Source organism: Grampus griseus, assembly GCF_964374135.1.
Source record: "Grampus griseus genome assembly, chromosome: 14".
Classification (NCBI taxonomy): Eukaryota; Metazoa; Chordata; class Mammalia; order Artiodactyla; family Delphinidae; genus Grampus; species Grampus griseus.
The window spans coordinates 14,677,452-14,821,630 of NC_139008.1; the positions used below are offsets into that span (position 1 = coordinate 14,677,452).

General features: G+C 42.5%; 2 protein-coding genes and 2 pseudogenes across 5 annotated transcripts; 2 read left to right on the top strand and 2 right to left on the bottom strand.

Moving 5' to 3' along the window:
- Window positions 1-9,755: 9,755 nt before the first annotated feature.
- Window positions 9,756-10,310, top strand: LOC309832041 (large ribosomal subunit protein uL6-like; annotated as a pseudogene). The gene has a single exon. The product of its transcript is annotated as a large ribosomal subunit protein uL6-like (transcript).
- A 6,579-nt stretch (window positions 10,311-16,889) lies between these two features.
- GUSB (glucuronidase beta) lies at window positions 16,890-40,218 on the top strand. Of its 2 annotated transcripts, none has more exons than XM_082671681.1 (12): window positions 16,890-17,127; window positions 18,583-18,768; window positions 19,063-19,244; window positions 19,404-19,546; window positions 19,967-20,154; window positions 20,851-21,003; window positions 21,250-21,428; window positions 21,511-21,657; window positions 23,850-23,934; window positions 25,944-26,120; window positions 29,197-29,332; window positions 39,921-40,218. In XM_082671681.1, coding segments are annotated over exons 1-12 (1,791 nt in total). In that variant the 5' UTR covers window positions 16,890-16,914; the 3' UTR covers window positions 39,923-40,218. The 2 variants fall into 2 exon arrangements, with proteins under 2 accessions (XP_082527807.1, XP_082527806.1); XM_082671680.1 differs by lacking the exon at window positions 39,921-40,218 and adding an exon at window positions 31,161-36,358.
- On the bottom strand, window positions 36,495-94,367 carry VKORC1L1 (vitamin K epoxide reductase complex subunit 1 like 1). Its single transcript, XM_082671682.1, has 3 exons — window positions 94,116-94,367; window positions 41,025-41,134; window positions 36,495-37,256 (listed from the first exon to the last, which is right to left on the bottom strand). Exons 1-3 carry the CDS (start codon window positions 94,307-94,309, stop codon window positions 37,030-37,032), a joined length of 531 nt encoding a protein of 176 aa, XP_082527808.1. The 5' UTR covers window positions 94,310-94,367; the 3' UTR covers window positions 36,495-37,029.
- A 5,282-nt stretch (window positions 94,368-99,649) lies between these two features.
- LOC309832250 (large ribosomal subunit protein uL22-like) lies at window positions 99,650-100,204 on the bottom strand (annotated as a pseudogene). The gene has a single exon. The product of its transcript is annotated as a large ribosomal subunit protein uL22-like (transcript).
- Window positions 100,205-144,179: the final 43,975 nt, after the last annotated feature.

Here is a 144,179-nt window from a genome sequence, read left to right on the forward strand (position 1 = left end):
TGGTTTTGATCCCTGGTTGGGGAACTAAGGTCCCACAAGTTGTGTGGCGTGGCCAAAAAATATAAATAAATAGAAGGAAGAAAATGGATAACACAATATTGTAAATCAACTATACTTCAATTAAAAAAAAAAAAAGGAAGAAAATGGAAAGAGAAAAGGAGTCACTGGTTCCAAGCAATTTTGAAATCCAGCCTAGCAAACTCCATTAGGTTTCAAGGCCTGGAAATAATCCTCCAGGGCTCTCAGCTCTACCCTCTGGACCTGCACCTCCGTCCTCACAGTCACCACTCCTTTTTCTTGAAGGGTAGCACATGTTTGTAGCTGAGTAACATAGAAGCATATTAGCATATTTCCTAATATTTTGAGAGAACTTTTAGAGCTTTCTTTAATTTCCCCCTCTCTTGTTCCTTTTAGTCCTTGCCGGCAGAGTTTTTGCTGATATAACATCCTCAAGAACTTTGTGGGTCTCCTGTGTATGTCACAGGACACTTCACTGGACAAGAGAGTCCTCTTTCCTAGATAATCCCATCTCTGTTCCTGGCTTCTGCTGAAATATCTGGAGAGATCCATGAGTCATGTGCCAAATCTCTTAAAGAGCACTCTTAACAGGATACTCTGGCCTTCTGATCCTTTCCAGGCAGTAGCAAGTTTGTCCAACCACACCCTAGGCTTTCTCTCTAAAGCATGTTTTCCTAACAGTGAGTCTCCTAATTTTAGCATCTTTTGCAATCTAGATAGGCTGAGAATTTCCCAAATCATTAAGTCCTGGTTTCTTCTTGCTTACCAGTTCTTACCTCAATTTATGTCTTTATTCTTGCATTTTATACTCAAAGCTGCAAGGGATGCTGAGGAAGCAAGTACCTGGCAAAAGGGAATGAGGTTGTCTCATTGGTTCTTATACTAAACTTTAAACATCCCTTGGGGGTTGGGGCAGGGCCCACTTCACTGCTCCTGTTGTCTTCTGAACAATATTAGGGTCCATAACTAAGGAAGAAGGGAGAGGAGAAATGACTGTTCATTGAGCAGCCAATGGAGTCCAGAGTGGGTGATTACTGTCCTGTTGAAGCACCAAGATTGCACTGACATGTTTGGCAATCACAAAGTTAGTAGACTTCACAGGACCGGGGGCCGGTGTGGAGAGCCCTTCATACAGGGACAAAGGGCACGGCTGGAAAGGCAGCCACCCCCTTGCCCATCATGTACCACACGTTTGTGGGGAACCTGTGCTAGATCATTCGTAGACGACCTGCTTCTGAGCCGGGGTTTTGTACGTAGCAGAGCAGCTCCCTTGCCGCCAAACTTTTTTTTTAAACTCGTGATTTAAAAAATAATAAATTTATTTATTTATTTTATTTGAAAATTTTTGGCTGCATTGGGTCTTCGTTGCTGCACACAGGCTTTCTCTAGTTGTGGTGAGCGGTGGCTACTCTTCATTGCGGTGCACGGGGCTTCTCACTGCAGTGGCTTCTCTTGTTGCCAAGCACGGGCTCTAGGCGCACGGGCTCTAGGCGCACGGGCTTCAGTAGTTGCGGCTCATGGGCTGTAGAGCACAGGCTCAGTAGTTGTGGCACACGGGCTTATTTGCTCCGCGGCCTGTGGGATCTTCCCGGACCAGGGATCGAACCCGTGTCCCCTGCATCGGCAGGCGGATTCTTAACCACTGCGAAATATCTTTTTGAACTATAGTGTTGTCTGGGTATATGCCCAGGCGTGGGATTGCTGGATCATATGGTAATTCTATTTTTAGTTTTCTGAGGAAACTCCACACTGTTTTCGGTAGTGGGTGCACCAACTTACATTCCCACCAACAGTGTAGGAGGGTTCCCTTTTCTCATACCCTTTCCAGCATTTGTTATTTTATAACAGCTCTATTGAGCCATAATTCACATGCCATAAAACACAACATTTTAAAGTGTTCAGTTTAATGGTTTTTAGTATGTTCACAGAGTTGTGTAATCATCACCACAATCAATTTGAGAACATTTCATCATGCTAAAAAGAAGCCCGGGCTTCCCTGGTGGCACAGTGGTTGAGGGTCTGCCTGCCGATGCAGGGGACGCGGGTTCGTGCCCCGGTCCGGGAGGATCCCACATGTCGCGGAGCAGCTAGGCCTGTAAGCCATGGCCGCTGAGCCTGCACGTCTGGAGCCTGTGCTCCGCAGCAGGAGAGGCCACAGCAGTGAGAGGCCCGCGTACCGCAAAAAAAAAAAAAAGCAGCCCACAAGAAACTTGCCCTTCAAAGGAAGCGCAAAGAAACACAGAACAGGTATGTGTAAATCATATACCTGATATGGGTCTCGTATGCAGAATATAAAAAGAACCTTTAAAACTCAATAATAGAAAAGACAAATAACCCAATTAAAAATGGACAAAATATCTCAATAGGCATTTCTCCAAAGGAGATATATAAATGGCCAATAAGCACATGAAAATATGTTCAATATCATTAATCACTAGAGAACAGCAAAGCAAAGCCCAAATGAGAAATTACTTTATACCCACTAGGATGTGAGTTAATTTTTGTATATAGTGTGAGGAAAGGTCCCAACTTCATTTCTTCTCCATGTGGAAATGCATTTGTCTCATCACCATTTGTTGAGATGACTCTTTGTATCCAATTGAATTGTATTAGCACCCCTGTCAAAAATCAACTGACCAGGAATTCCCTGGCGGTCCAGTGATTAGGACTGGGCACTTTCACTGCCAGGGCCGGGTTTGATCCCTGGTCGGGGTTCTAAGATCCCAAAACCTATGTGGCACGGACAAAAAAAAAAAAAAAAAAATCAACTGACCAATATAAGTGAATTGTATGGTACGTGAATTATATACCTCAGTAAAGTTGATACCCTCCCCCAAAATTGATTATTCTTTTATTTTTAACAAATAAGTGTTTTCTACATGCGCCAGATGCTGTGCTGAAGGCACACTAGTCTATTAAAATATTTGTGGGATTCACCTTCTTCCCATTCTTAAAAACGTAACGGTCCTTCCAGCCTACCATGGCTCACCAGCAGCTACCACATTGCCCACGGTAATTCTGCAAAGTCATCAGCTTGTTCTCAGTTACCCTGATCTCTTACCAACTCCTGCGGCCATCTGAATGTACAAGGTTGGGTTTATAAGCTCAGCCAAACATTTAGTTTTTCACTTATTCTTGCTCAACTCTTCCTGCCCTCTTCTGAGGGAAGCTAATCCAAAGATTTCACACCTTCTTCAAGCTCCCAACCTGATCCAAACATCTTCCCCAAACCCCCGGAAACTACTAATCTACTTCCTGTCTCTGTGGACTTGTCTATTTGACTTTCATATAAATGGAATCACATAGTATATGGCCTTTCATGCCTGGCTTCTTTCACTTCATTCATCCATGTTGTAGCATGTATCAGAACTTCATTCCTCTTTATGGCTGAATAATACTCCATTGCATGGATATACCACATTCATGAGTTGATGGAAATTTGAATTGTTTATACGTTTTGGCTATTATGAATAGTGCTGCTAAGAACATTCAAGTACAAGTTTAACAAAAAACCTCTTAATAACAAAATCCCCTTCAGTCCTTCCCCTACTTGACCTCTCTGAGGTTCCTGACACTGCTGACCATTCCTTCAAGAAATCATTTCTTTAAAAAAAAAAAAAAGTGCAATATGCCACAGTTTTAAAAATAACATTAAAAGGATTATATATCATGACCGAGTGGTACTTTCCCCTAGAATGCAAGAATGGTTGAACATACAAAAATCAATCAGTGTACTATACCACATTAACAGAATGAAGGGGAAAGAAAACCACATGAATATCTCAATTGATGCAGGAAAAGCATTTGTCAAAATTCAACACCCTTTCATGATAAAAATACTCAACAGACTAGGCATAGAAGGAAACTAACTCAATATAATAAAAGCCGTATATGAAAACATATACACAGCAAACATCATACTCAATGGTGAAAGAAAGTTTTTCCTCTAAGATAAAGAACAAGATAAGGACGGCTCACTCTTGCCACTTTTATTCAACATAGTACTGGAAGTCCTAACCAGAGCAATCAGGCAAGAAAAAGAAAGAAAAGTCATTCAAATTGGAAAAGAAGAAATAAAATTATCTCTGTTCACAGATGTTATGATCTTATATGGGAAAACACTAAAGATTCCACAAAAAATCTGTTAAACCTTATAAACAAATTCAGCAAAGTAGCAACCTACAAAGCAACACACAAAAATTCCGTTGCATTTCTGTACACTAACAATAAACAATCCAAAAAAGAAATTAAAAAAATAATTCCATTTATAATAGCACCAAAGAGAATAAAATATTTAAGAATTAACCAGAGGCAAAAGATTTATACCATTAAAACTACTGAACATTGCTGAAAGAAATTAAGATATAAATAAATAAAAAGACATCCCATGTTTGTGAACTCTAAGTGATCTATAGGTTTGATGCAATCTTTCTCAAAATCCCAATCACGTAGTTAACAGAAATAGAAAATCCCATCGTAAAATTCATAATGGAATCCCACGGGACCCTGAATAGCCAAGCAATCCTGAAAAAGATGAACAACGTTGGCGGTCTCAAGCCTTTTGATTTCAAAACTTACTACAAATCTACAGTAATCAAAAGAGTGTGTTGAAAGGTCACTGGCATAAAGACAGACATATGGACAATCAATAGAGTCCAGAAATAAACACTTGCAGATATAGTCCAGTGACTTTCAACAAGGGTGTCAAGACCATTCAATGGGCGAAAGACAGTCTTCAATAAACAGTGCTGGGAAAACTGGATATCCATATGCAAAAGAATGAAGTTGGACCCTTACCTAACACTTTATACAAAAATGAACTAAAATTGATCCATGACCTAAATGTAAAATCTAAAACTATAAAACTCTTAGAAGAAAACGTAGGGGAAAAACTGCATTATGTTGGATTTAGCAATGATTTCTTGGATATGACACCAAAGGCACAGGCAACAAAGGAAAAAATAGATTGCACTTGATGAAATTTTAAGAATTTTGTGCATCAACAGGCATAGCAACAGAGTAAAAAGGCAACCCACAGAGAAAATATGGGAGAAAATATTTGCAAATCATATATCTGATGAGTTAATATCCAGAATATATAAAGAACTCCTACAACTCAACCACAGTTAAAACAAACAAACAACCTGATTCAAAAATGGGCAAAGGGGACTTCCCTGATGGTCCAGTGGTTAAGAATCTGCCTTCCAATGCAGGGGATGCGGGTTTGATCCCTGGTTGGGGAACTAAGATCCCACGTGCCACAGGGCAACTAAGCCCTCACGCCACAACTAGAGAGAAGCCTGCATGCGATGTAGAGCCCACGCACCACAACAAAGACCTGACACAGCCAAAAAAAAAAAAAAAAAAAGCTAAAATACATTAAACAAAAAATGGGCAAAGGAGTTGAATAGATATTTTTACAAAGACATACAGATTGCCAATAAGCACATGAAAAGATGCTCACCATCACTAATCAATAGAGAAATGTAAATCAAAACTACAGTGAGATACCACATCACACCCATTAGGATGGCTACTATCAAAAAACAGAAAACAGCAAGTGTTGGCAAGGATGTGGAGAAATTGGAGCCCTTGTACACTGCTGGTGGGAAGATATAAGGACACTAGTCAGGCTTCCCTGGTAGTGCAGTGGTTAAGAATCTACCTGCCAATGCAGGGGGACACAGGTTCGAGCACTGGTCGGGGAAGATCCCACATGTCGCAGAGCAACTAAGCCTGTGCACCACAACTACTGAGTCTGCGCTCTAGAGCCTGCAAGCCACAACTACCGAGCCCGTGAGCCACAACTACTGAAGCCCGTGCACCTAGAGCCCGTCCTCCGCAACAAGAGAAGCCACCACAATGAGAAGCCCGCACACTGCAACAAAGAGTAGCCCCCACTCGCCGCAACTAGAGAAAGCCCGCGTGCAGCAACCAAGACCCAACGCAGCCAAAAAAAAAAAAAAAAGTTGGTTCTTTGAAAAGCTCAACAATGTTAACAAAGTTTTAGCTAGACTTTCTTAGTCTGGTCAGGCTGCTATAACAAAATACCACAAACTGGGTAGCTTATAAACAACGGAAACTTATTTCTCACAGTTTTAGAGACTGGAAGTCCAAGATCAAAGTGCCACGGTGATTAGGTGAGGGGCCTCCTCTAGGTCGCAGACTCTCATTATCTCATGTGTAAGGAGCCAGGGATTTCTCTGGAGCCTCTTTTATAAGGGCACATATCCCATTAGTGAGGGCTTTGCCCTTATGACTTAATCACCTCCCAAAGGCCCCCAACCCCTAATACCATCACATTCAGCATTAGGATTTAATAGACGAGTTTTGAGTGGACATAACATTCAGAATATAGCACATACTTAGAAAGGAAAAAGAGAAAGCTGCAAATAACTGAAATCAGAAGTGAAAATGGGGGGCTTCCCTGGTGGCACAGTGGTTGAGTATCCGCCTGCCACTGCAGGGGACACGGGTTCGAGCCGTGGTCCAGGAAGATCCCACATGTCGCAGAGCAACTAAGCCCGTGCACCACAACTACTGAGTCTGCGCTCTAGAGCCCACGAGCCACAACTACTGAAGCCCACGTGCCACAACTACTGAAGCCCAGGCACCTAGAGCCCATGCTCCACAACAAGAGAAGCCACCGCAATAAGAAGCCTGCGCACCACAATGAAGAGTAGCACCCAGTCACCACAACTAGAGAAAAGTCTGTGCACAGCAATGAAGACCCAACGCAGACAAAACTAAATAAATAAATAAATAAATAAATAAATAAATAAAATACAGCTAAGAACATAGTCATAAAAAAAAGTGAAAATGGGGACATTATTACTGAGCTTTTTGAGATAAAAAGGGTTTATAAGAGAATATTCTGAACAATAGCACACCAACAAATTAGATAACCTAGAAGAAATGGACGAATTCCTTGAAACACACAAATTACCTAAACCAACTCAAGAAGAAACAGAAAATCCCAACAGGCCTATAACAAGAGATTGAATCAGTAATCAAAAACCTCCCAACAAAGAAAAGTCCTGGACCAGATGGCTTCACAGGTGAATTCTACCAAACATTTAAAGAAGAGTTAACATTAATTGTTCTTAAACTCTTCCAAAAAACTGAAGAAGGAGCAGTCCCCAGCTCATCCTATGAGGCCAGCATTACCCTAATGCCAAAGCCAGATAATGACATCACAAGAAAATAAGATTACAGACCAATTTCCCACATGAATACAGATGCAAAAATCCTCCATAAGATATTAGCAAATTGAATCCAATGACATATTTAAAGAATTATTCACCTTGACCAAGTAGGATTTGTCCCAGGGATTCCAGCGTGGTTAAATATAAGAAAATATGGAAATTCCCTGGCAGTCCATTGGTTAGGACTCTGCTCTCACTGCCAAAGGCCCGGGTTCAATCTCTGGTCAGGGAACTAAAATCCCACAATCTGCGCAGCGCAGGCAAGAAAAAAAAAGAAAGAAAAAGGAAATTCAATCAATGTGACATATCACATTAGCAGAATGAAGGAAACAAAACTGCATGACTCTCTCAAACGGTGTAGAAGAGGCATTTCACAAATCCAACATCTTTCTATGATAAAAACTCTCAGAAAAGTAGGAATAAAGGGCATAATTCTCAACATGATTAAGGCTATTTATGAAAAACCCACAGCTAACATCATATTGAAAGACTGAAAGCTCTCCCCTTAAGATCAGGAACATGACAAGGATGCCTGCTTTCACTGCTGCTGTTCGACACTGTACTGAAGGTTCTAGCCAGAGCAAATACAGTTGACCCTTGAGCAATGTGGAGGTTAGGGACACCAACCGTCTGACCCATCAGAAACCCACACGTATAACTTTATAGTTGGCCCTCCGTATCAGCGGTTCTGAATCTGCTTGTTAACGTTTTATCTCTTGTTGTGTGTGTGTTGTGCCCCGTCTCACGCTCTCACTATAAGCCAGGTCTCCATTTGGCACTGGACCTTTGTTTCTGTCATCCCTCTACTCCAGCTCAGCCAGAACAATTCCTTCCCCCCACCCCGGCTCACTTGAGATTGTCCAAGTAGAATCTGGATTTTGAGGTCTCCCGAGCCATCCTCCTTCTTAGAGTATCTATTTCACACCGCGAGTTGGCACTGCAACAGGTGCTCACTTTCTTTTCTTCAGGATCTTAGTTCCCCAACCAGGGATCGAACCCACGCCCCCTGCAGTGGAAGCTCATAGTCCTGACCACTGGACCGCCAGGGAAGTCCACAGGTGCTCACTTTCAGGTCTTGTCCTAGAGCCATACGATTCCTGCCCAATATTTGAGACAAAGGATTGTCATTTTCACTGGGTAAAGGGACTATGGTGGAAGCAGGGACTTGGTTGACCTTCCCTAAAGGTGAAGTCAGAAGGAGAGGGTCAGTTTGACGAGTTCCCTCCTGAGGGTCGGCACCCAAGCAGAGCTTCCACGTACCACCTTAAGAGATGTCCGTCCTGTGGCTGACCTTGAAGGGTACCCCACCCTCTGCAGTACGCTGGGGCCCCCTAGGCAGTCTTGAGAGCTGGCTGGGCCTGTTGGCAACTGCCTCGTCTTCAGCTCTTGCTCTGATAATGCTCCCTCCTCCGGGCAATGGGACTTTTACCTCTTCTCCACTCTTGCCTCTCTGCATGTCCGCCTCTAAGGTGTCCTTGGGCACTCTTCCTCTGGCAGGCAGCTCTGCAGTCTGCACATGGGGGAGGAGAGGCAGCCCTGACCCACCTTCCAGCCTTTGCACCACGAAGGCGGGCTCAGACCCCACAGCAGGCAGGGCCTGGAGATCAGGGGTCTGGATGGTGAGAACCTCAATAAAAATTCAAAATGTCCCAAATTCCCTGGGTTGTCATTTGTCCTTCTTTTCATTTTGTTTCCCCTAGAATGATCTCTTAAAGAAAGAGTCTCTGGGCTTTCCTTCAGAGAAGGGAGGAGAAAATATAACTTATGGGTTTGCTGTAATGTTCTGCTAATCTTGAGAAACGTGTACAATCACAGAGCTAAAAGCACTGTTTCTGATGAATTCTGGTATAAAGCAGAATTACAGTGTAAACACATTTAATTTAAAAACATTAAGAGGCAAAAGATCACATATTACATAATTTACATAAAACATCCAGACTAGCCAACTCTGTGGAGACAAAAAATAGATTAGTGGTGGCTTAGGGCTGGGTGGGAGGGATAGAAGGATAGATAACTAAAAGGCACAGGGTTTCTTTTTAAGGTGATGAAAATATTCTGAAATTGATCATAATGATGGTCATACATATACATGAATATACTAAAAATCATTCAATTGTACAATTTAAATGGATAAATTATATGATATGTGAATTATATCTCAATAAAACCATTTAAACACAACATTGTAAATCAACTATACTCCAAGAAAAAGTTTTTTTAATCTGTTTAAAAAATAAACCTTAAGGGGACTTCCCTGGTGGCCCAGTGGGTAAGACTCTGCACTCCCAATGCAGGGGGCCGGGAGGTTCGATCCCTGGTCGGGGAACTAGATCCTGCGTGCACGCTGCAACTAAGAGTCTGCATGCCACAACTAAAGAGTCCACATGCCACAACTAAAGATCCCGAGTGCAGCAACTAAAGAGTCTGCATGCCGCAACTAAGACCTGGTGCAGCCAAGATAAATAAATTCATTCATTCATTCATTCATTCATTTAAAAAAACAAAAACAAAAAAATACCTTAAGATGCTCTCTTTGCTGAATCCACCATGAGAATGAAGCCTATTTTCAGCAACCAGACTGTCGACATTCCAGAAAATGTCAACATCACTGTAGAAGGACACACAATTATTGTGAAGGGCCCCAGAGGAATCCTGCAGAGGGACTACATCAGTATAGAACTCAGCCTCCTTGGAAAGAATAGGAAGGGACTCCAGGTTGACAAACAGTGGAGAAGAGAAAGGAACCGGCTCCAGTTCATGCAGTCCCAAGTCCAATACAACACATGATCAAGGGTGTTCCACTGGGCTTCCATTACAAGAGTATGTCTGTGTATGCTCACTTCCCCACCCACGTCTTTATTCAGGAGAGCAGGTCTCCTGTTGATACTGGAAATTTCTTAGATGAAAAATCTGCAGGGCTCATATGAGGCCAGGCATTGCTTATTCAGTATCTCAAGCCCAGGAAGTGATTTGCACTGACTTTGCATCAAATTCAGCAAGCCACACAGTTAAAAATAAGGGTATCAGAACATTTTGGATGTTATCTATGTCTCTGAAAAAGGAACAAATCATCAGGCTGATGAATAAGATCTAAGAGTTGTCTTGCTATGGAAACAAGAAGCTACCAAATGATTCCCAGGACCTCTTTGTGATATCTTTAAAATGCAGTGAAACTTATCTATTGGAAAAAAAAAAAGAGAAGTCTCACACTTGTGCTCTGATCAGCTGAGTGTCCTGTGACTTGCTTGTTATACTCAAGGCTGGAACCCTCACATCTTTTCATGGACATTTTGTGTTGATGCACCTCACCACCAGGGGGAGCTTATTCTATCAATATTATCTTCTGTCCTAGACATTAGAAAGTCTTCTGGACGCAGGGTAATTTGGGGGAAGGAGAGGAGTGAATGTGCCAGCAACAATGGTAAATGTAGGGAATTCCCTGGCGGCCCAGTGGTTAGGACTTGGCGCTTTCACTGCCAGGGCCCGGGTTCAATCCCTGGTCTGGGAACTAAGATCCTGCAAGCTGTGCCCAAAAAAAAAAAAAAAAAAGTCAATATATTTTGGGTGTGTTTCCTTGAGCAAGTCATTTCATCTCTCCTCTCAATTCAGCCTCAATTTCCTCATCTGCAGCAGAGAAAGAATAACTCCATTTGACAGTCTTTCAGAGCTGTAAGAATCTCTTAGCAGAGTGTCTGCTGGCGGGGGATGGGCGGGGGGCTGCTGATACTACTGTTATCAAGCGGTTGGAGTCCAGTGGACACCCTACAGGCCCCAGGTCACCTTTACCCAAATGATACTCTGTATGCTCCCGCCTATGGCACGAGGCCCACATCACTGTGGTTACGAAAGGAGGGTCAGTTGCCAGAGAGTCACAGTTTGGCTCAGGACAGGCAGCCAGGACTCCAGTTCAGGACCCTGACTACAAATGCAGTGATAGCTGCTTATCCTAGGAGCAAGTCCTGTCCCCATCAGGAAACAAAAGAGCTGGCATGTGAGCCAAGCTTAGAAAAATGACCCAGAGAAGACGAGAAAGAACTATGCCGCCTTCAAGACAAGCCTGGGAAGGTATCTCTGGGGCCAAGGAGCAAGTGTACCAGTAGAAGGGCACCCAGGGATGGGGGAGATGCATAGAAAAGTCACTTAGGACAGACTTACGGTCAAATAGCATCATGACTCCATGCTTCAGACATATAATAAAGACGAATAAAATCTAGTCAAGATAAAATCTAGTCAAGATAAAAATAAGGAAGACCTCTTTGTGAACCAGACACAAGCAGAAGTGGTGAAAGGGGAGACACAAGGGCCTGCGCTGGGTCCAGTGAGGGGCTGGTGGCTGGGTGTTTTTCTTCAGCTTCCATGGGGTAGCTGGGAGGAAAAGCACTGGTGTGCACAGCCCCCGCGGAGAGTGCTCAGCCGTAGTAAAGGGGAAGATGAACAGAGCCTCCAGCCTAGCAGCAACACCCCTAGGAAACACCTGGGGAAAGTCTCACGTGTGAGCACAAGGTCAGGAGGTACCTGAGGAATGTGTTGATGGAAAGTGAAAAAGGGCAACAACCTAAATCCTCAACAGGAAAACGGGTGAAATCAGTGGTGGTGTATTCACACAATGTAATACTCTCCAGCCATTAAAATGGATGGGCCTGAGCTACATTTGTCAGCACGGCTAGAGCTGGCCAAAGCACGTGTCCGGCATTCTGGAAAGGAAATGGGCACAGTCGTTTCAGATCGTGAGAAGTGTCAGGGGTAGATCAGGGAGAGGTGAGAAGGTGATGGGAGAGGTGCCAACTTCTATCAGGTGTATCTTTTTCTTTTTTTTTTTGGCTGTGCTGCCGGCTTGTGGGATCTTAGTTCCCCCGACCAGGGATTGAACCTGCCCCCTCAGCAGTGAAAGTGGGGAGTCCTAATCACTGGACCGCCAGGGAATTCCCTACCAGGTGTATCAGAGAAGAACGTTACATACCCCTTATTCCTCTGGCTTAGAATTCTCTTTTGCCTTTTTCCTTTCCATTGGGCGGGTATGGAGCTCCCCTGAACTTTCTCTTCTCTAGGTGCTAATGGAAAGCTGGTATTGAGTTTTGAAAATGTTGCAAGAGAAAAGGAATTTCAGGAATTTCCTGTTTCCAAGCAGCAGAGGGTAGACACCATTCCAAGTCATAAAATTGGTTCAAAGACTCTTATCTGAATAACGTATGGAATTGGGAATAGTTATGAAAGTTCTGCCCAGAACCGAAACTTGTTCTATTTTCTGTTACTAAAAACTGTCCTTGGGAATGACATATTGACATGTGCAATAACATGGAGAATCTCAAAAACACTATACTGAATGAAAGAAACCAGACACAGAAAAGCACCCTGTATCATTCTGTTTATGTGGAGCTCTAGAAAAGCCCAGTCTACTCTATGGTGACACAATGTCGGTCAGTAGTTGCCTGGGGTCAGGGGTGGAGGCAGCACAGACTGGACAGGGTCAGGAGGGAGCTGCCTGGAGTAATGGAACTGTTCTGTATTTTGATAGTGCTGGTAGGCACTCAGGTGTAGACATCTGTCAAGCCTTATCAAACTGTACAGTTAGAATGCGCGTGCACTTCATTATTTGTAAACTATACGTTAAGAGAGTTTGTTTTAAATAATTAAAAAAAAAGTCCTTGGAAGTATTTCTACAAGGTGGGGGGGGGGTCTTTTATTTAAGACACTCAGACTTATTTTCAGATCTTGTGAAAATAACCTTTAACTTCTAAAATATTTGTTATTCTAGGGAATTCCCTGGCAGTCCAGTGGTTAGGACGCCGTGCTTTCACTGCTGTGGGCCTGAGTTCCATCCCTGGTCGGGGAATTAAGATCCTGCAAGCCACGTGGCACGGCCAAAAATTTTAAAAAAAGAAAACAAATTTGTTATTCTAATTGGTTGTTACACTTGATAATTGTTGTCCTGGTATTGATATTAAAATAGCAATCAATATATCAAGTGACGTCCTTGTATTCCTAAAAGATACACACACACACACACACACACACACACACACACTCTCACATTCTCTCTAAGGATGAAAACTGGCAGTTCCCTTTTCTCTATATATGTATGAATATGTAATAAAACCCATGACTCTGTCAATCCCTTGTTCAAACATGAGTTTGAACGTCTTTTAGAGGCCGTATAGCAGAATGACCAAGAGCATAAATCTCTAACCAGGTTCAAACTCTACCTCTGCCCTTTACTTAACTTTTCTCAGTCACTGTATTAGTAACATGGGAATAATAATAGTACCTACTTAATGTTGTGAGACGTGAATGAGTTAATACATGTAAAACACCCAGATAAGTACCTGGCTCTATAGGGTATAAGTCTGGATAGGCTAGCTATGCTGTAATAGCAAACAACCCCACAATCTTAGTTGTTTGAAACAATAAAGGTGTTTTTAATTTTTTTTACCATTTTATAATTTATTTGATTAGAAACTGCCAGATTCATGATGCACACTTCTCAAATAAAATTAGATTATAATCATTAGCATGATTCTAAACATGCTAATTTATAAAGTAATGCTTAAAGTTAAGACAAATTTGAGACATATCATTGAGAAGAAATAGGAAAGGATTTTGAATTTATAAAAGCACAAGTTCTATCCCGAATTTTGCTACAGGTTTTTCTCTGATCTTGGCAAGTCACTAGCTCCATTTGTCTTCGTGTTCCCATCTGTAAAACTGTGGTCATGATCCTTGACACTGCCTTTCTTAAAAGAGAATGTTATGAGGATGAATAAGGTAATGCCTTGTGGTAGAAATAATAAAGGTTTATTTCTCACTCATGCCACACATCCATCACAGGTTGGAAGGGAAGCACTGATCACCCTCAGTCCCTCAGGAATTCAGGCTGATGGAAGCTCAATTTGGACACATGCTTCCATGATCGCCAAGGCAGGGAAAAGGGATGTGGCAGCTCAGCGCTGGCTTTTAAATTTTTGCTGTCAAAATCTCATATGGCAAAAACAGCCACATGGTCATACCTAACTTCAAAGGGGCAAAGACCATGTGTCTAGAAAGGCGGAGGACCAGAAAATGTTTGGTGAAAAGCACTAACGACTACCATGGTTAACTTTTTTTTTTTGGCTGCACCTTGTGACATGTGGGATCTTAGTTCCGCCAACCAGTGGAAGTGTGTAGTCCTAAACACTGGACCACCAGCGAAGTCCCAACCACTGGACCACCAGTGAAGTCCCATGGTTAACTATTACAATTGAATTTTAAAGTAGGCAGAAGAGGAGAACGCAATGAGGAGGTGACATTTAAGCCAATGCCTGAATCACAAAAAAGGGGAAACTAGGAGAGCATTGTGTGCAAAGTCCCTAAAGCAGGCATGGGCCTGAAGCATTTGAGGAACAGGAAAATGGCTCAAGTGTTTGCAAAATGGTGAATGAGAGTGAGAGCTGGTAGGGCTGGGTCACACAGGCCCTTGAAGGCCACAGTAAGGAGTCTGAATTTTACTCCAAAGTGTACTGGGAAGCCACTGTTTAACCAGATAACATGGTATAATTTTTATAAAGACCACTCACTCTGCTTGCTCTGGTGGGATGGGCACGTGTGGAGGAAGGGAAATCAGTGAAGAGGCTACAATCCAGGTGAGAGATGCCTGTGGTGTGGACCATACTGGTCTGGGCCAGTATGATGTTGTGTGGAACCCACGGTCCCTGTAGACTATACTGACAGAGGATAAAGAGAGCATAGGCCTCAGGCTAGACAGTGAATGTCTACCACTGCCCCATGTAATTACGACCTGCTTTTGATCCTGTCTCGTTGCTGAGGATTGAAAAGAACACGTTTACCACATCATTAGCCACATATCAAGTGCCAGAGGCTGTGTTGATATATTCTAGCAAAGAAACAGCTTCTGAGGGGCTTCCCTGGTGGCACAGTGGTTAAGAATCCGCCTGCCAACGCAGAGGTCACTGGTTTGAGCCCTTTGCTCCATGCTTCATCCCCTGTACTCATAATGTGGGGTGTCTTGGGGCTAATGTGTGAATCTGTTCTCCACCCGCACTCATTTCTTTGGTGACCTTATCCATTCTCACTGCTGAACAATTCCCAAATTTTCATCTCCAGATCCATATGTTTGTACCAGGCTGCAAAATTAGTGGGGAAGGAAACTGGCCAATGGGATTTACCCATCAGGATCTGGTCGTCAGGTTCAAACGTTCAGAAACCAAGTTATGTTGCAGAGCAACTAAGCCCGTGTGCCACAACTACTGAGCCTGCGCTCTAGAGCCCGCGTGCCACAACTATTGAAGCTGCTTGCCCTAGAGCCTGCGCACTGCGATCGCAACTACTGAGCCCATGCGCCGCAACTACTGAAGCCCGCGCGCCTAGAGCCTGTGCTCCGCAACAAGAGAAGCCACCGCAATAAGAAGCCCGCGCACCGCAACGAAGAGTAGCCCCTGCTCTTGGCAACTAGAGAAAGCCTGCGTGCAGCAAGGAAAACCCAACGCAGCCAAAAATAAAAAATTAAAATTCAAAAAAAAGAGGAAAATCAACTTGTACTAACTAAATATATATAGGTTGACTCGCAAATGGAAAATCAATTTATTAATTTATAGAAGCAGATCGACCTTTACTTATTTTTGCCCATTTGCTAGTTTTAAAAGGCTCATTGGTTTGATTCTGATTATAAAAATAATGCATGTTCATGATAGTAATTTTCAAAAAATCAGAAAATACAAAGAACAAAATGAAAATCATCTATAACACCCATAATAACACTTTACAACTATCTAGATCTGTGTGGATATAATTTTAGCACTATTGGGATCATACTATATATACTTTTGCATCTTACTTTCTCTTATGTTTATATGGTAAGCATTTGGGGAAAAGAAAAACCTGTAGGCCTTGTCATTTCTTACAATATATTTATTTTTACCACCCTGGGAACTACTTTTTTTACGGCGTCAAGGTCCATTACCAGAAGGTTGCTTTGGTGAACATGAAATCAGAGCAAAAATTAATAAATTAAAAATAAAGTAATTGTACGAACAATTGCATCCAGGCCAGGTTACCTGTACCATAGACCCCCGCTCCTTGCATCTTTATGTGTGTATCCGTAACGCCAAGAGGGAGCGCCGGGCCCCTGGGTAGGGGTTCGGGGCCCAGGGGACCGCAGGTGGAAGCCCAGGGTCAAGGCTATAAGCCAGGTGGGCCTGCGCGAAAGGCACTAGGATGTTGAGGCTTCGTCTGAGCTCACCGGTGTCCCGCAAGCATAAGCGAGTGGAGGTGTCCCAGGTCGGCCTCCTCGAAGCATCAGTGGTACCCCAGCCGTCTCCCGGTTTTCGCTGCGGCCCGCGGCCCTGGACCAGCCGCCCTGGGCGCGAGCAGCCGAGTGTGGGAGGGCGAGGGAGGGCGGGGGAGGGCGGAGGACGGCAGTGACCTCGCGGGCGCAGAGCCTGCGACCTCCGCCCTTCGGGGCCCAGGGTGGATCTCGGGCTCCCCGCGGGCCCTCCGCCGCCGCCGCCCTCCGTCACGAAGGCGGGCCTGGAACGGCCTTGTGGGCGCGGGCCTCACGGGGTGCCTCCGAGCCGCGCAATCGCTTTCAACGAAGATGGCGCGGGGGCGGGACACGTGACTTCAGGCTCCACCCCGGCCCCGCCTCCCGCGCTCACGGCACCGGGCGGGGGATGCTGGCAGCTAGCGGCCCGCGGGAACCATGCTCCGGGGGTTGGCGGGCACCTGGGCCGTGCTCGGCGCGCTGCTCTGGGGCTGTGGGCTGGCGCTGCTGCAGGGCGGGATGCTCTACCCCCAGGAGAGCCGGTCGCGGGAGCGCAAGGAGCTGGACGGCCTCTGGAGGTTCCGCGCCGACTTCTCCCAGAACCGGCGCCAGGGCTTCGAACAGCAGTGGTACCGGACGCCGCTGCGGGAGGTGCGGGCTCTGGGGACGGGGACCGGGGCAGGGAAGCTCCTGGAAGCCGGGTCGGGGGTGTGGGGAGCCTTCCCCTGAGCCCTCGGAACTGCCGGCCAGGAGGAGGTTAAAGATGGACGGGCCTGTGGGGGCGTGGGGTCGACCCACCCGGAGAGTGACCGGGAACGAGCAAATGGGCGGGCCCGATGTCGGTGTGGGAGGCGGAGCCGGAACAGTGTCCCGGCACCGACCTGGGGGCGGGTGGCCGCGCAGGGGCAGGAGGGGAGGCTTTGGACGTCTTGGGGCCAGCTCTGCCCTGGCAGGAAGGACCTTGGGTTCCAAGGTTCAGGTAGAGGACGGGGCTTGGCATCCAGCCGAGGATCCCCCTCTAGGCCTCCCCTCTGACTTGGATCGTGTGGGCTGAGAACAGGAGCAGGGGCAGGCCTGTGTGCCCATCCGACACTCACCTCACTTAGATCCTCTTTTTAAAGTCTTTGCCGCCCAGCCCTCATCAGCGGAGGAAGAAAGGGGCGGGCGGGGACTGGTGCCAGGCACTTCTTGCGCAACTCAGAGTTTCCTCAGCAAAGCGGCCCGTGCGCCCCGGCCAGCCTTCCTCCCTCCCTGGGGCAGTCAGTTGGTCATCTTCCTCTTAGTCAGGGTCTAGATTGACTTTGCAGATCCTTCTTGCCCTAGCCTGGTTGTGGCCATAGGCTCACCCCATTCCATGGAGACCCTGGTGCCTGCTGCCCGCTACCCTGAGAAAGAACTTACGGCCTCACCAGACCTTGGACACAAAGCATCCTAGCAGTTGGTCTCTCATCAGCAAGTTATCCATCCATTCATCCAATATTTGTTGAGTCCTGACTATGTGGCAGGGCTTGTGCCAGAAGCTGGGCAGACAGCTGTGAGGGACAGGAAATCCCTGCTTCCTTGGAGGTCACGTGTGTCTTCAGGAAGCTCTTCCCCAGGCTGCTTCCAGACTCACTGAGTTCTCTGCCCCACTCCTGCCTTGCCTTCTCCCTGAGGTGTTCAAGGGTGCGGAGGTTCAGGGGATTCCCTGCGGGCTCAGATTCACCTGGTTCTGCCGGGACGTCCAGAGGTCGTATCTCAGGGGCCCTGGCCCCTAAGATAGTCCCCTGCCATGCTGCACGCTCTCTTCGTAGAGCTGCTCACCTGGCAGCAGAGGCCTTGTTCACTCTTTCATTGCCAGCGCCTAAAACAGCATGTAGGTGTTCACTGTGCACCACTGAGTGAGTGCGTGCGTGCGTGCGTGCGTGACTGGGTCTGCTTCATGGAGTCGCGAAAATTAACTGAGTCCGTAAAAGACATTGGTCGGTTGCTGGTGGGGTGGCCTGGAATCCGGGAGGGTCTGGGAGAAGTCATCTCGTCCAGCTTCTTCCTGTAAGTGGGGCTGCTGGGGAGGGCCCCTTAGCTTCCCAGGTGATCTGGACCTGATTCTGGTCCTTGTCCCCTCAGTCGGGCCCCAGCCTGGACATGCCGGTTCCCTCCAGCTTCAACGACGTGGGCCAGGATGGGCGGCTGAGGAGCTTCGTCGGCTGGGTGTGGTATGAACGGGAGGCCGCCCTGCCCCAGCGATGGACCGAGGACCTGGGCACACGAGTGGTGCTGAGGGTCGGCAGCGCCCACTACTACGCCATCGTGGTCAGTGCAGCGAGCGGCAGGCGGAGCGAGTAGGGTGCCTGGCTCCCAGCCGTCACCCGGCAGCCTGCCTCCTGCGGTGCCCGCGGGGTGGGGGGCACACTCATGCCCCGCACTGGGGTTTGTGCCCTGGGTGGGGAGGGTGGCCTCATCTATTCCCCCAGAGCTCCCTCCCTCCACCTCTGAGGCGGGTGGCAGCTGGCAGCCCGTCCCACCCGCTCCCCCCATACTGCACTTCTACGTGAGGGAGCGCCTGAGGTGGCAGGGCCCCCTCCTCATATATCCCTGTGTCTGCAGTGGGTGAATGGGGTCCATGTGGCAGAGCACGAGGGGGGCCATCTCCCCTTCGAGGCTGACATCAGCAGGCTGGTCCAGAGTGGGCCCCTGTCCTCCTGCCGCATCACCATCGCCATCAACAACACGCTCTCCCCCAACACCCTGCCGCCAGGGACCATCCTCTACAAGACGGACACCTCCAAGTGAGCAGCACCTCGCCCCCCTCCCCGCTCTGCCCAGTGGTCTTCCCGTCAGGGGCAGGGTGGCCTTAACAGAGGTGAGGCCCTGGCTCCGGGAGGCCAGGGAGACGTGTGAGCTGAGGTCGAAGGACCCAGGGCAAGGCCACTGTCCTCCCATCCTAGGTACCCCAAGGGTTACTTTGTCCAGAACACAAACTTTGACTTCTTCAATTACGCGGGACTGCATCGGACTGTGCTCCTCTACACCACGCCTACCGCCTACATCGATGACATCACCGTCGCCACCGACGTGGACCAAGACACTGGTGAGGCTCCTGGCAGGGTCTGCCGTCAGCCAGGCCCCCAGCGGCTTTATTCCCTGTTTGGAAAGATCCCCTAGGAGAAAGACTGTCCCACCCACCTCAGCAGCTGGAATCCAGCCTGTCCGAGCTGGCAGGGGCAGCGGAAATCACCCATCTGCTCTGACTTCACTTTGGGAGGAAGCGGGGCTTGCCTCAAATCATAGCTCGTGGTGAATAACAGCCCAGGATGCAGGAGAACCCCATGTCCCTTTCCCACTGTACCGCCCTCACTTTATCTCCCCTCGCTGCAGATTAAGCTCAAAAAATTAACGGCTGTCAGCTAGGGGCTCCTCAGAAAGGTGACCTCAGGGCACTCTCATCTGTGTGACCCCAGGTCACATCCCTTCCTTTTCTCTCTTGTCTGATCTGTCTTGTCTCCTGCAGGGCTGGTGAATTACCAGATCGTTGTCCAGGGCAGTGAGCACTTCCAGCTGGAAGTGTGTCTTCTGGATGAGGAAGGCACGGTCGTGGCCAAGGGGACCGGGGGCCGGGGCCAGCTGCAGGTGCCCAGTGCCCACCTCTGGTGGCCGTACCTGATGCACGAGCACCCTGCCTACCTGTACTCGTTGGAGGTAATGGTGGTGAGGACTGGGCTGTGGGAGGCCTTTTCCCCCCATCCAGCAGCTCTGGCTTCAGCAGGCATGGTCCTCTGATCTTCCCAGTAAGTTGGATTGAAGAGTCCCCAGCCTGCTTTTTTCCAGCCCTTGGTGGGGAGGCCCAGTTTGAAGAGCAGGCCCCAGGGGCAGGGTGGGCAAAAGTTCCTTCTTTTTTAAATTTTTTATTTTTTTACATATTTATTGGAGTATAATTGCTTTACAATGGTGTGTCAGTTTCAGCTTTATAACAAAGTGAATCAGTTGTACACATACATACGTCCCCATATCCCCTCCCTCTTGCCTCTCCCTCCCTACCTTCCCTATCCCACCCCTCTAGGTGGTCACAAAGCACCGAGCTGATCTCCCAGTGCTATGCGGCTGCTTCCCACTAGCTATCTGTTTTACATTTGGTAGTGTGTATATGTCCATGCCACTCTCTCACTTTGTCACAGCTCACCCTTCCGCCTCCCCGTATTCTCAAGTCCATGCTCTAGTAGGTCTGCATAAAAGTTCCTTCTTGTTCATGGCGGATGCCTGTACTTCCTGCATCTCTCTACCTGCTGTTCCAGAGGTGGGCTGCCGTGGTTTGCAAGGGGCCATCCTGCCGAAGTGCGGGCTGCGTTGTGTTCAGGCCGTCCAGGATGCCTCATGCCCAGTGCTTGGCTTTTGCAGGTGAAGCTGACCGCACAGACGGCTGCTGGGTTTGTGTCTGACTTCTACACCCTGCCCGTGGGGATCCGCACCGTGGCTGTCACACAGAGCCAGTTCCTCATCAACGGGAAGCCTTTCTATTTCCACGGGGTCAACAAGCATGAGGATGCAGACGTGAGTTGGGGCTCCTGAGTCCCTGTGGGGGGCCATTTCTCGCCATCCCTTCCTCCGCGTCCCTTGAAGTGGTTGAGGGCAGCTCAGAGCAGTTAAGCAAACCGCTCAAAACCACTGCCCGATGGGACCTGTGCTTGGCCTGGATAGCGGGCTAACAGGGTGACTCTGAGGGGCCCAGCTCTAGTAGGAAGGGCATCTTCAACGGGGACAGGGGGCAGGGGCTCACTCTGCTGTGCTGTCCCCTAGATCCGAGGGAAGGGCTTTGACTGGCCGCTGCTGGTGAAGGACTTCAACCTGCTTCGCTGGCTGGGCGCCAATGCCTTCCGCACCAGCCACTACCCCTACGCAGAGGAGGTGATGCAGCTCTGCGACCGCTATGGGATCGTGGTCATCGACGAGAGTCCCGGAGTGGGCATCGTGCTGGCGTGAGTGCCCGCCAGCCGCACAGCCCAGCCCGCGCAGCTTGGCACCCTGTGACCCGCTCCCTTTCCTCCCCCGGCCCCGCAGCCAGAGCTACAGCAACGTGTCTCTGCAGCACCACCTGGAGGTGATGGAGGAGATGGTCCGCAGGGACAAGAATCACCCGTCTGTTGTGATGTGGTCTGTGGCCAACGAGCCCGCTTCCTTCCTGAAACCAGCTGGTTACTACTTTAAGTGAGTGCCCCTGCCTTCCCCGGGTCAGGGGTGAGACCTCAGCCCGCTGGCCCAGCTCAGCCTCGGCTGGTAGCTGCGGGAGAGCTGCAGTGGGCCCTGGGGTGGGCATGGGCTGTGAGAGGGTCAGCACCTGCTCCCAGCCCAGGTGCATCCATACCTGGTCGGTTCAGGGGACCAAGTACCCACCCACCCAGATTGTGATTTCAACCCAGTGTCTCCTTGACACACCTGAAATGAAATCCAGAGTTAACCCAACCCACTTATACACATAACTTCTAATTAAGAAAGAAAAAAAAGTAGTGACGTGGCCTAACCGTAGTATAAGGGAGTCATTTGTAAAATAATCCATGAGTGCATGGGCCTGACTCCCCGGAAGATGCAGTGAAGGGGTCAGGAGCTTGCATCTAGATGTGGCATCTCCCTGAAAGCACAGCTGCAAAAGCTGATGACGGGGGCTGGAAAGCACAGCTGGTGACTCTGATACCGTGAGCAGCGTTTTCTTCAGTGCTGCCCTCTTCTAAAACACTGAGCCACCCCAGGTAAAGTTGCAACCAAAACCAAGTATAGTCTTCCCTCGATTTTTACGGTATCTCCGTTCCTGGGGAATTTAGTGCGTGTTAAAACCGCACAAAACCGCTTCGTGATGCTTCGGGTTCATCTGTAAAGGGGAATTAAGCTTTATAAAGCCGGCTTACCTAGGCATGTAATTATAAACAGGTTTGAAATGACGTGCGTGTTCTAACCATTCTAAGTTACATTGTTGGACGGGACCAGGCCATCTAAAGTTCATGGTCCGTTCACTGAATGCCAGTAGCTCCCCCCACCCCCCAGGCATTGCTGTGGACAGAAATCCCACTTAGGGGTCATCTCCCCGCCCTGGGCTGGCTCCCCTCGGGGTGTTCCTTGGTTCCTTCTCTCTCTTAACGATCATGCAGTTGTAGTGTAGCCTGGAGAGGGGAATTATTTCACTTCCTGTGGAGGCAGCAGAGGCCATGGAAATACTCCCTGAGGCAGACACTGCCTGCATCCCAGTGTCCCAGATGGAGGCTCTGAGGAATGGACCCACCCGGGTGAAGCTGAGCTCCGGACACACAGCCCCAGAGCACGTGGCACAGGGATGTTGAGCCAGGCTGGTGGACGGAATTTTTTCTGTGAACGTGAAAGGATGATAAGCTTCCAGGAGCAGGTGCCTGAGGCTTCCTGTGAACCTTTCTGGGAGGTGTGGAGAAGAAGAGGCTTGATTTGGGAGCAGTGGGGATGGGGCAGGATGTAAGTAGGGCTGCCTGGGCCGGAGGCGCTCGGCTGGGCTTTGAAGCTCCCCAGGTGACAGACAGGCTGTTTCGGACAGTGGGTTAGGGACTTGCAGGTCGCAGGGCACTGTTCTGGCCTGTGGAAACCACAGCCTTCGAGTGAGAAGAGTTATAATGGGGGGGGGGGGTGTCAAGGAAAAGAAAACCAGCTGTGAGGAAATAGAAGAGGAAAATAGGCTTAAACAGTGAGTGAGGGTGACCTACGCTGGGGAGGCTGAGCCCTGACCACAGACCAGCCCCTCTGTTGGGAAGCATCCTCTCGCCACCCCTCCTTGGTTAGCAGGACTCAGTGTAAATGCCGTGTCTTCAGAGAGGCTGTGCTGACGGTCTGGTGTCGGGGATGTGCCGCCTTACGGTCTCATAGAACCCCGTGCTTCCCCTTCATCATTCCCGCCAGCGCTTGTAATTTGTTACATTCGCCTGTGTGGCTTCGCTCCATGGAGCTTCACGGCTGTTTAAGTTTCTAGTGAGTGCCCAGCGCACTGCCTGCCTCCCAGCCCCCGACTTACATGCTAAGTTAATATCCATCCTAATCCACACCCCGTCCTATTTTCAAGAGCTTCGCCAGAGATGCAGAGCCCAGCTTTTGGCAGTGCCCAGCCCAAGGACCTCTGCTCTGTGTCTCCCGCCCCTGGAGGATGGCCTCTCCTCTGGGAGGGGTGGGGGACTAGGAACTGGGGAGGGAGGAAGGAGGAAAGAATGATGTCAGGGAATGTGATGCCTAGAAGAACGTGTCTGCTTACCTGAAATACACTGGAAGGCAGGGAGGAGAGCGGTGTCTTGGGGGTCTTTTTGGCTGGGAAGATGAGAAGGAGAGGATGCGGAATGAGAGTCCTCCCTGGTCTGACTGACGGTGCTGTGTCTTCTGCCCTCCGTGGACAGGACGCTGATTGCCCACACCAAAGCCTTGGACCCCTCCCGGCCCGTGACCTTTGTGACCAACTCCAACTATGAAGCAGACCTGGGGGTGAGCCTGGGGGTCTCCATGCCACGTCTCCCCTCTGCCTGTCCTCTCATCCTGCCCAGATGCTTGCTGACATGAGCCGCTGGGAGGGACCACAGCAGCCAGTCCACCCATTTCCATGGATGGTCTTTAGGTTAAAGAGGACTGCCCGTTGACTTGCCAGGCAGTTTGGCTTCTTGAATCTAAGGAGGCTGGGCACAGGGAGGTTGAGTTCATTCTCAGTTCAGACTCATCCGTTTTTATGCACCTCAGTTTAATTTTATGCCCCTCAGTTTAATAGGCTCAGAAAAGGGTAGAGGTTTAAGGGAGCCTAAAGTCATCATCGTCCCGTTTCTCAAACCTGGCTGATCGTCAGAACCACTAAGGGAAGCTTTCTGAAAGTGTAGATATCTGGATTCTGAGATTCTGATTTAGTAAAGTCCAGGGTGGGAATCTGAGTTTTTAAAAAACTCCTCAGTGATTCCAGTCATCAACCCAGCTTTGGGAACCGGACTAGACTAGACTAGATCCAGACCCTGGGATTGAGAATCAAAGGAACAGGCTCACACAGCCGGCCAGACCCCACGGCCACCCTCGCGGTCCCTGGGCGCAGCAGCCCCTCAGAAGCCGTGTTGAGTTGCACGGAAGCTGTAAAACATGGGAGCGAGAAGATGCTCCTCCGCTAGAGAACTGAGGCCGGTACTTAAAAGTGCCCCAGAGAGAGAAATCATGTAAAGGAGAAAGAATGGATGAGAAAACCTATGCACAAGTATAAATTGTGAGCACTGTCATTTTGACATGGATGGGACAGTTTGTAGCCCTGGTGTTCCTGTGCCGTCCCTCGACAACACCCCTTTGAAGGAGTGCGAAGACTGTGGTCCAATACCAGTGTGACACAGGCAGACCTGGACTTTCTCAGAGCCTAAGTGGTGTCCCTTCCCATTCTAGTGGGCAGGGGAGCCTCTGCCGGTCCCCCCAGAAGGTTGCCAGGCTCACCTGGTGGGGTGTGTGAGCCACGGTCATGGTCACGTGCCCACCCAGAGGCACCACTTTCCACGTGCATCTTTCCGCCACCAGCTCGGAAAGGTGCCGAGGTCACGTGGGAAGGACGGACCGCGACGGTCACAGTGCAGGCTTCGGAGGTGAGTGTGGGTTCAGGTGAGCTTTGCTGCCCACTGAGCACCACACTTTTCAGATTCGAGGCAGTCCCGCCCCATCATCTGGGCTACCCTCCTAGGAGGGAATTTTCCAGCCACTTTATGGCCCACAGTACTAGCTCAGGAAGGTGAATCAAGAGCCTTTGTGAGGAGAAAAACTGCTTTTGTCCCTTAGTTGGGAATACTTCTCCAGGGCCAGGGGGACAGCCAGTGACAGGAGCACAACCTAAAGAGGAACACAGTCGGGTTGGGATGGGCCCTGGGCTCCCACTGGGGCCAGTGCGCTGGGCACCCTCCCCTAAGCCCAGCTGCAGCCAGGTCGGGGGCACCAGCCCAGAGTTGAGACTTGTTCCATTCAGGTCTTTTCTAACCCCACGTCCTATACGTGTGAGCATCCAACTCATTTCTTTTTTAAAATTAATTTTATTTTTGGCTGTGTTGGGTCTTCATTGCTGCACACGGGCTTTCTCTAGTTGCGGCGAGCGGGGGCTACTCTTCGTTGCGGTGCGCAGGCTTCCCATCGCAGTGGCTTCTCTTGTTGCGGAGCATGGGCTCTAGGCTCATGGGCTTCAGTGGTTGTGGCACGTGGGCTCAGTAGTTGTGGCTCGTGGGCTCTAGAGCGCAGGCTCAGTAGTTGTGGCACACGCGCTTAGTCACTCCACAGCATGTGGGATCTTCCCAGACCAGGGCTCGAACCAGTGTACCCTGCATTGGCAGGCGGATTCTTAGCCACTGTGCCACCAGGGAAGTCCCCTAACTCATTTCTGTGTCCCCTTCTTACCTCCTGTGCCAGAAGTGCCGCCCCACCGCCCAAGTGTAAGTCCGACGCTATCCTACACTCTCCTGGTTCGTGAACACGTTTTAACACTCTTCCAGGTGCCTTATGTGGACGTCATCTGTGTGAACAGTTACTACTCCTGGTATCATGACTACGGGCACATGGAAGTGATTCAGCTGCAGCTGGCAACCCAGTTTGAGAGCTGGTATAAGACCTACCAGAAGCCAATTATTCAGAGCGAGTACGGAGCAGAAACCATCACAGGGTTTCACGAGGTAAGTAGTGTAGACATTTGAGTTATTTTTTCACTGTCTTGGACAGTGATGTCATTCACTGCCCCAGGCTAGAAAGGTGCCTCCTTCCCGGTCCCTCACTTGTCCTGATGACCTCCTATAGCTCACCAGGCTCACCTTAACCTACCCCTCCACATGGCTGCCCTGGACTCAGCCTCTGCCTCACTTGAGTGGTCCTCAGACAGCCTCCCACTAGCTGGCCAAATGGTCTTTGGAACAAATCCAAACCTTGGGAGTCCCGTCACCGGCTTCTCCTGGCCCACAGGACGAAGCCCTAATCTGTGGTCAGGGCTGTCAGCATCCTTTGCCCTGTGCCATCTCCCAGGTCTTCATCCTCCTCTGCCTTCAGTCCTGGACCCTGGCCTGTTTTCACTGTGCTCACTGGCTTCTGCTCTGGCTTGGCCTGTTCCTTCTACCTAGAATGCCCTTCTTAGCACCATAATCATCAACTAATGGATTCTGTTTTGTTTTTTTTAAGGGATTATTTATTTATTTGTGTATTTATGTATGTATGTATTTATTTATTTTTGGCTGCATTGGGTCTTCGTTGCGCCGTGGGCTTTCTCTAGTTGTGGCAAGCGGGGGCTACTCTGTTGCAGTGCACGGGCTTCTCATTGTGATGGCTTCTCTTGTTGTGGGGCACGGGCTCTAGGCACGCAGGCTCAGTAGTTGTGGCGTGTGGGCTCAATAGTTGTGGCTTGTGGGCTCTAGAGCACAGGCTCAGTAGTTTTGGCGCACGGGCTCAGTTGCTCCGCAGCATGTGGGATCTTCCCGGACCAGGGCTCGAACCCGTGTCTCCTGCATTGGCAGGCAGATTCCTAACCACTGCACCACCAGCGAAGCCCAACTAATGGATTCTTACTCAGCATTCGAGCCTCAGCTTGGGTGGCCCCTCTTTGGTGAGGTTTACTCCACCTGCCCGGGCAGAGGAAACTCTTCCCCCTGCTCCGTCTCTGTCTCAGCATTTCTCACTGTGCACTGTCATGATCTCTTTGGCTCTCTCCTTGACCAGACCGAGGGCTCCAGGAGGGAGACTAAATCCTATTTGTCGTTGCTTCCCAAGCACTCAGCAGGGTCCGGCACACAGCAGGTGCTAAATGATACTTGTTAAGAGAAATGAGTGAGATCTTGGAGCAAGATTTTGGTTTTTTGGGGAGTTTTTTTTTTTTGGCTGTGTTGCACGGCATGCAGAATCTTAGTTCCTCGACCAGGGATTGAACCCACACCCCCTGCATTGGAAGCGTGGAGTCTTAACCACTGGACCACCAGGGAAGTTGTTGGAGCAAGGTTTAATCACTAGCTTTTTCTCCTTGTTTTGTCCATTTCCTCACCAAAGATAGGCTGTTTTGTGGGGATTGTTTTCATGTGGATTCTTGAACCCCAGCCAGCCGACACCTGTCACAACGGCTGGGGTTCCTTGTTGACACATTTCTTCATTTGCTGATCCTCAGTAGGTTGAACAGTAACCCAAATGGACTCCCTTATTCTGTTCACACCCTTAAATTCATCTTGCCTACACAGAGTGCCACTTGGACAGACTAATGTAGGGGGAAGTATCTTATGAAGACAAAGTACATACATTTGTCCTCCCTCTTTGAAAAGGTGACCAACTCTGAATTTTTAACAAATTCTGAAAAGGACTTCCCTGGTGGTCCAGTGGTTAAGACTTCCCCTTCCAATGTAGGGGGTGTGGGTTCGATCCCTGGTCCGGGAGCTAAGATCCCACATGCCTCCCGGCCAAGAAACCAAAACATAAAACGGAAGCAATATTGTAACAAATTCAATAAAGATTTTTTTAAAAAAAAGTAAATTCTGAAAGAGTCTGGGTCAGCACTCTCTGAACGTGCCTTTGTGGTGATGGAAATGTTCTAGACCTGCACCGTCCAGAACGGGAGCCACTGCCACGTGTGACTTTTGAGGACTTGGAACGTGACTAGCGTGATTGATGTAGTTTAAAGTAGTTTTATATTTAAATAACCTCTTGTGGCTAGCGTTAGACAAGGCAGGGTCATTTCCATTAAAACACAGAAGGAACTCGACATATTGCCCTGCCCTCAAATTCTGATTTGGAACTGCAACAAAACAGGGCTCAGTGGCACAGTCATATCTTCGGTGTATATTAGCTTTCACTGTTGTCGTTCTGTATCTTTTTTTTTTTGGCTGTGCCGCGAGGCATACAGTATCTTAGTTCCCCGACCAGGGATCGAACCTGTGCCCCCTGCAGTGGTGCAGTGGAAGCACAGCATCTTAACCACTGGACTGCCAGGGAAGTCCCTGTAATAGCATTTTTTTCCTATAATAGCATTTATATTTATTTATTTATTTATTTTGGCTGCGCCAGGTCCTAGTTGTGGCACTCGGGATCCTCGCTGCGGCACACAGGATCTTTAGTTGTGGCATACGGGATCTAGTTCCCTGACCCTATCTTTCTAGTTTGTCACTTTGTCTCCAATGCCTGCCATATAAGCAGATACTAAATAATTATTTGTTGAATGGATGAATGGGCTAAACAGCAGCTACTTACCCAGAAGAGATACAGAAGAATCTGAGGCGAGTTAAATCTGAGTCACTCTAGTTCTCAAGTTATGCACTGGCAGCTACTTCAAACTTGGGTTTTAAACTTATTATCCAGAGACATACTTTTTCTCCTAGTGTAGTTCAGCTTTAAGACTGCACTGGGGAATAGAGATGTTAAAGATAAAGCAAATATTAAATTCTGTTTATGGGAATTCCCTGGTGGTCCAGTGGTTAGGACTTGGCACTTTCACTGCCGAGGGCCCCAGTTCAATCCCTGGTCAGGGAACTAAGATCCTGCGTGCCACGCAGTGTGGCCAAAAAAACCCAGTTACTAATTAAGGTTTTTTTTTTTTTTTTTTTTTTTTACCCTGGGCTGTGTCATACCCTGGCTGTGTCCCTACACCAGCAGCAGCAAGTCCTGCAGTCACTATAGCCCACCATGAGGACAGATATTTTGGTCATCGCGTGGATCTTTATTTTTATCTAACATTTACAGTCCTGCTTGTTCTGAGTCCTAAATTCTCTTTGCCTTGACTTCCAGGACCCACCTCTGATGTTCAGTGAAGAGTACCAGAAAGGCCTGCTTGAGCAGTATCACGTGGTTCTGGATCAAAAACGAAAAGAATATGTGGTTGGAGAGCTCATCTGGAATTTTGCTGATTTTATGACTGACCAGTGTAAGTGGCAGTTCGGTGAATGGAATGTACCGCTTCTCCTTTTTTCAGGTTGGCATTTTAGTTCAGGACGTTTGGTTGTAAGAACCCTGGAAACGAGAAGGGGGAAAGCTGATGTAATCAATGCAGGCTACATAGAGGATTCCCTAGGAGAAGTAAGTTGCTTTTAGCAAGCAGCCATCACCTGCTGGCTGCCTAAATCATTTTAAGGTAAACAAGCAAATGGGAGAGGCTACCGTCTCAAGGCAGAGGTGGCTAGCTTACCTCTGTGTTTCACCACAGTATGAGGAAAAAGTGGACCTCGTACTGGATTTATTTGTGGGATATACTCATTATTCCAGAATAAGGTACAAAGCCCGAGGAACTTCAGATATTTCAGTCTGTTTTATATTTTTCACTTATAAAAGGCAAGTTTGCCAAATACAGGTTAAATGTCAAAAGGTTTTGAGTGTGGGAGTGTTTAAAAGCCTTCAAGGTGAATACGACCTGTACTTTCTCACGTGGGGATAATGAGGGCTACTTCACAAAAGTTCCAAATGAGTTTCCCATTTCTTTCTACCCCTCTAGGTAACTAGCTTCTTGATATACCATAAACTTAGGATAGCAATCTGGGGAAGAAGGGAAGGATTTGGTAGTAGTGGGAATTACATTACATTACTTAGGGGGAAAGACAGGTTTTTAGAAGGTTAAAGTTTTGTTTTGTTTTGATATATTTTTATTTATTTATTTGGTTGCACCGGGTCTCAGTTGTGGCAGGCAGGCTCCTTTGTTGCAGCTCGCTGGCTCCTTAGTTGTGGCATGCGAACTCTTAGTTGCAGCATGCATGTGGGATCTAGTTCCCTGACCCGGCATCAAACCCGGGCCCCCTGCATTGGGAGCACGGAGTCTTAACCACTGTGCCACGAGGGAAGTCCCTAGAAGATTAAGGTTTAATTAAAAATCCGAATGGGAGAGGTGAAGAAAAAAAGAGACAGCATGAGCCTCCACTCTGCTTTTGGCAAACGAGATTAACAGCTCCTGGAAATAAGCTTGGATGGAAGTCTAGTTTTGTGACTAGGTGCACTGCTTCGCGTAGTAAGGAATTAGCTGTGTGACCTTGTACAAGGTACCTACCTTTTCACAAGCCTGTAAAGTGGGGCTAACGCCTACCACCTTGCAGGTTGACACAGGGATTCCATTTGACGAAGCGCCTAGCACAGTGCCTGGTGTTTGCTTTTCGTGGAAGAAATTATTGTTGTCTTGAGCTTTTCAGTGGGAAAGACCTGCTTTCCATTTAACAGAAGCGGTGGTTTCTCTAGGAGATGGAGGGGTTCGCTGGGAGTGTAGCTGCTCCTTTCCCAGCTCCAGCTCTGGCGGACTTGCCACCAGGGGTGGGGACCCAGCTGAAAGTCTGCCCAGCGGGACTTTAAAATCTACGAGTAGCTCCCTCTTAGGCGCCTGTGACTGGTCAAGTCTCTGTCTCCCACTAGCACAGTTGTCTCCTCAGATAGGCGCAAGCCTTTCCAAGGGGAACTCTGTCTCAGCCCTGCTCCAGTTACCAGGCAGGTGGGTACCCATAATGTCTTAAACCTTATTTTGCAAGTAAAAGATAAATAATTTTGGATTATTTCCCTAACAGAAGAAAAATTAACACACCAGGGAGCTAAGTGTTTTTGGGGAGCAGTGGTATTTAAATCTTTAACCCGTTAAGGAGCCACTTCATCAAATACCACTTCAGACCAAGCATCTCTAAACCATGAGGACCTCTCTGTTTAGTGCCCAGCTTGGCTCCAGGCTGGTTGTGATTTGGCCCATCAGAAGTCATCTGAAATACCTTTTGCCTTGTTTTTAGCACCACAGAGGCCGATAGGGAATAGAAAAGGGATCTTCACTCGTCAGAGACAACCGAAAAGTGCAGCATTCCTGTTGCGAGAGAGATACTGGAAACTTGCCAATGAAACCAAGTGCCACCGGTCAGCTGTGAAGTCACAGTGCGTGGGAAACAGCCCGTTTACTTTTTAAGCAAGAACTACCTCTCTGCTGACAAGGGCTCTGTCAGCCCCTCCTTCCCAAGTAGGGGGCGACTTCCACAGGACACAGAGCAAGCGCTTCCTGGACTGTGCATGGCAGACCGGGAAGTTTTCTGGTCTGGATTTTGTGGTCATTTGCTAGAAGGGAACGTTAGAGGTGAAAATAAAGGCTTTTGTAGTATGAGAGTAAAGAGTGGGCTTAAAAGCGACCATCCATAAATTCAACGATCTGTACTGCTGAAGCATCGGAAATGGTTCTTCTGTGTCAGGCCGTTTTCATGGCCTTAACCGAGTACGGAGTCTTGAGAAACCTCTGCTTCAGCACTCGCCACAGTCAGAGTCGCTGGTTACAGACTGTGTGCTGCCACAGGAACAGCCCTGCCGCTTTAGGGCCACCTGTGCTCAGATGCCACCTGTGCTTTAGGCCGGCCTTGACTTGAGTGGGTGACAGTAAAAGACAAGTGCTAGTAACTCCACAGATAAGCCGAAGTCCCAGCACATTCACAGAAAGTAGCATCATGCTGGAATAATGCACAAGGTCGACGTACCAGTTTCCAGAGTTAAGCTGACACGTAAGCATAAGGAAGGTAAGAGTTGAGGAATGTCAGAATTGGAAGGGAGCTGAGAGGTTACCAGTTCTTCTGGGACATTCTTCCAACCTCAGCCATAGTTTTTTCTGGACTGAGAGGGATAGATGGGCGTAGAAGCCCACTGGGCCATCACAGCTGACTGCAGTGAATGTGATGAGGCCTCTTTAAACGGGCTGGGCCTGCAGACAAGTAGGACAGGCTTTTGTACCTCTGGGTGACGCCACCCGCTCTGCTCCTGAGGATGGTCCTTCCTTATGGAATCCTTCCTCCTCCTCCTCCTCTTCCACAGGCTCCATTAAGGCAAGTAAGGCACATTGTAAGAGTTCAGTGTTCATCTATCTTGGTTTAAAGCTGAAAGCTTTGGAAAAACACTGTCCAATCAAATAGAAGACCATGAAACAATACAATTCTTAATACAGAGCTTGATCCACTTCACTTGCAGGGGATTTCACATCTCAGCACATGCCCTTTTTTACCCTTCCTTTCCAAGCTCCGTGAAAGGAACAGTACAGATAATTTAACCTCATTTTAGTGGCCATCTTTAGACCATTTTTAAGAAATGAGAGTATAGTCAGTTCAAATAATAAGTTAGGAATTCTAGTGGTTACATACTTCTTTCATTACCACTAAACTTAAGTCCCTTGGAGTAATCAAGTTTTGTGTTCCAGTTTAATGTCAAGGAATAATATATAAAACTCTTTACTTGACAAACATTAAAAAAAAATTAAACATCACAAACACATTTAAATGTTTTACAAATTAGAGGTAAGGTCCATTTCTTAAGTCCTAAGGTTCTAACACAGGGCACATTTGTTCTATTCAATAAAATATGGCTAACTGCATTTCAAATGGAATCATCTTTCTTACAGATGTTAACTTTTTAGATTATAACAGTGGAGTGTTCGAGATGAGCTAAAGTAAAGCAGTGGAAAAACAGCTGATTAATACATTCTATGTGCTTACAGGACTGTAAGCAGTAACATCTTTTTCATTAATTCTTGACAACCACATACATCATAAATCAACAGGAATTCCAAGAACTAGAATCTGAGAATTCTGCTTGTGTCTTCTCTAAGTTACATATAATTTAAGAGAAGAATCAACTCAGTACACCTGTAGAAATACCTGTAGAAATACATTTCAGTACACGTAGAAATGAAGCTACAGAAACAATTTCAAGAATAATTTATAAGACTGAATTCATTTCTGCTTCTTTTTTGAAATGCAATACTGCAGTATAAGAATGAGGGCAGCACAACTTCCACAGGTAACTTCTACATTTATTTTATACCAAAAAGTTATGTGCAACAAATAAACATTCTTACATATTTACATTTGTTTTTACCAGTTAGCAAAACTGTGTCCTAAATCTCTGATAAAGAATATTTCTATCTATATTAAAGGGGAAATCTGCCCAGTGAACTCCATTTTAAATGAATGTTTACTCTGGAGCTTAAAGCACTAGTAATAAATATTTTTGATGGAACATACTATACAGATCATACACCTAATACTTAGGCCATGCTTAACAGTTTTATAACAAAACATTTCACCTTTTCTGGGCTAATTTGTCGAAAAAAATGTTTAACCAAGTAGCCTGGACTCCTACCCCCGCCCCCTTTGATTTACTGAAGGGTAGCTCTCACAAATTAGGAATCATAAGTGCTGCCTAAAATATCTGAATAGAAATGTTTCCCCAGTGCTTGCCTGTTGGGGAGAAATACACGAGGACAAAGACTGAATATCAGGTATTCCTTCCCAAATAGGTTACCAAAAATAATAGTGGGTTTCTTGTTGGCATTTGTTCAATACTGATTTTTCAGGACAAGATCTGTCAGCATTCATTGGTGTCAAGCTTTGCTGAAGACAACTTTGCACTTTTGCTGATAGTCTTAAAAGTAAATGAAATACAAGAAAACTAAAGCCAACTAACAGTTTTAATTTCACTGTAGTCTTGGTCCTGTATCCTACCTAGTAGGTCCCAAGATCTCTTGTACCAAATGATAGATCTTTGTCTCTTTGTAAGAAAATAGTCAATGCTTTCAACATCCTTAGAAGTAATGGATTTAAGGAGAGGCCCTATACATCAAGTAAAAGTAATTCCTGGCACACAGCTAGTTAAACCTGAGTTATTTCACCAGACGTTCACCCTCACTGATAGCAACTAGCTGCAATGAAAAATACCAAATCCTCCAAACCACCTAGATTCCCTAGAATTTATCATCTAACTACAACTTCTCTTATTTCTTCAAATGATAGGACTGTCAAATAGATAAGAGGCTTCGTTGTTACAAATCATTTTGAAAACCAAGAAGCAGAAATGCAATTTCTTCCCTAATCTGTTCTTCCACATTGGTGGCTAATAATGTTGCAGTGTTTAAATATTCTGTCTAAAATAGTCAAAATAGGGGGCTTCCCTGGTGGCGCAGTGGTTGAGTCCGCCTGCCGATGCGGGGGACGCGGGTTCGTGCCCCGGTTCGGGAAGATCCCACATGCCGCGGAGCGGCTGGGCCCGTGAGCCATGGCCGGTGAGCCTGCGCGTCCGGGGCCTGTGCTCCGCAACGGGAGAGGCCACAGCAGTGAGAGGCCTGCGTACCGCAAAAAAAAAAAAAAAAAAGTCAAAGTAGCCCTCAGATTTTATAACATGGGGTTTTCCCCCTCTTCTGGGGTGTAATTGAGGATGTAGAGGGAAGCCTAAATTCTTCCCGTGCAAAAATACCAAATCACACGCATGGGGGAGGGGGGGGCGCGGGGGACGGGGGCGGGTCCTTTGCTTACAGCGAAACAGGCGTCACCGCGCTGGTATTTCAGGCAGCACATGGTCATCACCCAGTGAAAAGGAGGATATTAATTCTGGGGTCATAGGAATGTGGCAACAATTTTTCTACAACTGAAACAGTGGTATACCCAAGGCTTAGAAAAGCAAAGGAAAAACTCGAAGAGTCTGGCTGAACACTAACGTTCTCTCATGTAAGAGTTGAAGATGTTCGCAAGAACGCAACATCAAGACAAGCTTTAACTCTACTCTAACTGATTGATACAAAATATGGTGAAAAACAATTTTAAATTGGTACACGAGGAACTTGTTTAGCACGACCAGAGTTATATATACCACGAAGTCTTCACCGTGAAGCCAGTTCCACTCTAGCAGAGAAAAGAGAAGCAGTAAACTGCTGGGTAGACGGGAAGCACTGCTACAAGATGACCTCGTTGCACGGTTTTCCAGCATTAGGACTTGTTTCTCCATAAATATCAGACATCTAATCAATGCTTTCTAGAGTTCTTTAACTATAGAAACAAGAACAATACATAGATAATATTGAAATATTCACATTCTTGGGAGAACATAAGCCTTGATGAAATCTGAATTAAGCTATCTTTTACAAAACTGGTTTAAACTGGTTGAAAGTACATTACAACTCAGATTTTATACCTGCCTTGGGCCAGAATACACTGCATCAATTATGACAGTTAGTTGGAAACTGCTGAACAGTTGCTGACTCTGCACGTTACAGTTTACAGAGCAGAGCCTGTCCCCTCCCTTCAAAAGAAGGCAAATAAAGCACTCAAAAGTTACCCGGTCTCTTTTTAACATAATGATGAATGGAATTGGAGGCAAAAACATGGCTACTACTTCTCAATCTAAGGAATAAAATGATCATACGGAACCTTTCTATAGAATGCAAGTTTTCTACTTCATGCTAAGAAAGGAAGGAAGGACACTTCTGCCCAAGTTCAACACACAAAATATTTGGTTTGAGATTTAAGACAGAAGGCACTTTTAACAATCTGATATAAGATGTTAACCATAGAAACATACTGTCACTATTTCATTTGGGTTTATTCAGATCACTTTCACAAACTCTGCATTAGAAAGAGTACTGTATTTCACCTTGAGATATTTCTACCTTTAGTACTCCTCTCCCAGTTAAGCAAACTGAGCAGCATGTCAGCCCTAAAGTTTACAAATCCAGTATCTGACTCTAAAACAATTAAACTAGACGTCTGGTTAATTAGTGTAGAAAGAAGCAGGGAAAACACTACAGAGCTACCCAAGAGCAATCCTGCTCTGGAGCGACTGGGCTTCTACTGATGATTTCAAAATCAATACTGTTTGGTTGACTGGCACCAATGTTAAGGAAAATTATCTGCATGAAAATTCAACTGTTGTAAGAGATTTTACCTAAAAATGCCATATTAATATTTCCAGCTTTTCTCCAAAGAAATCTACCCATTTTCCCATCTTTAGTATCCTGAAGGCCTTGGACTTGAAAGTCTGGTCACATGACTCATTCTGTAAGGTTATAATTGATCCAGTTTTATGACTAGGTACAAGCTTGACTTGAATGTCCAAATTTAGTTTCCTCCTTTCAGAGGAAGGAGATGAAAGGGAACCAATCACCCTATTATTTTTGCTGTCAATGCTAGACCCACAGCTCTCAGTGCTTTTCACAAGATGCTCTGTATGGACTTACTATTTTCACTATTTCTTCAGTCAACGTTGAGCTGACATTTCTTCATTGCTACACTTCAACTAAACTGTACAGTAAGTTCTGCAGGGATGGATCCAATATTTCTACCTTTATTTACAAATATCACATGAATGGATTCTAGTTGAATCTACATGTTTAAATCCATCAGCTAAAAACATTACATATTGTAAACATGGCAATATTTAATACAGTATCTATTCTAAAATATTTTCATGTCATGATCACATTTGTTATAGCTGAAATGTAATTTATACACATTAGAGAATTACTAGCAATGGTTGCTCACTTTACAATTGAGGGAAGGAGGCTAGGGCTACATTTATTATTTCAGAAACATCTCCAAAGTAAAGTTAAAGCTTGTCTTTGATTGGCTCGGCGTATCCTCTTTTTTTTTTTTTTTTTGTATCCATATTTAAAATGAAGATTGACACAGAAAATAGCTAGAGCTCCTTCTAATTTACAGGATTTTAAAAAATCAGTTTAAGATTCTTAGGGAAAGTGTCTGTTGTGAAGAATTAAAAAAAAAAAAAAACAACAACCAAACTGCTGCAAAATAAACTTAATGGAAAAAGGGACTTCAGACTGTCAGTTAAGAGTTCGTCAGGTGGTTAGTCCTGCTTGGGCTGCAGTTGCCGTTTCCAGGCCTCATTCAAGTAAACTAGTCGTTTGTAGTTGATGATAAGAAGAATGAAGTTCAGCACATATGTGATGACGCAGATTATGCAAAACTCCTTCAGCACAAAGTACAGGATGTAGGCCAGGTACAAAGACCCCACTACAGACATGATGGAGGATGTCATGAGGATTAAAGCTGCAACTGCACTTGCTGTCAGGCCTGCAAGAGAAAGAGACACTTGGCTCAATCAGACCTTGACACTGGAGAGAGAGTTTCTGAGTTAAAAGGTAACATTTTGTGATTTGCTGCAGTGTTGGAATACTGATCTTACAACAAAACATTCTGAAATTGGAGGACAAAAACTACAGGTCTATTTTGTTAAGATTATGCAGGTTGACTCTGCACATAGGATACCAGTTTTATAGCTGCAATATTTTTGACTTGTCAATATTCTAGATGAAATATTAACTTATTTCATAAACCAGCCTCAGTTAAGGCACACAAAGAAAATATGCAGTCTCTCAATCACATTATGCAATGAGCAGATTTGTAAAACTGACAGCCCTACCTCCTCTAATGAATAAAATAACACGAGGACCACAAGCTTCTCATCCAAGCAGGACACATTTGATGAGACCCTCCCCCTGACCTTTTCACTATAGGTAGAATCCCCACCTGTGGAAAGTAAAATTTGCTTTCCCATGTTTAGACAAAAAAAAAAAAAAAAAAAAACATAATAAGAGATGATTACACTAACATGCTGCTGAAGAAAAAAAAATCATGATAAACATTTCAGAAAGGGCTCACCCTGGGGCATAACAGAAACCGCATTTGGCCAGTTGGCCACATGTGGGTCAAACCAGATCAAGTTATGTGTGCTAAGCTTGGTTCTCAAGACAAAGGCTTGCCTGAATTCTTGATGCTACCTGACATCTTCACATGTATTGTTTTGTAATTTCCTGTAGCCAACAGTATTGAAAACGTGCATTTATTTTCAAGGACAGAGGAGACAGCAGAGCATATTAAACTACCTATACCCTCCTACCCAGCAAGTAATGGATAAGGATCACGGAAACAGGAAAAAATAAGAATAGGTGGTAGTGGTTTGAAGAGGTTAATTAAGAAGCTGAAATCCCTGCTGCAAGTAGAATGAGAAGTTGCCTGTGGACTGCAGCTTGGCCATGGGGGCCGACTTGCCCCGACACCAGTCAGTACTAGAGAACATGATGCTTTAACAAGGCTCTTTAAGACTAAGATGCTGTTGCATTACTTATGCCACCTGCTTTTGTAAATAAAGATTTATCGTAACCCAGCCACGCTTATTCATGTATGTAATGTCCATGGCTGCTTTTGCACTAGAGTGGCAGAGTTGAGCAGTTGCAACAGTCAGAAAAGCCTAAATTATTTCCTATCTGGCCCTTTACTAAAAAACATAGTTTGCTGACCTCATCTGTGCTAACATCTAAAACCTCAGGAATTAATGCTGTCAGGGACTTCCCTGGCGGTCCAGTGGTTAAGACTCCGCACTTCCACTGCAGGGGGTGCGGATTCGACCGCCGGTTGGGGAACTAACTAAGGTCCCACATGCCGTGTTGTATGGCCAAAAACTGAAAAAAAGAAAAAATTAGTGCTGTCACCTTAATTTTATCTAAGAAATTTCATTTCAAAATGATATGGGCGAGTTATTTACTCTCTCTCTGCAACTCTTTTCCTTAACTGTAAAACTGTGATGATAATCATGACTGCCTCCGAAGACTGTTGTGCAGATTAAAAGAGCTAATTCCCTGGCAGTCCAGTGGTTAGGACTCGGCACCTTCACTGTGGTGACTTGGGTTCAATCCCTGGTCGGGGAACTAAGATCCTGCAAGCTGAGAGGCGCGGCCAAAAACAAAACAAAACCAAAAAAGGCTGTATCTAGAACAACTTAGAAGGAAGTGAAGATGATGTGCTCTGGAAAACAATGTTTGAGGAGTTCAAATGTGCCACAGTGGTAAAGACACTGACACTAAAAATGCATGTGAATGCATAAAATGTGAATAGAAAAGATACATATGGGGACTTCCCTGGTGGTGCAGTGGTTAAGAATCCACCTGCCACTGCAGGGGACACGGGTTCGAGCCCTGGTCCGGGAATATCCCACATGCCGCGGAGCAACTAAGCCTGTGTGCCACAACTACTGAGCCTGCGCTCTAAAGCCCGCAAGCCACAACTACTGAAGCCCGCGTGCCGAGAGCCTGTGCTCCCCAATAAGAGAAGCCACCGTAATGAGAAGTCTACGCACCGCAACGAAGAGTGGCCCCCGCTCGCCACAACTAGAGAAAGCCCGCGCGCAGCAATGAAGACCCAACGCAGCCAAAAACAAATAAATAAAAATAAATTTAAAAATAAATTTATAAAGATGCATATGATACACATGATTTAAAATGTGTATATAATGAAATTAACAAATTAAATATTGTAAACAGATTTGTTCAACCCCTATCTCCAAGAATTAACACAGTCAAAGCTTTTCTTAGGTTATTTTAATATGGGCTTATACTTTATATTCTTCAGAAATCCAAACAAAACAATTAAATGGAATAAAAGTGAAAGTCTCCACCCCAGCCCCCAACCACACCATTTTCTGTGCATTTACATGCATATATATAAACATATATTTATCCTACATCTATTATACCACAACTTGCTTTTTTCACTAAACTATGTCTATATCTTCCAGGGTTTGTACACCTACTTTTCCCTTCAATGGCTACATAGTATTTTCTAGTATGCTTGTAACCTAATTTATTCAACCATTACGTTTTGCTAAGCTACTTCCAGTTTTTTGCTATTTTAAACTGTACTGCTGTGAATATTCTTGTGCGTATTTTCATATTTCTGCAGGATATACAGATATGGAATTGGGCAAACATGACGGGAGTATTGAGAAAAATTGATACACAATTTGCCTTGTAATAAATCTACTGCACCTAGACAGAAGACCTGGCAGATAACAGGATAAAATATTAACAACTGAAATGCAAGGACAAAAAAGGACAGATTTAACTCTAAAAGTATGAAAACTCTTGTACAATCAGAACTCACGAAACTGACATTAAAAAGGCTAAAGAATGGGTAAAATGTCTGTAACAAATATGAAGTGTACTATTATCAGGATCCCAATAACTAAATTGGCAATAAAAGTAAAGTACAGTAAAATTAAAATAATGGCTACTAATATGTAACTGCTGAATTAGAAATTTTACAGAAAAAACTTTAAAAAATGAGGATAGATGAAGCTTTGGGGAAACCTGACAACTGAGGGAAAAGCAGTTTGGTTATACCTATTAAAATCCATACCAAAAAAAAATCTTTGTTTGTTGATTCTTTCATCCTACAGTTAGATATTTATTTTGCAGAAATAATTCAAAGAGGGAAGGGGGTATGAGAAGGGGACTTTAAACAAAGTTGATCAGTGCAGTGTTATTTAGGATATTAAAAAATCTGAAGCCTTGATGTTCACAATAATAAAACACTTAAGAGGATAGACAATATAAGAGAGTTCACATAAAATTAAGCGAAAAAAGTAGACTACAATGGCAATAGTGGCTATGTAAAGATGATGGAATTATGACTGAATATCATATACCATTAATGTTTTCTCAATGCATAATATTTTAAAATAGCTACAGAGTATACAAAATAACAAGGGAAAAGGTTTCCAGGGCAAACTGTTTGGAGTAATAATTTCCCTGAATGGGACTTGTTTTTCTAGGCATTATGGGATGCTGCTATCCCTGATTAAACACCAACAGATACCACGTTCAGCATGAGCTTTGTCAAAATCTTAGTGAACCAAGTTTTCACAACACCAAAATGTGTTACAAACCAGCTGTTCTATCACTAACATATGCTTTTATTTAATATAAAGACACATCAGGGCAAAGACACAAAGTACTAAATGAAATATAATGAACTTATTTTTGTATTTTGCTGTAAAATACTTACCAAGTAATAACTGTAGTATATAAAATATAAGTCCAAAGACACTGTTTGGCTGGTTTAATACACCATCCTTTCCAAAAATGGAACCCAAAAGACCAAATCCTCGACCCCATCTGTAAAATAAAGAAAACCAGTAACCCTATACTTGAGTTTTCCTATTTTAAAAAATGTATAATTATCTGAGCATATCATGCCCACATACCCATCTGAATCTCTAAATTGCCCATTTCTATATAGTCTCTTTTCCTGACAGCATTAGTATTTGCAGAGGAAGGGCTCTTTCGATGTAAGCCAGGGTCTCTTAGCAGCAGCACCACTGACATGCTGGACTAAACGCTTCTTTGTGGTGGAGGGCTATTCAGTGCCTTACAAGATGTTCAGCAGTATCCGTGGCCTCCACCCGCCTGCCAGCTGTGCCTCCCAAAATGTCGTCAGCCATTGCCAAATGTCCCCTGGGGGCAAAATCACCACCAGTTAAAAGTCACTGATGTAAGCTCTCCTAACATAGACCATAATGTTGCTTCCTGACCGGGACATGCATGAGGAAACATATCCTGGGAACATACCTTTAAATGTACGATAGAATATCAGAAACTTAAAGTCTTTCCCTAGAATCTTATCTCAAGAGTAAAAAGTTGATACATTATTTGCCCCATTAGTTTTTATTTGCAGTTTAACTGAAAATGTTGCATTTGACTTTACATTTTCAGAATCTTATTTTCTTATTAAAAATTAAATTCTGATTTAATAAAATTTGATACAAATATCAAACTAACATTTACTTTGGATAAAAACCTTTGATAATAACTTTAACTCTGAATGAAAGTGCTTTTTAAAATACCAAAAAGAAAATGTTTTCAGTCTGTAGCAAATTACTCAATAAAATCTAAACTTGGGTTCTGAAGACAAACTACCTGAAAATAAGGATAAATAAGTGATTCCTTACTAGTCACACGACTTTAGTGTCTAAGAAAGAGAGTGAAATCTCTTCATAATGATGATGTTGGGAGATAACCCTAGTTTTACAAGTAAGTGAGAACCATGAAGATTGTTATTATACAATTATATGCGTCAAGGAACGCAAAATAATCTCGATCATATGTGTTTATTCTTTTACACATCAAACACTCATTGAGTGTGTTCCAGGTGCAGACAGTGGGTCAGGTGCTGACTTGTCCCGAGTGAACAAGTCAAAGTGGTGCCCTTGTGGGGCTCATATTCCATTTAGGGAAAAGTAATAGACAAGTAAATGACTAACTTATCTTCAGCAATGGATGCACTATTAACAGATACACAGGAAAGTTGAGAAGGTTGGTTATTCTACATCAGAGCTTTTGAAAATTTTAAACAGCATGCAATCACCTTGGAGTTTTGTTAAAATGCAGATTTTACTGCAGCTGGTCTGTGGTGGGGTGTAGGACTGCATTTCCAAACAAAACAAAACAAAACAAAATGCTCCCATGTGATGCTCATGCTTCTGGTCTGAGGACCACACTCCGCACCACTGCTCTAGACGGAGAAGGGGTGGAAGGAGCTACTCCAGCTAGATGGTCAGGGAAGGCCTTTTGTAGGAATTAAATCCTGAAGAAATCCTGAAGCAGTTAATCTCATGAGGAATGCCAAGTACAAAGGTCTGGAAAGAGCTATGAGTGTGTAAAAGAAGACCATCAAGGCTGACACTGATGAGGGAGAGTGGCAAGAGAATGAGGCACCGTTCCATCATTTATATAATTTATAGCCTTGTTTGTAGGCCATGATGAAGAGTTTGAATTCTATTCTAACTGCAATGGGAAGGCAGTCAGTGGCTTTTAAACAGGAGAGTAATATAAGCTTATTTATGATCGCTCTTGACTATTGTGTAAAGACCAAACTGCAGGAGGGCAGCGACAAACTATGCAATCACACTTTGAAGCCCTACTCATCTGAAGTAGGAATTCAAATGTAAATCACCAACTTTGGCAATGGAAATAACTGGGCATAGTGCCAGAATTATCATACATAAACAGAATTTTTATATTCTAAGCATTGGTCTATGCCTAATTATTCACATATGATCCTGTGGATATTTTCCTTGAAAGCAAAGCAGTAATCCATAGAATGAATGCATCATTTTATCAAAGTAATACATGCATAAGGTTTAAAAATCAAGTAACACTAAAAGCCTTATAAAACAAAATAGAGATATTTCCTACTCCAGGCCTCTCCACACTCAGCTCTGATCCCCATAGGCAACCACTTTGATACCTTTTAACTGTTTTTCCCTTCTATTTACTTCCACGTTTCTAAATAATACGCTTACACTGCTATTTCTTGATTTATCAGTTTTAAATGCTATCTTTTGACCTTCTAATATGGTAGACCAAAATGTTGCTTTAAAAAAAATACAAACATTTTGACATGGAAAGCTTCAAATGTATATACATAAAGTGAAAAGAACAGTGTAATAACCTTAGGTCCCTATCACCCAGTTTCGAAAATTGTGCCTTTCTTGTTTTATCTCCACCTCTACCCCCAACCACCTGATGATTATTTTTAGATTTTTTAAGGTAAAATGTACATATATTTAATGCACAAATCTTAACTGTATAATTTTGACAAATACATACACCTGAGTAACCCTGGTATACAAATTGTAATCCTGGTATACTAGTCCTGGTACAGTAATTCTGGAGTGTGAAGTAATTCCAGGAGTGTGAAGTGAGAATGTAAGTACCGTTCATAAAAAAAACAAAACAAAAAAACACCTCAACATTCTACAGAGTGCTTCCATCTCCCAAATTAAATTGTTAGTCGCTTTCCAGCAATCCACACTCCTCTCCACCCATGAGCAAAATGCACGTGGCTGCCTAGGCTTGTAGGAATCCAGTCTCGGAACCAAAATTAGATCTCTGGTCTCTTGGATCACAGTGTTGTGCTCTTTCTCTCATGTTGCATTAAGTTATAAAATGCAGTTACCATTCCAGCATTTTCAACCAAACAGAATAATAGCTTAATTCCTTGATAAATACAATTAATAAAGTTGAATAACGCTTAATAAACTTTGATAAGGCTGATGGAATAACTGTTAGCAAGTGAAATCACTAGCAAAGTAGACTGGCATTACATAAGATTATTTTCCTAGGAAAGGTGAATAAGAGCAGATTTTCATAAATGACACTATACTTCACAATTGCTAAGGATGGTGTGAGTAATTAAAAACACTTAGTGAATCTTTTTTTCAAGTTGGAACATTTGAAAATACTGTAGTTTTCTCCCACTTCTAAAAGCTATACAAAAGTGTATGAAATAAATTTTACGTGCTAACTTTATGCTTGGCTTTATCTTAGTTTCTAACCTTTTTCTTCTTGTCCCATCTATATTCAAAACTCTATTATACTAATTATATGCCCCAAGTACTTTATGGAACAAGATGGGATATTAATCAACGGAGCAAAAAGAAATGTTTTCTTAAAGTACCACTTATACAGATGTTCATTTTGCTTCAGTATACTACTGAATAAAATCAATGAAGTGATTATGCAAATGAGAACTTCTCTTTAATCTCTGACTCTAAAAAAAGGATCATCTTTGACCCAAATAGTAACTTCCTTGGATATTCTGTATTTGGGTGCATAAACAACCCATACCTCTTCCCTAGGTATTATGAGAAATTGTTGAAAGGTTTCTAAACACTCCTAATTTTGCCAGAAACAACAAATCTTAAAACCAATTGCTCTCCAACTTGGGTATCCTAGGTCCCTGAGGATAAATCTAAGACATTCTTTGCCTCCTTCATTATCATTCTCTCATAAGTGTATAGGGGAGTTTTCCAAAGGCTACATGCAACACATGTGATAATGCAATAGACTGAATATAGGAGCTGATATGAGAATCCAACAGTCTTATCTTATGGCAGGCTTTAAAGAGATTTGCAATAAGAGAAACTAGGCAGTCTTTCCACTATTTTGTGTGTGTGTGTTTGGAAAAAGTTATTATTCATGAAAATATTTTGTTAACATGTAATGGGTTTATTACGTTTCAATGAGTGAATACATATTTAAATAATTTCTCAGTTTGTAACTTCTAATACAGTAAATACCAAAGATATAGGGGCTTCCCTGGTGGCGCAGTGGTTAAGAATCTGCCTGCCAACGCAGGGGACATGGGTTCGATCCCTGGACCAGAAAGATCCCACATGCAGTGGATGTGGGATCTTTCCACAACTGCTAAGCCTGCGCTCTAGAGCCCGTGAGCCACAACTACTGAGCCCATGTACCACAACTACTGAAGCCCGTGCTCTGCAACAAAGAGAAGCCACCACAATGAGAAGCCCACACACCGCAACGAAGAGTAGCCCCCGCTCACCACAACTAGAGAAAGCCCGCGCACAGCAACGAAGACCCAACACAGCCAAAAATTTAAAAAATAAATAAATATTTAAATAAATAAACCCCACAAAGATATAACTCACACAAACAAAACCTTTTAGGGGTATTCAATAATTATTAAAGATATAAAGGGGTTCTGACATCAAAAAGTTTGAAAAATCACTGCTTTTGACCAATTCTCCCCACCCCAACAAAAAACAAATCACAGATCAGACAAAATTTTAAAAACTGGGGTGAGATAAAGTAGAAATAGAACAAGAATCCTAAAGTTTTTGTGAAATCACAAAAGACCCTGAAGAGCCAAAGCAATGTCGAGAAAGAAGAACAAAGCTGGAGACATCACAGTCTCTGATTTTCAACTATACTACAAAGGTACAGCATTCAAATCAGTATGGCAGTGGCATAAAAAAGAGACACATAGATCAAAGGAACAGAATAGAGAGCTCAGAAATAAACCCACATATATATGGTAAATTAATTTATGATAAAGGAGCCAAGAATATAAAATGGGGAAGGATAATGTCTTCAATAAATGGTGCTAGGAAAACTGGACAGCCATATCAAAATAATGAAACTAGACCACTATATACACCATACACAAAAATTAGCTCAAAATGGATTAAAGACCTGAATGTAAGAACTGAAACCATAATACTCCTAGAAGAAAACATAGGCAGTAAGCTCCTCAACATTAGTCTAGGCAATGATTTTTTGGATTTAACACCAAAAGCAAAGGCAACAAAAATAAACAAGTAGGATTACATCAAACTAAAAAGCTGCTGCAGGGCAAAAGGAACCATCAACAAAATGAAAAGGCAACCTACTGAATGGGAGAAAATATTTGCAAATCATATATCTGATAAGGGGTTAATACCCAAAATATATAAAGAACTCACACAACGCAATAGCAAAACGTCACACAACGCAATAGCAAAAAACCAAACAATCTGACTTTTTAAATGGGCAGAGAAACTAAATAGACATTTTTCCAAAGAAGACAGATGGCTAACAAGTACATGAAAAGGTATTCAACATCACTAGTCATCAGGGAAATATAAATCAAAACCACAATGAGATAACACCTAATACCTGTTAGAGTGGCTACTATCAAAAAGACAAGAAATAAGCGTTGGTGAGGATGTGGAGAAAAGAGAACCCTTGTACATTGTTGGTGGGAATGTTAATTGGTGCAGCCACTATGGCAAACAGTATGGAGGTTCCTCAAACAACTAAAAATAGAGCTACCACATGATCCAGCAATTCCACTACTGGGTATTTATCCAAAGAAAACAAAAACACTAACTGGAAAAGATGTGTATTATGTTCACTGTAACATTATTTACAATAGCCAAGGCATGGAAACAACCTAAATGTCCATCAATGGATGAATGGATAAAGGAAATGTGCTGGCTGTGTGTGTGTGTGTGTGTGTGTGTGTGTGTGTGTGTGATAATATATATATAATAGAATATTATGCAGCCATAAAAAAGAATGAAAGCTTGCCATTTGCAACAACATGGATGGACCTTGAGGGCATTATGCTAAATGAAATAAGTCACACAGAAAAAGAAAAATACTGTATGATCTCACTTATATGTGGGACCTAAAAAAACAACAAATAACAAATGAACAAAAAAATTGAGCTCATGGATATAGAGAACAGATTGGTGGTTGCCTCAGGGAGGGAGTGGGCAAAACTGGTAAAGAGAGTCAAAAGGTACAAATTTCCAGTTACAAAATGAATAAGCCCTGGGGATATAATGTATAGTATGGTGACTACAGTTAAGACTACTGTATTGTATATTTGCAAGTAGCTAGGTAAGTGGATCTTGAAAGTTCTCATCACAAGAAAGAAATTTTGGGGCTTCCCTGGTGGCGCAGTGGTTGAGAGTCCGCCTGCCAATGCAGGGGACACAGGTTCGTGCCCCAGTCCAGGAAGATCCCACATGCCGCGGAGCGGCTGGGCCCGTGAGCCATGGCCGCTAAGCCTGCGCATCCGGAGCCTGTGCTCCGCAACGGGAGAGGCCACAATGGTGAGAGGCCCACGTACCGCAAAAAAAACAAAAAAAAAGAAAAGAAAAATTTTGTATACCTATGTATGGTGATCGATGTTAACTGGACTTATTATGGTGATCATTTTGCAATATATACAAATATCAAATCAATGCATTGTACACCTAAAATGATATGTCAATTATACCTCAATAAAATAAATAATATACCTTTTAATAAATTATATTTTTATAGATTCCATGGCTATAACTTTTTTTAAAAAAAAGAAAATAACAAATGTTGGCGAGGATATGGAGATACTGGAACCCTTGTATACTGCTGGTGGGTAAAATGGAGCAGCTGCTGAGGAAAACAATTTTTTGGTTCCTCAAAAAGTTAAACATGGAATTACCATATGACTCAGCAATTCCACTCCTAGGTATATACCCCAAATATTTGAAAACAGGTATTCAAGAAAGTACAAGTACTTGTTCACAGCAGCACTATTCACAATAGCCAAAAGATGGAAACAACTCAATGCCCATTAACTGATGAATGGATACACAAAACACAGTATATCCATACAATGGAATATTATTCAGCCATAAAAAGGAATGAAGTACTGATACATGCTACAACATGGATGAACCTTGAATACATTATGCTAAGTGAAAAATGCCAGACACAAAAGATCACATTTATATGAGAGTTCCAGAACAGACAGATCCATAGAGACAGAAAGTAGGTTTGTGGTTGCCAGGGGCTGGGAGAGGGGGCAGTGAGAAGTGATTGCTTAATTGGTACAGTATCTCCTTTGGGGGTAACCAAAATGTTTTGGAAATGGATAGAGATGATGATTGCACAACACTGCAAGTATACTAAATGTCACTGTACCCTCTAAAATGGTTAATTTTGTGCCAATCTTTCTCAAAGTCTTCCAAAAAATTTGAAGAGGCCAAACTCATCTTATGAGGCCAGCACAATCCTGATACCAAAGCCAAAAAAGGATACTACCAGAAAAGAAAATTACAGGCCAATACCCAGATTAATATAGATGCAAAAACTGTCAATAAAATATTACTAGCAGGGACTTCCCTGGTGGCACAGTGGTTAAGAATCCGCCTGCCAATTCAGGGGACACAGTTTCAAGCCCTGGTCCGGGAAGATCTCACATACCGCGGAGCAACTAAGCCCGTGCACAACAACTACTGAGCCTGCGCTCTAGAGCCCACAAGCCACAACTACTGAGCCCGTGTACTGCAACTACTGAAGCCCGCGCGCCTAGAGCCTATGCTCCGCAACAAGAGAAGCCACCACAATGAGAAGCCCGCACACTGCAATGAAGAGTAGCCCCGCTCGCCGCAACCAGAGAAAGCCTGCGTGCAGCAACGAAGACCCAGTGCAGCCTAAATAAATAAATAAATAAATAAATTTATTTTAAAAAGTATTACTAGCAAACCAAATTCAGCAGCATATTAAAAGGACCGTTCACCATGAACAAGAGGAATTTACATTCGGGATGCAAGGATGATTCAATATATGCAAATCAATGTGTCATCACATTAATAGAATGAAAGAAAAAACCATATAATAATCTCAACAGACAAAAAGCATTTGATAAATTTTACTGCAAACAATCTTTCATCATGGAAAATCTACCAAGGCTCTAATATCATGATTAAAACATTCAGGAAGGCTTCCCTGGTGGAGCAGTGGTTGAGAGTCCGCCTGCCGATGCAGGGGACACGGGTTCGTGCCCCGGTCCGGGAAGATCCCACATGCCGCGGAGCGGCTGGGCCCGTGAGCCATGGCCGCTGAGCCTGCGCGTCCGGAGCCTGCGCTCCGCAACGGGAGAGGCCACAACAGTGAGAGGCCCGCGTACCGCAAAAAAAAAAAAGGAGTTCCTCTGGTATTTTCCTTACTCTGAGGAAGAATTTGTTGAGATGCTTGCTTACACATACCACTTAAAAATATTCTCTCCTGGTTGGGGAACTAAGATCCCAATCCTACATGCTGTGCGGCATGGCCAAAATTAAAAAAAAAAATTATTTTCACTTATAAATATATGTAAGGACTTCCCTGGTGGCGCAGTGGTTAAGAATCCGCCTGCCAACGCAGGGGACACGGGTTTGAGCCCTGGTCCGGGAAGATATCACGTGCCATGGAGCAACTAAGCCTGTGCCCCACAACTACTGAGCCTGCGCTCTAGAGCCCACAAGCCACAACTACTGAGCCCGTGCACCACAACTACTGAAGCCTGCGAGCCTAGAGCCCGTGCTCGGTAACGAGAAGCCACCGCAATGAGAAGCCCGCGCACCACAACGAAGAGTAGCCCCCACTCACCGCAACTAGAGAAAGCCCGCACACAGCAACAAAGACCCAACGCAGCCATAAATAAATAAATAAATAATTTTTTAAAAAATCTATGAATTGCACTTTTTCCCCTGGAGACACCTTCCCTGTAACCCTTGACCTTCCTGATCCACTCCAGAGGACTTGATTTGGGCTGGCTGCTCTCTGGGCTTGCTGCACAGCTGTCATCCTAAGGCTTCCAATCTCTTCCCTACACTGAATCTTTCATTTCTTAGGTTTGGCATGCTCCTTTCCCCCTGAGTTTAAGCATCTGTTTTGGTGAAACAATCTTCTAATAGCTTCCTTGAGAAAACACATACTAGAGGTAAAATTTCTGAGATGTTGAAAGTCTAAAAATATCTTTCTAGGGAGTTCCCTGGTGGCCTAGTGGTTAGGATTCAGGGCTTTCACTGCCGTGGCCCGGGTTCAATCCCTGGCTGGGGAACTGAGATCCTGCAAGCCATGTGGCACGGTCAAAGAATATATATATATATATATATATATTTCTTCTACCATCACACTGGACTGACATTTTGTTTGGGTATATAATTACAAATTTAAAATAATTTTCCTTCAGAATTTTTAAAGACATTGTTCCACTAACCTACTTCCAGAGTTGGTCCTTGAAAAATCTGATGCCACTCTGACCTTTGAATATGACCTGTTTTTGTCCCTCCATGAAGCTTTAAGAAACTGCATGTTAATTCTAGTGATATAAAATTTCACAAAGGATGTGCCTTGTTGTGGGTCTTCAGTCATTCATTGTGAAGGGCCCTTAGTAGGCTCTTTCAGTATAGAAATTTGTGTTCTTCAGTACAGACAATTTTCATTTGATTTAGGCAACTGCTAGACTTCTAAAACAGAACCTCTAATTTTCTTTTACTTTTCCATCTCTCTTTCCTTTGGTTCCATTTTCTAGGAGATTAACATGATGTAATCTTCCAAGTAATCTTAATTCATTTATTAAACTTATTGCTACCATACACTGGATTCTTATTCTCTGATGGTTCCTTTTACATAAATAGCATCTTGCTTTGTTTCTGGGTAACCACTTTTTTTCCTCAGATTTAATGAGATAAAACCATTTATGTTTATTTTAAGTTTACTTCAGGCAGCTTCATTTTCTGTTTCCTCTGAGTTCCTTGGTGTGTGTCTATGTGTATCTGTCTCTCACACTGAAGACTTTTCTCAAATGTCTGAGGACCCTTAACTGTCAAGTCATCTGTAGACCAAGGCATTAAAAATATGAATGCTGGGACTTCCCTAGTGGTGCAGTGGTTAAGAATCTGTCTGCCAGTGCAGGGGACACAGGTTCGAGCCCTGGTCTGGGAAGATCCCACATGCTGCAGAGCAACTGAGCCCGTGCACCACAACTACTGAGCCTGTGCTCTAGAGCCCGTGAGCCACAACTACTGAAGCCCTCATGCCTAGAGCCTGTGCTCCACAACAAGAGAAGCCACCGCAATGAGAAGCACGTGCACCACAACGAAGAGTAGCCCCCCCACTCGCTGCAACTAGAGAAAGCCTGCGCGCAGCAACGAAGACCCAATGCAGCCAAAAATAAATACATAAATTTATAATTAAAAAAATGAATGCCAATTCCAGTGCTGGACAAAATAGATTACGCCCACCATAGCCTCTCTCTCTCACTGATTACAACTGAAAATTGGAAAGAATATGAAAACCAACCACCTGAGAACTCTAAAAAGTAAAAACAGTAAGTGAACAGGGGAGAGAAGTTGAAACTTGAACAACCAGTACTGTGGAGTTTTCTGGGGGTTTTCCCCTCTTCTACCTTCTGCCTTCGAAGCAAGAGTAGCTGAAGTTTCAGAATTGCCCAAGGGTAGCAGACAGCCAAAAAAAGCTCCTCTTTCTGGCTAGAAGATGAAGAAAAGGGACCCATGTGAGCTGAGTAGTGTGAGGGGGGCAACCACAGTTTGTGTTCATATTATTTTTTCCCTCCTGGCATTGCTTAAAGGTGAGCAAGGGTTCTGAAACTGCAGCTCAGGGATGACAGTCCAGGTATCTCAAATTGAGAGAAAACCTGTCTCTGCCTGGAAGAAATGAGAAAAGGGGCCCCTGTGGTCTTAAGCAAGTAAGGGGAATCCTGTCATTTTTGTTCTCTTTTCTCTCACTGCTTTACCCTGAGGGTGAAATCTGTCATGTGGAACTATGTGACAGCAAGGGGAGTAAAATGCTCTGTGAGAAACCTGTCTTTCTAGCTAGAGAAACTGGAAAAGGGGCCGCTGGGAACCAGAGGTTACGAAGAAAATCCCAGCAAGGAGGAAGCCAAAGAAAGGATCTCCTAATTTTGTGTAGCAACTAACACAAGTCCCAGTCTCACCCCTGAGCTGCAAAATCATGGAACAGAACCAAAGAAGCCCACCAAAGTCTTTGAGAACTAAACACCACTCAAGATGAAGACTGACTATTGAGTGGGGCATGTGAGGGCAAAGGCTTTGAAAATGGAAGTGACATTGAAACTATCACCCACAGAGGAGGTAGAACTTGTAGTCTTAATCTAACTGGTTTGATTGCGTGTTAAAACAAAAATCAATATTCTCAAGATTTTAACAGAAGCCAAAATATTCAAGATACATTCCAAATGAGTTGAGGATATATTCCAAAATTATATGACGTACAACGAACCGAAAAAAGAAAAAGTGACCAATTCTCAGGGGAAAAAAAAGGTGTCAATCCTAAAATGACATAGATATTGGAGTTATCAGAAAAAGATTTAAAACAGTTGTATCTATGTTCCACAAGGTGAAGGTAATGAAAAATGACTGGAAAGATGGAAGTTCTCAGAAGAGAAAGAATAACTATAAAACAGGAACCAAATGGAAATTACATAACAATGAAAGATCTGAAATTAAAAATTCACTAGATGAAGTCAAAAGCAGAATGAAGATGGCAAAGGGGAAGATTCAGTGAGCTGAAAGATTGATCAATAGAAATTATCCAACCTGAAGAACAGAGAAAAAGAAAAAAAAAATGAACAGGCACTTAGGAACTTCTAGGACAATACCAAACAGTTTAACATTTATGTTACTGGATTCCCAGAAGGGGACAGAAAAAGAGATAGAGGCACAAAAGTTTTTTAAGAAATAGTGGCTTAAAACTCCTCAAATTTAGCAAAATACAAACATTATGGATTAAAAACAAAAAACTCAGGGACCTCCCCGGTGGCACAGTGGTTAAGAATTCACCTGCCAATGCAGGGGACATGGGTTCAATCCCTGCTCCAGGAAGATCCCACATGCCACAGAGCAGCTAAGCCCGTGTGCCACAACTACTGAGCCTGCGCTCTAGAGCCCACATGCCACAACTACTGAGCCCGAGTGCCATAATACTGAAGCCCATGTGCCTAGAGCCCGTGCTCTGCAACAAGAGAAGCCACCACAATGAGAAGCCCACGCACTGCAACAAAGAGTGGCCCCTGCTCGCCACAACTAGAGAAAGCCCACGCACAATAACGAAGACTCAACATAGACAAAATTAATTAATTTTTTTAAATTAAAAAAGAAATATTAAAAACATTAAAATTTAAATTTAAAAAAAACTCAGTGAAAATAAAAGTGTTGATAAACTCAAAGAACATCATACCCAGACCAACCTGATCTGACATTTGTAGAACATTCCACCCAACAATAGCAGAATATATATTCTTTTCAAATACACATCAAGATAAACCACACTATAAACAAAACACAAACATATTATATACAAACCTTAACAAATTTAAATAATTGAAATCATACAAAGTATACCCTCTGACCATAATGAAAATTAAACTAGAAACCAGTAACAGAAACGTATCTTAAAAATGCCACCAATTATTTGGAAATTAAACAACACACTTCTTAAAAAAAATCCACAGGTCAAAGACAAAGTCTCAAGGAAATTAGAAAATATTTTGAATTGAATAAAAATATAACATATCAAAAGTGGTGGTATGCAGCTAAAGCGGTGCTTAGAGGGAAATTTATAGTATTAAAAGAAGGAAGGAGGGAAAATAAGATTAGAGCAGAAATCAATGAAGTTGAAACAGAAAAACAATAAAGTAAATGAAATAAAAAGCTCGTTCTTTGAAATGATCAATAAAAATTGATAAATCTCTAGCTACACTTGACAAAGAGAAAAAGAAAAAGAGACAGAGAAGACAAAAGGTATCAATATCAGAAATGAAAGAGGGGATATCATTACAGACAAGTACAGACATTAAAAGGATAATAAGGGAATACTACAAACAATTCTATGCCCACAAGTTTGACAACTTAGATGAAATGGACAAATACTTTGAAATTCACAAATACCAGAACTCACTGAAGAAGAAAAAGAGAATCTCAATAGCACTATTAATAGTTTAGAATCTTTCAAGAAAACAAAAACTCTCTAGGTCTAGATGGTTGCACTGGCAAATTCTAATATATATATGGAAGAAATAATACCAATTCTACACAATCTCTTCCAGAAAATAATCTCTTCCAGAAAACAGAAGAGGATGCAATACTTCTCAACTCAATTTATGAGGCGAGCATTACGTTGACATCAAAACCAGACAAAAACATTACAAGAAGCAAACAAAAACAAAAAAAATTACAGAACATCTCACTCATGAAAATAGACACAAAAATCCTCAACAAAATATTGTAACTCAAATCCAGCAATATGCATATAGGATAATACATCATGACCAAGGGGGATTAATTGTGAAAATGCAAAGCTGGTTCAACATTCAAAAATCTATCAGTGTGATTCATCATATTAACAAACTAAAGAAAAAAAACCACATGATGATCTCAGTAGATACAGATAATGCATTTGACAAAATGCAACATCCATTCATGATTTTTTAAATGCTTAACAAACTAGGAAGAGAAGGGGTTTTCTTTGATCTGATAAAGGTCATCTACAAAAAACCTACAGCTAACATCACATTCAATAGGGAAAGACTAAATCTTTTTTTCCCTAAGATCAGAAACTAAATTAAAGATGTCTGCTCTCACCACTCCTATTCAACACTGTACTGAAAGTCCTAGCCAGTACAATTAGGGAAGAAAATAAAGGCATACCAATTAGAAAGGAAGAAATAAAACTCTATTTGCAAGACCACAGGATTGTCTACATAGAATTTCCCAAGTGAGAGACTGAATATACAAACGGACAATAGCCAGACCACATCCAAAAACAACTCTGACCCACAGCCTCTGCAGCAACCAGTCCAGGAAGCCAAACCACAACTTCTGTAGCAATCAGATCCAAACAGCCAGGCCTTGATCAATAACTGCCAGCTTCCCTAATTTTTGCCCCCACTTCCAATTTAGGACCAACCAGAGAAAGCCAAATATGCTCCCCTAACAAACCACACAGGATGCCCGACTTCTAGTTAGGCCTGCTTCCAGCTTCCCCATGGCCAACAACTTCCAATTAAGACAACCTGAAGCTTTCCCTTTTTTCCATTCTAATCTCCTTTTAGATTTCCTTTTGAGTCTGTGCCAAATGCAAGTAATGGTGGCTGGTGCCCTACTTGTTCTCATTTGGGTGGTCTTCATTTATTTCCATACCATGAATCTACTAAAAACTCCTAGAATTAACAGGTGAGTGAGTTTATAAGGTTATACAACACAAGGTCAGTATACAAAAATCAACTGTATTTCTATATATTAGAAATGAATTATTGGAAATAAAACATTCAAAATTATAATTTACAATAGTACATAAACACAAATAAAATACGTAGGTACGAATCTAACAACATATGTGTAGTTTCTGTATGCTGAAAATTAGAAAACATTGATAAAATAAAGAAGACCTACATAGATGGAGAAAGACTGGAAGACTCAATATTGTTAGGATACTAACTCTGCTCAGACTGCAATGCAGATTCAATGCAATTCTGATCAAAATACCAGTGGGATTTTTGGTAGACAGTGACAAATATTTACATAGAAAGGTAGAGAAGGGAATTCCCTTGCAGTCCAGTGGTTAGGACTCTGCACTTTCACTGCCAAAGATGCAGGTTTGATCCCTGGTCAGGGAACTAAGATCCTGCAAACCACGTGGCTCGCCACTCCCCACCCCCCAAAAAAAAGGTAAAGGAACTAGAAAAGTCAAAACATTTTTGAAAAAGAATACAGCTGGAGAAAACACTAATTTCAAGATATTGTAAAGCTATAGTAATCAAGATAGTGTGCTACTGGAAAAAGGACAGACTCAGAGATCACAGAGCAGAATATAGAGCTCAGAAGTAGATACAATTGGTGATTTTAACAAAAGTGCAAAGACAACTTAATGGAGAAAGAAACCTCAAGCACTATTCTCAATAGAGAAGGTTAGAAGGTGGACTTTGAAACTTAAAAACATTTGCTTTGTGAAAGGTACTGTTAAGAAAATGAAACGATAAGCCAGAGACTGAGAGAAAATACCTGGACATTACTTATAAAACAAAGGACTTTTATCCAGAATACATAAAGATCTCTAAAACCTCAACCATAAAAAAAAACCCAACTTAGGTTGAAAAAAAAAAAGCAAATGATTTCAATAAGCACATCACCATATAGAGAGAGATGACATATAAGTACAGGGAAAGATGCTCAACATCTTCAGTCATTAAGAAAAATGCAAATTAAAATTCCAATGGCATACCACTACACACCTACCAGAATGGTAAATAAACACAATAAAACAAAACATACACACTGAAGTGCTCATAAGGATTCAAAGCAAATGGGACTCTCATACTTTGTTGGTTGTCATGCAAAATGGTATAGTCATTTGGAAAACAAACTGGCAGTTTCTTATGAAGTTAAACATACACTTATCATATGACCCAGCACTCCCACTGGTTGTTTACCCAGAAGAAATGAAAACTTATGCTCACACAAAAATCTGATTGTAAAAGTTTATAATAACTTCATAATGGCCAAAAATTGGAAACAACCCAATTGTCCTTCAATAGGTAAATGGATGAACAAACTAGTACATATCACGGACTATCACTCAGTCACAAAAGGAAATGACTACTGATACACGCAACAACATGGATCAACTACAAACACATTATGCTAAGTTAACAAAGTCAAACTCAAAGCTAGATACTGTAAAATTCCATTCAAATGATATTTTGGAAAAGGCAAAACTTATAAGGACAGAGAATAGATCAATGTTTCCCAGGGGTTAGGGATGGAAGAGGGGCTGACTAAAAAGGGGAACTGTTCTGATGTTGATGGTACTGGTGGCTACCTGACTGCATCTGTCTAAATTCAACAAACTGGAAGCCAAATAGCCAATTTCCTTTATGTAAATTTAAATTAATTTTTAAAGTAATTTAGATTTTAAAAGCAGAATGGAATTTTTATTATTATGTATGGTTTTGTCAACATTAGATGTTACTATAGGTGGGTTATTAGGTAGAGAGCTAATCATATCATTAAAGGTCCCTCAATGTCAGTATCTGTACTTCTTCTTTTTTTGGAAAATAAATGTTTCTCTAGGGAAAAAAACCCCCACCAGTCTCCTACTGTTAGGGGTAGGGATATGGCTGAAGATGCCTGGCTGCTAGTCTTCTTAGAGCTGTGTCTACTTTCCCATTCTTTTTGTCTTTGTGGTTTTATACAATTTCTTTTATTCCTTTACTCTCATTTCCTCGGAATTTCCTGAGGGTGTAGAGATAAACACATGCATAAAATCCATTATATTTATCCAGAAATCTAAAATTCACTTATTCAAATTTTATCAAATTTATCAAAGCAGTAGATGTTTGAAGCAGTAAGGCTGTGAAGTTGGACATATAAATGCATGAAGCACAGTCCATACCCTCAAGAAGCTTTGTCTTAAAGAACAGAGAGAAAAATGACATCCAGAAACATAATGCAAACTAATAAACACTGTAAAGTACCTATGTTCCTAAGTGAAGAAGGTTTAATTCTGCCTGAGAGGGTTAACAAGGGATTGTGGCACTGGTATATAGCACAGATTGATCCAAGGGGTCAGAATTCGAAACAGTGAGACCAATTTGTAAACTACTGTAATAATTTAGGGGAAATATGAAGGTCTGAACTAGAAGTAAGAGTACTAAAGATGGATCCAAAAGATCATTAGGAAGTAAAATTGAGGATTTGATAATGTACTGAATTATGGAGGAAGGATGACTGACTCCCAAGTTTCCAGGATGACTGGGTAGACGGTGAGGACAATCATGAGACAAACAAAGGAGGAAGAACGATGGAGGATGGAGTTGAGTTTTGACATTTTGAGCTTTCATGTCTCTGAGCCACACACATAATTGTGTTTAATAAGCAGCCAAAAAGAAAAATCTGAAGGATTATAAATCGGTCTAAAATGTGGATTTAGAAGTGCGGTTCTAAAAACTACAGCCACAATTAAGATGGCTCAGGGAGTCAAGTTAATTGGGACAGATCATGTGGCCCACAAAACCTCAAATAATTGCTATCTGGCCCTCTAAAGAAAAAGTCAGCCACAGAGAAATACAAATATCATAATCTAAAAAAAAAATAATACAAATGAACTTATTTACAAAACAGAAATAGACTCACAGACTTAGAGAATGAACGTATGGTTACCAGTGGGGAAGGTTGGGGGGAAGGGATAGATTGAGAGCTTGGGACTGACATGTTCACACTGCTATATTTAAAACAGATAACCAACAAGGACCTACTGTTAAAAAAAAAAAGAAAAAGTCAGCCAATCTTTGTATTTGACCAGAATAATGTCACTATTGATAAAGACTATGCAGTTACAGAATGTAAAGATAGACTGTCCAGACTAACAGAGGGTAAAAACTAACCAAAAAAAAAGAAAAGAAAACTACCAATTGTGAGGCCATCAGAGGTCTCACAAACTGCTATTTAGCTTGGTGCATTGGTCATGGTCAAGGGCCTCACTTTGGGTTTCAAATCTCAAAACCCTGAAAAGCCTTGAGAAGCTATTTCCAGACTCAGTAAGCCATGAATGAAGATATTAGACCACTGAGTCTCCACTGCGAAGCCTGCCCTCGCTAAGTCACCCTATCCAATAAGCTCATAAGAACCAATACATTAAAGCTCTAGGAAGGCACCACCTCATTTCCCCATACCTGAAGGGGAAGACTTCATAATCATGAGAGGAAATCTGGTAGGCCATCTTTATCTCAGAAACTATCAGGACCCTTCTCATTATGCCTCACATCATCCCTTTTACCTGTCACTGTCAGAAGGTCAGACTTCCTAAATCAGGCATCATCACATGAATCTCACACTGCTCTGTACTTCCCATTAAAATCTAGTATCTCATTCTTCTCCCCTACCTCTCAAACCTCTCAGTTATATCTTCTGAAATCCTGTTCACTGACCCGTCAGCTCTTCACTTTAAAAAAACCCTCTTCTGCCTTCTTTAGCTCTCTGACAACATGAATTCCTTTACAGCCCATTCACATGCTGACATGTTTTTGTCTCATACGCATTTGTCAGAGCCAGGAAGGAAAATATGCTCCTTCCTTCTAATTTTTGCTTTCAAGTCTTTACCTCTCTTTCCCTCTTGCAAAACTCCCTGCTCCTTGCAGTTGTGTTTCAATATACAAGCTCAGCCACCACTCTCACTGTTGCCACCTACCAACCTTGTAATCCCATTGACAGTCATACTGTCAACATTCTTATATTCAAGGAAGCCTTTGGCTCCTGGTTCATAGGCTTTCTCTCCTTCCCAGCTCCCATAATCTTTTTGAGAGACTTCAACATCACACAGATGAACCAGCCAACCACATCAATTACCCACTTAGTAACTCCAAGTCAGTCATCCATTCCCATGATCAAACCTTCCACTTTGTTGTCACCAGAAACAGAGGAGAAAACAGGACAGAAACAATATTTGAAGAAATAGATAATGGTTAAGAATTTTCCAAAACTGAAGACAAATACCAAGCCATAGATTCAAGAGGTGCTGAATCCCAAGCAGCACATCTAAAGAAAAACACACACAGAAATATCATAGTAAAACTCCAGAAAACAAAAGAAAATTAGACATCTTAAAAAGCAGCCAGGGGCTTCCCTGGTGGCGCAGTGGTTGAGAGTCCGCCTGCCGATGCAGGGGACGCGGGTTTGTGCCCCGGTCTGGGAAGATCCCACATGCCGCGGAGCGGCTGGGTCCGTGAGCCATGGCCGCTGAGCCTGCGCGTCCGGAGCCTGTGCTCCGCAACGGGAGAGGCCACAACAGTGAGAGGTCCGCGTACCGCAAAAAAAAAAAAAAAAAAAAGCAGCCCGGGTGGGGCTGGGGGGCATAAAAGGACACATTGCTCTTAAATCAGCAACAATAAGGCTGACAGCTAACACCAACAGAAAGGGAAGCCAAAAGACAATGAACTGCCAACCTACAATTCTATATCAAGTCTAAATATCATTTGAAAATGAAGGGAAAATACTTTCTCATACGAGTAAAAACTGAATGTGTTCACTAGAAGATCCACACTAAAAACAGTTCTTCAGGCAAAAGAAATATGACCCCTGAAAGAAGCACTGCAAACTGGAAGAATGAAGACAAAAAGGAGAAATATGAGGGAAGAGCTAAATGAATACGGACTATACAGAACAATGTTAATATCTTGTGGGGTCACAGATACGTAGAATTAAATGACAATAACAACATAAAAGGTAGGACTGTGGTAGATGAAGCATAAATATTCCAAGGTCCATGCACTGACAGAGAAGTGATAAAACTATTAATTCATACTAGACCTCAATAATCCAAGGATGCATGGTATAATCTGTAGGGTAGTGACTAAAAGGATATTAATGAATGTATATGAATAAGATAACACAGTGGGGAAATGGAATAATAAAAATGTTTGATTAATCCAAGAGAAGACAAGAAAGAAAAATAAACACAACTGGTGGGAGAAACAGAAATTGTTAGATGTTATTTTTAAATCCAAATATATCAGTAATTAAACTGACCACGTAAAAAGTCTGTTAAAATACCTACTAAGAATATCACTACCAACAGTTGTGGGTTTTAGCTAACACTGTTTAAAGGGAATTTACAACCATAACTGCATGCATTAGTGATATAATTATTAATCTCAGAAAGTTAGAAAAATAACAGCAAATTAAACCTCCCCAAAGTGGAGGAAACTAATAAATGTAAGATAAGTAGTCAGTGAAATAGGAAGCAAGTATAATGGCACAAACCAAAGATTAATAAAAGGGATCAATGCCTATAAAGGCCCATCTTTAATTAAAAAAAGAGGAAAACAGTTTCAGGAATGAGAAAGGGTAAGCCACTTATAGAAACTACTTAACTTTCATCTTTCAGATCCCAGCTTTTGACACTTGACCAGGGAAGCGCCTCCCCACCCCTCTTGTCAGCTTCCTAGGTTTTATACTCTCATACAACCAAGCTCCTTTCCGGGAGAGCTTTTATCTCAGATTCTGTACATACATTTATGTGCTAATTACTGTGTTGCTGTACTAGTCTATGCTCCATACTCCATGAGGAGAGGAACCACTCACTACTGACTACCCAATGTCTAGCAGTGTACAGCATGCCATAGAGTAGGCACTCAACACTCATTTCCACAAATACTGAATGCCCACCATGTGCTTGGTACTGTTTTAGCTGCCCAGAATACAATAAGCAAAATAGACAAAATTCTATGTCCTCATGGAGTTTACATTCTCATGGGAGGAGAGACAAGCAAACAAGTAAAATATATACTATGCCGGATGGGGATAAACAGAAACAAAGTCGAGATGAGTTTAGGGCTGAAAGAACTGCAATTTAAACTTTACCTTTAAATTGTGAAGTCGGGGGGGCGGGGGGGCGGTCAGGGAAAGCCTCCCTGAGGTGAAAAAGCAAACCATGCCCACCTGGCAGGTTTGAAGAACAGTCAGGAAGTATGGATGGAACAGAGTGAGCAAATGAAAGAAGGTAATAGGAGATAAAGGAAAAAAAAAGAAAAAACCAGGGCAAGGGTCACAGAAGATCCTGTAGGGTGTTTAGGCCATTATTATGACTTTGACTCTTACTCTGAATGAAACAGGAAGCTAATTTGCGGGTTTAGCCACTGTTTATATTTTTAAAGGATCACTCTGACTGCTGTATTTAAAACAGTCTATGAGGGAGAAAGCTGGAAATAAGAAGTCCACTTATGAGATTACTGCAATAATCCCAGAAAGAGATTATGGAGGCAGATGACGGCAGTGGAGATGACGGCGAAAAACGGTTATTCCCAGGATAAATTTTGAAGATATAGCCACCAGGACTTGCTCACAGACTGGTTGTGCAGTGTGAGACAATGAAAATGGTCTAAGATGATACGAGGATTTTGATTTGAGCCGCTAGAAATCTGGCTCTTTTGAGATGTGAAAGAAGACTTTAGGGAAATGACAAGAGAGAGAATCCAGTTCTAGAAACATCAAGTTTGAATTGCTTTTCATATATCCAAGTAGAGAGGTCAGGTAGGCAATTGGATTTATGAGTTTATAGTTTAAGAAATTTGGGAGTTGTCAGCATATAAGTGGTATTCAAAGTCATGAGACTGAAATGATATCACCAAGTAACTTTTGATATAAGTGAATCAATTCATCAATCAATGACTAATAAACATGACTATTAGTCATCAGAGCTGTCAAGGGTGAAAAGTGGTGGTTAACTTGGGAACCTGAGCTTCTGCTGGAGTGAAAAAAACTATGCTATTTGTTTTGGTTTTTAAAGAATCTTTCTTTGCCTTCAGATAGTCTCAAATACCACCTTCAAGGAAAAAACTGCATAGCCAACATTAAGGCAAGGCAAGTTTCTTCTTATTTGTTCTCCAAAGTTAGTAGATTTCCCCTTAACTGGCACCATGTTATCTGCACTCTGTATATACCTTGAAATGGATGCTGTACATGTCTTATCAAATCCTGGCTGCAAAAAGTACCCTTTGTGGGGAATGTCTGAAGATCATCCCAAACATTCATCTATGGATTTTAATTTGTAATCAACTTGGACCATCAGAAATCTATGCTTTTGGACAATACTGTCTCTATGTAAAGTTGCTTGCACTGAGTTTCATGTTGGCATTATGTCTTGGTGATTCCTAAAGGAAACAGTCATATGAATGAACTCCTTTACAATTGACCCTTGAATAACACAGGTTTGAACTACATAGGTCCACTTATATGCGGATTTTTTTCAATAAATACATATAGTACTACATGATCTGAGATTGGTTGAATCCGAGGATGTGGAACCATGAATACAGAGAGAGCCAACTGTGGGCCTTGAGCATCTGTGGATTTTAGTATCCACAGCAGGTCCTGGAGCCAATCCCCTGTGGATACCGAGGGAATACCTGTACTTTGTTTCCTATAGGAATGCTGCTGAAAACATTGTCTACATGTCTGTGTCCTTTATGTGAAACCTGCAAGACATTTCTTTTATAGTTAATAGGGAAAAAACTGCCTCCCCTGATGAGTTATAGGCAATGTTTTGTTTTGGTTTTTTTAGACAAGACTGCCATGAAGTATATAATGTGTATATAAAGTATGTAATGTGTATATAATGTATATAATGATCCCATTTATATGATATTCTAGAACAAGCAAAACTATAGTAGGAAAAAAACCCCACACCAATGGTTATCTCTGGAATGTTAAGGGGTAAGGGGGGGATTGACTGGCCAGAGAAATGATGAAACTACCCAGGGTTATGGTAATGCTCTACATCAAGATTTCTCAAAAGTGGCACTATAGACAAAGAACTGTAACTAGACTCTACCCACTAGATGTCAGCACTACCCCATCCTTGCCCTGCCCAGCTTGGACAACGAAAAATAGCTCCAGACATTGTCAAATGTCCCCTTGGAGGCAAAACTGCCCCTAAATGAATACAATCGCCCCATATCTTGACAGAGTTTTGGCTTACACAGGTGCATGATTTGGTAAAACTCAGAGAACATACACTTGTAATCTGTGTATTGCATTGTATGTGTATTTTAGCTCAAAAGAAAACAGACTGTAAACAAACAATAAACTCTAGTTAATGACATGTATGTTGACATTTTTAGGAGAAAGTTTTTAGTGATAGCTGGATAGAGGTATAGATACTTGTATAGGCATGTAATAATGCAAGTATAGTAAAATGTTAAAGGCAGAATCTACGTGGTGGGTATACAGGCACTCTATAAAATTCTTTAAACTTTTCTGTATGCTTGAAAATTTTCATGACAAAATGTTGGGTCACTCTTACACATTTCATCACACATTCTCATCCATTAAATAAATCAGAAGATACCCAGTGGTGCTAGTTCACAAATGTGGGGGTAAGTATGCACTGAAAAGTAACAGCTGTGGGCTTCCCTGGTGGCGCAGTGGTTGAGAGTCCGCCTTCCGATGCAGGGGACACGGGTTCGTCCCCCGGTCCGGGAAGATCCCACATGTCGCAGAGCGGCTGGGCCCGTGAGCCATGGCCGCTGGGCCTGCGCATCCGGAGCCTGTGCTCCGCCACAACAGTGAGACGCCCGTGTACCACAAAAAAAAAAAAAAAACAAAACTGTCAGCTGTAAGCACTGTGATCTTGGAAAGAGCCACAAGTAACACCACACAGTGGTTCTTTTCTTGATGGCTTCTTGGGAAAGAAACAATACTGTACAGCTGCACCATCACTAATAAGTTACATTTGCAAATTCACATCTCACAAACATTTAAGAACAGCTCACATCTACTTTAAATGTTCTGAAATTCCAGTTAAAACAGTAGATGCCTGCACATTTTTTCACAAAAGCACTGTCAAATATTTGAAAATTAAAGTATAATAATGACTAAATACAATTAAGGTATTTCTTATTGTTTCTAATAAGATATTCTTTTACCTTAATATTATCTTATTATGGAATTACATCTTAATAGTGTGTAATTTGTTCTGTTGTGTCATGTAATAGGTATCAAATAAATCCTTTTAAAAGATGCAGTGAGGCTTCCCTGGTGGCGCAGTGGTTGAGAGTCCGCCTGCCGATGCAGGGGACACGGGTTCGTGCCCCGGTCCGGGAGGATCCCACATGCCGTGGAGCGGCTAGGCCCGTGAGCCATGGCTGCTGAGCCTGCGCGTCCGGAGCCTGTGCTCTGCAACGTGAGAGGCCCGCATACCACAAAAAAAAAACAAAAAAAAAAAGATGCAGTGAAACTGATTATTTCCTATAGATTTAAGTACCAGTGCACATAAAGCACTACTCTATTGGTAGTCCACTGCCATTGAAAGCATGGCTCACACACTAGTGATGGTCTATGAACTATTTGTTATAGATCCGTGATGAGATCAGTTCAGAAACTGAAACTAAACACTTGGAAGCTTTTACAGACATTTGACATTGCCATGACATCAAAGCACATGATTAGTGGATTTGTCTTCTTGAACAGCATACAGATAGATCCAAGTGTTATCAAACTTATCAATTCAATAGTGAATTGCATCTGGCATGATGTGCTAATGAGGCACAATAGAACAAAGTTACATGTATTATTTTAAGGTTATTTTGTCAACTACCTAAAGGTGTATAAAAATCTGAGAAAAAACACAGGTTTGGAGCTTCCCTGGTGGCGCAGTGGTTAAGAATCCACCTGCCAATGCAGGGGACACGAGTTCGAGCCCTGGGCTGGGAAGATCCCACATGCCGCGAAGCAACTAAGCCCGTGCGCCACAACTACTGAGCCTGCACTCTAGAGCCCGCGAGCCACAACTACTGAGCCCACGTGACACAACTACTGAAGCCCGCACGCCTAGAGCCCGTGTTCCGCAACAAGAGAAGCCACCGCAATGAGAAGCCCCTGCACCGGAACGAAGAGTAGCCCCTGCTCGCCACAACTGGAGAAAACCACATGCAGCAACAAACACCCAACACAGCCATAAATAAATAAATAAATAAATTTATTTTTAAAAAAACACACACACATCTATAAAAAACAAAAAAAGCCACAGGTTTACTCATTTTTAATAACTAGTTAATTTTACAAACATTTTAATCTTAATCATGCCTGCTTTTTAATTTATAATTTAATATCATTAGCTAAATGAGAGAAGTGAAATTTATATTATTTTTAACCAAATTTACATGGGGACAAACAAGCTTCAGTAGATTTTTCAGCGTTCTTTTAGTGGAAAAGACACACCTTTTCTGAATGCACCAGCAGTAGTAAACCAAATAAGGGTAAAGGAAGTGATTCCAAACAGACGAAGACCAAAGAGGCCTTCTTTCATTCAGGAGTATGACCCCTTACATACTGAGTTCAGTTTTGTAGCCATAATTGATGGTGAAGTGCTAACATCAGTGTGTTAACTGCAGAGATATACTAGTTAATGGAGCAACAAAAACATCAAAATTTAAGGAGCATTCACTTACAAAATATACACAAAAATAAGCTCACAGACAAAAGAATTTTTTGAAAGAAAAAGCACTGAATTAAAAAGGCTAACGGAAGCAGAGATTCAGTATTTCATGGATAAATGTTCGTTTTACAGGCTTCCTATCCTTGCACTTCGGGTTGCAAGACTAAAGTGCTAAATACAATTGTTAAGAGACAAGTGAACAAGTACATCAAAGATATTTGCTTGGAAATACTGGGTCAATCTGCACTTTCCAATGATAGCACAGCTCACCACATTTAGAAACTAATGACATGGAAGACCAACTTGCAAAGTATTTTTCATTGCCCCTTGACAAGTGCACAGATATTGCTATTTGAACATAATGGTGATACGGAGGAAGAACTCTTGTTCTCAGTTTTATAGCCAACGAACACAATCCGCTCTGGAAAACTAAAGAATTACATCATCAACAAAGGTTGTCTGGAGTTTTGTAGAGAAGAATGTTCTGATGGCACAGCTGCAAAGACAAGAAAACATTCTGGAGAAATTCCCCAGATTAAGAAGAAGCACCAGAAAATAAATCAACACAGTGCTTCTTTTGTTGACAAAGTCTTGGTACAAAAAAAGTCAGCTGAACTAAACAGCATGTTTAGTGTCACAATAAAAATCATCAAAATGTTAATGCTAAAGCATTAAGTTAGAGATCATTCTCATTATTATATAATAATAAAGAATTATCTTATAAACGACTGCTAACGAACTAAACGTTAAAACAATGTCAATGTTAAAACAATGGTTTTAAGGGGGTAAACTGGAATTACAGAACACACTCTCAGTGTTTCTACAAGACAAAAAACAGGTTGCTTCCAACTTTAAAAGATGTAAATTGGATAACCAATTTGTCTAATATCTTCAGTACTTTTAACAATCTTAAGACTTTCTCACAAGGAAGAAATGACGGATGCTTTTCAGTGACGGGTAAGATTAAAGGGAAAAACAAAAATTGGAAACTTGAAAGAACAGTTTCTACAGATTACCACCATACACCTCATTAATGTCATAGAACATTTTGAAATTTAATTTTCCAACCAAATGAGATTCACAGACAGTAAATGTAATAGAACTAAACCCATTTCTTTCATTTAAAGATAATATAACTATTCACCACATAAACTGTTGTAATTGGCTACTGTTCAATGGTAAAGGATACATTTGAGACTATAGCACCACTTTTTTTGAATAAAATTCTAAATGAATATACTGAGCTTGAGGAAACTGCCTTTAGTATCTCTTCTTCCAATCCCATCAGCATAACTCAGTAAAGATAGTTTCTCTACTTGAGTATTACTAAATCAAAGCACAGCAACAGTTTAGCTATGTTATTACCTGAAAGTAGTGCTGTCTTCCATCCAACCTAGAGAAGTTAACAAGCAAGAAGTGAGCCTGTCACATCAAAACTTTAAATAGTGATAAAACAGTGTTTATTCAAGTGTATGTTAGGTGTTTAGAACACCTAATTGCTATTGCATAACTTTATTTAGTTACAATCACAAAATTACATTAAGAATATAGCAGAGGGCTTCCCTGGTGGCGCAGTGGTTGAGAGTCCGCCTGCCGATGCAGGGGACGCGGGTTCGTGCCCCGGTCTGGGAGGATCCCACATGCCGTGGAGCGGCTGGGCCTGTGAGCCATGGCCGCTGAGCCTGGGCGTCCGGAGCCTGTGCTCCATAACGGGAGAGGCCACAGCGGTGAGAGGCCCGCGTACCGCAAAAAAAAAAAAAAAAAATATAGCAGAGAAATTCACCCTAGTAATTGACTATACATACATAGTGTTTTGGGTTTTTTTTTTTACAGTTTTTGTAACTCTTTGTGTTCTACTGTTATTTTACTGATTATATTAATCAGTAAAATGTAATTTTGTGAGATGTCTAAACTACTTGAGCTCGTATTTAGCATGTCTGTTGTTTTCACCTATTTGTTAATAATTCATTTTGTAAATATATCCGTCCATAATGGACTGGAAATTTCACTCTTCCTTCATCACAGTTTGAGAAACACTGGGCTAGCCTCAAACAGTGAATCCAAACTTGTATCCTGAGTTTGTGTCAACAGAGTAAATTCATGAAAATCCTGAACACATCTTTATTGAGATTTTGTGAAGTAAACCTAAATTTTTAAGTATCTAGAAATTTGATGGGTCTAGGAAAACATCTTAACCAGTTGTTGGTATTTATATGCAGAGTACTCATGGCCCCCAGGTAGCGGAGGAGTTAGCAGGCTTCACATATTGCTTGCTTGTTTTCACAGTAAATAATGAAAGCTCAGACTAGAGCACATTTTCATATTTAATCCAGTGTCCTATCCATTGAAACTGTTGTCTCTGATAGGAAAAAACAAAAAAGCAAGGAATATTCCCTTAAGAACAAAACTTATCTAGTTTAGAGTTCAACAAACTGAAGAAAATTGTCTTTGGAAATATCAAAGTGTTCTGATTTTAATGTCAGACTCCCTGAAGTTTAAGTATATTTCAACTTGAAAACCAATTAAACACCTGGTTCGGAGATCTGCAGATCATTAGCCAGCTAGTATTGATGAGAATATTAGACCTTTCCACCACAATTAAAATACAAAACAAAACCAGTCGTATTCACAGGGGCATATCTGCCAGTCACCAAAACTGAACACTAGGAGGTCTTCTGTGGGTCATTCTGTAATGTACAAGCAAATCTAAGCCATTCTTTCAAGACAGTAATCAGTGTTGGGAAAGAGGATGCCAGAGGCCATCAGAAATACTGCTACCATGAATAGTTTTCAGGTATGAGGAAAAACATTTTAAACTTCCATTTTAACTTGAGGTTTTGGTAATTAAATTCACATTAAATATGAAAAGTAATGAGGATTCTAGCAGTTATATGCACAAAACTGAGTTTGATTGTCAAGCACTTTGTTGCTCAGTCCCATTTTCCTTCAAATCACCTTATCGAATCAACACATTACTGTCAGTTTCTACCCCTACATGAAGACTCACACTACTAGAAAAAAACCCGTAAGCATTAATTTGTAATTTTTTTACTCATCCCAGGTCCAAGTCTATTACTCCAAAATGCAATCTCAAAGCTCCTTCACTCTGCATAAACCTCTCCTGGCCTCTCTCAGTAGAAAATGGAAACCAAGAATTACGGATCTGCCTCACCATCTGGTACACCACCATCACCACCACCACCACCACCACCCTTCTGTCTAATGCCAGACAAAGGTGATGGACTCCTTGAGAACAGAATTGAAAAGAACTCTTATTCACCTCGGGGTCCCCAGGGTCAAATTCCAAAGTGTATGTAATTAAAAAAGGGAATAACTCCAATCTTTCAAGTTCTGAATATGTGGTCTTCTCAAAAATAGATAGTTTGTATTCAAACTTTCTTTGATTACTTACTTCTTTGATCCAGTTCTCTACCTTTGGAGGTCTCAAAAAATAGCTCAAAAAGTAGGTGTTTTCTAGAACACTCCCACATGGGAATATTTGCAAATAAGAACTCTTGAGCCTAAATTTCTACTACTAAAAATCTTGTGATACCACATTTAAATTGTGCTGAGGTGGTTGAAGTAAAGGAAAATGACAAAACTAATCAACAAATGGACACTCCATTTTCTTTTATTTCCCACTGAAGTTTAAATTCCCTAGAGCTGACAAAAAGATATAAAAAACTGAGTCTCAAAAAGCTGGTATAAATTGAGGAGAAAATAATAAAATGCAGAGTACTTAATGTTTTAAAAGAATTTGAGGGGCTTCCCTGGTGGCGTAGTGGTTAAGAATCCACCTGCCAATGCAGGGGACACGGGTTTGAGCCCTGGTCGGGGAAAATCCCACATGCCACGGAGCTCCTAAGCCCACATGCCACTACTACTGAGCCTGCGCTCTAGAGCCCGTGAGCCACAACTACTGAGCCTGCGTGCCTACAGCCCGTGCCCCACAACAAGAGAAGCCACCGCAATGAAAAGCCCGCACACCACAATGCAGAGTAGCCCCCACTCAACGCAACTAGAGAAAGCCCGTGCGCAGCAACAAGACCCAACGCAGCCAAAAATAAATTAATTAATTAATTAAAAGAATGAGAGAATTCTGCCTATGTAAATCATCACAAAGTGGGAATAATCTAAGATGAGGAAAGATTTAACAGAGATGTAAAGATTTTCCAAGATGAAAAACACGATTTGCCAAATTTGAAATAACAATAGAAGCAGTGAATGGCAGGTGAAATATTACCAAATGAAAATCAGTGACATAATAAAATAAATGGATAAATTGTCCCACAACTCTAATCAAAAAGACAAAATAGATCAATAAAATGAAAGAAAAAAAGTCAGAATTATACAGATCAATCTTCCAATAATAAGAGTTTTAGAAAGAAAAACAGTATATTCTTCTACAAATTTATTGAGCATTTAGTATACTATAGCCAGGCACTGAGGAGACAACGGTGAACAAGATAGACATGGAAAAGTTCACATTCTAGAACAAATGAGGCTGAAGCAATAACAAAAGAAATGAAAACTCTACTGCTGAAGAAGAGAGAAAGGAAGAAAAGAAGGAAGGAGGGAAGGAGAAGGAAAAATGTCCACATTTTGTCTTCTAGCTAAATTTAATACAAAGACATTCTGGGAGAATTTCAAACTTCAAAGATAAAGTATCCTATAACCATTCAGAGTGGAAGTCAAGTTACCTACAATTAAAAAAAAATCTGATCGGCAATGTTTAACTAATATTACATGTGGACAAGGATGAGGTTAAATTGGCACTCCTATATGCTATAGAGGGAACATAAATTGGTAAAATTTTCTAGAGATAAATTTGACAATTCCACTTCCAGGAATATAGCCTAGAAAATAACCAAGGAGGTAAACATTTAGATAAACATGTATGAGAGTGCTCATCACAGCATTATTTAAAATGGCAAATTAAAAAACAACCTAGGACTTCCCTGGCAGTCCAAGTAGTTAAGATTTGCACTTCCAATGCAGTGGGCGCAGGTTCGCTCTCTGGTTGGGGAACTAAGATCCCACATGCCGTGCACCACAGCCAAAAAAAAACTACATGGCAAACAATCTAGGATGAAACAAATCACATTTTGGCCATTCAGTGGAATACTATGCAGATATCAAAAGCTGTTCTCAAATATTTTATTACATGTCAAAATGCTTACAATGCAAAATTAAATGAAAACAAAGAGCACAGTCTCAACTTTGTTTCTTAAAAAAAGCAGATATTTATGTGTATACATAAACATTTGTATGAATATACATATATACATGTATATATGTACACACATACATATGCATAGACAAAAATCAACTGGAAGGAAGTGCACTAAAAATGTTAATCGTGGTGACACTGGAGATAATATTTATCTCCTTTACTTTGCAAATTTTTAAAAAACCAGAATAAAATTTTCAAGACCATTTACACTCAATGTAATGACAGACCAATATGGCTGGGTTTAAGTCTACCATCTTGCTGTTTTCTATTTGTCCCATTTGTGCTTTGTTCCTTTTCTCCTCAATTCCTGCCTTCTTTCGGATTAACCGAGTATTTTTTAGGATTCTGTTATATCTCCCCAATTAGTTAACTAGCTATCACTTGTTTAATTTTTCTAGTGGCTGCTCTAAGCTTTACATTATACATATTTAACTTCTCATTCTACTCTCCTATGGTATACCTCTTCACGTATAATGTAAGAACTTTACAACTGTATGCTTCCATTTACCTTCCTCCCAACTTTTGTGCTGTTGTCAAATGTTCTACATGTTGTAAAACCTATGTCATTATTTTTGCTTTAAAAACAGAGCATCTTTTTTTAGTTACTAATTCCAAAACATTTCCATCACCCCAGAAGAAACTCTATACCTGTTGGCAGTCACTCTCAGTTCAATCATCTTTTAAAAGGATTAAAAAATAAGAATAAATTTCTGTATATCTGCCCCCACATTTACCACTTCCGGTACTTTTTAATCCTTTGCAAAGATTCAGATGTCCATCTTAAATAATTTTCCTTCTGCCTGGAAAACTTCCTTTAACATTTCTTGTGTGGGTCTGCTGGCAACAAATGATTTTGGCATTATTAGATTATTCAAAAAGTATTTTGCTCCCATTTTTGAAAGGCATTTTCCTAGGTAAGGAATACTAGGCTGTCAGTTTTGTGGGTTGTTGTTTTTTTAAGCACTTTAAAGATGTCTCTTCACCATCTTCTTCTTTTTTTATTTTTTTTAAATTTTATTTTTGGCTGCGTTGGGTCTTCATTGCTGTGCATGGGCTTTCTCTAGTTGTGGCCAGCGGGGGCTACTCTTGGTTGCGGTGTGCAGGCTTCTCATTGCAGTGGCTTCTCTTGTTGTGGAGCACAGGCTCTAGGTGTGCGCGCTTCAGTAGTTGTGGCACGCCAGCTCAGTAGTTGTGGCTCTCGGGCTCTAGAGCGCAGGCTCAGTAGTTGTGGAGCACCGGCTTAGCTGCTCTGCAGCATGCAGGATCTTCCTGGACCAGGGATCGAACCCATGTCCCCTGCATTGGCAGGCGGATTCTTAACCACTGTGCCACCGGCGAAGTCCCTCTTCACCATCTTCTGATCTGCTAAATTTCTGATGAAAAATCTGCTGACATTCTTATGTTTGTTACTCTGTACATAATGTGTGTGGGGTTTTTTTTGCTACCTGCTTTCAGGATTTTTCTCGTTATCACTGGTTGTCAGCAATTTGACTATGATGTTCCTTGGTGTGGTTTCCTTTATATTTATTTTCCTTGTAAATTTATTGAGCTTCTTCGGTCTGTGGGTTTGCAGTTTTCATTAAATTTGGAAATTTCCAGTCATTATTTTTAAAAGTATTTTTTGTCCTCCCCTTTCCCTCTCCAAAAAGGGCTCAAATATATGTACATTAGACTGTTTTTTGTTCCTGACTTCTGTCTGTTATAGTCATTGGTGATCTATTAATTTTCCCAACATTTTTCTCTTTTTCTCGTTTCAGACACTTTCTCTATTGTTACGTAAGTTCACTGATCTGCTGTGCCTCATTGTTGTCAGTCCCATCAGTGTTATTTTTTCATTCAATTTCCATCTCTAAAAGCTATATTTAGGTCTTTTTTATATCTTCCATTTCTCTCCCCATTATATTAATCATTTTCTCTACCTATCTGAACATACAGAACATATATATATATATATTTTAACAACTTTATTGGAGTATAATTGCTTTACAGTGATGTGTCGAACATATTTATAACAGCTGCTTTAACATCCTTGTTTGTTAATTCCATCATCTCTGGGTCTATTTCTACTGATTGATTTTTCTGATTATAGGTCATATTTTCCTGGTTCTTTGCATGCCTGGTAATTTTTGATTGGCTTGTGAATTTTATGCTTTGGGTGCTGGATTTTGCTATATTCCTTTAAATAGTGCCTGACTTTGTTCTGGTGTACAGTTAAGTTTCTTGGAATCAGTTGGATCCTCCAAGGCTTGCTTTTGTGCTTTGTGAGACTGAGTCCAGAGCAGTCTTTAATTTAGGGCTAATTTAGCCCTATTACCGAGACAATACCTTTCTGATGCCCTGTGCATGCTCTGGCAAGTGAGAACTTAGACTCTTCCCAACCTGTGTGAGCTCCCACCTACCATTTCCCAGTGAAGTTCTTTCTCTGGCCTCAGGGGGTTTCCTCTCATGCATGTGCAGATCAGTACTCAGCCAGACTCAAGGGGACACCTCTGCATATCTCTGGAGTTCTCTGTGCAACTCCCTCCTCTCTTGTCTGCCCCATAAATCATAGCTGCCTTCAAACTCCTGTCTCTGTCTTCTCAACTCAGTGAGACCACTGGGCTCCCCATTCCTGCTCTGCAGCCTGAAAACCACCTGCAGATAATAAACTGAGGCAACCATAGAGCTCAGAAGGTTTGCTTCTCTTCTTTCAGTGATCACAGTTCCTGTGCTGCCTGTTATCCAATGTCTCTTAACTGTTATTTCTTACATTGCCTAGTTTTCTAGTTGCTTAAGGTAGCAAGGTAAATTCAGTCATTGTTATTCCCTCATTGCTGGACAGAATAAGTTTTGTAAATCAACTAACTATTTTACAATTTCCTATCTAAAGCCTTTTTCTTAGTTCATTCAGCTCTACTTCTTTTAAAAAATATATCTAACAATGCTAACTACTCCTTTTTTTTCTTAGAATCTGCTCCACTCTCAGTTTGACACTAAACTCTTTTAATTCTACTTCTCTGATTATGACTTATTCTTGAATCCTCAAATACAGGCAAGTTTCCAAAGTTCTGTCCTTGCCATATTTTGTTCTCCATCTGTGCAGGATCTCACCATGTGTAATTTCAACAAGCCCCACAGTTTCCTTTATGACCTCTTTTGCTGCTGACTCTTAACACAACAGAAGCACCATATGTAACTGGCCTTGGACTTCTTCATTCATGAATAGAACACAAAGAAAAAAAAGGCAGAATACAAAATGTAAAATCTCAACTACATCTTAAAATGTGAGTTTATTTATATACATTTATATGTATGTAACCATAAAAAAACCCACGAGTTAATTCAATTAAATGTTAAGAATGATTATCTGTTTTATGAATACTTTTTATTCTATATACTTTTCTGTATTTTCTATACCCACATACACACATAAACAACAAATTTATAATGAGAAGTTTATTTTCTAAATCCCCATGTCTAGCTCACAGCTCCTGCTATTTCACAGGCCAGCATCTCAAACCAAAATTTTCAAAAACCAGTCACATACCTTCCACCTAGAGCCTGCCTGTCTCTTTCTGTTCTATTTAATGGTACAAAGTCCTCCCATAAACTCCAAAGCCATTTCAACTTGTTCCTTTGTCTCCACATCAATCCCCACAGTCAACAATTCCAATGAAACAATGAGTTTCAATTCACAGGAAACAAGATTACTGCAGAAGGCTCTAGACTAATGATCGCAAGCAGTACTGAACAGCTAGCAGAACGAGAAACCCTCTTAAACAGATCAGAGATAGAGGAGAAACCTGCAAAGAGGAAGCAATGCCCTTGGCAGAGAACCAGGCTGTGCCTGGGGTAAAGAACTAGATTTTGAGATCAAAGTTGGACAATAAACCCAGGGTAAAAACTACTGAGCAGACTGAGGGTCAAGAGACTGGGGACTGGATAAGCCTGCATTTTGGTTGGCACCTACAGATGAAAAAAGGAGAAACAGATGAAAAAAGGAGAAAAAGGAGAAAAAGGAGCAGACTGAGGTTCAAGACACTGAGGACTGGATAAGCCTGCATTTTGGTTGGCACCTACAGATGAAATAAAGCTTCAAATGGCACGTTGGCATAAAGTTGTTTTGCTGCCCAAACTGGCATTTTTGGTTAAGGTGAATAATACACATTATCAACTTTTTACCACATAATTAGCCAGCTCTGAATAATAAGGTCATAACTTTTTATTTTAATGATCTTTTAAAAATAAGTAATAAATGGACAAGGTACAGAATTCAAAGGTCACAAATTGGTTAAATGAACTTTGAGGACATTATGCTAAGTGAAATAAGCCAGTCACAAAAAGACAAGTACTGTGTGACTCTCCATTGATGAGGTATCTAGAGTAGTCCAAGTCATATAATCAACAAAAGTAGAATGGTGATTGCTAGGGGTCAAGGTGAGGAGGAAATGAGTTATTTAATGGGTATGAAAAGGTTCTGGAGACTGCTTGCACAAAGATGTGAATATACTTAACTGCACACTTAAAATGGCTAAGATGGTAAATTTTATGTTATGTGGATTTTGCCACAATTAAAATTTTTTTTAATTTAAAAGTCACAAAACAGTATGCAGAGCAAGTGTCTCCCACTTTGCCCCCAGCCATCCACTTCTCCTCAGAGAAAGCCAGCATTAGTATGTCTTTCTATCCTTCTAGAGATACCACTTTGCCCCCAGCCATCCACTTCTCCTCAGAGAAAGCCAGCATTAGTATGTCTTTCTATCCTTCTAGAGATATTCTATTTATATATGCTTGTATGTACATGCCTTAAAAGAAAATACCCAAATGGAAATGGTAGCATACTACATATAGTGTTCATGCACATTGGTCTTTTCATTTAATATATCTTAGAGATATTTCTAAAGGAGTTCATAAAGAACTGCCTTACTCCTTTTAAGAGCTACTACTAATTCACTGTATGACTATACCATTAGTTATTTTACCAGTTCCCCACGGATGGATAAATAGGTTTTGTCCAAAATTTTACTATTACAAACACAGCAGTTAATATGCTCATATTATTTAACCTCCATATATACAAATGTGTATGTTTATGTATGTGTGTGCTTACAAGCATAGAAGGGAATTGCTAAAACAAAGGTATGTGCTTTATGACTATGTATATACACTTTTTATTTTAATATTGAAGTATAGCATACATTCACAAATCCTAGGTTTATAACTTCATGAATTTTCCCAATGTAAACACAACCGTGTAACCAGCACCCACATCAAGATACAGGACATTACAAGCCCCTCAAAGCCCTTCTTGTGTTCCCTTTCAGTGAGCTCCATCAAGGGTAACACTACCCTGACTTCTAACACCATAGATTAATTTTGTCTGGTTTTTTTTTTTTTTTTTTTGCGGTACGCAGGCCTCTCTCTGTTGCGGCCTCTCCCGTTGCGGAGCAAAGGCTCCGGATGCGCAGGCTCAGCGGCCATGGTTCACGGGCCCAGCCGCTCCGCGGCATATGGGATCTTCCCAGACCGGGGCACGAACCCGTGTCCCCTGCATCGGCAGGCGGACTCTCAACCACTGTGCCACCAGGGAAGCCCCTTATCTGGTTTTGAACTTAGGTGTTTGGCTCTTCCACTCAATATTACGTTTGTGAGAATCATCCATATGGTGTATGAACTGTCATTCATTCTTTTTTTTTCCTGCTGCGTCACAGGACATGTGGGATTTTAGTTCCCCGACCAGGGATCAAACCCACGCCCCCTGCACTGGAAGCACGGAATCTTAACCACTGGACAGCCAGGGAAGTCCTGTAATTCATTCATTCTTTCTCTCTGTAATATTCCATTGTGTAATACATCACAATTTATCCATATTACTCTTGAGGTACATGCATTGTTAATTTTAATGGATATCGTCTGCTCTACATAGTTTAGAATCCTATCATTACTAAATGGAAGTAGCTATTTCTCTACGTCTTAGCTACATTAATCAAACTTTTTTCTTTGCCAATCATATATATTAAAAATGCTTTCAATATACTTTCAATTTGCTTTTCTCTTATTATGATTGAAACTGGGGATCATTTCCTGTTTACAATTATTTGTTTTTACTTTCAACTGTCTTTGAATGTCCTGTCCCACTTGTCTACTGAGTTGTTGGTCTTTTCTGAATTGATTTAAAAGGACTCCCAGATTTTCTGATTTTTCTTTTTAAAGAAAATTAGCTCCTTATATATGATGCATGGCAAATTTTTTTCCCAGTTTATCTTTGGAGTTCCAACTTTGTTTTATGCTAGTTTTTGCCACACATAGGTTTTATCTGTCTTTATGTGAATTCATCAACTTTTTCTTCCTTATGGTTTCTGGGGTTCTGCAACACTTAGGGCAACTGGAACTGTCATACGTTGCTGATGGGTATAAGCTGGTACAGTCACTCTGGAAAACTGTTTGGCAATATATACTAAAATTAAACATACACATATCCTATGACCCAGCATTTCCACTCAATTCCAACAGAAAATGAGCACTTGTGCTCCCCCCACAAACATGTACAAGAATGTTCTCAGCAGTTTTATTCATTTTACCCACAAAAATATGAACAACCAAAATTTCTATCAACAGAATAAAGGGTGGCATATTAACACAACATAATACGACACGAGTAAAAAAAGAACTGCTACATGCAACATAAATAAATCTCACAGACATAATGTTAAGCAAAAGAAGCTAGACACAAAAGAAGACATACTATATGATTCGCTTTATTTGAACATCAAAACCAGGCAAAACTAATCTATGGATAGAGGTCTGAATAGTGGTTATCACTGGTGGAGGCGGTATTGACTGGGAAGAGCATAACGGAGAATTCTGAGATGCTGGAGATAGTCTATATCTTGATTGAGGCGGTGAGTACTTTGTGTATACATACATAAAAATTTGTTGAGTTGGTCCCTTAAAGTATGCATACTTTCCTGTGAATTGTATCTCAATAAAAGTTTTTCTTTTTTTTTTTTTTTTGCTGTACGCAGGCCTCTCACCGTTGTGGCCTCTGCCGTTGCGGAGCACAGGCTCCGGACGCGCAGGCTCAGCGGCCATGGCTCACGGGCCCAGCCGCTCCGCGGCATGTGGGATCTTCCCGGACCGGGGTACGAACCCGTGTCCCCTGCATCAGCAGGCGGACTCTCAACCACTGCGCCACCAGGGAAGCCCAAAGGTTTTCTTTTTTAAAGTGAGATAGCAAGCTAGCTTTTTTTCCCAAATAGCTACTCAGTTGACCCCATACTATTTACTGAAGAATTGTTTTCATCCTTATCATATATAACATTTCTATAAATGAGGCCACTTAACTACTCTCAACTCTGTCCAGTGATAACTTGTCTACTCTGATATTCTTAATTACTTTAGCTTTAACACAGACTTTAATAGCATTAATACCTCCTTCATGAACACTGGTTTTCATAATTCTTAAAACTCCACATATGTCCTTTCATGTGAACTTCAGAATCAAGTTTTGAAAACCCTGTTTGAGATATTGTTATTACACTGAGTTTACAGATTATATTTTATAAACTTCAAGATACCTTCGATGTGAAACTAACATAACACTGTAAATCAACTATACTCCAATAAAAACTTTTAAAAAAAGATACCTTCGATGTAAGATTTACAATTATTTTTATGTAGCACTAAAAAATAAGACATTGCCCAGCTATGACATAATGCTGAGGATTTTTATTTTATGCCTATTGTTAAATTACCTTTTTCTCTTCAAAAATTCTGTTAGGAAGATATGCAAAACCTCTTTTTAGAAATCTATAAAACATTATTGAGAAAAAAATTAAAGAAGACCAAAACACATGGAGAGAAAATACTCATGAATTGGAAGACTCATCGGTATAAAGATTTCGATTACCACTAAACTCATCATTGTGGAACCTCACAAGCTGATTCTAAAATGTATATGCAAATGCAAGGGGCTCAAAATAACCAAGAATTATCTACTGCATATCAAGATTTATAAAACTAGAGTAGTAATTCTCATACTTTTTGGTCTTATACTCCTACAAGTTATTGAAGCTCTAAAGAGCTTTAGTTTACGTGAGTTTATTTTTTTTTCACATTTGAAACTGAAGCAGAAAATTCTGAGATATTTATTTATTCATTTAAAAATAATAAGAAACCCATTACATGCTAACAGAAATAACTTTATGAAAAATAACTGTTTTCCAAAACAAAAATATTTAGCAGGAAGAGTGGCACTGCTTTACATTTCTGTAAATCTCTTTAATATCTGGCTTAATAGGAGACAGCTGGATTCTCAAATCTGCTCCTTTATTCAATCTATTTCAATATCACATGTCATGCATCCTCTGGAAAACCTATTGTAGACTCATGAGAGAATGAGAGTGAATAAGGCAAATAACATCTTACTATTACTACGAAAATAGTTTTGACCTCAGAGACCCCCTTAAAGGGTCTCAGGGACCCTAAATGGTCCCAGGAGAACTACTGAAATAGACTATTTAAGACAATGGCACTTTGGCATAAGGACAGACAAAATAGAAAAATGGAAGAAGAGAGCCCAGACAAATCCTCGTACATACAATCAGCTGATTTATGACAAAAGTGACTCTACAGAGCAGGGGAGAATGGACATTTTAAAAAGTGGTGCCACAATAACAGTAACTGGACAGTCATACAGGAAAAGAATTAAACTGACCCCTATCTCACACCATTAAAAAAATTCCACATAGATTGTTGATCTAAATGCGAAAGGCAAAACCTAACAGAAAATAATATAGAATATATCTTCATCACCAGGATACAAAAAGTTCTAATTATAAAGGAAAAGACTGACATACTTAACTACATTAAAATTAAGAATTTCTGTTAATCCAAATATACCTTTAAGAAAATGAAAAGGTAAGGCAAGCCAAAGAGTGGAAGAGGATAGATATCTGCAATATGAGTATCTGAATACACACACACACACACACACACACAAATAAGACAAAGATAGAACACCAGATAGAAAAATGGGCAAATGACTTTAATAAGCCTTTAATCAGCCTTTCGAAAAGACGATGGTCAATAAACACACGAAAGGCTGTTCAACCCTACTGGTAATCAGGGGAATGCAAATTAAAACCAAAGAGGAGTGTTAAGTAGTACAACCACTTTGGGAAACTGTTCTGTAGTTTCTAATAAAATTAAACGCCTACCTGATTCCCCAAAATCCACTCCTCGATATATAGTCAAGAGAAATGAGTATGTATATATAGAAAGATGTGCAGGAGAATATTCATAGCAGCTTAATTCACAATAGCCAAACTTAGAAACAATAATCAATAAGAAAATGATAATCATAAAATGGGACTAAGCAGTAAAAAAAGAATAACTAATAAAACCAACAACTTGGATGAATTGCAAAAAACATTATTATGCTGGGCAGAAGAAGCCTGACACAAAAGAGTTCATACTGTTACAAACCCATTTACATGAAGTTCAAGAACAGGCAAAACAAATTTATAGTGGTAGAAGTCAAAACAGTTTTGTCAGAATAATAGCTTCTGACTGGAAAGGAGTATGAGAGAACTTTCTGGAGTGATGGAAATATTCTATATCTTCATATGGATATGGTACATGCATATGTAAAATATTCTTCAAGCTGTACATTTAAGATTTTTGCAACTTATTGGATATGACATATACCTCAAATTACACAAAAAAATCCATTACATATAAACCAGAATGGTTACTTTAACAGATTGACAATTCCAAGGCTTGGCAAAGAGGTGGAATAACAGGAATTCTCATACACTGCTGGTAGGAATCTAAACTAGTGCAATGACTTTGAAAAATAGTCTGGCATTACCAACTAAAACTGAAGAATCACAGAAGTGTTCACAGCAGTATTATTCATAATTGCTGCAAAGTAAAAACAATTTAAATACCCATCTAAAAAAAGAGCAAAACAATCAACCGTGATATATTTGTATAAAAGAACATTCCGCTGGGCTTCCCTGGTGGCGCAGTGGTTGAGAGTCCGCCTGCCGATGCAGGGGACGCGGGTTCGTGCCCCGGTCCCGGAGGATCCCACATGCCGCGGAGCGGCTGGGTCCGTGAGCCTTGGCCGCTGAGCCTGCGCGTCGGGAGCCTGTGCTCCGCAGCGGGAGAGGCCACAGCAGTGAGAGGGCCGCGTACCGCAAAAAAAAATACCGCGTACCGCAGTGACAAACTACAGCTCCATCACACACAGATGAATCTCACAAAATAATGTTGAATGAAAGCAGCCAGAGTAAAGAATACAAAATGAATGGTTCATTTATATAAGGTTGAAAAAGCAGGCAAAACTAAGCTACCAAGTTCGGGTGCAACCTTAGGTAGAAAAGAAAGTGATTATCATAAAAGTCAGGGCAGAGCTTATTCTAGTGAAGGAGAAGTATACTTCATAAGGAGGGCTTTCTGCAGTGCTGAAAATTGTCTGTTTAATGACCTGAATGTTGGTTACAAGGCTTATGCTTTATAACCACCACATCAAAACAAGATGCACAGATCAATGACTTTTCTGTATGTAACAGAACAAAACCAAAAAGGTTACAAATCAGAAAAAAGGTTTAAAAAAGTCAACTGGACCTGGTGACTGATTGGGTTGGGGTGGGGGTTAGTAAAGGCAACCAAGGAAAACGCCCGGGTTGCTGACTTGCACAACTGTTTGGGTGGGATGCCTTTCACTGAGACAGGAAACAGCATTTCAGGGGAAGAATATGAATTAAACTTTGGACATGGTGAATTTAATAGTTCCTTTGAGACATCCAAGCAGAGATGTCCAACAGGCAATTACATATGCAGAACTTGAGCTCAAAGGAGAGGTCCAGGCTAGAAATATAAATTTTGGATTCATCTGTAAGTGAAATCATGGGCAGGGATGTGATTGTTTAGGGAAAGAAGACTGACAAGAGGGTGTACGGCTGATTCCTGGTATGTCAGCATTTAATGGGCAGGTAGAGGATGATAAACCGGTAAAGAAAACTGAGAAGGAATCGAGCGGCGGGAGGACAATCAAGAACGTGTCATGGACCATTAAGCAAAGGAAGAGAACATCTCATGAGTAATTAGTCATTCACTGCAGGTTGATGCATAGTTAAGAAAACATATGGGTTATGTGCAATACTCAGCAAGCCAGTTTTTACTCCACCTCTCTCTGGCTGATTTGAGAGAAGCAACACCCAGAGAGAAAACCAATGCTTCTGAGAATGGTTGCAAGTTTTTGTGTTATCTTTAGAAGTGAGGAATTAAGGCCCCTCTCACTCTTCTCCCTGACTCTCAGGAAGGAAGAAGACAGATTTGGGAGCACTGATAGGTCTGTGTGCTACTGGGTAGAATCACCATGAAAAGGTCAGTACACACGTGCGGGCTCATTTTTCTGCTTCTTCCATGTGACTGAAGTGGTATGAGACGCCTTCAAGAGAGGACTTCCTCTATTCCAAGTGACAGCCAGGGCCAAACCTACTACTTGGGCAGAAAAGGCCAGAGGCAGGTGGCCAAGACCAGATCAGCAGTCAGCCAGGGCAAATGGGCTCTCTCTGGTTACAAGGCCCTGAGCACTGATAGGAATGAGTTAGAGCAGCTTTGCCCACATCGTAAGGGAAAGATCTAGCCACGTTTGAAAACTGGGGAGATGGAGGGTGTCCATCCCATGGCCTGTTTCAGTTTGAAACAAATGAAGCTTAACTAAATTGAGAAAAACAGCATCTCCACATGAAGCAGCTGGGTTCATTCCAGTCTTCTGTCTTAGAGTTTGATGCCCAAGTCCTACTCAAGATGCAAAGTATTTTGGTTTTTCATTGCCGGTACAAATATAAACCTCTCTCTTAGGGACCCTATAGACCTGAAAATAATGGCTGTGGACTGGAGGGAATTCTAGTATTCCTGGATCCCACCGGAATGCCATCATAAAATTTCTCAATTTCTAGCACCACATAAATCACATACAAAACAAAACAAAACAAAACCACAATGGGCATTTGGTTAAAATGGCATCAGATTAGCAACTCCAGAACAAGTAGAAAGTCGCAATATGTTTGTTCCTTGATACAAAGATTTTAGTGAAGGTTGTCTCCTTCCCAAATCACCTATAAATTCAGTACAATTCTAATCAAAATGTCAATGGGATTTTTTTTAGAGCTTATCAAAGTAAATTCTAAAATTCACCTGAAACAATACATGCATGAGAACAGCCAAGAAAAATTTGAAAATGAGCATATTTGCTCTATCAGGTATCAAACTGTATTATATAAAGCTACAGGGGAAAGGGGGGCTGTGGTAATGGAATTCTGCAGAAACATACACAAACAAATCACTGGAACTGAACTGAGAGTCCAGAAAGAGGCCCTATGTATATAAGGAAATTCTTGCACCATTTCAAATGTGGACAAGTCAATAAGTGGAATTAGGCAAAAGCTTATCAATTAAAAAAAAAGTACGTTAGATCCCTACCTCACATCCGACAAAAAAGTAAATTCCACACAAACTAAAAGAGTTAAATATGAAAAAACAAATTTCAAATATAACATACAAGAGTTTAAAAAAAATCTTTGGGGGACTTCCCTGGTGGCACAGTGGTTAAGAATCTGCCTGCCAGTGCAGGGGACACAGGGTTCGAGCCCTGGTCCGGGAAGTTCCCACATGCTGCAGAGCAACTAAGCCCGTGCACCACAACTACTGAGCCTGTGCTCTAGAGCCCGCGAGCCACAACTACTGAAGCCCACGTGCCTAGAGCCCGTGCTCCGCAACAAGAGAAGCCACCACAATGAGAAGCCCGCACACCGCAACGAAGAGCAGCCCCCGCTCGCCACAACTAGAGAAAGCCCGCGTGCAGCAAAGAAGACCCAACACAGCCATAAATAAATAAATACATTTATAAGAAAGAAAATCTTGGGACTTCCCTGGCAGTCCAGTGGTTGGGACTTCGCCTTCCACTGCAGGAGGGTTTGGGCTTCCCTAGTGGCGCAGTGGTTGAGAGTCCGCCTGCCGATGCAGGGGACACGGGTTCGTGCCCCAGTCCGGGAAGATCCCACATGCCGCGGAGCGGCTGGGCCCGTGAGCCATGGCTGCTGAGCCTGCGCGTCCAGAGCCTGCGCTCTGCAACGGGAGAGGCCACAACAGTGAGAGGCCTGCGTACCGCAAAAAAAAAAAAAAAAAAAACAAAAACAAAAACAATGCAGGGGTTTCCCTGGTGGCGCAGTGGTTGAGAGTCCGCCTGCCAATGCAGGGGACACGGGTTCGTGCCCCGGTCCGGGAAGATCCCATGTGCTGCGGAGCGGCTGGGTCCGTGAGCCATGGCTGCTGAGCCTGCGCATCTGGAGCTTGTGCTCCGCAACGGGAGAGGCCACAACAGTGAGAGGCCCGCGTACTGCAAAAAAAACAAACAAACAAACAAACAAAAAAACAATGCAGGAGGGTTTGATCCCTGGTCGGGGAGCTGGGATCCTGCATGCCTTGCAGCCAAAAAACCCAAAACATAAAACAGAAGAAATATAGTAACAAATTCAATAAGACTTTAAAAATGGTCCACATCACAAAAAAAAAAAATCTTAAAAAAAAAAAAAACTTGGGATGGTAGAGATTTTGATAAACAAGATTAAAGAAAAAACAAAAAAACTCAAAAGCTACAAAGAAGTCGAAGATGGGACCACATAAAAAGTTTAAACTTCTGTATGAATAAAAATACCATAAATGGGTTTCCCTGGTGGTGCAGTGGTTGGGAGTCCGCCTGCCAATGCAGGGTACATGGGTTCGTGCCCCGGTCCGGGAAGATCCCACATGCCGCAGAGCAGCTAGGCCCGTGAGCCATGGCCGCTGAGTCTGCACGCCCGGAGCCTGTGCTCCACAACGGGAGAGGCCACAGCAGTGACAGGCCCGTGTACCGCAAAAAAAAATAAAATAAAATACCATAAATGAAATTAAAAGACAAGTGAGAAACTAGGAGAAAATATCTGTAATACATATAACAAAGGATTAACTACTTTGATATCTAAAGAATTCCTGCAAACCAATAAGAAAAAACGACAACACTGCAGGGAAAAATTGGGCAAAGGCATGAACAGGCAATATCCAGAAGGAATATGAATGCCCGTTAAACATATGTCTGTACAAAAATTAGGTTACAGACTCATCTAACACCTGATAAGCTACATTCTAGATGATTAAGAAATTAATTTTTTCAAAACTAAGAGAAATTATAAATTCATCAGATATCAGAATGAGAAATGCCCTTCTAAACTTAAAACCTATAAGAAAAAATTAAAAAGAAAAATAATTAAATTTTATATACTTAAAAAAAAACCCGGCTTCCTTGGTGGTGCAGTGGTTGAGAATCTGCCTGCCAATGCAGGGCACACGGGTTCGAGCCCTGGTCTGGGAAGATCCTACATGCCACGGAGCAACTAGGCCCGTGAGCCACAACTACTGAGCCTACGCGTCTGGAGCCTGTGCTCCGCAACAAGAGAGGCCGCGATAGTGAGAGGCCTGCACACCGCGATGAAGAGTGGCCCCTGCTTGCCGCAACTAGAGAAAGCCCTCACGCAGAAATGAAGACCCAACACAGCCAAAAAAAAATAAATATAAAAATAAATAAATTTTTAAAAAAACCCATAGTACTGCAAAAATTAATGAAATTGAACTAAACTGGCAAAAATATTAACAAATATAATAAAATATTCATATCCTTTAAGTATATAAAGCATTTGTCTAAATCAATATAAAAATTCTAAGATCTATACAGGCAAGACTGGAGAAGAAAGGCAAACAGTTAATAAAATGTGAAAAACATTAAACCTTACTTATACCTTGGGGGGAAATGCAAGTCAAAACAATGAGAGTTTCATTTTTCATACATGAAACTGATAAAGGTCTAAAAAATGAGAATGCCCAATATGGCAGGGGTACAGGGCACTTGACATTCTCTTACATTACTGGTGGAATTTTTAATGACATAAGAAAATAGTTGTGACATGTTAGATGAGGAGAAAAGATATAAAGTACGTACAGTATGATCTCAACTGTATTTTAAAATAAGAGCTAAGTTTTATGAGCACTTACTTCTGTGCCTGGCACTGTGCTAAGACCATTTACAGGTATTGGTGCATTGGTGCACTTCATACAATAATCCTGAGTTAGACGCTATTATTATCCTCATTTTACGGAGGAGGAAACTGCGACGAGATCAAGTTATGGAACCAAGGTTTCAACCCAGTTACACTTGCTCTAGAGTCTGTGATAGTAACTATTAGCACAAAGCAGAGGAGGAAATAAATCAAACTCCTAAGACAAAGTGATGTTGAATATACTCCACTTAATTCCTATTTTGTCATGGATTTTCCATTTTACTTCTCAAACACAACGATGGTCTTTAAAAGGTCAATAATCACACAACAGTGACAACAGCATCCTTGAAATGCCCCTAAGTTACAGGTGCTAACAACAAAAGAAACTTTATAGATCATAATCCAGGGTATTTAAAAATGTTGTTTAGCAAAAGAACTTTTTTGTAAATGAAAATTTAAATGGATCTATGATATGAGAAACAGATTAAAGCAGTATTGCATTGTATTAGTGTATTTGAAAAGCTCAAATTTATAACATTTACAATGAAGCTCTTCTGGTGAATACAAACTTCAAATTATGGATGATTAGGGCAGTCGAATTTGTTTTGTTTGACTGCCCAGTATCAAGAAAAACCTGATTCACAGAGAGTAGCAATTGCAAATAAGAGTTTTTGTGATTCTTTAAAAAACAGCACATAAATGCTATCTGAGGATTTTATTACACCTGTCCGGAAGTCCAAGTAGAACATTTCTAAGTTAAACCTCTAATAATATTAGGAATGAGAATACTTGGTAACCACAAATATTTTGGTAAAAAATAAAAATCTTAAAATATATACTAATCATGACATCAAGGCATTATACATAAGGCAGTCACATGTTATTGCACAATGCAATGAGAGTTGTCTATAGGAGCAAACTTGCTCATATAATTTTACAAAAGCAAATAAGGACTGATCTGAATTTTTAAAAGACCAGTGTAAAGCTACAATCTTTCCAATCAATAAAAATTTTAAAAATTCAAGTATAGGCACAAAGAAAGCAAGAAACACTATTATAAGGATTGTTATCTGGCTGTTGGCGTTATGGATAATTTTCATTTTTTCTTTTTGCTTATTTCCCCTCAAACACCCTAAATACGCTACTTTTTTTTTCTTTTTTATTTTTAAAATAGTTATAAATCACAGGAATTTTCAAAAAAATGTACAGGAAGGTCCTGAGGACCCTTCACCTAACTTCCTTCAATGGTAATATCCTACATAGCTCTAGTGTAAGATCATAACCAGGAAACTGACCTTGGTACAGAGTTTACTCATATTTCACCACTTCTACATTCGTGTGTGTGTGTGTGTGTGTGTGTGTGTGTGTGTGTTGTGTGTGTGTTCTATGCAATTTTATCACATTTGTAGCTTTGAGTAACCACAGCTGAGATACAGAACTGTTCCCTCCCCACAAAGCTCTCTCGTGCTGCCTCCTTAACCACCCCTTCCCCCATTCCTAACTCCCAGCAACAGCTAAGCTATTCTCCATCTCTATAATTTTGTTATTTCAATAATGTTATATAATGCAATCATATAGACTGCAACCTTTTATGACTGAATATTTTTTTACCTAGATAACCCGGCAGTACAAATCAGCGGTCTCTAATGTAAAATTTAGCATGAGATACATCTGAGTGTATATAAATGTTTATAATGTTTTAAAGTTTACAATGTTAAAAATGTGACTCAAATGCTTATGAAATCCCTGATGTACCACCACAGAACTAGGATTCTGGAGGATGAATTTTAAAAATTGATAATCTAATACAAGTCTAGTGCAATCTAGTACAAACACTGTACAGAAGAGAAACCCAAGGCACAGTGCTTGTTAAGTTTTATCTATGTTTACAAGAACACGTGGCTTACAAGAATGCCTGGTTTTGCATTCTTCTGGCCAAGATCTAGATTCCAGTCCTCTCCCAACCCAGGTAAATCTACATTACATTCAAATATGACCATTTGCTATTCCCCTCAAAATGGTCACCGTTTTCTGCCTTTCCTCATATTGTTTCCTAGAATCCTTCCAAATCATCAAGGAAATGAATTCCTCTTAAATTCCTGGTTCTGGTGACTTAACCCCACCACACCCCAGGCCCAATTCTTCTGTTTCTCTATGCAGTAGGTCCTTATGACTCAACACCTCTCTCAGGAAGGACTACCCCACCCCAGTACAAATTCATACTAACATTTTCCCCTCCCCTCTACACCTCCAGGTACGTAGATCCACTTTATCTTTCTTCTCTCGGCTATTCTGTTAGGTCTTCCTGATAGCTCACCCCACTGTATACCTGTTCACTCACTAGGTGTGACAAATGCCTTATCTTCACAAGTTTAGGCTTAGAAGGCAAACACTCCAGGGATTTACTTCTTGAATACTGTGCCTTCAGAGTAATGTTCTTGCTTTTCCAAAAAGATTGCTCCCAATAAGTAAAAGCTAAAACACAAACATACAGATGCAAAAAAAAAAGCATAGATGTTTGCATATTTTTAAAAATTTGGCTGATATGGGTATCACTATATCAAAATCAGATCAAATGGAATTTAAAGTAGTGGTAAAGAGCCAGATTGCCTGGGTTAAAATGTGGCCTCTGCCACTGTACTATCTAAATCAAGTTTCATTTACATTCTGTGTGCTTCAATTTTCTCATCTGTAAAATGGTGATAAAAGTGCCTCACAGGACAGCTGTGAGAATTAAATAAACTGCATTTAGAACACTGCCTAGTACACAGTAAACATTATCCAAGTATTAACAACTATCTCTAATGCATGGCAATCCAAGTTCACCTCTTTGTGATATCCCTCTATTCCCCTTACATTCTTTGAAGTCCATACTGCTTCTGAAATTTCCATACCAAGAAACAATGGTCACGTAAGAACCTGTATTTTATTTATTAAATTCATCTTGGTCAAAACTAACCAGTAGAACAAATTGTTTTTAACATAGTGGTAGCAGTTATTAACATTCACCAAATATGAATGTAAGCACTTAAAGTATGGTGGTGATGGAAAGAATGCTAGCAAAGAGTAAAGTACAGATCAGAACATAGAATATGGTAGTTTTATGTGTAAAAAATGGGGAGACTAATATGGTCATATTTATGCTTGTATATGCATAAAATGGCTCTGTAAAGTTTCATGTCTGCTTAAGGAAAGGGAGAACTACAAGTCTGGGGGCAGGGTTCTGAAGGGGACGGTTCACTATATATGCTTTAGTATCTTTCAAACTTGAAGCAGTGAATATATTACCTATATAAGAATTTAATTTTAAAAATGGAGGAGGGTGGGGTGGTGGTCCCTCTAAACAAGTACTCTGGAAGCCAGGCTTCTAGTCCCAATCTGCCACTAACTGTGTTACCTTGCACAAGTCATTTAACCTCTGAGTCTAGCTGAACTAAGCAAGGGGCAGCACAGATTCCTAGGTTCTATTCTAATTCTAAAAATGTGTCTCAAAGAGGGGGGTAGTAAACAGATGGTACTATTTTTAAGACATGAGAGGGGTACTAGTCCAACATTTTGCGAAATAAGGCAACTTTTTGAGGACCTGAATTGTCAAGCCTCTTCATCTTTCAAAATCATTTTTTTCTTACATAAAAGCTCTTCTTAGAAGGGGTCTAATGCAACGTATAGGAAATACCGATAAAGAATATTCTACACATTATTTTGTGTCTCTTGCCACACTTTTGGAGTTGTTTTAAATGGATTTTAAGTCTTTATACTATGCCATGGAGTGAGCAATAAAGTACTCTAAAACAATTTACATTTAAAATACATAAATGACTACACCTAAGACAAGTAACTTGTACTATTTAAAGGCGTTTATGATCAGACATTGCAAAAAAATAATCATACCACCTCCAGTCAATAACAGCTGTAACTAATCGAGTACATACTTTATTTCAAGTATCATCCATTTATTTATTCCATGTATCCTCCTTAATCCTACCCATTAATCTGGCAAAGTAGGTTTTAATATCCCCATTTAACCAAGAAGCAACTGTAGCTCCATGAAGATGAGTGACTAGCTTGAGGCCACAGTCTAACAAGTGGACGAGCTAGGAGTCCACCCAGAACCTTTGGATCTGAACTTAGTGCACTGGACAGGGATTAGCAGGCAGGCTGGTGCAGACTTGCAACAAGCTTTTAGTAATTTAAATAAAAATGAGGAAAAATGAGAAGAAAGTAAACTTTTTAATAAACCTAAGTGATTCAATTTAAAGATCTTTCATACTGAGATTCAGTTCTTTCTAATTATTTGAGTTAAAATATCCTTACTTACAATGAAATGACAGTGACAGCAGATAGTGGTATGGGTTACTGTTGCTGTTTTTATTGACTATAGCCAGCCAGCAGAACAAACTGGCACCTCTATTGCAGCCTCCCAATTTGGGGGAGGAATACTTCTTTTGAAATCCAAAAATCTGAGAACTACTTCCTTAGACAATGATGCCTCCCAAAATAATAGAGGACTTACACACACACACACATATAGCGCTCAAGATTCTCTCATTAATCTCTACTTTATTTGGATTAGAACTCTTAAGGATTAAGAAATGAGAACAAAGTGAGTTTCAGCAATCCAAAATCACATGAGTTAACGCTGGATTCTGGCAGAGAACCTTCCTCAGGATTTCATTGGTTAATTTTTCTCATGCTTTATCTTTAATTCTACTCAAACCTGGGCTCAAACTTTCTGTTCCTAAAATAGTCACACTTTGGGACTTTCCTGGCGGTCCAGTGGTTAACACTCCACGCTTCGGGCTTCCCTGGTGGCGCAGTGGTTGACAGTCCGCTTGCCAATGCAGGGGACATGGGTTCGTGCCCTGGTCCTGGAAGATCCCACATGCCGCGGAGCGGCTGAGCCCGTGAGCCATGGCCGCTGAGCCTGCGCGTCCGGAGCCTGTGCTCCGCAACGGGAGAGGCCACAACAGTGAGAGGCCCGCTTACCGCAAAAAAAAAAAAAAAAGAGACTCCACGCTTCCAATGCAGGGGGCGTGGGTTCGATCCCTGGTCAGGAAACTAAGATCTCACATGCCCCTGTGGCATGGCCAAAAATAATAATAATAAAATTTTTTAAATAAATAAAATAGTCACATTTTTTACTACTACTGCTAACTGGCAATCAATACTTAAGTCAAATAAAAAGAACTACAACTTGAGGTCTCCAATAATCTGCTTTTATTTAAAGCCTTTTTCACTTTGACAAAATAAAAACTTTTAATTATGTTTAGTCTACCTACTTCCAAAAGAAAATTGATCTATAAATTAGACTCAAGCCACTTTAATTTCCAAATTTCTGTATCTCCATCATATATATATAATATATATAGTTTATATATATATAATGTATATATGTATTGATATATATGGTTTTGCAAGCAGTTTATAAACAGGTTGGTCAAACTGTCTAAATTTCTTGAATTTTATTGTGTACACAGCAAATAAGCTATTTATTCCTCTTATTAGCATGTCTTATTTCTTACCTATCTTCCTTTAGTGAGCATCAAATTTAAAATATTCTATGTACACAGCTACACAATTAAACATTAGTGTCAGTCACAACATATTAAATTCACACTTAAAACTATAAAGAGATCCAGATATTTTTAGTCTTACACATATACTTTATATATAATCTCACTTGATGTTATTTATATTATCTTATGGTGCTTTATTAAACAGACATCAGAACACAAAAACCTGGACCTTGCAGGATACATAACTGAAAATATTTATAATCTATACTTATTACATGGTTCAAAAACACGCTTTTTTAAAGGAAAGCCAATATTAAGAACTTAAACATACAGTCTGGATAACATAAAGCACTCTTTCCAAGTCCAAATGTTAAAAGGTCTAGTTAAAGTTATGATAGACTATAGTGTTTCCAAAAGCTAAAATTGGTAATAATTCTGCTTAAATTCCATATTAATCTAATATCAAAAGTTATTTTTATTCCTTTTTTCAAATACCTGAAATACACTGCTGCTTAGTCTTTTCATTATATATTTAGTTAGCTAACTTTGGGTGCAAGGTACTTTAAATATAAAAGTCCTTTCCAATGGATAGTGAAAATAATATAAAAATGTTTGTATAAAATACACTCAGTGATTCTCAAAGGATATCTGAGAGTCTATTAGGTCTATTAACTTGGTTCAAAATACCCAACAACAAATGTGAGGTTTTGTCACATTGACATATTTTAACTGTTAACTGGTATCTACATTTTAAACACATTATGTCTAATGTAGCAATAATGATGACTATTTTTCCACTAAAAAGCTACAGGATTTTGGTTTAAGAGCAAATGAGAAAGAGTACGTGGCTCACCAAGAAGGCTGTCAAAGTGGAAAAGATCAGCAGTCTGAAATTTGTAAATAGTAACAAGACAAACTCCAGTGCTAGGTCGTTCATGTAATCACCAATATGTAGGTCAAAATAAACTAGTGAGCTATACATTACTGTCTACGTAGTAATTTACAGAACAATGTGAGAGGAAGAAACTGCTCAAATGTGACTACTGTTAACAAACTCAAAATATTAGGCATAGTAATGTCTCTATTAAAATTATAACTTATCAATTGTGAAATAATTTCTTTCACTATTTCTACTTTTAAAAAATGAACCCTCCTCAATTAAAAAAAAAAAGAGCAGCCACTTTTAAGATGTAAATTCCTCTTTTTTTCAAAGTAACTTACCCAGAAAAATCTAATGCAGAAAATAAAGTGTAACAGATAAATCGACTACAACATTTTTAAAAACCTAAAAGTATCAGTAAAACAAACCAATCCCTCCAGTTTAGCAATGCGTGTATTTTTAAGCTTCGGTGGGTATACCATTATAATAACCAACAACGTTTAAATGGCACCCTAACGCCCCAAACATCATCATTACACATGACATACTCGTATTTTACTCAAATTATGCTTAGACCAGATCCAAACTCAGGCCATTCCCCCCTCGCGGGCACACTGAAATATACGAGGGGGAATCCAAGAAATCAGATATGTTAAGTGCAGGTATCGCCTTCCAGAGTAGGGTCAAATTCTTGTTTGCCCGCAAATGTCACTGTCTCAAGAAGTCTGCAAATTCTCATTAGCGCTACAGAGTACAAAGAGGCCTGACCACGGAAACACCTGTCCTAACACCGGGAAGACAGTGGGAAATGCAAACCCCGAGCCCACGCCGGCCGTACAGCCTTGGGCAGCAGCAGCGACCCCAGACGAGGGGTGGACACTGACCTCATGGCTCCCTCGGGCAGGCTCCCACACCCCCGACTCGTCTTCCCGGGCGAGAACCACTAAATCTGTCAAGCCGGCCGGGACCCACCCTCCGCGAACCCCGCTTGCTCCCTCCGAGCCCGGCCCCAGCCTGCCCAACTGCCCCCGGTCCGCTCCGGCCTCGCGGCTGCACTCTGCCACCTCATCCCTCCTTGCCGGTCTCGCGGCCCCGCCACCTCAGCCTCGGCGGCCTGCACTCGGGCCGCCCCACCCCGGCCGCCGCCCCCCGGCCCCGGCCAAGGCTCCCGGCCAGGCTCCCGGCGCCGTCGGTCCCTTCGCGGCCCGATCCCCGCCACCCCCCAGGCCCGAGCTCCCGCCGCGCGCTCCCCACCCCCAGCCTCCGCCCTCGCCCCGCTCGGCCGCTCCCGGCCCGCTCCCCCTAGCCGGGCTACCTGGAGGCAAGGGCGGCAGAGCACTTCACCCAGGGCCCCAGGTCGCAGAGGGCCCGGTGCTCGGGGTCCCGCTCCTTCTCCCGCTCCACGTGGTAGGCGTAGATGGAGAGCAGGATCCCGGCGGCGCACACTGCATACCGGGCCACCCGCTCCCAACGCGGCACCGACACTCTCAGCAGGACGGGCGCCGCCATCTTCCCCCCTCCGCCGCCGCCGCCGCCTCCTTCGCCGCCGCCGCCGCCGCCTCCCTCCGCCTCCACCTCAGCCGCCGCCGCCCGTCGGGGCCCGACCCAGCCGCCGCCGCTACCGTTACCGCCTCCGCCGCCGCCGCCACCGCCGCCGCCGCCGCCGCCGCGCCCCATTGGCTCGACCGCCTCCTCCGGGCCCCGCCCCCACAGGCGCGCGGCCCAACCGCCCCAAAAGGAGAGATCCTGGCGGGGCGGGGAAGGCGCGCGCGGGCGCGGAGTGGGGAACGGAGTGCGCAACCGGCCGGGAGGCCGGCCGGGGGGCGGAGCCGGAGGCAGTGCGGCGCGCGCAGCGGGCGGGGCCGAAGGAGGGGCGGGGCCATGGGAAGGGAAGGGCGGGGCTCTGGGAGGGGAGGGGAGGGGAGGGGAGGGGAGGGGAGGGGAGCGGAGCGGTGGCGCGGGCGGGCCCTAGGGTACCCGGTGAAAGGAATAAATTTCAAAGATACCACCGTGTGTGACTGGATAAGCCCTTGGCCCCACCTCCTGCGGGTGGTAATCAATTGCCATACTTTCTGCCTTTTTTTTTGTCATTATCACTTGATATTTTCTGACCCAATCCAAATTAGCCTTGGCCATTTCCCAGAGCTCCAGAGCCAAGCTCCAGAGCCACGTTTACATTACCTGATATTCCCCAGCATCACCTCCACTCACTTCGTGTTCAACAAGTGCAAACTTAACTATTTTTAAAACATTATTTCTGAATGCCTTGCTTCCCTGTAAGCTGAATTTGAGATGGCTTAACATAATTCGTGTAATATAGTAAAGTATAAAAATGAACTAAAAAATCAGGACTAAGAAAAAGACAAATCAAAATAAAAGACCAGGGGCTTCCCAGGTGGCGCAGTGGTTGGAAATCCGCCTGCTAACGCAGGGGACATGGGTTCGAGTCCTAGTCTGCGAAGATTCCACATGTTGCGGAGCAACTAAGCCCGTGCGCCACAACTACTGACCCTGCGCTCTAGAACCCGCGAGCCACAACTACTGAGCCCACGTGCCACAACTACTGAAGCCCGCATGCCTAGAGCCCATGCTCCGCAACGAGAAGCCACCCCAATCAGAAGCCCGCACACCGCAACAGAGTAGCCCGCCGCAACTAGAGAAAGCCCGCGCGCCGCAAAGAAGACCCAACACAGCAAAAAGTATAAATGAATAAATTTATAATAAATAAATAAAAGACCAGGAGTAAGAACACAGACAAGGGACTTTGCTGGTGGCACAGTGGTTAAGAATCTGCCTGCCACTGCAGGGGACACGGGTTCGATCCCTAGTCTGGGAAGATCCCACATGCAGCAGAGCAACTAAGCCCATGCTCCACAACTATTGAGCCTGTGCTCTAGAGCAGGCGAGCCACAACTATTGAAGTCTGCGTGCCTAGAGCCGGTGCTCCACAACAAGGGAAGCCACAGCAGTGAGAAGCCTGCACACCGCAACGAAGAGTAGCCCCCACTCACTGCAACTAGAGAAAGCCCACGTGCAGCAACGAAGACCCAACGCAGCCAAAAATGAATGAATGAATAAATAAATAAATAAATAAAATGCATTAATGGCTCAGACCAATTTAAAAAAGAAAAAGAATCCGTCTTGCAAATAAAGAATCCTTCTTGCAATGCAGGGGACTTTGGTTCATCCCAGTGGGGGATCTAAGATCCCACATGCAGTGGGGCAACTAAGCCCACACATCACAACTACTGAGCCCGCGCTCCTCAACTACAGAGCCCAAGCGCTTTGGAGCCCACACACCACAACCAGAGAAGCCCGCATGCCACAACTAGAGAGAAGCCTGCGCACGCACTGCAATGAAGCGAAGAGCCCACCCTCCACTGCAAAAGATCCCGCGTGCTGCAACTAAGACCCGACAGCAGTGAAAAATAATTAATTAATTTTAAAAAAAAGAACACAGACAAGCAGCCCATAGAATATCACGTAATTATTAAAACCGAGCCATAAATTTGGCTCTGAGCTTCCTGGTGGCCAAAACTAAAAGAAAAATACATGTATGTTATTCTCACTGTCTCTAAGAAGAAACACACTGTTCTTGGAGATTGCTAGATTTTTCCTGGTTGCCGCTGGCCAAGAGATTTCAGTTTTATATAGTGATTTTGAGTAATTGATGTCCTATTATTTATGTATTGTTGGGTAACAAATTACCCCAAACTTGCAGCTTAAAACAACAACAACAAAAATCTCTTATTTTCTCATAGTTTCTGTGGGTCAGGAATCTGGGTGTTATTTAGCTGTGTCCCCTGGATCAGGGTCTCTCACAGGATGCAGTCAAGATGTTGGCTGGGGCTGCAGGCATCTCAAGGCTAGAGAATCCTCTTTCAAGCTCACTCACAGGGCAGTTGGCAGGCCTCACGTCCTCTCTGGCTGTTGGCTGGATCCATCAGTTCCTGGCCACTTGTACCTCTCCATAAGAAGCTGCTACCTTCCCTTAAAGCAAGGGATAAGAGAGAGTGAGGGAAATGGAAGTCACAGTCTTTTTAGTAACCTAATCTCAGAAGAAACAGCCCATATTACATATTCTGTTACTTAGAGCTAGTCCATGGATGTGTCCATGGATGAATGGATAAAGAAAATGTGGTATGTACCCACAATGGAATATTATTCAGCCACAAAAAAAGAAGGAAATCCTATCATTTGAGACAACAAGGACAAAACTTGAGGGCATTATGATAAATGAAATAAATCAGACAGAGAAAGACAAATACTGTTGACCGTTGAACAAGGCAGGGGTTAGGGGCACCAGCCCCCTGTGGAGTCGAAAATCCAAATATAACTTTACAGTCAGCCCTCCATATCCGAGGTTTCACAGCCACAGATTCAACCAAGGATCGTGTATTACTGTCCTATGTGTGTATTGAAAAAAATCCACATATAAGTGGACCTGTGCAGTTCAAGCCTGTGTTGTTCAAGGGTCAAGTGTACTATACAATCTCACATGTGGAATCTAAAAACGCTGAAATCATAGAAACAGAATTGTTTGGTGGTTGGCAGGGGCTGGCAGGTGGGGGAAACGGAGAGATGTTGGTCAAAGGGCACAAACTTCCAATTATAAGATAAATAAATTCTGGAAATCTAATGTACACTATGGTATCTGTAGTTAATAATATTGTATATGTGAAAGTTGCTAAGAGAGTTGCTAAATCTTACATGTTCTCATTCCCTCCCTCCAGGCGAAAAATAAAAAACGGTAATTATGTGAGGTGATGGGTGTGTTAACTGATCTTATTGTGGTAATCATTTCACTACATATGTATACCAAATCATGTTGTACATCTTAAACTTTCACAATGTTATATGTCAATTATATCTCAATAAAACTGGAGGAGAAAAAAAAGCTAGTCCCTAGGTCCAGTCTACACTGAAAGGGAGGGGATTACACAAAGGCATGGATACCAGAAGGGGAATCACTGGGATCATCTTTTTTTTTTTAAGAATTTTTTTTTTTTTTATGGTTGCGTTGGGTCTTCATTCCTAGATGTGACAGCAGGGGCTACTCTTCGTTGCAGGGCTCGGGCTTATTGCAGTGGCTTCTCTTGCTGTGGAGCACAGGTTCTAGGCACGTGGGCTTCAATAGTTGCAGCATGCGGGCTCAGTAATTGCGGCACGCGGGCCCTAGAGGGCATGGGCTTCAGTAGTTGTGGCTTGTGGGCTCTAGAGCACAGGCTCAGTAGTTGTGGCGCACGGGCTTAGTTGCTCCGCAGCATGTAGGATCTTCCTGGACCAGGGATTGCGTGTCCCCTGCATTGGCAGGTGGATTCTTAACCACTGCACCACCAGGGAAGCCCTCATTGGGATCATATTAAAGCCTGTCTACCACTGTCCTCGAAAAGATCGACTCTCTAACGCTCTGGTGGTTTTCATACTTCTGAGTGGACTCATTCTCCTGGAGCCCCCTCCTTCTGGATTCCTTTACTGACTTGATAAGATCTATTGATTATCTGACTTCTTTTACTCATCATTATGTCTGTGAGGGTTTATCTATGTTATTGTACACAGCTGTGTAATAGTCCACTATATAACTAACCACAATTTTATTTATCCAGTCTGTCCAGAGTTTATGGACATTTGGCCAGTTGTTAGCTATTTTGAATAAAGCTGCTGTGAACATTCTGTAAACATCTTTTGGTGGCTGTATGCAGTCATGTCTACTGGGAACAATCCAGGGGCGGAACTAGAGTCAGACAGTATTAGTTATACTGCCTCAGTCAATTTAGGTCCTCCAAGGAGAAGATGCCAAAGTGAAATCAGATGTGTAAGAGATTGACAGGGGGCAATTCCTGTGAAGGATAAAGGAGACAGGGAGCAAGAACAGGCATAGAAAGCCTCCAGATCACAAAGCAGGTCTGACCACTGTGAAAGCGCTGCAGTCTCAGCCAGGCTGACAGGGAGCAAGGCAGGAGTAACCCCCTATCTAGTAGCCCTGCCAGGCACAGTCATGGGCTGGGAGCAGCCTGGGGAGAGCATGGCCTCAGCATGAATGTTGTGATCCATCCAGAGGTGTAGCCGGCCACTGGAGGCTGCTGGCCAGCTAGCTTCTTTGCAGCAGACTCTCTTGAAGGGAGACTGACTGGTGTACCACCAGGGCCACCACACTACCAAACAGTCTTCCAAAGGGGTTGTACCAATTTAAGCTCCCATTAGCAAAGTATGAGAGTTCTGGGTACCCCACATCCTCACCAATCCTTGGCAAGGTCAGTGCTTTCCGTTTTAGAAAATTTGGTGGCTCTCTAGAGGGATCGTGGTGGTTTTAAAATTGCCTTTCCCTGAAGACCAACGAAACTCCTTTCATATGCTTTTTGACTACTTAGATGTTCTCTTTTGTGAAGTGCCTACTTAAGCCTTTTTCGCACTTTAAAAAATGGGTCGTCTTTTTCTTATTGGTTTGTAGAAACAAAGTCTTTATATAGTCTGCATACAAATCTTTGTCAGTATGTGTATTGCAGATATCTTCTATGCTTTTTTTAAAAAAATATTTATTTAGGCTGCGCCGGGTCCTAGCTGTGGCAGGCAGGATCTTCGTTGCGGCATGCAGACTTAGTTGAAGCATGTGGACTCTTTAGTTGCAGTATGCAAACTCTTAGTTGTGGCATGCATGCAGGATCTAGTCCCCCAACCAGGGAGCATACAGGATCTAGTTCCCTAACCAGGGATCAAACCTGGGCCCCCTGCATTGGGAGCGCAGTCTTCCCACTGGTCCACCAGGGAAGTCCCACCTTCTATACTTTGGCTTGCTGTTTTCCCCCTTTTTTTTTTTAACTTTTATTTGCTTTTATTTTTTTGCGACATTTATTCCTGGGCCATAAGTTTCTGTATCTTCTGTTTCTTCTGGGATATCTTTTTCTTCTGTGCAACGTCCTCTTCTGGTTTAGGAACAATCTGGTTTTTTTTAGTAAAGATCATCTCAATGTGGCAGGGAGAGCTCATATATGGTTTGATCCGACCGTGAACTCTGTAAGTTCTATGTCCCATCTTGGGGGTTTTGTTCAGCTGGATGTTCTCAATGACCAGAGAATCTACATCTAAGCCCTTGAGTTCAGCATTAGTCTCTGCATTTTAGAGCATGTGCAGTAAAAATTCGGCACTCTTTTTGGGTCACCGACCCTGCATCCAGCCCCACTGTTTGGCCCGGGCACACCAACCAACTCCACCACTGTAACGATGGAATGGCACACGTTGCTTCTTTAAAGTGACATCCTTCAGATACTTGGTGGCTTTTTGGATATGCATACCCTTAATGGCCTGGGCAGTTTCATGAATGTTCTTAAAGTGAACACAAAGATCTGAACTTCTTAGTTTGCATGATTCTGTGGGGTTTTCTGGGTCAAGTGAATAGCACACCATTTTTAGAGGTCACCTCAGGCCGCTTACCGGAAAAAGTGCCCTTTCTCCTTCTTAATGGTGTTTTTTGCTGAACAACTGAAGAGACTTCTTTGAATTCCTCATACACATTCTACTACCTTCACCTTGGAGCTTTCAAACTCCTACCTACCCACATTTCAGATACCTCTTTCTCCTTGAAGGCTTTCCCACTTCTATTGTACTAATCGGGCTCACTAGGCCAGGGATTCAAACCCCCTCAAGACTGTCTCTGTCCACTTCCTACCTCTGTGTCAATTTTGTTCTCTCAGGCCAGTTTTTTGCCTATAGAAGGAAAAGTGGTCCCATAGTTCCTCCACTTGCATCTTTGTTTTCTCCTGCCTGTAAGGGACTGCCTCTCCTCCCTTAAATCCAATTTTTAAAATCCTGATGAAGAATTCAGACAGCTCGACCAGACTCAGGTCACTCATGAGCCCTGTAGCTAGAAAAGAAAGAGTGCTGGAGACGGCAGCCGCCCCCCAGACCTACAAGAGAGTCTATGCAAAACCAGTTCTCCTAAAAACAAGAAAGTGCTGTTCCCAGAAGCAGGAAGGGGTAGGTGGGCAGACCCAGCAGGAGGAAGCTGCTGTGGGAGGATGCTGGGGGAGGTTGTCACTGTTGGGGGCTCACAGGGGACAGCCCTCGTCTCTGTCCAGAAGAAGCTCTTCTGCTCCGTAAAGCGGTTTATCAACCTTTCTGTAGTGCCAAGAGGCAGCTGAGGCCTTCTGTGCTTGGTGGGCACAACTCTGGGAGGTCACTTTGTGCCAATCCAAGAATGTGAACTTCAAAACTTGTACATAGGGAATTCCCTGGAAGTCCAGTGGTTAGGACTCTGAGCTTTCACTGCCAAGGGCCCTGATTCCATCCCTGGTCGGGGAACTGAAATCCCGCAAGCCGCGCAGGGCGGCCAAACCAAACAAAAAAACTTGTACATAGATGGAAACTTCATACATTGCTGGTAGCAATGTAAAATGGTGCAGCCCCTCAGAAAACAGGTTGGCAATTTCTCAAAATGTTAAACATAGTTACTCTATGGCCCAGCAATTCCACTCCTGGCTATATTCCCAAGAGCACTGAAAACATGCGTACACACAAAAACTTGTACATGAGTGTTCATCATAGCATTATTCATAATAGTCAAAAATGCCCATCAACTGATAAATGGATAAACAAAGTGTAGTATATGCATACAATGGAGTATTATTATTCAGCCATAAAAAGGAATGAAGTGGGGAGTTCCCTGGTGGCCTAGTGATTAGGATTCTGGGCTTTCACTGCCATGGCCCCGGTTCAATCCCTGGTTGGGGAACTGAGATACCACAAGCCACATAGCGTGGCAAAAAAAAAAGCAAGGAAATACTGATATATGCTATAACATGGATGAATCTTGAAAACATTATGCTAAATGAAAGAAGACAGACCCAAACATAAAAGGCTACGTATTATGTCATTACTTTAATTTATTTTTTAATTGAAGTATAGTTGCTGTACAATATTAAATAAGTTACAGGTGTGCAACATAGTGATTCACAATTTTTAAAGGTTATACTCCATTTATAGTTATTATAAAATATTGGCTATATTCCCCCTGTTGTGCAATCTATCCTTGAAGCTTATGTATGTAACACACCTTTTAAATGAAATGTCTAGAGTAGGCAAGTCCCTAGAGAGAGAAACTAGATTACTGGTAGCCAGGAGCTGGGGTGATGGAAAATGTGGAGTGATTGCTAACGGGTATGGGGTTTCCTTTTGGGGTAATCTAACATTCTGGATCTAGACAGTGGTGGTGGAAGCACAACTCTATGAATATGCTAAAACCACTCTAAAAGGGTGAATTTTATGGTATGTGAATTACACCTCAATAAAACTTATTTTTTAGGGACTTCCCTGGCAGTCCACTGGTTAAGACTTCGCCTTCCAATGCAGGGGGTGCGGGTTCAGTCCCTGGTCAGAGAGCTTAGATCCCACATGCCTCGCAGCCAAAAAAACAAAAAAAAAAAAACAAAAAAAACCTGTTATTTTTTAAAATGTGTACATAGAGCTTCCGTGTTGTAATTGCTCACTTAATGTCTGTCTCTGCCAATTGCAAATTCCGTGAGGCCGGTGGCTGGGTCTTTTGTATTCTCAGCAGTTGGGGTAGTGCCTGGCACAATAACATGCGCTTGAGAATTATTTGGTGAATGGATGACTGAATGAATGATACCAGCTTAAATGCCACCTCATTCAGGAAACTCCTCCCCCTGTGCTCCCGAAGAGCACCCCCCCACCACCATTCTCTCACTGGAAGGACAGACTCAGGCTGGGAGGAGTCTCCACTCCAGTTTATCACCCTAACTTCTGGGGCCAGCTCCCTGGCCACATCCCCTCGGGCCACTGCAGCTGCAGCACTTCATTCCTGGGGCTGGTTTTAGGGTCCCTTTCATCAACACCTGGAGATGTGCCTTTCTTCCTACTGAGCTCAGCTGTGTGTTTAAGCTTTTCTTCTTTCTTTTTTTTTAAGATCTCCTATTTATTTATTTATTTTTAATTTTTGGCCTTGCCACACGGCTTATGGGATTTTAGTTCCCCAACCAGGAATCCAACCCAGGCCCTCGGCAGAGTCCTAACCAGTGGACCATCAGGGAATCCCCTAAGCTTTTTTTCTTAGAAGGTTTTATCTCGTATTTCTGTATTTGTATTTCTGTAGTTTCTGTGTTGACTCAATCCATCATACCAGAACCAGAAATCCCAAGAGGCTTCTATAAGCTTGTTCATGACCCCAAACTTGCTTTGCTGGGTTAGAACACTGTATATTTTCTGTCCAAGTTTTAAGAAAGGTCACAGCAAGGATACAGCAGGACGCTGTAGGTGTGGCAGTTGCTGGCTAGAAATCTCTTTTTTTTGGCCACACTACGCAACTTGTGGAATCTTAGTTCCTCGACCTGGGATCCAACCCGCACCCTCAGCAGTGAAAGCCCAGAGTCCTAATCACTGGACCGCCAGGGAATTCCCTAAAAATCTTTTTATAACAGAGTCTGTGACATCCCAAGCCTCCCAGTGTCCTTCGGGAAAATCCCACTCAAAGTGAATATCCTATTGAAAGGGGATGGATGTGTCATTTTTGCTTTCAAGCGATAATGGATTCTGATATCATTTCATTATTGTCAGCACAGATGAAATGCTCTTTTTATAATACTGGAGGAGGAGTGGACTAGTAAACATCCTATGTACATAGATGACCTCCCGACCCACCAGATGAAGAGGCCGTCCACTGAGCACACATCTACATACCAGGCACTGTGTTGGCTTCTGATATGTCATATTTAAATTTCATAAGCTCTGTACAAGGTAGGTGTCATTATCTCCAGTTTCCATGGGAGAAAAGTAAGTCTCAGAGGGCTAAGTACCTGGGCCAATTACTGTAAGAGGTAGAGCTTCAATTAGTACCCAGGCCAATCTGGTTTGTGTTCCCCATCTTTCCACCAGCCTGTGTGGCTTCTCTCTGAGAAGGCATCTCTCAATTTGACATGGATGCTCTGTTTGTTCCCAGATGTATGAATGGATTCTTCACCAACCCTCCCCTTCCATTCTACTCTATGCATGTAACCAAGTTCCAAGGTCTTTCCCTGTTCCTGTCTCAATGTAAAAACCAATATATCCCTGTGGTCTGTGGTAGGCTGGACCCAGGGTTAAATGCTGACGTCTGCTGAAATTCCATCTGCTCACTGCCATCCCAGATACCACGCTGGGGCAGCCTGAGGCTCCACTGAGATCATTTCCTCCCAAGATCCATGAATCTCAGCATGGCCACCCTGACCACCCAGCCTAAACTTGGTCCCAGAGCTCCAGTAGGAACCCTGAAGCTGGTGACGTTCCCCACCAGGCCCTCACCCCTGCCATCCTGTTCTCAAGATCTTTACCTGTATTTAATTCCGACAACAACCTTTGATGTAGGAATTATTGTCTTCTGTGTTTTACAGATAAGGAAACTGAGGCTCAGAGAGGCTAAGTAAACTGCCAAAAATCACACAGCTAATAAGTTGTAGAACTGGGATTCAAGCTCCAGCAGGCTGGCTTCCTGATCTATGCTCTTAGCTTCTGTGCTATGAGCTAATACACACAGAGAATTTAGATTTCTTTTTCCTTAGCATTTACCACCATATAACATAATATATATTAATTTTTTAAAAATCTCTTTTATGTCTGTCTCTCCCACTAGAACGTAAGCCCCCCAAAGGCAGAGATCTTTGTCTGCTTTGTTAGCTACTGTATCAGCATCTAGAATAGGACCTGACCACAGAGTAGGTACCCAGTAAGTACATTTTAAATGAATGAATGAATGAGCACTGAAAAAATGTTAGCTATCAGTATCTTTGCACAAATAATAAGCCCACAGCAAATATCTTTTTCCAAATAAAAGAGAAATTCTCCCCCCAGAGACTACTTTTTTCACCACCCAGTAACAAAAGGCAAAAACTCAAGAAAGCCTTTATAATAGAATTTGACCTCTCCGCCTTCAGCACACCTCTCTCAAGTCCTCTGCTTTCCTGAGGATGTCCGTGTCCTTGTGAATGGCCATGCCACTCTCCTGACTCATTGTCCCATATCTTCCTCAACTCTGATGACCTTTGCTTCCATTCTACTTCAGCTGCCCACAGGAGTTGTCCTTGTGATCCTTTTGAATGGCCAGATTTCTGAAATCTTAAACACCTATACTCTGCTCTTTGTTCTTCCGTATTATAGCAGATTGCGTTTTCCAAGATGGCAGCAATAAGATCTCCCATCCTATGTGCTCTTCTTCACTGTGATATTGGCCCTGCTCCCGTCCAGAGTTTGGGGCTATGTTCCTTCCCCTTAAATCTGAGAGTCTGACTGTGGCAGAAATGATGCTCTGTGCCTTTTGAGGTCAGATCATAAACCATTCCTCCATGGTCTTCTTGGGGTGCTTGCTTGTTGAAGCCAGCCACCATGCTGTGAGGAGCCCCAGGACACATGGAGAGGCTGCACTTAGGTCTCTGAGCCAACAGCTGCAGGTCTTAACTGACAGCCAACATCAATCGCCAGACATGGGACTAAAGAAGCCTTTAAGATAACTCCAGACTCAGCCACAGCAACAGTATCAGAGACCCAAGTGCAGACCACCTAGAGGAACCCAGTCAACTCCCAGAACCATGAAAAAAAAAGATTATTGTTTTAAGCCTCTAAAGTTTTGGGTTTATACATTATGAAGTAAGAGTAATTGAAATACCCTTCTTTCCTTCTACTCTCTCCCTAGAGACCTGCTGTGTCCTAATCAACGTTTTCTCCATTGTCCCAGCAGGAGACAGGTTGGGACATCTCCCTGATCTTTATGGCTATTTCAAGACCATTTTTCATCCTGCCTGGTTAACCTAAATGTCTCTCTTTTCTCCCGCAGTCTATCACCTTAAATACTCAATCTACGTGACGGTAGCAAGCCCTGACTTTGCAGGGTTCCCTCCCTAAGAATTTCTGAGATTCTCCGAGGAGGGTCATATGCCACCCATAAAGAGATGAGTTAATTTGTCCATGGTCCACACTCCAGCCAGCAGTGAAGCCACATACAAGCTGCACCTGGCCCTCCCTGCACAGCACACTATCTCTTCTTGCATATATTTTTACACTATATGAGGATGAGAACACTTTTGAGCTAACCGATGCGCGTGCTTTCTGTTTAAAGGAAGACAATAAATAACCACTGCCAAGTTGCTGAATTCCTAGTGGGAGTGAAACCCAACCCCCCTAAAAGTGAGTTCTCTTATGGAGTCTATGATTAATCTCTCTCCAAAACTTTATTCCCTTTCTTGTCCCCTCTGACCTCAATCCTCTGCTAACTGAACACTCATCAGAGTCAGATGACAAGAATGGCTATTGTCAGTAACATCGTTAATGTGCTAAAATTGTTATTATAGATATCATCTTAATGTACAAACCCAGGTTGTTTCTCCACAGCAAGATGAGCTAACAGGCCCCAAACCATGGACCACCTGGCCAGCGAATCATACACCAGATACATCCTGACTCCCAAAACTATGATTAAGAAATGTCACAGAAAGCAACCAACTCAGCTAGGTTTATTTGTGAAACAAGGAAATAAAGGCTTACTTCTCTTAAAAGAGAAAGAAAGAGAGAGAGAGAGAGAAAGAAAGAAAGAAAGAAAGAAAAAGGGAGAAATGTCACAGAAAATTGGAGTAGCCACTAAGGAAAACAGCATGGAGTTTCCTTAAAAAACTAAAAATAGAGTTACCATATGATCCAGCAATCCCACTCCTGGGCATATATCCAGAAACAATGAAAACTCTAATTCGAAAAGATACATGCACACCAATGTTCATAGCAGCACTATTTACTACAGCCAAGACATGGAAACAACCCAAGTGCCCATCAACAGATGATTGGTTTAAGATGTGATACACACACACACACACACACACACAGGAATATTATTCAGGCATAAAAATAATGAAACACTGCCATTTGCAGCAATGTGATAGACAGAGAATGTCATACTAAGTGAAGTAAGTCAGACAAAGACAAATATTATATGATATCACTTCTATGTGGAATCTAAAAAATAATACAAATGAATCTATATACAAAAAGAAACAGACTCACAGAAATAGAAAACAAACGTATGGTTTCCAAAGGGGAAAGGGAGGGAGGGAGGGATAAATTAGGAGTATGGGATTAAGAGATATAAACTACTATATATAAAATAGATAAGTAACAAGGATTTACTGTATAGCACAGGGAACTATATTCAATATCTTGTAATAACCTATAACAGAAAATAATATGAAAAATATATATATATAACTGAATCGCTTTGCTGTACACCTAAAACTAACACAATATTGTCAATCAAATATACGTACTTCAATTTTTAAAATGTCACAGAAATGTCACAAGATGATGATTAATCTCAGCCTTTTTGTTCTTCCCCTTTAAAAAATCCCCAAACTCAAAGCCCAGGATGGAGTGGATCTGAGGCTTGTCTCCCACTCCCTTGCTTGGTGCCCTGTAATTGCAGTAATTCCGTACTTTGCTGCTAACTTCTGCTGGCAGTTTGGCTTTCTGCACCGCAGGCACATAAGCCCTTTGCTCGGTTTCAGGATCAGGTGTTAAAAACATGTATATGTATAATTGATTCACTTTGTTATAAAGCAGAAACTAACACACCAAAAAAAAAAAAAAAACCACAAAAAGCCTTCAAATATAACTCCTATGAATGTTTATCCTTTGTTTATTTTAAAACTTCCTAATTAGAAGCTTTCCAAGATACTCTGTGAACTCTTCAACAATTCAGAGGAAGCCCAAGAATAAATTATTCAAAAATCGTTAACAAAAGGCTTTACCTTCTCTCATAATTTAGTTGGCAATCCTTTCTTGCTGGTATAGAAAATATTTTTTAGAAGGCTTGTGTGTTAGGAACAAGGCTTCTTCTAGCAATCTTTTGGCCAAGGAGATAGCAATAGTACCTGTCTCAAAGTGTCTGAGGAGGATTAAATGCATGGTGGCTGGCACACAGTAAGTGCCCAATAAATGCTAATTATCGTAATCTTAATCCTTGTCTCTATGGGTAAAAGAAAAATGAAGCATTCAGTGAAATTTAATTCTTCCAGAAGTGATGGCTTAAAAAAGACAATTATTGACTCCATGAAAAAGAAAGAGAAGTACAAGAAAGGTAAAATAAAAATAATAGACTAGGTGATGGGCTAAACTGCTATTTGAAAACTAAAATTATCATATTGGGTAAATGCTATCCAAAATTTAACTGATCTGTATTTCAATAACTCCATGAAACACATAAATTTGTGTAGTTACTTAGAAGAACATTTAACTTTTTTTTTTTTTTTTTTTTTTGGCCACACTGCACGGCTTATGGGATCTTAGTTCCCCCACCAGGGATTGAACCCGCACCCTCAGGAGCGAAATCACAGAGTTCTAAACACTGGACAGCCAGGGAATTCCCTTAACAACTAATTTAAAGTGCACATTCCTGGGCTTTGCTTCTTCCCTGATTCCCAGCAGAGGAGAGACCTGGGAATGTGTACTTTTGTCAAATCCTCTAGGTGATCCTTACAATCAGACAAATTCTGGCAGTAATATTGATTGGAGGGTTAATGAGCGCATGGCTTTCCTGGGGAGGCTAATTAGTACCCCTACCTTGAATATTCTCCAGGTTACATGATGTTGGCCCTAGAGCGGCTGTTTTCAAATTCTAATGTGCTCAAAAATCACCAAAAGAGTTGTTAAAAATTCAGATTCCTGGTCCTACCACCAAGAGATTCTGATTCAGAGATCTGGGGGGCACTCAACAATCTACATTTTTCAACCAGCCCCTCCCCTCCAGGGCGAGTCTTTGAGAAGCACTTTCAACACTGGTCATTCACACGCTAGAGAGAAGCCAGACATATTTTTTAAAAGAAAAAGTCTGACGTTGCTGTGTAATTTGAATTTCCCAGACCTCATCACTGTGTGCAAATAAACAAGATTACATAAAAATTGTAACTGAGGTTTGTGAATTTTGAACACCAGATGATTGTGCAATAATCAGTTCTCCTCCCAGGTTTATCTGGAGATCTCAAAACAAGTGTCTTCGGGTATGCGTGTGTTGTCTTTTTATTTGCCACACTGACGGTTCAAATCTCAGCTCCATTACTTAACAAGGGGGGCAAGTTACTGTTGCTTATCTATTGCTGCCTCACGAATTATCCCGAAACTTAGTGGCTTAAAACAGCAACAACCGTTTTGTTATTTCTCAAGGTTTCTGTGGGTTGGGAGTTTAAGAAGGGCTTGGTTGGTGCAGCATCTCCCCATATGGTTGAAATCAGACAGGGGTTAGAACTGGGGCAGTAGGGGGAAGGAGAAGCAAGGGCTGGCTGGGTATCTCTCACTCTCCCTCTTCATGTAGTTTCAGGACCTCTCTATGTGGTCATACCAAGTGGGTTAGTTTGAGCTTCCTCACAGCATGGCTTCCTCAGGCCACTCCTTCCATGGCAGCTCAGGGCTTCAGGATAAGTGCTCCAGTAAACAAGTTGAAAAGGGCATCTCCTTTTCTGACCTAGCCTTGGAAGTCACACTGCCCCATTTCTGCTGCATTCTGTAGGTTACAGGAGAGTCAGAAGCCTTCCCAGATTCAAGCAGAGGGGAATAAACACCATAGCTCAGGATGGTGGATCATCGCTCAGGTAGGAGGATCAAGGGCACATTGCAGAATAACATGTGGGTTAGGCAATACTGTGGCAGCTTTGGAAATCTTTGGAAATCTCAATCTGCGACATAACAACCTCTATCCAAGCCTAACTTTCTCATCTGTGAAAGAAGGATAATAGTAGTATCTACCTTATAGTGTTGTAGTGAGGACTAAGTGAATAAATACATGGAAAGCACTTAGAATAGTATCTGGCATGCTGCATAAACACTAGCTATTATTATCACCGGTACTATCATCAATATTTCCATTGCTCACTGAACCAGGACTATGCAGTCATGGCCCTCCTAGGTCCTCAGAAGTGCCTGCGTTCAAGTACACCACTGCCTCTGGCCTCTATTTCCCTAATCACTGTCACTCTCTGTAAATCTTCCACCATGGCTAGTGTCCCTGCTGGCTGGGCCAAGACCCTGCAGCCACTGGTTCCCATAACTTCTCAGAGATGCCAATGAGTGGACCGCACAGGACTGGCTGCAATCCACTGCTGTCACTGTCTCAGTGTAATTATTGCCACAATCCCAAACTCTGGCAGGTAGCCCAATACTTCCACAGAGGAGGGTGTGGGGAGACCCACAGGCCTTGTGTCAGGGACGGTAGATGCAACGGCAGCATTAGTTTCTGGAGGTGACAGTGACAGGGCTCTGGTGCCAGTGGTGGGGCAGGCCAGGTGTCCAGCTAGGGCATCAGGGAGGGGTGTCTTCACCAGAGCAGCCCTCAGACAGGACCTGGGCCCTTCTTGCTGCCTGTAGAGCTTCCCATCATGTTTTCCCTGACCATCCAGCAATTTTGCAAACTGTCCAATATCTTTTTAATAAATTTCTGTTCTTTTTAAATTAGTCAGAGTTGATTGTGATGCTTGCCCATAGTGCCTCAACCAGTACTGGAACTTTTAGCATTTTTTAACTTCAGAAGCTTCAGAGCACAGTGCCCTCAGCAGGAACACCAGCGCTATGAGAATGCCCTGGCTCAGAAGACGTAAGGCCTGCCAAGGGGCTGTGGGCATTAACCAAGGAGGCCAGAGCAGGGGGAATGAACATGGTGATGCCCTGGGGTAACAAACCTGCCAGTTCTCAGGAGTACCAATAAGACACACTAGAAGACTCCCTCCAAGGGCAGGAGGAGGCAGGAGGAAGATCCTATGACAGCAGGTGAGGCTAAGACCCAGAGGCATTTGGGATGTTCACAACTATTGACGTGACCTTCTATTTACCCACAGGCTGAGACAGGCCCTAGGAAACCTGTTAGTCCACAACAACCTCCACGAGCCACCAGGAGGCCTGTTGCCCAGGTCCTGGCCACAGTACGTAACCTCAAAATAGGGGCCATCAAGGCTTGTTAGAATGTCTGGGGTTGAGAAGGAAAGAATTCTGAAATTCGTTGTTTGTTTACATTTTTTAAAAATTATTTATTTATTTTTGGCTGCGTTGGGTCTTTGTTGCTGCATGCGGGCATTCTCTAGTTGAGTCGAGCTGGGGCTACTCTTCATTGCAGTGTGCGGGCTTCTCATTGCGGTGACTTCTCTTGTTGCAGAGCACGGGCTCTAGGCGTGTGGACTTCAGTAGTTGTGACACATGGGCTCAGTAGTTGTGGCTCAAGGGCTTAGTTGCTCTATGGTATGTGGGATCTTCCCAGACCAGGGCTCGAACTTGTGTCCTCTGCATTAGTAGGCGGATTCTTAACCACTGCACCACCAGGGAAGTCCCTAAATTTTTAACTTATATATATATATATATATATATATATATATATATATGTGTGTGTGTGTGTGTGTGTATCAGCTTAGGTTTTTTTAAAACAAACAATGTTTGTTTGTCTTTACCCGTAGCAGATGACACAGGAAGGTGGTATAAAGAGAGGGAGAAAGGGGCAGAAAATAGGGAAAATAGAAAAAGAGAGAGGGAAAATAGGTTAAAGCTGACGATATCACTTTCATACAACTCTAGAGAATTTAGGTAGCAGCATGAAATGTCCAAGTCAGATGATTCAGGGTGTGCTGGTAGCATCATCACCATCCTCAGGGAAGCCTAGAGTTCATTTCTCAATGAAGATACTTCAAGGTTGGGATGCCCAGCCATAGGGAGGGAGGAGTCCAGGATCTGTCCAGGAGTGGGTCACTTAACCTCTCTTTGCCTCAATGTCCTCAAAGGAACAAGACAAGTGAGGACTCAGGCACCTGTTCTCGAAGAAGAAAGAAAAAAGGAGTCACAGGAGTATCTTTAACAAGGCTACGGGACTTCCCTCGTGGTGCAGTGGATAAGAATCCGCCTGCCAATGCAGAGGACATGGGTTCAAGCCCTGGTCCGAGAAGATCCCACGTGCCTGGAGCAACTAAGTCCGTGCACCACAACTACTGAGCCCATGAGCTACAATTACTGAAGCCTGTGTGCCTAGAGCCAGTGCTCCACAACAAAGAGAACCCACCACAGTGAGAAGCCCACACACTGCAATGAAGAGTAGCCCCCGCTCGCCTCAACTAGAGACAGCCTGCACGCAGCAACAAAGACCCAACGCAGCCAAAAATTAATTAATTAATTAATTAATTTTAAAAAATGCTACGTGACAGTTCAGTTCAGGAACAGAACTGCTAAAGTACAGTTTGTTCTGTAAAGGAGCTACTGCAAAGGAGCTTGTAGGGGTCACAACTGCACTCCCTGCCCCTGAATCCACTCACACGAGCAGCCCTCTGCACAGCTGGCCAGTTAATCCTGTACCAGCAACTGTGGCCACTTAAGCCTTCTTATTTCATGAGGATGAAAAAATGAATGCTTGTTTTTTGGAGCAAAGAATGTGTCTCTGAAAATTACAGCCGAAAGGAACTTTCTAGATGACTGAGTCCAACCCCTTTGATAGCAAATTTCAGTCAAATTCAATCTAAAAGCAAAACACTTGATACACTAAAAGGAGTTCTGGTCAATAAAACAATGTTAAGAGAGTGACGGTTTTTGACAGTCTTGAATGATGTATTGGTTATTTACTGCTGCATAACAAATTACCCCCAAACCTTAAACCTTAAGTGGCTTAAAACAACAATAGTTATTGGAACTTCCCTGGCAGTCCAGTGGTTAAGACTCTGTGCTTCCACTGCAGAGGGCGTGGGTTCGATCCTTTGTTGGAGAACTAAGATCCCACATGCCTCGTGGTGCAGCCAAATAAATAAATAAAAATAAAACAACAATAGTCATTATCTCACAGTTTCTCTCAGTCAGGAATCTAGGTTCCCAGGAGTACACAGCTTAGCTGTGTCCTCTGTCTCAGGGTTTCTCACAAGGCTGTGTCAAGCTTTCAGCCAAGGCTGCAGTCTTATCTGAAGGTTTGACTGGAGAAGGGGCTGCTTCAAAGCTTCCTCACATGGTTTTGGCAAGATTCAGTTCCTCACTGGTTGTTGGACTGGGAGCCTTAGTTCCTTGATGACTGTTGCCCAGAGATCAACCTCAGTTCCTTACTATCTGAGCCTCCCCAGGTAGCAACTTGCTTCATCAGGGTAAGCAAGCAGAGAGAGCAAGAGAGAGTGCCAGCTAAAAGAAAGTGGTAGTGAGATGGAAGTCCCAGTCTTTTGCAAGTAACCTAATCATGGAAGTGACATCCGATCATCTTTGTGTATTCTATTCCTTAGAATCCAGGAATCAGGTCCAACCCACACTTAAGAGGAAGCTATTACACAAGGGAATGAATACCAAGAGGCAGGATTATTGGGAGTCATGTCAGAAGCTGCCTACAGATGGTGTATAGAAGGTAGGGAAGGGGCTAGAATCATGGAAATGCAGAATTTTCTGGTTGAGAAGAAAAGGCCCTGTAAATCCCGCCACCCACGTGATGCCTGAATTCCCAATATAGCTCCCTGACAAGCGGCTTCTGGTTCTACATCTGCACAATGACATGGTTAGAAATGGTCTCCTGGTCATACTGGACGAGAAACCATCTGCCTATGATGTTCACCCATGCCCGTGCAGGCACCTTACAACCTGCGAAAATGGTGGAAAGGTCAGAAGATTCTATTCTCTTTAAATGATGGCTAGCTGCTTTCGCAAAAGCTGAAAGGTAAATTACAAATAAAGATTTGGTCTAATTTTTAAAGTAACCTGGAATATGTAGAATGTTTCTGCAATTATTAGACCACGTATTTTGACATATAAAACACCAAAGATCTCTCAAAGGAGCTGGACAAATCAGCAAGTGTTAAAGAAAGCAGCAGTGGGAGTGTCTAGTACAACCAAACCAGTCATCAAAATCAGCAGTTAAAAATTCCAGAACCAAGAAAATAAATGGATCAAAAGAAAGGGAAGGCCCTTGTGCTTTACCCCTTTCACACGCAGGATATTTTTCATGTGTAATTCTGAATTTGGCAAAGATGTCTGAACTGTGACTCAGTGACTGGCAGACAGCATTTCAGAGTTTACAGCACGCTCTCTGGGAAACTGTCGTAGCCAAAGTTATGGCATCATGTTTGACCCTCACTTATCCACAAGACCTAGCTCAAACGGCTGTTCATAAACGTCAACTTTAGTGTCAAAAGACATAAGATTGTAGAAGGTAATTAAGGTTATCAAAAAGCAATGAAGCCAAGAAGGAAGGAAAAAAGGAAGGAAAGGAGGAAGGAGGGGTGGAAGGTCCCTTCCTTCAAGTACTTCCCCCTCATTTTGGATGAATCCAAGATTATAGGAATACATTAATACCTACCTGCACGACCACAGCACTGTTTTGGGGGGTGTGCTTATTGGAAAACCAATCAACTAATTAACTCATAGAATGGCCAAGATGAAAAGGATCTTGAGGAACATGTGGTCTTATCCTTAATTTCAAAGATGAGGAAATCAGGTTCCACAGAGGCTAAATTACTCACCAAGTAGACAGAGAAGAGGGACACTTAGGTCAACCATTCCCACAAGGGGTCCAACGAGGAACAGCTGAAGCCAACACAGTAGTGTCTCCTCCTACAGGGACAACCAGTTCCCTTTGCCTCTCACACACCCTCCAGCAAGCAGGATTTCTCAACCTTGTGTTTGTGCAAACCCTTGAGCAGCGCCAGCTGCTGCACCAAGAGGCTCTCCACTCTGCAATGGAGGGCAAAGGCTGCGATGGTCCGGCCCGCTCCCAACTCTCTCCACAGAGGCCTGAAAACACATTTGTTGTTCTTAGTTAGGTGAGTAGAGACTAGGCCCATCGAGGAGGGGTAGAAGTGGCCAGACAAGCCTCAGGGATTGTGAGGTCCTGTCCTGATCCCTCTGATGGCTGGAGAGGGCAGTGAGGACTGGGCCATCCAGAATGACTGCCCAGCACCACAGCCAGCAGGTCCCTGGGGGTCCAACCCAGGAGGCACCTGCCAGTCCTAACTGAGTGCTCTGAGCTGGGTGGCCATGCCAAGTGACATCCCTAGGGGGCCTCCAGGGTGCCCCCCAACTCCAGGGTGAAGTCAAGGTCAGCCCCAGGCACACACGGTACTGGTGCACAGCAGTGAAATAGGACAGTGCTGGTCCAGATCTGGCTGAGGGTCAGTGGGGACAGTTGTGGGCCTGGAAGAACCCCCAGGGAGAAGCCAAGGCCAAGAGCAGGCAAGGTTCTGGCCAGACGCCTCCCTAGTACAGGGTCTTTTCTCCTCCTGTCCTTTCTCTGCTTGGAGTGTGATTCCTCACGTGTGCTAGATCCCATGCACCCTGTTGTAGGCCTCTCCTTCGGGTATTGTGTCACCCTGTGCTTTTCCTTGCACTTCTCTCTGAAACGAGCTCATTCCCTTAAAAAAAAAAAAAAAGAGGGGTTAAAGTTACTTTCCTCTTGAAGTAAAAGAAACATAGTCAACCAGAGGAGAGCATTAACTGTTACTATTCTAGAAGACTTCAGTGGCCACCACACAGGGAACAGACGGGAAAGGGGGTAAACCCTCAAAGAATTTTGAAGCTAATGTTACTGAAGGTTGAAATAATTTGTCTGCTTTTCTATATGTTTTCCCTCAGCCCAAATGAAACCTAACTTTTAGCTCTAGATACAAGATTGAAAAAACACGGAATGCAAGACAACACGTTGAAAAGACCAAAGAGTGGAAGGAAGACGGTTGTATCCAGAGGTGTTCAGTGAAATCTGATGCTAAGAGATCAGGAAAGGAGAAAATGGAGGGTGAAGAGGGGGACATTTCAAGAGTTGAGTGGGTTATTTTTTATCAGACATAGTGTTTACTGGACTCTCCTCCATTAAAATATTGCCCATGGAGGGCTTCCCTGGTGGCGCACTGGTTGAGAGTCCGCCTGCCGATGCAGGGGACACGGGTTCGTGCCCTGGTCCGGGAAGATCCCACATGCCGTGGAGCTGCTGGGCCCGTGAGCCATGGTCGCTGAGCCTGCGCATCCGGAGCCTGTGATCCACAATGGGAGAGGCCACAACAGTGAGATGCCCGCATACCGCAAAGAAAAATATATATATATATATAGCCCATGGAAATAAGATTAATATTTATTCCCTAAGGTTCCCAGAATACCAAAAAAAAAGGGGAGAGAAAGACAGGGGAGGAAGTTAGAAAGAGAAGGAGAGTTTGAAGGAGAAGTGGGGAAATCCCCAGAAAATTCGAGGCAGGTCTAAGCCCTTGCTTCACTACTCTCCCCTCCAATTCTGTATTTACCTCCAGAAAGGATTCCAAGCCCGATTTTGACTTCTCTCTCCTATTTCTCAATCCATGCTTGTTCCTCAAGTATTTAGTTAGGGAGGAAAGCTGTGAGCTAGTACAATCTGCTCCCCTACCACCTCTGGAATTTTCCCCGTGGAAATTGGACACAATAAACTCAGACAATGGAAGCATTCACTCCAGGGCAGCCAGGGATGCCTTTGTTCTGGTGAACCAGAATGAAGCTTAACTAAATATGCCATGGAGCAACTTAAAGTGGAAATGGAAAATGACTTTCCACTTGGAGAGAGAGTAAAACACATTAGCAAGAGATTTTGGGTCTAAGAAAATCCAATGAGTTACAAAGGATCATTTTCATTCTGGCCTAGTGAGATCACAGTCGAAGTAAGTTAACGATTAAAGTTTGAGAAAAGTGCCTACATATTTCATTTCTTTAAAGTTGTATTCCCCCCACCACTTTATTGAGGTACGACTGACATATAGAAAGCTGTACATATTTAACGCATACAACTTGATGTGTTTGGGGGGTACAACTGTATCCTCTTTTGGATCATATGGTAATTAGAATGCTTAAACATTTTAGACACACAGACATGGTACCTGGATCATTTAAAAGGCAATGTGTCGTTATACTAGGAAGTGTCTACATTTAGCTGTTTTGTAGAGAGTTCTATCACTGATTAAAAGAGGGAGTTTAAAAGACTCCAACTAGGAACTATTGCACTGCTCTGGGCCAGAAATGATTATCGCTAGATTGAAAGTATGATGGTGGGGATGACGGAGAGGAAGAGGCAGACAAGAGAGATGGTCCAGAGATACAACCAAATGGGACCTGGAGAGCAAGTGGATCTGGTGGCATGGGTGAAGGGAGAACTCAAGAAGGCTCCCAGGTGCCCGGGTGAGATGGCCTGTTATGACACATGGCAGTGACAGTCACTGAGCTGGCAGATAAAGCTGGGAGAATACGTACCATCACTCAGCCATCAATACACTCTGACCAAGAGCCTGCAGAGGGCCGCGTGTCTCCAGCCCCATGACAGACATCTCACCCGCCCTGATTGCCTGTCTTCACGGTTACAAAATGAAGCTTGTTTTAAGAACCCAATAACATCATTGTGTTTAACATTTGGTGTAGATATTCAGAAGTCCTCAGACAGTGCACATTTAATGAATCTTATAAGTAAAAAAATTAGATAAAAGTAAGTGAACTCCATGAAGCCAAGAATTATGCCTTTTGGGTGGTGTTCCATTTGGTAATCCCTCCTTCTGCACCCTGTGCCACTTAACAAGCATGCTGGGAGAACAGGGGATGGAGGAGGTGTGCAAGGGGCAGAGGGACACAAGCCACGGTGACACCTCCTCCACCTGGCCGCCAGTTTGTCCATTCCTTTCTATAATCCACTCATTTAAAAACAGTTTCCCAAGTGTAAAGTATCACCTTTGTTCAATGACAAAATGGATACTCAAGGTTCGAATTCACTGAGAAGGAAAACAACTCAAAAACCATTTGGGAAATTTTAAATTCAGAGAAACTGAAAAAAAAGTTCAGAGACAATAGTGGAAGTAAAACCAATTTTAAAGGACACTGTGTTGATCCAGGCAAGCCTGGTTGGTTTCTTGGCCAATCTCTTCCCTATGTCTTTGTCCCTCTCAAAGTGTGGGTGTCATTTTCAAACTTGGGAAAAGAGCTATTGGGGAACTTTTGTTCTTTAGAAGCCCACTGCTGCCGAAAGGCTGTTTTGACTCATAACTAAGCCACACCAACTGGGAGGCAGCCTGTAACAATGATTTCTGTTTGAGCAACACATGCTCTTGAGCTAAGAGACACTCCACTCTGTTTGCAATTGGATGGAGCAGGTGTCTGAGGAGAGACAGACCATTGTCACCAGTATCGAAGGAATGAATTAACATGTTGATTTCAAGGAGCCTGCAGTTTCCCGAGAAGCCTCCACAGTCTGGACCCACTGGGCCTCCCCGGACACTGAGGTTGAAGGTGAGGGGACCTGGGGCTGGGCCATGTTTTCTCCGAGGCCCTGCTGAAAATTTGGCCTGGAGTGAAAAGGAGCTCCTCACCAGTTATCCTCCTCCCTCTCCCCTCCTTGTCCAGTTTCTGGAATGTTCTTTTAAACAAAGATCAGTTACTTTGAAGCTCACAACCTTCAAACAGCCTCCCATAGTTCTTAGAGTAATGACCAAAGATCTTACTAGGGTCTCAGAAACCCTTCCTGACTGGCCCCTGTGACCCCTGTGACCTCATCTCCTGCCCTTCTGTCCTGCTTTGGCCATACTGGCATCCCAGCTATTCCTCAAACACACCAGGCACACACCCTTCTCAGGGTCGTGGCACCTGCTGATCCATCTCTTTGCAGGAGGACTCTCAGATCTTCCTGCGGCTCCATTTCTCACTTCATTTGGGTCTTTGCTCCAGTCACCTCCTCAGACAGGTCTTTCCATCTAAAACAGTCCCCCTAAAATACTCACACTCTATCCCCTTGCCCTGCTTCATTCTTCTTCATATATGTATCACATCCTGATATTACATTGTACCTTTAATACTTATTGTTTGTTTACCTCCACCTTCTGGGAGAAGGAATCTTGTGCTTGGTGAATGAACGAATGAATGAGTAAATGAAAAAAGTGAGGACAACCAACAAAAGGTTATTCTCTTTTAATTAGTCCAGATTCAATACTAGGAAATGTCATCAAATGGAAAATTTCAACGCTTGCTAGGATTTCCATATAAAGGAGGTAAATCACAAAATCTCCCTCCCTTGATACGCGTTCATTCTAAAGACATTTATTGTGTGCCTCCTATGTGTCAATTACTAGGTTCTGAGAATGAACAAGATGAGACTCCTGCCATGTGGAGCTTATGTTCTAATTTGGGGGGAAGGACATACAATTTTTTTAAATAAACAAATAATGAGCTAATTTTTGAGTGTGGTATCTGCGCTGAGGGAACTAAGCAGGGTGGTGTGACCAGAAGGAGGATGAGTTCCTCCTTTAGACAGAATGAGAGAGAAATCCTCTGCAGAGGTGATGCTTGAGCTGAGGCCTGAAAGATGAGAAAGATCCAGCCATGGTGAGAGGTATGGGAAGTCCATTTCATGCAGGGAAGAGCATGTGCAAAGGTCCTGAGATGAGGAAACACTTGGTGCTTACCGGGCTGGAGCACAATGAGCAAGAGGGAAGAGATAGATGGAAGGTGGGGCCAGATCATGCTAGGATTTTGTTTTGATTTTACTTTAAACTCAATTCGAGGGAATTCCCTGGCAGTCCAATGGTTAGGACTCTGCGCTTTCACTGCTGAGGGCTTGGGTTCAATCCCTGGTCGGGAACTAAGATCCTACAAGCTGTGTGGTGTGGCCAAAAAAATAAAAAAATAAACTCAATTCTAAAACATTCAATGCTGTCAAGTAGGGGAGTCATGTAATATCATTTATATTTGAAAGTCACTCAGTGTATCAGTTATCTATTGCTGTGTAACAAACCACCCCAAGCTTAGTGATGTAAAATCACAATCACAACACTCACTATCATTCTCACAGTTCTGGGGCCTGACTAAACTCAACTAGGTGGTTCTTGATCAAGGTCTCTTATGTGGTTGCCTTTAAACAACAGCTGGGCTGGAGTCATCTCAGGGTTTCCTTGCTCAGATATCTGGTGGTTAAAGTGGGCTGTTGGCTGGGACCTCTGCTGGGGCTGTCCAGTGCAACATCCACAGGCAACCTCTCCACGTGGCCTGGGCCTCTTCCCCATTAAGGAATGGGGAACAGGTCCCAAGAGCAACCATCACAGGAGAGAGCGGCAGGTGGAAACCATATCGTCATTTACGATCTAGCCTTGAAGGCATGGGTATTCTACTCTTAGAAGCATGTGACTAAGTCTATATTCAAGGGAAGGAGAACTGGATTCCACATCTTGATGACAGATGCGTCAAAGAATTTGCAAACACGTTTTAAACCACCACATCCTGGTTCCTAAGTGGAGAATAAATTATAGGGGGGCAACGGTGGAAGAAGGGAGACCAGTTAGGAGTCAGTGGAATATCCAAGCAGGAAATAACGATGGGGTGGAGATGAAAGAGGTGTAGAATGCTAGGGCACACTTGGGAGGTAGACATAATAGGGCTTGGTCGGGGACTGGACATAGGGTGTGAGGAGAAGGATGTCTGTGAGGCCTTTTGCTTGAGGAACAGGGTGAATATTGGTGCCATTTACTCTAATGGAGATGATTGAGGGAGGAAGAGTGACTGGGAGGTGGGAGAAGAAAACCAAGACATTCGTATAGGACATTTGGATTTTGAGATGCCTATTAGCTTTGCAAGTGGAGATGTCAAGAAATCAGCTGAATTTTAATTTGAGTTCAAGAGATAGGTGTGGGCTAAAGGTATAACTTTGCCAGTCATAAGCATCTACATGGCATTCAATCATAGGATAGAAGAGATCACCTAGCCAGAGGATGTAGGCAGAGAAGGGAAAAGGACCAGTCCTAGAGATGCTGCAGGATTTAGAACGCTGTTTGGAAGAAAATGCCCCTACAAGTGCTTTGCACTATAGATGAATCAGGAAATAAGAGCACAAGGACAAGAAAATAGCACCCCAGTATGAGATGAAAAGGGAAATTATAGAACTACGGAAGCAAAGAGAGGGAATTCCCTGGTGGTCCAGTGGCTGGGACTCTGCACTCTCACTGCCAAGGGCCCAGGTTCGACCCCTGGTCGGTGAACTAAGATCCCACAAGTGGCAAAAAAAAAAAAAAAAAAAAGGAAGCAAAGAGAGGACCAAAACACCACCATGAAAATCTAATCAATTAGACACAAGGAAGAGAACCAACATGATCAAAAATCAGATTAACGAAGGATGTGGTTGAGATAATCATAGTGAATTCACAGGAGAAAAGAAATAGATAAAAGCACCTGGAAAAAATCATAATTGTGGAAATTAGAAAGAGACGATCCAACACTTGGTTGTAATTGATGACTCAGAGGCAGAGAACCTAAAAAAGGAAACAGGAAAAGTATGCAGAGATATAGAAGGAGGTAATCAGCAGTCGAAGGGCTCATCAAATACCTTGAAAAATTAATAGAGTGACTGGCCCAGAGAAAATCCTGGCTAAGCTATTGAACTTCAAGGAAAGAGAAAGCATTCCACAGGACTTCGGGCAGGAAAGCATGACCTACATCTGAGAAGAAACTTCAGCTAACCTCAGAACTTTCCATAGCCTCTACCAGCTCAAAGGAAGGGCTGGAAAAAAAAATGAATCAACAATATTCCAACCAAAATGATGTCATCCCAAGTATAAAAGCTTTAAGCAGAAACTCTCAAACATGTACCAATTTGGGAAATAAATATGAGCTAAAACGGACACTGCAGTTTAAAAAGAATCATCATGGGCTTCCCTGGTGGCACAGTGGTTGAGAGTCCGCCTGCCAAGGCAGGGGACGCGGGTTCGTGTCCCGGTCCGGGAAGATCCCATATGCCGCGGAGCGGCTGGGCCCGTGAGCCATGGCCACTGAGCCTGAGCGTCCGGAGCCTGTGCTCCGCAACGGGAGAGGCCACAACAGTGAGAAGCCCGCGTATCGCAACAAAAATAAATAAATAAAAAAATAAAATAAATGTGCTGTGTCCCTTTAAAAAAAATATATATTTTTTATGATCCTTTTTTCACAACCTTAATGAATCTCAAAGAAACAAATATCACTGGTACATAAGCATTTCTCTGAAGTTCAGAAAATCTTTCATCTTATTTTCATTAGCTCCCAAGGAAAATTAAAGTTCACATTTGTATTTCAACTAAAATACATACATAATATGTAAAGTTATTTTTCATCCATTCATTTATCCAACTACCTACTAAACTACCTATTTCATACCACAGAAAGAGGTATGAAATGATTATCACCTAGTGTTAAAAAGATATTTCCTGGTGGTAGGAAATTTTATGATTTGTTACTTTCTTCTTCGTGCTTTTGTATATGACTTGAATTTTATATAATCTCAAATTATTTTTACAAAAACAATAGTTGTTCTAAAAATTCTTAAATTAAGCAGTCATTAAGAATGTGCTACAGGAAATATTTAGTCAACCCCTATTATGTATTAGATATTTTGCACATATTGTATCATCTAATCCACATATAACTAACTCATCAAGGGAGGAATTATCATCTTCATTTTCCGAAAGAGGAAACTGAGGCCCACAGGTATTTGTTAATTTTCTAGAGTCACACAGCTAGGAAGGGCAGAGTCAGAACTTTTCCCAAAGCCAAAGCCGATGTTCCGCTTAGCAGGTTGCCTCCTCCTGGTTTTATCAAGTTCAACCACCACCTCCACCCCCACCGTGTGCACATGAGTGTTCGCACACACACACTTCTGCAATACTCCACCTGCCCAAGCCAGGAAACTGTTATGACAAGCCAAATGCAATACTCACATCCTGAACAAAGCTGTTATTCAATAACTCTATGATTGGGGAAATAGCTGGTGACTTCACCCTGACAAGGGTCATACTTAGGTCTTAAGAGAAGTCATCGTCACAGAGCCTCCTGACCTCTGTGAAAGGGTGTGACGTTCAGATATATATCCAGCCCTTTGAGATGCTCTGCTGGAAGGTGGTTGAAGTACAAAGTACTATTGACTCGTCACCTCTGTCCACTTTCATCAGCAATGATACTTTGTACTTCTTTAGTGTTTGTTACAAGGGTTGTTTCAAAAGCTGCGGAAACTTATCAATTTCTGGGTATTCAAATATCTCTTTCGTAATGAACATTTATATATAGTCACACTATATGGATCAAAAATTCTTAATGATAGATGAAAAGCAAATGGCAATAAAAGTGTCACCCACGTTTCCCAGGCCATGCTAACACGAGCCTGGAGGTGAAAAATGAGTCCACCATCATAGTTGTAAGAGAATGTCATGGTTTTGGTCCTACCCAGCTTGCTCTCTGGAAACTCCTACTCATAAAATCTTGAGTTGCCCAGGGTGTGTATGACACGTGTTCTAGGCTACCCCACTGGATCTTCCTCTGATGTGGCATGCTCGTAATCATGTCTCCCAGCATCGTGACAGCCCCATGTAGCAATGACTACCAGGACCATGGTCCACTTGAGGTCACATCGCTGCCACAGGACCCACACAAATCTGACCCTACTTCCACGTGTCCCTCTACAATCTTGTTTCCACAAGACAGAGAGTAGTGGATGTAAAACATGAATCAAGCCATATAATTCCCTGGCTCCAAACCCTACAGTGGGGTCCCACCACACACCCTGAATGGCTCACCATGGCCTGGGAGACCCTGCAGCTTCTGGCCCCATCTGCCTCTCTAACAGCATTTCTCTCGGGGCTGTGGGCTGGAAGATGATGAGGGGAACAGACTGAGAAGGCAACTCAGAACCACTTTCCCTTGATCCTGGCCCATCACTCTTGAACCAGACATGTGTGCCTTGGTGCTCTTTTCTCCTGTTGAGTCCCCTATAAACAGACCGTGACAGCCTCGCACCAAACTCAGGTGTGCCAAGGGCTGGGTGCCAGGGTGCTTCAGTAGCCTCATCACCTTCAACACCTCCACTAAAGTCACGCCAAAGAAGTCCCTAAATGGGAGCTCCCTGGTGGTCCAGTGGTTAGGACTTGGCACTCTCACTGCCGTGGGCCTGGGTGGCACAGCCAAAAAGTCCCTACAGTCTAAGCAAAAAGTGTGTGTTTAGTAGTAAGACAAATCAGGTAGCTGAAGCTCCCTCCAAACCCAACTACCCCAACCAGATTTCTGCCTCTATGTCTTCTGAGGTGGAGATTCTGGAGTTGCCACTAATGAAAATGCTATGGTAAAAATATGAAAAAAGGGGCCACAGGATCTTGGGCAGAAGTCTCCAACTTCAGCTGGAAAAGTAAGAGAAGGTAGCACAGGTGAGAGGTGGTTTTTTAAAAAAATTTTATTGGAATATAGTTGCTTCACAATATTGTGTTAGTTCATACTGTACAGCAAAGGGAATCAGCTATACGTATACATATATCCCCTAGAGAGGCAGTTTTTAAGCCAAGTTTTTGTTTGTTTGTTTGTTTTGATGTGGACCATTTTTAAAGTCTTTATTGAATTTGTTACAATATTGCCTCTGTTTTATGTTTTGTTTTTTTGGCCCTGAGGCATGTGGGCTCTTAGCTCCCCGACCAGGGATTGAACCCACACCCGCTGAATTGGAAGGCGAAGTCTTAACCACTGGACCACCAGGAAAGTCCCTAAGCCAAGTTTTATTGTCAAATAAAAGATATCATGTAAGCTTCGTATGCCAAGCTAAGCAGTTCATTTGTCCAATTAATAAGTGGTATTCAAAATGGGCAAATACTCCCCCAGGAGATTCCAAAAATAACTATTGAGTGTGGAAAGAAAATACCAGAACTTCTATTCATATTTATTTTTACTTTGCACATTTTCATTCCTTTTTTGTATATATTTTATTATATTCATAATTTTTACCCACTGGAATGTATTTTTAAATTTTTTATTGAATTATAGTTGATTTACAATGTTTCAGGTGTATAGCAAAGCGATTTAGTCATATATATACATATATATAAAACCGTGTGTGTGTGTGTGTGTGTATATATATATATATATATATATATATATATATATATATATATATACTCTCTTTTGGATTCCTTTCCATTACAGGTTATTCCAAGATATTGAATACAGTTCCCTGCGCTCTACAATAGGTCCTTGTTGTTTATCTATTTCATATATAGTAGTGTCTATCTGTTAATCCCAAATTCCCAATTTATCCTTCCCCCCATATTCATAATTTTAAGTAGAGCAGAACATATATATATAACTTAATGTACACAGACTGTGGTTGCATGCTCAAAAACGTTTCACTGATGCGATGTAGGAACAAAGTTTGGAGACAACTGTTATAAGCACCAGGAACCCATCTGAAGAACTTAAGCTAGGGAACAACAGGATCCGATCTTATTTTAGTAAAATCACTCTGTCTGAAGTGTGGAGAGTGAATTAATAGAGGTGAAAATACAGGCAGAGGCTGTAGGCTAGGAGCTACTCAAACCCTGCAAGCAAGGCTTGAACAGAAGCAGTGGGAGTGGGCATGGAGAGGGGGTAGGGGTGGGGGGCAGAGGGAAGGAGGGATGAGAAATATTCAGCAGACAGAATCCACTTGACCTGGTAGTCAACATATGGGACAGCAGGGGAAACTGAAATGTCAACTGACTCTCGGGTCAACTGAATCACTGAGTGGAAACAGCATCCAGGATAAGGAAGCTACCTGTGAAGCAAGAGCTGGGTACTGGAGAAGCTGCTCACATCACAGGAGTCTGCCAACAGGAGCACATCAGAAGCAGGAAGGAAAACTTCTTCCTCTTGCAATGTCTCCTCAGTACCTCTGCTGACAAAGCTGGACATCATACTAGCTGGCATAGAAAACATATTTAAAGGACCCATCTTTATTTTTGCAGAGCAGGCAATGAAGGATGGACTTGGATCTGAGAAGCAATAAATTAATAACTGGATAATCCACCCCTTTGGCTTCTCAGCTTCCGTGAGAAATCGTCACTTTCATCTGGATCCAAACATACGTTCCCATTCCAAGTTTTAGAATCCCATTCTTTACCAATTTATGCCCTAACTTTCACATGAGAAACGTGGTGAGACTGTGAGCTCAACTCTTGCTGTAATTCAACAACCCACATACTTAAATTTGTGTTTGATTTTCAACAATATTAGCCCTGTTGATACAAGAAATAAGAGATGCTTGTATAAGAATAAGAGGGCTATCATGGCAATCTCAGGTTCTTAAACCATGACTTAAGCTGAGAGTTAAAGACTTGAGCTTGTGGTTCTTCTCTCTGTAAGTGCTTAAGTACACTCACAAGAATCCGTCTCATACCACAGTCTTCAAAGTCATCATTACTGTTGTAACTGTCAAGTGCAGCAGCCACTTAGTCTCCAAGGTATGTGCTTCAGTTGGCATTTCATCACAATAAACAATAGCTTGATTAATTGCAACCTCACTTCATGTGATAAATTACCAGCATCCCATTTTCCATTGACAAGGAGCTCAGCACTGTACTCAAAGCCAAAGCCATGACCAAACCTGGTACCACTGCTTGTACCAATCCTGTATCTGTCAGGATCCAATCAGGAGACATAAACCACACAAAAATTAAGCAAATAAAGAATTATTGTAACACAGGATCAGAAGAACTAAGGACTGGCTAACAAGAAGTAAAGAGAACTCTAAAGAATATAAGAATAGCAGATGTAAAGAGTAGCTATGATCCCTAAGGAAGGATCCCCCCGCCCCTCAGGGCTGAGATCCAGACCACATTGGTGGGGAGGCGGGACGGGCACAGTCCTGAGTAATTGGATGGTAGAGTTGTGGTGGGTGGGGTGGGCTAGAAATCCGCCTCCTGGAACTTGCTGGAAATCTACTTTTCGGGGTGCTAGATTAAGCGGTTAATGAAGACATGTCTCACTGGAGGCAGTCCATTATAAAATCACCCAAGGTGTGTGCTGCGGAAAGCTGCTGGCCGTTAGGTGCTGCTAACCAACGCGCACCGCAGGTGCCTGGGAATAGTACACCTGAACTAGAGAGAAAAGCCCTGTGTCCCTGCAATGGATCTCTATTGCCCTCTACTGACAATACTTAATATTGCATCAGCTCACAAGGAAACGCTTAAAAGGACCCATCTCCACGTTTGCAAAGCAGACCATGAAGGGTGGATTTGGAGCTAAGAGGCATCAATTGGTAACTGGTACATGATACATCATTTCCACCTGCCAAAGAAAGAAGGGAGGAAAGAAGAAAGGGAGGGTGGAAGGAAGGAAAAGAAAGCCGGCCCTTTCAGGTTTGCAGAGCCAGTCTGAGAAGGACAGGACAAAGACCCCATAACCACATAGGTTGGGGCCACTGTAACTTGATGACTGCCACCCTCCACTGGACCCCTGATACTTCCAAGGAGTTGTTTGCATGTGTGCCAGCTTTTTATCTCCCATGTTTTCCAGGTGCTTCTCTATGCTCTTCATCTGCCCCTCACTTGCCGTCAGTGACCCCATCTCCTATTTCACAAAAACTTGGAAGCCATCAGACAGAAACTCTCTCAACTTTTTGCCCCTAAACCTACATATTATCCTGTATTCTGCCTTTCCTCTTTCCCTCATGTTATAAAGAAAGTGCTAATCCCCCATCTGGGGGGTTTCCTCTCTTCCTGCCTTCTCTGGAACCTCACACTAATTTTCTTCCCACTTTCCTGTATCTTTAACCTGTCCCTTTTTTTTTAGCTCCTTCTCATTAGCATTTAAACTACTCAAGTTTCTTCCATTTCGAAAAGCCCTCCCTAAACTCAGTGTGTTTCCCTGCGGCTACCCCTCTATTTCTTCCACTTCATAGCGAAATTTCTTCAGGGAATTGTCTGTGCTCAGTGTGTCCACTTTCTCCCTCCCCATTCCCTTCTCAACCCACTCAATAGATTCTCACCAACAACCTCCATGGGCCCAAAGCCATAAGACCTTTTCTAGAATTTACCTTGCTCTTCCCCTCAGTAATAATCACCACTGTTGACCACACCCTCCTCCATACATGTCATTCTTATGGTTTCCATTATGTTTCTTCAATTCTCTCCTATCTCTAGGCCCTCTTGGTTTCTTTCTGCATTTGTTGATTTACATTCTACTATATGAAGAAGAGTTTCCCTTCCCCATTTATTTGTTCATTTTTTTAGATCCGTGTAGACTCATGAATTTCTGTATTTTTTCAATTGGTTTTAATCAATTATTACCCTTATTTACTTTTGTGGTCCAATTATCTCAGATTTGGCAAGTGAGAGCCTTCAAATCACCTTCTGTGTCTTTTGACACGTTCCCATCATTATTTGAACACTTCTTCCACAGCAAAATTTTCCAGGTCCATCTTATACATTCCCAAGCCTTGACTGAAATTAGTCATTTTTCAAGGAGCCTTGGTTTCATGTGCTATCAGGAGTCACAGCTCCCAGGCTCTTTCAGTGGATGGAACAGGGAATAAATATATGTATACCCCCCCACATACACTTTTATATCTCTCTTTATAGGTATATCTTTCTACATTATAAAGCATGAATTTACACCAACAGTTGCAATCCCAAGCCAGCAACACAGGGCCCATTCTCGTTTCCCCTTTCCACCATATTTCTTCCTCTCTTCTCCAACAGTGAGCAACTTGGCTCCCAGTATCTCAATATATATTCAGAATCCGTCTCCATGTGCTCGATCCTCTCTATGTCGCCAATTAGTTGACCCCGGTGGGCTGTCCCTGCCACCCCATTTCTTTGCTGTCCTCACACAGGCCACCATGACCACCTCATTTGGGCTCGTCAAGCCTAATTTTGGACTGAATTAGAATGGAATAATGAAAAGGAGGAAGGGGAAGGAAGCAAAGAAGGGAGTGAGGAAGAAAGCAAACAAGGGAAGAAAAGGAGAAGGAAGGAAGGGAAAGGAAGCTGGCCCCTCCAGTTATAGGAGGCTGAGTCTGCCCTTCCAGCCCCTCCAATGTTTGTGCTCCTTATCCTGTGACTTCTTGACTTTCACTCTGCACCCTCTTCCTGGGTGAAACCATCCCCTCCCATGGCTTTCATCTAGTTGATGATCACACCAAAATAGGCATCTTCATCCTAGACTCTTCTGGGTCTCTGACTTCCATACTGATGTGCCTACTAGAATCCACATTAGGATGGCCACAAGCATCCCAAATTTAACGCTTCCTAAAAGCATCTTATTACAACCACCGCCCCACCCCCACCCCCACCCCCGCCGCCGCCGCAATGTGACCCTATTTCTGCATTTCTGTCTCTGTGAAAAGCACAAACAGAAGCACCTGTTGCCCAAACAGAAACCCAGGCATTCCCTTTAACTCCATTCACCACCCCTGATGATTCTGTCTCCTCAGCGTCTCCTACATCCATCCATCCTTCCTCTCCATTTCTGCGGCCTTTCCCCTGGGCCTCTCCAGTTCTCCCACTGAGCTGTCCGCTCCTGTCAGTGCCTTCTCTACACAGCAGCCCGAGTGATGCCTCTACCCCATGAATCTGATCGTGTTGCTCCCCCATTTAAATACCTTGCCTTTGGGATAAAGTCCAGACTCCTTAACGGTCCTTGCTCTGTCCTACCTCGCAACATCACTGTTTTCCCCTCTCCATTTTACCTGCTGTCTAGCCCTCCTGAATCTCTTCTGCCCCCCAAATCCCCCATGCTCTCTCTTCAGGGAGCTTCTGGAGTGTGTTATTCCCCTCTGCTCGGAACATTCTGCTTAAACCCCTACTCTCAACTGGCCTTGCTTCTGCTCCTGCTCATCTGACACTTGTCAGCTTTGACATCACCTCCTCCTGGAAGCCCACTCTGATTTGCCAAACCTAGGTGAGGTGTTCTCCCCATGAATGAATGGAGATTAGGGAGCACGAGTTATTCATGCTTAATTTCCCAGTGCTGAGCTCAGCACTTGGTCTTGTTAGCACAATGACAAAATCGTCACTGTGGGAGGCAAAATAATGCCCCCCACCCAAGACATCCATGTCCTAGTCCCCATGTAACTATGTTATGTTACACAGGAAGGGCGAATTAAGGGTGCAGATGGAATTAAGGTTGCTATTCAGCTGACCTTAAAAGAAGATTACTTTGGTGGAAAATCTTATCTAGGTGGGCCAGGTGTGATTACAAGGATCCTTTAAATGCAGAAGAGAGAGGCAGAACCAGTGGGATGGCATCAGGAGAAAAACTCGACCACCATTGCTGGCTTTAAAGATAGGCCACATGGACTACCCTGGTGGCACTCTGGTTAAGGATCCGCCTGCCAATGCAGGGGACATGGGTTCGAGCCCTGGTCCGGGAAGATCCCACATGCTGTGGAAGCAACTAAGCCCGTGTGCCACAACTACTGACCCTGTGCTCTAGAGCCCGCACACCACAACTACTGAGCCCACGTGCCACAACTAATGAAGCCCGCGTGCCTAGAGCCCGTGCTCCGCAACAAGCCACCGCAATTAGAAGCCCACGCACCGCAACGAAGAGTAGCCCCCGCTCGTCGCCAATAGAGAAAGCCCGTGCAGCAACGAAGACGCAATGCAGCCAAAAACAAATTAAATAAATAAATTTTAAAAAAAAAAAGGTCCCAAGAATCAAAGTGTTTCATGGCCACCTGATGTGCTGTGTTTTGTGTCCTGCTGGAGATCTATAACCCAGCCGCTCCCTGATGCTGGGCCATGCACCTCCATATCAGAGCTGATAGGCTCTCTTCACCACGACCAAGCATTCCCAGAGGGCACCCAGAGGGCACCGGTCTATATATTATAAGCCATTAATACTGTATTTCAAACTAAGAGCGTGTTGCTATAAAGGCCCAGTAAGCACATTTACAATTTTTCTGTTTTTACAAATTCTGAAGAAACCAAGAACACAACTCAAAACTGTGTTTTATTTTGTTTTCCTTTATGACCAGCTACTCTTAAAAATAAAAATTGATACCTCTGCATTAGTGTTCCTTTATGGTTTATTAGACAGTATTACCCCATATATCAGTTTATTTGGTGCTTGGAACAACTTGCAAATTATGATTATCCCCATTTTTCAGGTGAGAAGTCAGAGGTTCAAAGATGTTTTGTAATTTGCCCAAGATCACACAGCTAATAAATGGCAAAGCCTAAAAACTAAAATCCAGGTCTTTGGGTAGAAAATACTACTCTACGTTGGAAAGAACCTTAGTGATATTTATTTATTTATTTATTTATATTTATTTATTGGCTGCGTTGGGTCTTCCTTGCTGTGCACAGGCTTTCTCTAGTCACGGCGAGCGGGGACTGCTCTTCGTTGCAGTGCGAGGGCTTCTTAGTTCGATGGCTTCTCTTGTTGTGGAGCACAGGCTCTACAAACCTAGGCTTCGGTAGTTATGGCATGCGGGCTTCAGTAGTTGTGGCTCGTGGGCTCTAGAGCGCAGGCTCAGTAGCTGTGGCGCACGGGCCTAGTTGCTCCGCAGCATGTGGGATCTTCCCAGACCAGGGCTCGAACCTGTGTCCCCTGCGTTGGCAGGAAGATTCTTAAACACTACGCCACCAGGGAAGCCCCTTAGTGATATTTAACTCTGATCCCAAATGAGAAACTGTAGCTCAAAGAGACTAAATGGTCTTCCCCAGGTCATCTGTCTGGCAGGCTCGTTTACGGCAAAGACAAAACTTTCAGTCTCCACTCTTCACCTCTACCCTAAGGATCTGCCATGTTCAAAATCACCTATATACCCAGAGGTAGAGAAAGAACTTGAATCATTAATCATTTAGTGATTAGGTTGAATAACCTGAGAGATATGGGTCACATTCTCTTATTACAAACCTCCAAGGGACCCTCCAAACATCTCAGTTCTACTAAAATATTGTACTAAACATGCTTTAAAAAAGTGGGCTGAGGGACTTCCCTGGTGGTCCAGTGGCTAAGACTCCGTGCTCCCAATACAGGGGGCCTGGGTTCGATTGCTGGTCAAGGAACTAGATCTCACATGCCGCAGCTAAGAGTTCGCATGCCACAACGAAGATCCTGCACGTGGCAACGAAGATCTCACGTGCCGCAACTAATACCTGGTGCAGCCAAAATAAATAAATAAATAAATGCATATATATATATATATATATATATATATATATATATATATAAAATGTGTGCTGAAATCATCTTGGGACTGTACTGTGATATTCCCATGATGCTCAAATAGTATGTATTTTTCTGGGTTTTGGACAATGAAATTGATGTTACAGGGATTTTGTGACCTCTCTGCCTGATGTCACAATAGATATGGTCTGTGAGAGTAAAGTCTATGGATGTTCAGAAGAGGAGAGACTTAAATAAACTTCTTTGATAGAAGTACGGTAAGGGACTTCCCTAGTGGCACAGTGCTTAAGAATCCGCCTGCCAATGCAGTGGACACAGGTTCCAGCCCTGGTCAGGGAAGATTCCACATGCCGCAGAGCAACTAAGCCCATGTGCCACAACTGCTGAGCCCACGTGCCACAACTACTGAAGCCTGCGTGCCTAGAGCCTGTGTTCTCAACAAGAGAAGCCACCGCAATGAGAAGCCCGCACACCGCAAGGAAGAGTAGCCCTGTTCACCGCAACTAGAGAAAGCCTGCGCACAGCAACGAAGTCCAACGCAGGCAAAAATAAATAAATAAATATTTTAAAAATAAATAAAAATAAACACTATGTATCAATAAATGCAGCCAAAATTCGGTTAACTCTCTTCACTGTTTGAAAAAATAAATAAACAAATAAATAAATAAAACGGAATCTTCTTTAATAACAACACCCAGAATGTTGCAGGCTAAAAAAGCTCTAATTTCACATTTGCTCAAGCATTGATTTGATGTCGCCAATATGACTCCAATCTTGGATAAAGTATGCAAGCAACATAATTTTATTTCCTCATTTATCAAAACTGATTAGGGAAAAATTAATTAATGAGGGAACCAATAAGATGTTACAAGCTGTTCAAAGAATTCCCAAAACTGCATGTATACAAGACTATCAAGAATGATAAAGATGTGGAATCTAAAATATGACACACATGAACTTATCTGCGAAACAGAAACAGACTCCCAGAAATAGAAAACAGACTGTAGTTGCCAAGGGGGTGTGGGAGTGGGGGAAGGATGGAGTAGGAGTTTGGGATAAGCAGAAGCAAACTATTACATAGAGAATGGATAAACAACAAGGTCCTACTGTATAGCACAGGGAACTATACTCATTATCCTGTGATAAAGCATAATGGAAAAGAATATGAAAAAGAATGTATATATATATGTATAACCAAATCACTTTGTTGTACAGCAGAAATTAACATAATGTTGTATATCAACTATACTTCAATAAAATAAAAATTTTTTAAAGAATGATAAAGTAAGTTTGATTAATAGATGAAAAACAACAACAACAGGCACCAACTGCAGGGGTCCCTCCTAATTCTTAGTAACAAAAACCTGATTGTATGGTTGGGGTGTTATAAGGGCTGTATAGTCAAAGAGGGACTGGTCTGACTTGAGATTTCTTTAATCTAGCTTCCCATTCTTGGTAGGATTGGGAAAGGCAGCATTATTTTTAAAAATCATTTAAGAATTCCACAAAAATAAAGACTATACTTTCAGGGATCATTTCTATAGTTTGTTACTAGAGAAGTTTCAGAAACCATAACTCAAAAAGAGTCATGTACCACAATGTTCATTGCAGCTCTGTTTACAATAGCCAGGACATGGAAGCAACCTAAGTGTCCATTGACAGATGAATGGATAAAGAAGATGTGGCACATATATACAATGGAATATTACTCAGCCATGAAAAGAAATGAAATAGAATTATTTGTAGTGAGGTGGATGGACCGAGAGTCTGTCCTACAGAGTGAAGTAAGTCAGAGAGAGAAAAACAAATACCGTATGCTAACACATATATATGGAATCTAAAAAAAAAAAAAATGGTCATGAAGAACCTAGGGGCAAGACAGGAATAAAGACGCAGACCTACTAGAGAGTGGACTTGAGGACATGGGGAGGGGGAAGGGTAAGCTGGGACAAAGTGAGAGAGTGGCATGGACATATATACACTACCAAATGTAAAATAGATAGCTAGTGGGAAGCAGCCGCATAGCACAGGGAGATCAGCTTGGTGTTTTGTGACCACCTAGAGGGGTGGGATAGGGAGGGTGGGAGGGAGGGAGATGCAAGAGGGAAGAGATATGGGGATATATGTATATGTATAACTTATTCAGATTGTTATAAAGCAGAAACACACCATTGTAAAGCAATTATACTCCAATAAAGATGTTTAAAAAAAAAAAGTCTGTGAGGAAGTAGAGGTGAGCTACAACCTTGGGTAAGAGTCTCACTGTTCTATGTATATAAAGAAGTTAGAATGAACTACAGTGTAGTACATTAATTATAGCTATCTAAGGTATTCTGATAATAAAAATAAAATATTCTCATTTTAATAAAAGGAGAATATTGAAGTTATTTAAAAAAAAAGGATTCCACAAAAATAAAACGCAACCTTGACACCCCATATCCAGTCTGTCAGGAAATCCCGTTGATGATCAAAACGTATTCAGGATCTGACCACTTGTCACCACTGCTATGACCCTGGTCAGAGCCACTATCATCTCCCACCCACATGTTGCTATAGCTTGGTCTCCCTGCTTCTACCCAAATCTTCCTGGAGTCTTCTCAACTCAGAGCAGCCAGAGGGTCCTTTTAAATCAGGAGACAGGTTGTCTCACCTCTCTGCTCAGAACCCTTTCCTGATTTCCATATCAGTCAGAGTAAAAGCCAAATCCTGGCAATGACCTCCAAGGGCTCACATGATCTGCATGGACCCCAGCTTGTCAACTCTCTGGCCTCTTCCCCCACTTCTCCCTCCCTCACTTTCTCTGCTCCACTGGCCTCCTTCCTAAGCCTCAGACACACCATACAGTTCCCTCTTAGGGCCTTCATTCTGTTCCTTTTACCTGAAATGCTCTTCCCCCAGGCAGACCATTAGCCAGCTCCTTCACTTCCTTCAAGATTTTGCTCAATTTTTACTTTAATGAGGCCAACCCTGACCACTCTACTTAATACTGCTGTCTATGCCCACCCCCACTATTAATTTCCAATTGCTGCTGTAACAAATTACCATAAACTTAGTGACTTGAAACAACACAAGTTTATTATCTTACAGTTTTGGAGTAACAACCAAATCTGCCTTTTGGAGAGAGAACTTTGGGGGGCAGCATGGATGATGGATTGGATGGGGAGACAAAGAAGAAGAAAGGAGGGAGGGAGAGGAACAGAGAGGAAGGGAGGAAATTAGATCATTTCTATTTACAGTTGACCCTTGAACAACACTGGGGTTAGGGGCACCCAACTGCCCAGTGAAAAATCCTCCAATAACTTTATAGTCAGCCCTTGGCCCTCTGTGGTTCTGCATCTGGATTCAACCAATTGCTCATCCTGTACTACTGTATATATTTATGCAGTGGGAAAAAAATCCACATATAAGTGGACTTGTGCAGTTCAAACCCATGTTGTTCAAGGGTCAACTGTACTAAGATTTTTCTGTTATGTTTTGTTTTGGGGGTTTTGTTGTTGTTGTACTAAGATTTAAATAATTGTCATACACAGGACTTGACAATTTCAGTTGCCATAACCCAGACGGTAACAGCGGGCTTGAAGAGAAAGCATCCAGAGATTCTTAGAAGGTAGAATCAATAAGGTTTGTGATGACTGGTTTGATATGGATGGTGAAAGACTAGGAGGTCTTGAGAAAAAGGGAATCAGTTTTTGTGGGTGCGTATAATGAGTCTGGCTGGAGAGCTGTTGTCTTGGAAATACAAGGCATCTATCTGGATAGGAGTAGAAGGCATCTGGGGAAGAGTTTGGTGCTAAAGAGACAGATTTTGAAGCAGATAGGGAGGGAGCAGTTGAAGTTATGTCAGGGGATAATAAAGCAAAAAATAAATAAAGGGGTGGGGGAACTGATTCCAGAACACTGAATATCACCTTCCTAGGGTGGGCACTGGAGGAGATGTTAGAGCTGAGGGGGTGTCCCTCCCACGCCCAGCACACAGGAGCCATGTTGCCTCCTCAGTCTTTCTTCCTAGATGGTGAAGCCCAGAGTAGAGCAGAAGACACCATGAAGAAAAAGAAGGAACACACAGACACTGTAAGTTCTTAAAAGTTTTAAATGGTGTGTGAAAAGTTAACAACATTCAAAGGTTTATGGGGAAAATTTAGAGAGGAAAATGTTACCAGGAAATGTGAGATATTTTCATTTTTTTAATGATGTAAAGAGCTCATAGCAAATGTGAGAAGGAATCTAAAAGCCTACAGGAACTGGTTAGAAAACTGTAATCCATCCATATAATGAAACACGACGTGACCACGAGAAAGATTAAGGTAGATCAGTAGATATAAGTATAGGTGTCCATGATATATTAAAGTGGAAAGTATGAAGTGACCTCCCTCCCACCACCCCCCAAAACTTTTTTTTAATGTGCCTCTTTTTTTTTTAATTTTATTTATTTACTTTTGGCTGCGTTGGGTTTTCATTGCTGCAGGTGGGCTTTCTCTAGTTGCGGTGAGCGGGGGCTACTCTTCATTGAGGTCGCAGGCTTCCCATTGCAGTGTCTTCTCTTGCGGCAGAGCACTGGCTCTAGGCGCGTGGGCTTCAGTAGTTGTGGCACACGGGTTTAGTTGCTCTGCAGCATGTGGGATCTTCCTGGACCAGGGCTTAAACCCATGTCCCCTGCGTTGGCAGGCGGATTCTTAACCACTGCGCCACCAGGGAAGCCCCCAAATTGTTAACAGTAATAATCTTTTAAAATAAGAGCATGGAGCTAAGGAGTAGAGGACAATTCTCACATCTTTATTTAAAAGTAAGTATTGGGGGCTTCCCTGGTGGCACAGTGGTTGAGAGCCCGCCTGCCGATGCAGGGGACACAGGTTCATGCTCCGGTCCGGGAAGATCTCACATGCCGTGGAGCGGCTGGGCCAGTGAGCCATGGCCGCTGAGCCTGCGCGTCCGGAGCCTGTGCTCCACAACGGGAGAGGCCACAACAGTGAGAGGCCCGCGTACCGCAAAAAAATAAAAATAAAAATAAGTATTGGGACTTCCCTGGTGGCACAGTGGTTAAGAATCCGCCTGCCAATGCAGGGGACACAGGTTCGAGCCCTGGTCCAGGAAGATCCCACACGCCGCGGAGCACCTAAGCCCGTGCGCCACAATTGCTGAGCCTGCGCTTTAGGGGCCACGAGCCACAACTACTGAGCCCACGTGCTGCAACTACTGAAGCCCTTACACCTAGAGCCCCTGATCCGCAACAAGAGAAGCCACTGCAAAGAGAATCCCGCGCACTGCAAGGAAGAGTAGCCCCCAATCGCCGCAAGTAGAGAAAGCCCGCACACAGCAACGAAGACCCAACGCAGCCAAAAATAAATTTAAAAAATAAAAATTTAAATTAAAAAAACTGACTTCTAAAAAAATAATAATAAAATAAAATACATTTTTAAAGAAAGAAAAGTGGACAAAGACTTGAATGGCAGAAATGTGTGGGCTGGGTTAGCGGTTCAGACTTGAGCAATGCACTTATATCTTGTAAAGGAAAAATTATGAGCCTCAAATGTTGACCTATATTATTTTTATTATGATGTTACTTAAATATGTACAAACAGAAAAGTAGATATAAATGCCTTATTCTAAAAAATAAAATAAATGCCTTATTCTTATAGCTCCTTGTACAAGGATAAAACCAAAGCAAGTTAGAAAATTAAATGTAATTGTACAGTAATATAAATATAAAGTATATTAAAGAAACAGTAAAATTCAAATGAACAACATTCAGTTAATATGATGGATGATGTTTTCTGAAAAGGAAATTCAAATTAAACCCACAAGGTACTATTTTCTACCCACTAGAATGGCTAACATTGAAAACAATGACAACGCCTACCCTGGTTGGCAAGGAAGAAGAGCAACTGAAACGTTCACACATTGTTGGAAAATGTAAGATGGTAAAACACTTTAGAAAATCTGACAGCTAGTCATAAAGCTAAATGTCACCTACCATATGACCCAGCAATTTCACACCTAGATATTTTCTAGAAGAGTAATGAAAATATATGTTCACAAAATATACATGTACAAAGTCTTTTTATTCATACCATTTTTATTCTTAACAGCTAAAGATTGGAAACAACCCAATGACTACAAACAGGTGAATGGAAAAGCCAAGTATGGTATATTCATACAGCAGACTTGTACTCAGCAATAAAAAACAAGAGAATGCCAAAGCCTGATAGTGCAAAACCAGCTCCTGACTGTAACAAATGACATTTTCTTTCTCATTGGGTGGTTACCAATGGACACATGCATTTATCAAATAAACCAATGAATTTGCAAAACCCAGTGAATGGGAACCCTCTTACACTATTGGCGGGAATGTAAATTGGTGCAACCACTATGGAAAACAGTACGGAGGTTCCTCAAAAAACTAAAAATAGAGTTGCTATATGATCCAGCAATCCCACTCCTGGGAATATATCCCAACAAAACTATAATTCAAAAAGATACATGCACCCTTATGTTCATAGCAGCACTATTTATGATAGCCAAGACATGGAAGCAATCTATTTACTTATTTATTTTTTTAATTTTGGCTGCCCCGGGTCTTAGTAGCGGCATGCATGCGGGATCTAGTTCCCCGACCAGGGATCGAATCTGGGCCCCCTGCATTAGAAGCCCGGGGTCTTACGCACTGGACCACCAGGGAAGTCCCAAGACGTGGAAGCAATCTAAATGTCCATTGACAGATGAATGGATAAAGAAGATGTGATACACACACACACACATACACACACACACACATTGGAATAGTACTCAGCCATAAAAAAGAATGAAACATTGACATTTGCAGCAACATGGATGGACCCAGAGATTATCATACTAAGTGAAGTAAGTCAAAAAGAGAAAGGGGGGCTTCCCTGGTGGCGCAGTGGTTGAGAGTCCACCTGCCGATGCAGGGGACACGGGTTTGTGCCCCGGTCCGGGAAGATCCCACGTGCCGCGGAGCGGCTAGGCCCGTGAGCCATGGCCACTGAGCCTGCGCATCTGGAGCCTGTGCTCCGCAACGGGAGAGGCCGCAACAGTGAGAGGCCCGCGTACCGCAAAATAAAATAAAAAAAAAAAAAAGAGAGAAAGGGACTTCCCTGGTGGTCCAGTGGTAAAGAATCGCCTTCCAATGCAGGGTACCCAGGTTCAATCCCTGATGGGGGAATTAAGATCCCACGTGCCACAGGGCAGCTAAGCCCGTGAGCCCAACTACTGAGCTTGCGCACCTCAACAAGAGAGCTCGCGTGCCGAAAACTACAGAGCCCACGCGCCCTGGAGCCCATGCACCACCTAGAAAGAAGCCCGCACGCCTCAACGAAGACCCGATGCAGCCAAAAAAGTAAAAGAAAATAAATAAAATAAAATATTTTTTTAAAAAACAACAAAAAGAGAAAGATAAATACCATATGATACCACTTATATGTGGAATCTAAAAAAATGATACAAATGAACTTATTTATGAAACAGAAACAGATTCATAGACATAGAAAATGGACTTGTGGTTGCCAAGAAAGAGGATGAGGTGGGGGAGGGAATCGCTTTGAGGTACACCAGAAACTAACACAACATTGTAAATCAACTATATGTCAATTAAAATAAATAAATAAATTTAAAAAAATAGCGAATGAAGCTTTTTCCATGTAAGTTTTACTCAAAATATGTATAAATATAAACATATAAACATTAAGAAGTAATAGTATTTCAGAGAGTCTGAGTGGAGCTAATGAACTGAACGTTTGTGTGACTGTCACTTGAAGACAAATGGCACTGGCAGCATGGTTGACCAGCTGAAGGGAAAGCAGAGTGCAGAATTGAGAGAAGCTTTCCACTATTTGACAAGGATGGTGACAACCATCAAAAAATTGGAGACTGTAATGAGGCCTCTTGGGCAAAATTCCCTAGAAGCAAAATTTCAGGATAAATTAATGAAACAAATGGTGATGGAAATAGTACAATTGACTTTCTGGACTTTCTGACAATGATGACAAGAAAAATGAAAAAAAAAAAAGAAATTAGAGAAACATTCCTTGTGTTTTATAAGGATGACACTGTCCGTGTTGGTGCGACATAAGTACATCACATGATAAAACACCTTCAAGAAAAGTTAACACATGAGAAGATTGATTAAATGATCATGGAAGCAGATATTGATAATAATAGTCAAGAAAAAACTGAAGAATTTGTATAAATGATGTCAGCAAAGTGAGACCACTGTACAGAATGTGTTAAAGTTCCTGTGCAAAATTATTTGCCTTTTTTTTTTCTTGTCAAAAGAATATACATGAGTAGTCATTAGGACTTACTTCTCTGTGTTTTTCTTTTTTTTTTTTTTTCTTTTAATTTTAATTTTTGGCTGCATTTGGTCTTCGTTGCTGTGCGCAGGCTTTCTCTAGTTGTGGCGAGCAGGGGCTACTCTTCATTGTGGTGCGTGGACTTCTTATTTTGGTGGCTTCTCTTGTTGCAGAGCACGGGCTCTAGGAGCGCAGGGTTCAGTAGTTGTGGCATGCGGGCTCAGTAGTTGTAGCTTGCGGGCCCTAGAGCGCAGACTCAGTAATCGTGGTACTGTGGGCTTAGTTGCTCCACGGCATGTGGGATCTTCCTGGACCAGGGCTCGAACCTGTGTCCCCTGCATTAGCAGGCGGATTCTTAACCACTGCGCCACCAGGGGAGCCCTATGTTTTTCTTCTTTATCTCACTATCACTATCCTATACCTTATTTTTTTTAAATACATCAAGTAGCAAGTTGCACATGGCTTGCTAAATTACTGGTTCTCAAATTTTGGACGTTCAGCATCCCTTTACATTTTAAAATTTTATGAAGATCTCTAAGACTTTTTGTTTGTATGAGTTATATATATTAAAAGTTTCCATATTAGAAATTAAGACAGAATTTTGTTGTTGTTGTTGCGGTACGCCGGCCTCTCACTGCTGTGGCCTCTCCCGTTGCGGAGCACGGGCTCCGGACGCGCAGGCTCAGCGGCCATGGCTCACTGGCCCAGCCGCTCCGCGGCATGTGGAATCTTCCCGGACCAGGGCATGAACCCGTGTCCCCTGCATCGGCAGGCGGACTCTCAACCACTGCGCCACCAGGGAAGCCCAAGACAGAATTTTAAAATATTTGTTCATTACAAAATAATAACAAAACCATTACAGGTTGACATAAGTATTTTTAAAATAATTATACTTTCCAAAACAATAAAAACACACTAGTGAGAAAAGTGGACTCATTTTACATTTTTGCATATCTCCTTAACGTCTGGACTAATAAAAGACAGCTGGATTCTCATATCAACATTCAATCTGTTGTGATATCACACTTCATGTAGCCTCTGGAAAATTCCACTCTACACTAATGAGAGAACAAGAGTGAGAGGCAGATAATGTCTTTAATATTGTTGTTAAAATGGTTTTTACCTCATGGGTCCCCTTTGCTCACACTTTGAAAACCACTAACCTACATCCTTCAACACATCTAAACTTAGATGGAGTTGGTCAAATACAAGAACACCTAAGTTACACCTTTTTAAAAATAGTTTTCTTTAGGGACAATCAGCCTGTTGTATATTTCAGAATTCTGAACTATAGAGAATCCACAGTATATACCTAAAGTTGTGCTATTGCAAAGTGGGTTCATTATCCAAGTACTCATACATCATTATTTTTTACTACTGATCCTATACCAGAAGCTTTGTCTTATATTGATACTTGCTTTTAAAGATTTGTTTGGCTCTTAAAGAAAATCTGCTTGTGGTACTATTTACCTCAAACAAGTTATATATTTGATTTCCAACTTAAAAATTACAATTAGTTTTGTAGGAAACTGCCATACTCTCTTTCAAAATGACTGTACACTTTTACATTCCCAGCAGCAACGAATGACAGTTCCTGTTGCTCCACATCCTCACCAATGTTTGGTGTTGTCAGTGCTTTGAAATTCAGCCATTCTAATAGGTGTGTAGTGGTAACTCACTGTTTTAATTTGTAATCCCCTAATGACATATGATGTTGAGCATATTTTCATATGCATATTTGCCATCTGTATATCTTCTTCGGTGAGGCGTTTGTTCAGATCTTTTGCCCACTTTTAGTCAGGAAGTTAGTTTTCTTATTGTTGAGTTTAAAAGAGATTTTTTAAAATATATTTTTGATACCACTCCTTTATCAAATATGTGTTTTGCAAAGATTTTCTCCCAGTCTGTGACTTGTTTTTTCATTCTGTTAATTGTGTCTTTCACAGAGCTTAAGTTTTTAATTTATATTATTTTTTTAATGCATGGTTTTTTAAAGTTATTTTATTTTATTTACTTATTTATTTATTTTGGCTGCACCGGGTCTTAGCTGCGGCACACAAACTCTTAGTTGCAGCGTGCATGCGGTGTCTAGTTCCCCGACCAGGGATTGAACCTAGGCCCTCTGCATTGGGAGCACGGAGTCTTACCACTGGACCACCAGGGAAGTCCAAGTTTTTCATTTCATTTCATTTCATTTTTTTAAATGTTTTATTTATTTGTTTGTTCGTTTGGCTGCACTGGGTCTTAGTTGCAGCACGCAGGATCTTTTATTTTTGTTTTTTAAATTGTTATTGGGGCTTCCCTGGTGGCGCAGTGGTTGAGAGTCCACCTGCCGATGCAGGGGACGCGGGTTCGTGCCCCAGTCTGGAAAGATCCTACAGGCCGTGGAGCAGCTGGGCCCGTGAGCCATGGCCGCTGAGCCTGCGTGTCCGGAGCCTGTACTCCGCAACGGGAGAGGCCACAACAGTGAGAGGCCCTCGTACCGCAAAAAAAAAAAAAAAAAAAAAAAAAAAAAAAAATTGTTATTGGACTATAGCTGCTTTACAATATTGTGTTATTTTATACTGTACAGCAAAGTGAATCAGCTATGTGTATACATATATCCCCTCTTTTTTGGGTTTCCTTCTTATTTAGGTCACCACAGAGCACTGAGTAGAGTTCCCTGTACACGGGATCTTTTAGTGGCGGCATGCATGCAGGATCTAGTTCCCTGACCAGGGATCGAACACAGGCCCCCGCATTGGGAGCACAGAGCCTTTTTTTTTTAAATTTATCTTTTATTTACTTATTTATTTTTCTTTTTGGCTGTGTCGGGTCTTAGTTGTGGCACACGGGATCTTTGTTGCCGCACACAGGCTCTTCGCTGTGGCACGTAGGCTTCTCTCTAGTTGTGGTGTGCGGGGTTTCTCTTCTCTAGTTGTGGCATGCAGGCTTCAGAGCACGTGGGCTCTGTAGTTTGCAGCACACGGGCTCTCTAGTTGAGGCACGCAGGCTCAGTAGTTGTGGCGCGCAAGTTTAGTTGCCCTGCGGCATGTGGGATCTTATTCCCTGACCAGGGATCGAACCCACATCCCCTGCATTGCAGGACAAATTCTTTACCACTGGACCAGCAGGGAAGTCCCAGGAGCATGGAATCTTAACCACTGGATCACTATAGAAGTCCCTAAGTTTTTAATTTTAATAAAGTCCAACTTATCAATTTTTTCTTTCATGAATCATGCTTTTGGTGTTGTAACTGAAAAGTCATCACCAAGCCCAAAGTTACCAAGATTTTTCACCTATGTTATTTTCCGGGAGTTTTAGTTTTGTCAGAGGTTGGGGAAAGGGAGCGAAGGACAAAGAGTGGAATACAGAGGATTTTTAAGGCAACGAAACTATTCTCTATGATACAGTAATGATGGGACAAATTTTCAAAACACATACAATGTACTACACAAAAAGTGACCCCTAATATAAAATATTGGACTTTAGTTAATAATAATGTATCAATATGGTTCATCAGTTATAACAAGCGTAACACAATATTTCAAGATGTAAATGTAGGGAAACTGTAGGAGAAGGGGAACAAAAGAATAAATTGTTATCAACCAGGAGAAGAAACAATAGCAAAGATAACAAATCAGTTGTAAAGACTCTAAGTTCTGTTTCAATGGTAAAGACTAGCCTGAAGCACTTTCTTGAGGTGTTTTGCAGAATTTAAACCCCCCTAGGGACTCAACTACCAGATCAGCTGAAACCTAAGGGATGATGATGTTGACCTTTTCTGACCCTTGATACTTCAATCAACTAAAGCTTGGACTCTGTGGACAGCCCAAGCCCCTTCATGAATATGTATACACCCTTAGCTTAAAACCTCCCCAGTTTTGCTCTTTGGGGAGACACACTGCTTTGGGAAAGATCTCCAGTGTTCTCTTTACTTGCTGCAAGTAATAAGTCCTCCTCCCGCTCTGTGGCTTGATTGTGACTTTTGGCTCCACACCTGCCAAGAGGCAAGTCCAGTTTTCCCTAACAGCACCAACCCCCGTCTCTGTGGGGCACTGTGTGGCCACGGCTGCCATATACCCTAGGAGATGCTATATTCCAGCCTCCCCTTACATTTTATATCCCCCCGCAGCTCCTGGCACGAGGCCTTGCAATATGGCAGGCTGCTGAGTCAATGTTGCAGCTCTGACTTCAGATTTCATCAGGGC

Coding starts and splice junctions, on each gene's coding strand:
- GUSB (XM_082671680.1), top strand. CDS start 16,915: ATGCTCCGGGGGTTGGCGGGCACCTGGGCCGTGCTCGGCGCGCTGCTC. Junction 21,004..21,249: donor ACAAGCATGAGGATGCAGAC/GTGAGTTGGGGC, acceptor GCTGTCCCCTAG/ATCCGAGGGAAGGGCTTTGA. Junction 26,121..29,196: donor CCATCACAGGGTTTCACGAG/GTAAGTAGTGTA, acceptor CTTGACTTCCAG/GACCCACCTCTGATGTTCAG.
- VKORC1L1 (XM_082671682.1), bottom strand. CDS start 94,309: ATGGCGGCGCCCGTCCTGCTGAGAGTGTCGGTGCCGCGTTGGGAGCGG. Junction 41,135..94,115: donor TCTGCCGCCCTTGCCTCCAG/GTAGCCCGGCTA, acceptor TTTATTTTACAG/ATGGGGTCGAGGATTTGGTC. Junction 37,257..41,024: donor TATACTACAGTTATTACTTG/GTAAGTATTTTA, acceptor TTTCTCTTGCAG/GCCTGACAGCAAGTGCAGTT.